A 144,179-nucleotide genomic window follows, 5' to 3' on the forward strand; every position below is an offset into this window, starting at 1 on the left:
AGAGACTAAACAATGAGACAGAAGTGTATGAACTTTTTAAAGTGTTCTGTTGTGAATTGTGAATTGAATTGTAAATATTTATAAAAGAATAAATTAGGTATAAAAAGGTAAGTGTCTTTGGGTTTTGATTTTAAAATAAGAACGTACACTCACACATTCATACACAAGTACTATAGGGTAAAATGTTTTTTTTTTTTAGTTATTGGCAATTGAAAGTCTATCTCTTTTCGAGAGACGTGGGTGGCCCTGAAAAGGGCCTTTGGTTTTTGGTGCTGGGGTGAGTTTAAGCAATCAACTTTAACTGTCTTAAGCCTTTGCCATGGCCAAGGCCTACTTCTGGACTGCGTACTGTTGATGATGATGATTTGGTTGAAATCACTAAGGGTGTCACGGTAGGCTTAGTCACAGGGTTGGAGTGTTTAGCTCGGGAAGGTCGTATTCTCTTCGGTCGTAATAAAGAAGTCTGATACATTTGTTTCAGACTTCTTAACTCCGCTAAAATATCTAACAGTACCGTGACCGTTTGATTTTCACACCCTTGTTTCTTTGCTGCTGCTTCTTGTTCTTCTTGTTGTTTTTTTCTTACCTCTTCTTCTTGCTGTTGTTGCTGTAGGAGAAAAGCTTGTTCCGCTTCCTTTTGTTGTTGTATAAATTTCTCCAATTCTTCTTTCTGTCTCTGTCTAAAATTCTCCACGTGCGGTAATGAAGGTTCCGGAACAAATTCTTGCGAGGTAAGAAAATCCACAAAATCCCAATTCACCTCTTCTGAAAGTAAGTCCGGGTTCCCTTGGGTGGTCTCCATTGCTGGTGCACCCCAATTGATTGTTTTCTGAGTTTCCGTCATGTTGAATAACTGTCGCATAGATTGACAGCGCACAGGCGCTAGCGAATCTATACAGACCACGTGACGTCACAGACTTTTCTCTTCGGATTGGATGCGGGCTGACTGAATTTTGTAACGCGTGTTTGGATTGGTCAATGAACTCAATCCGTTTCAATCCTTCCTCTACCTATAAATAAGCGGAGTTCACTGCATTGATTCACCTGTTCTCGGCGCCTCAAGATGTGGACCACAGTCAAATCATCAACCCTTGTTTCTTCAATGATGTTCAGGACGGACATACTAATGTATGTCCGATCCAAGTGGACAGTTGTCCACAGGTCAGACACCAGTCTGTGGATACGAAGAGTGTATGTGGAAAGACAAGGATGCCTCAAGAGGACTCTGATTTATGGTCTTGCAGTAAGATGCAGCTTGAGGACAAGATGCCGCAGATGCCGTTTATGTTAAGGGCATATTAACATAAATCCAAAGGCCCTTTTCAGGGCCACTCCAATCTCTCGAAAAGAGATAGACTTTCAATTGCCTACCCCATTTTTTTATTTTTTTTTACAAAAACAAAAAAATAGAGACCCATCAGGTCGGGACCTTATTAAAATAGGGTCCCGACCCTGTTCCATTTTCCCTTGACGCTAGAGAGTCCCACGATTTATTCCCCATGCTAAATTCCCTTGATGCTATATTGTCCCAGGGTTTTTCTCCATGTTAAATTTACATAGATGCTATATGTTCCCAGGGGTGTTTTTAATGGTAAGTCCCATTGACGCTCTAGTATCCCCATTCACTACTCAGATGCTTTCTATCAGATTTAGTCAAATTCCGTCAAGTAATTTTTTGAGAAGAAGCAATTTAACATTTTTTCTTCTATTTTTAGTAATGACAGCAATATCTGATAGGAGATTGGCGTCATTTGTATCAATTCGAAAGGTCTTCACAGGGCCGGAGTGGGGTGGTGCGTCTGGACCTCCCCCAGCTAAAACAAAACATAAAATGTACATACACACAAAAGTACAGCCACTTGTCACTTGAAATTTGACCATCGTTTTACGTGTATTACTGCGCCTCTTTATTGGCTATAATGCCCACTCTGAGTAAACAGACACATAGACTTTTGCTTTGTCTCCCTTTCGATGAATATCAGGGCCCATTTGGAATTTTGGACATACCACCCCCACCCCCAACACTTGGCCTAATCCGACCCTGCTTCATGCCTGGATACTTTCAGCCAATCAGGCTGAAATTGGTTTAGTGGCTTTTCAGAAGTTTATAAATAGCAACTGTTGATAGCCAGACCGACTTATGATGGATGATGCAAAACAGTTACAGTCACCTTGTCATAAAAAATACATAGTTAAGATAGCATATTTCCCAACCCCAACCCCTCTTTTACAAATACTATTAACACCTTAGTACAAGGAGACTGTTGAACATTGTTGATCATATATCATACTCTTGCTGATCCTGTAACCTGGTCTTCTTTGTTCTATCAGAATGAAAGAGAGAAAAAAAGAATATGAATGAATATAGTAAAAGAGGAAAAGGTCAGAATGTGTGATACACAGACTTAAAGCAAGAAATTGCCAGCATAAATAAAAATAAAAGAAATGAGAATAAATTAATAAAGTGACAGGAGAAAAAGGATCAGAATAGTAAAAGTACAAGTCATGCATGAAAACTATATCTAACATCAGTGGAGAACCAATGATGTCCGGGAAGACATGCAATACAAGTCATTATCATAGTCAAAACAACAATATAGATCTTTTAAAACCTGATATTTAATACCATAATATTACAATTCTGCAAGATAAGATCTATGCAAGACCTCTAAATTTGATTTTACGTATAAAACACTATAAATGAACTAAAAATGTAAAGTCCTTGTAAGCAGGATATTTATCTATGTAAAGATTGGCTAAAGAAATCATTCATTGTAAAGGTGAAATAGCTATGAAATAATTCATATCAAATAAAGCATTTGATGAACTACTATTTTTTAAATTACTCTTCACGGAATCAGTGACATCGGGCCCCCAATTAATATTTTTCTTTGGCACCCAAGTGGACTTTCTTTCTGACTCTTCTCAAAAGCTTCAATACCATCGTTAAAGAACATGACATTTTAGTCTGAATAAGATGGTAACTTGGTTTTAGGACTTTAAGGAATGAATCATTCTAAGGCACTCTGATTACACTCAGAAAATGGACTGGGTGAAGGCCTGTATCATCCTAAGGCACTCTGATTACACTCAGAAAATGGACTGGGTGAAGGCCTGAATCATCCTAAGGCACTCTGATACACTCAGAAAATGGACTGGGTGAAGGCCTGAATCATCCTAAGGCACTCTGATTACTCAGAAAATGGACTGGGTGAAGGCCTGAATCATCCTAAGGCACTCTGATACACTCAGAAAATGGACTGGGTGAAGGCCTGAATCATCGTAAGGCACTCTGATACTCAGAAAGGCTATATGAATAATGGGCTCATTTCTGTTTGCTTACATATCCAGGAAAGCCTTTACATAACTTAGCAATCAGTATAAGCCTGATAGTCTTTCTTACATGGTTACAGAGGAACAAGTAAAATTCTTAACAGTTACTACAAGTAAGCATTTTTCTGTGGGGTTGTTACTGTGGGAACTTTACTAGTATAATACCATTATGAGCATTCAATTTCCTATTCATTTTTAAGGAAAATTGCTTATATTTAAATTTTTTGAGAATGCAAGTTACTTTTCTTTAATGTACATGTCTTAAAGTGGAGCTACAAGGTAAATACTCTATACAAAGCTATACTTATGTATATACAAACAGATCCATTATGTGACTGTGAAATGTGAATGGTTTACTAAACAAAAGTTAGGTGAATGGTACACATCCTTAACACAATGCAATAGTTAATAAACTCATTTAAATACTGGGAAATGTCTAGATAACCAGACTGAGAAAGTATGCTGGATTGGTTCCCCAATTGTTTTGTTTTTTTTCTTCATAGGAATAGCCTATATAAAAAAAATAAAAACAAATCACAATACACATTGGAAAATACATCATGCAAATAATAACACTCACTTTTTCAAAACTTAATCTATCATAACAAGTTTTTCCTTACAAGAAAACAGACTGATATTTTCCACTTTATTCATTGCCTAAATTGGTTGAAATTTTCCATTTCATCATTTACTGCTATTTTTTGTCCAATATAAATAACAGCAACTAATCTATCTTCAGTATGCAAGACATTCTGAATTATTTCATTTGCTAAATAAATAGTGATTGCCTGGAGAATACCAGTTTTACTGCACATACTATTTTATCTACTTAAACGGTGTGCATTGGACGCAAACTATGTCAATTATGTCATATACTGATTGAGAAAGGCAAATAGAAGGGAAAGATTGATGCATTTATAGTACAATTAAATACACCTATTATGACAGCATTGTAAATATCATGGAGACCATCTAAAACCATCAAGTCAAATAAAATTAATCATGAAAAAATAAAAAATTAAAAAAATGTATCCATTACTTTCTCCAAATATGAAGATATAAATATACTGTATCTTTTATTTTGCAAAAGAACCATCTTGTTTTTTATGAAAGCCATTGTCTTCCTTATTGTAACTGGCACTTTTTGTAATAATCCAGTAACTACAGCACACAGTGGTGGTACAATGGGGTTGGAAGGAGACAACTGTTCCCTGCGCTCTAGGTGAAAGGGGTGGGGGGTGCCCTTCTAGAAGCTCTTTTTGTCACTGAATTTTTTAAAGTATTACACTTTGATCTTAATGTAACATGGGCATCTTCGCTAGCCTTGGTTTCGATAACCCTACCTACACCTTGGCATATCAAGCAGATATTTCTGGGCTTTGGGTCTGTGAATTTCATTGGATGTGGCGGCAAGCCACTGAATCCAATCAAAATTAAGTTGTTCAAATTTGAACACTGTTCCTACATGATCGAGACAAGTGGAGCACACAACTTGAATGGACTGAAAAATAAGCAATTTTCCACTGCCAGTCCATGTTTATACAAATACCTTTCACTCAAATACCCCTGTAATGGCTTCCCTCTTGTACACAGTCATACTTTCAATGTTAAACTTACAAAGTATCCTTTTTAGGTCAACTGCCACCACTGTTCTCAGCTGATGTATAATGCACCATGCAATTGGTTAGCTGGCATTACATACTAAGAGAGGCAACACATGAAATCCAATAGATGTCGCTAGGACAAAGCACCAATATAGCTGTTTGATCCACCAAGGTGTAGATAGGGTTATCGGCACCTTGGCTAGCGAAGATGGTAACATCAGCAGTTCTTCAGAAAACTTATATGGGGGGAGGGTGGTAAGTGATACTAAAAATGGTTTCTTTAATAAAGTAGGGAACCACTAAAAAGCACTGGCCAATGACACCTTGAACCCTTGTGCCACCACTGACAGCACATGGGAGATAAATCTGCATTAACAAATACAACAGGTTGAGTTCATCATACATTTAAGTAGAGGACATTTGATTATAAAAAATAAAAAAAATACCTGAGAATTAAAATATCCTTTCTGCAGAGCAATGACCAAGATGGAAAGGTGATGTGTGTCAAGTCTTACATCTACACTTATTATTAATTTCTGAGTTGTTTGCTACTTTGAATAAATACAACCTTCTGGCTGTAAAGCTGGATTGCAAGATTTTGTGCTGACAACAATATTTACACAAACAAACTGCAGAGTTATCTCAGTCAGTCTATGTTACCATTTATACTTGCTTACAAATCCAACTGCAAACTGGACAGACCAAGAAATGCCCAACATAGTATGCTGGCAGATCTGGGTCTACATGAATTTGTTACGAGTAATCTGCATGGTAATCAACACTGACCCTGATCTGCTGGAGCATTATGTGATGGAAAATGAGGGCCTATGTCATTTGCAGCTGAATTCAACTTTTAATAAGTTATGTTAATGATATATTTGAAGAAAAAAAATCTTTTCAAATTTTATTTTATTTTGAAGAAAGTTGACTCATAAGTACCCATTAATAGTTTAAAAAATCATGTATACAATACCACCCATGGCAGTTTAACTTAAGTGAACTACCAATATTTGCTTTTCACATTTAGAGGTAGATTACATGTGTAAGACATTATATCCCATTGCTTGTTAGCATATTGGAATATTTTCCAACATTTATCTATACTGGCCTCTAATCCTATATTAATCGTGCTGACCTCTAATCCTATATTAATCTTGCTTAAATAAAATCTGATATCAAATTTTGCTGTAAAACAAAATTATTGATTTCCAAAATTGATTGAGAAAAAAAAAAGTGAAATGATTTGTGGCAATCTAACGAAAGAAAATTTTCAGAACATATGACACATGAAAGGGTTTCTCAGATTTACTGACAAAACTTTCCTGTTGTATCCCCCCCCCCCCCCAATGGCATTTTTATACCGCTTTATTTCCTGGTAGAGCATTGGACTTGTAATCCAAAGGTAATGGGTTATCTATTTGCCCAGGCCAGTCCAGGTTGGCTCTCTTTATATGTTCTTGGGAAAGGAACTTAACATCAGTTCTCATTAACTCAGAACGATAAAGCCAAATGCAGTTTTGAAAGTGCAGTTAAAAAAAAAAAAAAAAAAAAAAAAAAAAAACAAGAACAAAAACAACCAACATCTTTATCATACAAGAAAAACAGTCAGAGAGAACAATGCCAGCAAAAACTTTACAGTTAATATTATGAATTAGAAAAAACATTCAAAAATTTAAGAACTGGTGTCAACAATCATAGAAAAGATAGCTGAAAGCAGGTAAAGAGTCAAACCTGAAACTACTATAAGTAAGAAATGGATTGGCATAATGACTTGATTTGAAGTCAGTCACATTTGCAAAAATACAAGCAAAATGAACAAATAAATGAGAACAGACTTTTCAAAAAGACAGCTATGAAAGGATACAGTATTTATCATGTAAATGTGCACAAGTTCTAAACAACACAGACCAAGACCGGCTGTTGCATAAGAACCTTCTTATCAGGGTGCATTCATTCTACTCACTGTAATTATCCAGTGTTAAGCCCATGTCTTGTAATAAGCCCACCCACATTTTTACACAATTTTGACAAATATTTACCAAGGATATCTTTGATAATATACCTACCCCTAGCTTCTGACATATTTGGAGGCTGCCTCCTAGTCTTATAATGGGAGAAATGTACTGTTTGATTTCCAGCAAATACTAGAGTTCCTGACTTGATAAAAAATCATCCAATGGCTGATATCTATCTCAGTTGTTCACATTTATATGCACATTTTACAAAGATATATACAGTATCTTTATCAAATTTCACATAGTTAAATACCATATACACTCATGTACAAATCAGATCTGCAAATAGGGACCCAGATCTGCTGTTGCATTATGTACTGGGAGATCTGGGTCTATGCAGTTTGTTAGGGCTAATTAGTAAAACAAGCAAGACAGACCTGGATCTGCTTGTGCATTATGCAATATCAGATCAGGGTCTATGCTGTTTGCAATTGGATATGACTTGCACAATTGTTGATACAGTAATTCCTTCACATCTCATACAAACAGGCTATTTGGCACATGCTCACTCACACAAAAACTACAAATCATTAAAACTGGGAAGTATTTTTTACTATAAATACATATTTTTAAACTTTACTTTTACTTTCTTGATTACATTATCACTTTTCACAAGACAGTCTTTATTCCATATTTAAAACAATGTTTCAAACTTGTTATTCATTTCAACTGCTCTAAGAAGCAACAAATATTCAAGAAAAGAAAAAATGATAAAACAAAAAACAAACATTTATGCTGGCTTAATTCTTAATAATACAAGATTACTACATAGCTATCAATGCACATGAACAAAATACATTTCTCAGGAATAATACAAGTATGTATTTAAAAAATGACCCACCCACCCCACCTCAATGCTTAAAACATGTTTCAAGGGTGAATTGAGTATCAGTCCACATACCTGCAATTATTGGCAAATTTGGTTGATTCTTTAAACCAGTTTATTTTAAAGATTTCTATCTCTTTATTTCTACAGCTTGTCTATAATGCAAAAAGGACTTTTAACTCTGGTACATAAATATATATCTTGGCAAAAATATATCATCAAAATTGTACAGTGCAATTGTAGTTTGAAATTAGAGGAGAAAAAGAAATGTTTCAAAATGAAATCTAGCTCTTGATGTTTAATGCTTGAAGCAAATGCTTTCATGGTACCAGAGGTGAAAAAGTATACATTTCATGACCTTGAAATGACATTCACAACTTCTCTCAGATCCAGCTCATGTATGAAATGTAGGCATTTACAAGTACTGGAACATTTCTCATTAACAACATTCTATATGCATTACACTAAATCAGCATAACCAAAAGAAACTCTTTTAAATGAGTTAGATGAGTACAAAGTCATGATCTCCTTGAAGACTGCAGGTCTTAGTTTCATCATGTTTTGTAATCATCTTCCACTCTCCTCTGCAGTGAGGTACGGTCTCTGCGCTCCATGCGGTCTCTTTCAAATAGACACCATGACCCTTGCATCGAAGACTGTCTCTCATCATGACCCCTGGCTGGCATTCAACGCAGACCTCAGCACCCTCTTCAAGAACATTTGCCCACGTGCTGTTGGTTGTCTGACAGGCTTTCTTAGCCATGGTTATCTTGAATGTGGCTGAATATCTGAAAATGAACAAACCAAATAAAAAAGAAACATCATTTAAGACAGTAAACCTACAAGTAAAGTTACTGTTCCTCCCCACACCACCCCAATCATAGGCAAACATGAAGCACTGAGGTAAGAGCAACAGGTTAAAAGTATTAGAAATTGGAGAATAACACCCTCTGGGGCACCACATGACCAAGTGGTCTAAAGCACTTGCCTTTACTGATAACTGCTATCTTACCTTTGTCTGTATAGGCATGAGTCTCAGACTTGGTCAATGTGGATATGTGAGAAAGCTGCCAGTAGCTTGGATCAGTGGTTCTTACCAGGGTTTTCCCAGGTTCTTCTCCAACAATGATACTTGCTGCCATGTACAGCCAGCCTATCTTGCACTAAAAAAAAATGGCATTAAACCCAAAACAATAAGAACATAAATGTAACACCCTGTAGGGTACATGTACAAACCCACCCCATCTCACCTCTCATTCTAAAAGACTAAATCTTAAACAGTACTAGAAAAATTACAGAATATTGTGCATGCATGGATAGATATCACAAAGTTCCTGTTATACTTTAAAAAAAAAGAAAATGTAAATGTGTGTGTGATTTGGATTTTTTAACATAGCTTTTAACAATTTTTCAGTCATATCGCTACAATGTCTGCAGTGTGGCAGTTTATAGTGATGTCTAGCAGTGGGGCATCATGCTGCAGATATGGGGCATGATGTCCCACCCAGTCACATTATCCTGACACCAGGCCGACCAGTCATAACACTAACTTCTTAATGCTGAGCGCCAAGCGAGGCAGCTGTTATTACCATTTTTTAAAGTCTTTGGTATGACTCGGCCAGGGACTGAACCCACTACCTCCCACATCCGAGACAGATACTCTAACCACTAGGCCACCGGAGTGGTAAAATTTAAAAGTAAATACAAGGGTAATTATTTCTACTCTTTTTTTAACGAGATCTCTTTTGTTGTTCAGACATACCATATATACTCGAGTATAATTCAACTCCAAATACAGACTGCACAGACCCAGATCTGCCACAACATAATCCACCAGAAGACCTGGGTCTTTGCAGTTTGTAAGAATTCAGTCAGACAAAAGACTCAGATCTACTGGCATATTATGGTATGTCAGATCAGGGTCAATGTTATTTGTAGTTAGACTAGACTTACAAGTGAGTAAATATGGTATTAGAAACATTGTTTTGGCACCTCAATGGTGCATTATCCCATCACCCTAAATTGCAATGTACCACTGGACACAATTGAAAGTGGAGAGACATTACTGTAATGATTAAACACAAATGATACATTTTGTTATGGATCTTTAATGCGTGCTTAAAATTCACTTGCAGAACATTGTACTCAAATGAGCTGGGAACTTTCAGAACCAACTGGTGTTATCTACAGTTATCACTAGGCATTATGACCATAAGAATGATTTTGAAGTCCCAGTGGAGAACATCTTTGATGGGAAAGACCATTATCTTCCTTGTAGATGAAACTAAAGCGGTGTACTTAAAAAGATTTACAATCTTTCTTTTTCTTTTGTAAGGACTAGAGGCACAGCCAGGTATATTCTAATAATAAGTACAGCATTACTTAGTTTATAAGTTTAAAAATGAACTCAACAGATACAGTGCCATATATACTCACTTATTAAGTCGAGTCAAATTGCTAACAACAAAGGTCCTCATCTGCCTAAGCTTAAAGGATCTGAAGACCAGGGTGTACGTTGTTTGTTCTATTGACTACCCTGCACACAGATCCAGATCTGGAGGCACATTATGTGATGACAGATCTGGGTCTGCGCAGTCTGCAGCTGGGCTAGTCTTATAAGTGAGTATATATGGTATGTTCTTTTTGTCAGCTAAATGATACATTATTTAGAAATTCCCTTTACTTTTGCACTGGCATCTAATTTGTAAATCTGATTTATAGAATTATGGGATATCTGCAGGATCAGCAAAATTGTCAAGCCTGCAGCCTCTCGGAAAAATTTACAGTAGGACCTCAAAAACTGGTTTAACACCATTTCTCAGTGCAAGACAGTCTATACTTGGCAGACAGTGTAACTGGTCAAGGAAGAACCATAAATCCAAACAAAATAATTATCTTTTGACCCCTAATATTTTGTGCGTATGTGTGTGTGTGTGTGTGATTTGGATTTTTAACGTAGCTTTAACAATGTTTCAGTCATATCGCTATGATGTCTGCTGTGGCAGTTTATACTGATGTCTAGCACTGGGGCATCATGCCGGAGACATGTCGCATGATGTCCAACCCAGTCACATTATCCTGACACCAGGCCAACCAGTCTTAACACTAACATTTTAATGCTGAGCGCCAAGCGAGGCAGCTGTTCGTACCATTTTTTTTAAGTCTTTGGTATGGCTTGGCCGGGGATCGAACCCATGACATCCCGCATCCGAGGTGGACACTCTAACCACTAGGCCACTGGAGTGGTCTAATATTTTGTACCTCAGGGAATGATCATTACTATTTTACCAATGACTAAATGTACTGGTACACCTGAAAAAGCAATTAATAAAAACTGCAGAACAAGAGTACATACACCCCCAGTCTGACAGTGTTAAATAGTCTCTATAAAGGTTGACTCTAGAAATTACCTACTGAGGTATGCAGCCTTGAACAACAGTTAATGTGCAGAAACCATTATTTTCTTATTTGACTTACCATGAACTTGACCTTCTATACTTTTGACTTCAAAATCTATTGGTTTCCTTCCTACCACAAGTGCATGCCATCAACAATGATTGGTCAAATCACACACACACACACACAAAAACAACATAGATCCTGATCCACTGCAGCATAATGCACCTGCAGATCAGGGTCAATGTTGTTTGTTCTATTGATTACTCAATGTTGTTTGTTCTACTGATTTCCTTCCTACCATAAGTACACGCCATCGATAATGATTGGTCAAATCACACACACACGCACACACAGATCCTATCTGCTGTAGCATAATGCACCTATAGATCAGGGTCAATGATACTCCTCACAAAGTGCACAGACCCAGATCTGCTGGCGCATTATGCACCAACAGATCTCAATGTGTGCAGTTTGCAGTTGGACTAAACTTATAAGCATGCATATACAATATATATATGGTACAACGCTGTATCATTCCTACTTGTTTTTATAATGGTACGAGAGGATCAAAAGTCTTCTCTTAACAAGCATTCTCTGTCACCATTTTGCTTAAGAGGAACTTCATTGATTCACCATAATAGCATCATTTTTTTAGTTGGGTGGGTGGGTGGGAATGTTTTGCTTAAAATTTCCATCATTTCTGTTTTCAAGCGAAAAGTGCATTATTATTTTTATTTCTATCTGTTTTTAAAACCAATCCTTACATCCCCATGCTCCTTTGCAAAAATAAAGCAACAGTGAGGATAAGTCAAATTATAAATCAATTTTTTTTCCTGATCATGTTGACGTTTTGGCACAAAAAGTGGGAGCACAGTCAAGTCTTGGTGTTTGCACAGTATATGGGTTACAAAGACACATTCCTCCCAACACAGTCGGCTGACTGAGTGATAACAAACACTGTCATGCCCTTTTCATCTCCCAAGACAGATACAGGAGTGTTTTTTAAAAGAATTTTCAATCTGAAGTTAAAGGGTGACTGACACATAATGGAAGATGTGTTGCAGTCTGAGTCACTAATTGCATAAATAAAAAAAAGTGTGTGTGTGTGTGTGTGTGTGTGTGTACCAATAAACAATGATGTACAAATTAAAACAATACAGAGTTCAGTGTGGAAACATTTGCCTGAGCAGGAAAATCTTTGAAACCTTGGTCTGAAACTATTTCTTTATATACACAAACATATAACTGAATGAAATTATTTTTATGGATGTTTGAGGACATTGTTTTGATTTTAATTTAATTACTTTACCTTTATATTTATACTATAATACTCTCTGATGCAGCCAATGAGAGAGAGAGAGAGAGAGGTGTAATGTGATGGTGAGCTACTGACGGCAGTTTAATGAGGAACTGGTGTACCATGTACTTTTACAAGGCAGTACACTTTACAGCTTGCATGCAGAGCATAATAATGAGGGATAATGTATATTGTACTTCATTGTACGGCAGTCTCACTATAATGCAGTATACTCTATGGCTCCCATGGAGATAATGAGGGAGTAAAAGAATGAACAATATTTATTGTTTTCACTTTGCAATGTATTGGAGACCTGAAGATAAACGCTTGTGAAAAATTAAAGGCTTAAGAATACTTTGTAAAAATACTGACATCTCTGAGAAAAGGGTCAGTGGCTATTTGCTAATAGTGATTATCATACCAATTGGACATGGGCTTAAGAATGTGGCTATAACCTTACACAGACAATTAAACTTGGTGCGCATGTATGCCTTTTAAGGTTTAACAAATGTTGTTCACAGAAGCCAGGGGATACCACAGCACTGAGCACTATCTACCTCATCTATATATACTGCAGCACTCTCTTTCAATGATTACATGCAGTTGCTCATGTGTGTATATCAGTACAAGAAAAAAAGAGCAAAAGCAAAACGGTGAAATGAAAGAAAGCAAAAACATGAAAAGCAATTTTTTAAAGGGTATAAAAACAACAGGGTGATTAAGATTTTTATTTTTATGGGAAGCTAGTTTAGGCCTGACATTATTTTGTGGGAACTGGTTCCTTGTAAAATGACCAGAGGAAAAGAGGAATATTTGTAATAACTAGCCATTGTCTGAATCTGGATCAATAAAAGTGCATGTGTCTTGTCAGTTCTGGACAGTTATATGATACAAGGAGGTAAGGGCATGCCCACTGGATGATGAATTCACTCCATTACTTTATGATATACCATATGTACTCACTTGTCAGTCCAACTGCAAACTGTACTGATCCAGATCAGTTGTCACATAATCTGCCAGCATAACTCTCACTGTGCAGTTTGGTAGGAGCAATCAGTAGAACACACAACAAAGACCCTGATCTGCATGGTGCATTATGCAATGGCACACCAGGAGCTATGTTGTTTGCAGTTTGACTGAACTTATAAGCAAATACAGATGGTAATGACACATCCCATAGTTTCTTTGAAGCTGATCAAGAGTGTTCTTTTCTGCCTATAATACCACTTGGCAATTGCCAGAGTTTGAAATCTGTCATACACAGTCTTTACTCCCATAGTTACAAACATAGTGCTTGTTCTTTCTTCTACATGTCTAAAATAAAATGTCATTCTTAGCAACAATTTTTATAATTAAAAAAGCTGAGATCTGAAACATTACTTTTCTGGCACAAAGTTGGCAGTAAAACCAGGGATGTGTAACACATCATTATTTTTTCCACAGATAAAATGTTCCAAGAGAATATCTCCAGAGAACTAAATGCTGGTCAGATCAAATTACTGGGCATAGATCAGTCCCCTTTGTCTCCAAATCAAAGGTGTAAATGAGAACATAAATGCCCTGTTATGATAATTGTCTACAGACATGTCTCAGATACAGTACAGCATATGATTTATGTTCTTTAGAAAGGATTCTCTAATTGGTTAACCCGTTTCAGTCACACATATAAGGAGGGCTAGTAATGACAGAACTTCATGTAGATTGTTTTAAAAGCAGGTTGTTGAATTATTATCTAGTTCTGTACCCCAATAGTCACTTTCTAATTATATCTTAAACCCACTAAACTGTGAATAAGCAAGCCTTATTTATGTACTTTTTTATTTCTACAAGTCGTTTTAATTTCTGCCCTGTTCTACAGCAGTCTTAGGTTTTGTTTTAGTCAAGTTTTACTGTTAATCTTAAAAGGATGATATTTTACATGTTAACACTCTGAAAGAATGCCCAGTATTAACTATTTACACTCATAACTTATATTTTTTTTTTCTTTCTTCTTCTCATTTTTGGTCCCTAAATAAGCATTTGTTAGGTAACAGTGCATGGAGCAAGTCAGGCAGCCTAGGCAATTTAAACTTTTAACTCCTGGCATGTAAATGTTGTCACCTGATAAGACTAAGGGAATAAAAAGCAACAAAAAAAGTGTACAATTTCATTCACATCTTTAATCTTGACAAGTTGAGAATTTTATAATTTTGGCTATGAGCTATCTGTCACTGCCACCTGCATGGCTATCTTACAACCACAACTTTCTGAAGGAACAAATTAATATTTGAAGGATATTGTTTATTTTGATAGTTTCTGGCGCAAAAGCCAGTAAGTTCTGAAAGACAGTTATGACCACTGGCCAGCTGGCACAAAGGGGAGTCAGAATTGCAAAGACAAGATAGCTGGGTTTTGTCAGGGTTAGACCTATTGTACACAAGGCACAAAACCTAATGATCTGTACAAGTCTATTTCCATTTTACCCTTTACCATATTTCTATAATACAATCAGCTGTGGCACAATGTGCTCACAAAAAGGAGTCTATGTTGGTAAACTGAAAGCATGTCACCAAAAAATAACACTGACCCTGATTTGTCAGCATATTAATGTGATGGAAGATCTGTGTCTATGCCAGTTGCAACTGGGGTGGTACTGTGATGTTACAATGCATTTTCAATGCAAAAGCATCGATGTTGGAAATCCATCAAATTTGTCAGCAACTGCAATCAGCATTATTAACAATAATCGTAAGTATAAGTAAGCAAGTAAGCCATCAGGAAATCATGGATGCATTTATAACTGATTTGGACACAAAAACTTGTTAGGTTAGATTAAAATATTATTTATTAATTAATAAGTAGAATATTGTTTCTTAATTAGTCATACTTAAAAAGGGAATCTATCATCACATCAGAAAAGCACACATACATGTGCAGTAGGTGTTGGCAATGTAAATACTACAAAATACTCTGTACCTCCAAGTTAGTACGTCATAAAAACAACAGCAGAGAAAAATGTTCAAGTTTTATAGCAGTAATTATTTAGTGATATTTCTTCCCTTACTCTAACATATGCCAATATCAGGGAATGTTTATTTTATGCCATTTACTCTGAATGGAAATGGAGTAGGAGTAATGTCCTCCTACAGTGAAAAACATTGCTATGATAATAAATGCGTTCATATATTATCATAAAAGAAGGTTTATTTTAAATATTGCTGACTGCCATTTATTTCTCCCTTGCTGATATTCTTCCAAGAAAATTAGCTTCTGGTACTATTCTTTGTACAAATTCTGTACAAAATGAAAAATATACAATTTGCACAATATGCAAGACAACACCAGACTGTAATTTTAGATATCCTTTGTTAAACATCTAAAGAGTAAATGATCACACAAATTAATAGGTACTTAAACAAAGTTTTAAAAATTCAATATGAACACTTAGGTTTACTTCTTAAATCTAGAAAGGAAATGAAAAAAATTGAACAGTTAAAATATTAAAATTAATTGTTTCAACTCAAACTGTTCATTCATGGATTTTTAAATTTGTATTTTGGAATATACTGTGCTGCTCTTGACACAAAGTTAAGAAGAACTTAAGAGATTTTTTTGTTGCTTTTTGTATCAAGCACCATAGTTGATAACTGATACAGATAAACTGTAGATTTTGATAAGTTAATTAACATGCTTTTATTTCTAATTTAATTATAGTAGAAACATTACTTATGCAAAAATGCCAACATGAACCCTGATGTGTTTGGAGTGTAGATACACATACTCACACTTATCTAATGTATTGCTTTCGTTTTGGTGTTTATAGAGCGCATCAACACAAGTTGGTTATATAACAGGTACCATATGTACTTGCTTACAAATCAAACCCAACTGCAAACTACTCCAACTCAGCTCTGCCATCACATAATGTGCTGGTAGATCTGGGTCTATGCAGTTTGTTATGGGTAATCAGTAGAACAACATAGACCTGATCCACTGGTGCATCATGTGACAGTATATCATAGTCTATTTTGTTTGCAATTTGAATGAACTTATAAGTGAGTGTATACAGTAGTGAGAGCAATGTGCCTTGCCAATAGGACACACCATGGCAGTCAACCGGGAATGATCTGATGGTAGGATTCTAACCCACACTATTTCAATTGGAAGTCTAGCATGCCAACCACACTACCACTGCACCTTGTCCTGCCTAGTGCAAGTATACAGTGGATGCTTTTGTGGTGATTTAGCATATTAATCTTGCACCTGTTCTAAACCCAAGAATGTTTTAAAGTGTTCTTATTCTATACCCAAGAACAGGTCTAATCCAAAACCAAACAATAAGAATATAAACATTGTGTATATTGACAATCCAGGACCTATATGTCAACAGCAATATTATCATCCACATTTACAAATACTGACTTCTTTGTGTCAACAAGAAATCAGGGCATGGGTAGGATAGGATGAACAAACCAGAGATTTAGTATGTCAATTTCAAGTAATTGGGACACTAAATGTCACACAACTGCATTTGATTGTGTTAAAGTTTTTTAAAGTTATTTTTAGCTATTTCAAAACTCAAATGGTTCGATATCTAATGTTATGACCTTGAACTACTACATTCAAATGGGCTGATTAATGTTTTAGTTTCAGGATGTACCAAATTGTGTTCGTTTTCTAACACCAATAATGGATTCTATTGGGTTAGATGTAATGGCTGTAGTCATTGTAGTCAAGGCACTGTACATGTGGCCAAAAGTATCTGGGTTTCATTCCCACCATGGGAATTAGCCTTGATTAGCTACAGTGGTGTGTCTATGGTTAGGGCGCTTCATTTGCCTTAGCAGGAAATAACTTTAAAAGTGTTGCTGTGTTATAAAACATACCCTGCTCCCCTTTTCAAAAGATTTAATTTGGTTTGATGTTCATTTTATGACACCTGATTGACATATCCCATTATGGAAAAAAGTGATCATTAGGTTTAGTCACCACACAAATGGTTTAGTTCAAGAGTTTGTCAACAAACTATATCCCAGGTTTTTTTCTCTCCCTTTTTCTTACAAATATCCAATTGCAGATAAACTAAATGCTGCAACGTTATGTCCCTGCCTAGTATCTCTAATGTAAATTAAAGTAACCAAGTCTCCATAATTGGATTTATATTGATTGTATAGGAAACTTTCATGCACCTATCAGATAAGTAACAGGTGGCATTTATTAACTGTTCTTTTACAGTATGTTGTTGCACCACAAAAACCACCAGGTATCAGACAGGAGAGTTTAAATTGTCCCACTGATCTAGTTTTACCTGTGGCAGACCGATACCTGTAGCCCTGTGTTTGTGACATAGCTGTTAAATCATGTCAATCAAAGGGAAGTAAAACACAATCCACCAGTTACAGTTTATGTTCATTGTACCACTCTAGACAAACAGAGGAAAATTAACAAACCTGATTTTGTATTTTAGCCACAAATTTGTGCATGCATTTGTGGAAAGTTGATTAAGAATTATACATAAATCAGTGTACAATTATGCCACTATTCCTTGGAAAGAAAAATAGTAAATCGTTTTTGTTTAGTGTAAACTGTATATCTGGTCTTATTAAAGTTGTTACAGAAAAAAGGCCTTAATTAAAGTGCACAAATTATTCCGATGCAATGGTAACAAATTTAAACTAGCAACAAGCAAGAAGAAAAAAATATATGTCAAAACTAAGTTTGTTTGACATTTACTAATCCTCTGTTGACCACTTCTTACAGGTGGCCATGTAATAGTTAATTAAATGTTTCAGACATTTGAAAGGTAAACAATTCAGGAATGGAAATAATACAAAAATATTAAATACAACGTTGAAGTTGGCACTTGTGACAGCGGGGTTTATGTTCCAATGATTATGGATTGGAATGGAGTGACAGACACAATAATGGCCATTTCTTATGTAATAATCTACTTCTAAATACTAAAATGAATTAAGGAGCAACAAAGAGCATGAAGGAAGATAATTAGTACAGAAGTCAAAGCTCTTGTTGACTTGTCACAACATAAAAGAGATTTAGATAGCCTTGTCAAGTATTACCTCAATAAACACCACCTGGATTACCTCAATGAACACCTGTGGCCTTATCATAGAGTATTGTATATACTCTGTTAGATAACACTAAATGGAAATACTGTCAATTAAAATCATCCATTTATATTGCCCAGACAAATTTGTCTGGGTTTTGTTTATTTATTGCTATTATAATTGTAATTAAATGGCTAGTCCTAGCTCAGCTGTTGTAATTGATACTGCTGCTAGGAGGTAAATCCTAGGTAGGTCATTTTGCACTTGCAATAACATACCTATTTGATGACATAATACTGATGCTATACATTTAAGAAATTATTATTTGGATAATAAACACACACACAAATGTTATTAACAAAATCTCCTCCATCACATGTATGTAAACACATGAAGCAATGCAAATTTTAGGCTGGGCAACTGACCCTCTATTTTAAGCTTTTGAGCAAGAAAGTTGCCCTCTCAACAAAAAAATAATCAAAAACTTCACTATGGTTTATTTAACTCTGACTAAAATGTAAACACCTCAATTAAAAGAATGTGTTCGCTGCAAATGAAGCATACAACATTCACTTTCACTGGCAGAGAGAAATGTATAACTGATTTTGATTAGCTTGTGAACCATTCGAGAGCATATAGTTGACAATCATGTAAAATGTAAAAAAAAGATTCAATTTTCAGCATTTGTATTCAAAGTAGTGAATGGGGAGGACTGGCAGATTTTTATGAAAACGTTGTCAGTTCATCAGTTGATATAAGCAGACTGGTGATAAGAATCATGGGAAAAGACAGGTTCCTAAATCTACATTTTCTTATGACACTAATTCACAGACAATCCCAAGAACTAAGGTGAAATGATTCACTGATGTTATCAATACATAGATAATTTTATCATTGTTATACACACGTAGATAATAACACTAAATCAATTCAACAACTATGTACCATGTAAAAGTTAATTTTACTCTGCAATTGCTATAAATTATTATTTTGCCTCCTTATTTGTTGCGAGTCTTGCTGTTTGGCATTTAATGCCATAGTTCAGCACATGACAGGTTATATATGGCGGCCAGTTATTCTGGTTTATCTGGTGGAATATGAGCCTGGGAAAACCTCAGGAAGAATTACCAACCCAAGTGAAGTTATTGGCAAGCTTTTTCACATACTCACGTTGGCCAAGCCTGAGACTTGAATCCACATGGCCAGGGGTGAGATGGGAGTGATTGGTAAAGGTGAGTGCCTTACACCACTCAGCCATCTTAAAGTATTGATATGTATCATCACATCATAGCTTGTGTATTGCTATACTTATCAGTGAATAGTACAGGTGTATTGTTTCAGTCACTGCCATGTACAAATTTAGAATATACCAAAAATGTTTGAACTGGATCAAAAGTATTTGCTTTTGTTGGTATTGATGGCAGTTTTAACACAGTATTGTTTGTATTATGCCAAGGAAATAGGAACTAAGTGCCTTTCCCAAGAACACACTCAGGCAGCTGACCCGGGCTGACCTGGGCAGGTATCCAACCAGTAACCCTTGCATTACAAAACAAACTACCAACTAAGTTACCTTAGCTCCTGGATCAAGAGAAGGAAAATCAGAATTAAAACAATGCATCAATTCCGAGTAATACTTATTTTTTTTAAATCTTGCATCTGACATAAAAATGTCATGAAAAACAATTACGATGCTGTCAATACTGAGAACAAAGTAGAGGCATTAGAAAAATCCTACATCAATTTTTGTTGTCTGTTCCATATAAAGATTATTGCAAACAACTAAAAAAAACACTGATAGAAATTTATGCAAAAAAAACCCCAAAACAAACAACAACTCAGGCAGTCTAAACTCAAGAAAGTCTGCAAAGTTCCAAAATTACTGATGAAAAATTATATTACAAAAAAGTGAAAATCGTTATGAGTATTAATTCCTTAATTTTAATGTAAATGTAAAAAACTGTTTCAAGTGATTGAAAATCAGTTGAACTCTGAGGTTAATCTACAAGTGTCCCAAAACATCATTTTAAATGCAATGGAAATAAAGTTGTCAAGATAAGTGCAGTGTGGTTTTGATTTTTAACGTAGCTTTAACAATTTTTCAGTCATATCGCTACAATGTCTGCAGTGTAGCAGTTTATAGTGATGTCTAGCACTGAGGCATCATGCCGCAGACACATAGCATGATGTCCCACCCAGTCACATATCCTGACACTAGGCTGACCAGTCCTAACACTAACTTCTTAATGCTGAGTGCCAAGTGAGGCAGCTGTTAGTAACATTTTTGTAAGTCTCTGGTATGACTCGGCCAGGGATTGAACCTATGACCTCCCGCATCCAAGGCGGATGCTCTAACCACTAGGCCACTGGAGCGGTCACTCAGTGCCCAAGTCTCTCAATCTACCTGTAAAAAATCCAAGACATTTATAAATAGTTGTCTCTTACCAAAAAAGTATGATAAAGAAACAAAACGGGAATACAAATCTTTTAACTCTGAATATACTATAAACTTTGCTCGACTGTTTTGGTGAGCAAAGTGGTTAGATCATCCACCATGGATGCAGGAGGTCATGGGTTCAAACCCTGCCAAGTCATATCAAAGGCTTATAAAAATGGTGCCTCGCCTGGCATTCAACATTAAGAGGTTAGTATTAGGACTGGTCGGCCTGGTGTAAGGATAACATGACTAGGTGGGACATGATGCTACATGTCTGCAGCATGATGCCCCAGTGCTAGACAACCCTATAAATTGCCACACTGCAGATGTCATAGCGATATGACTGAAAAATTGTTAAAGCTACGTTAAAAATCCATATCACACAAACACACACACACACACACAAACTTTGCTCAATAAGTAGCTGAAAAAGTGACCCTAATATCTTTTTTGTCTTGTTGGAACAGATCAAAGTGTTTCACAGGAAAGGAGACGAGATATTTTTTTTTATATTCTAAAGGACATGGTCATGTATATATCATTCTAAACCAAATATAACAAAAGAACAGACAGTGACAAATTATAAATAATTTCTTATAAATACTGACATTCATCATGTCCAACAGACATCAGCTTTTATCAGTTTAGAGACCTATATCTGCCATCAAATATAATGTTCTGAAAGGTCAGTGTCAACACTGTTTAAAGGCAGGTAAACAAAATAAACCAGTGAAAAATAAATGGTATGCAAAATAAATGATAAAAGAATTAAAAGGTCAAGCTGGGCAAATTTGTTGGCAACAGAGGTATTCTACACTTGGCTCTTTTTGACCCAACATGGGGGGGGGGAGTGGGTAATGATTAATGGGTTACAGGAAACAAACATACCTGTACCCCATGTGCTAAAGCCATCAAAATATCAGTTGGGGAAGTGAGGATCTGAGCTCCCAATATCAACTAACTGATGTCAGAAATACCTGATTTTAGATCAAAGGTAACATAACAAAAATATTCTTGCTCTCATTTCTTGATACACAATTATAAGAACTGTTGTTTTTTTTATATTCTTGCTTGCTCCTATTTCATTGTGATTTTGGCAAGTGAAACGAAGAATGTGATTATAGTTCATCAACTGTGATTAATGTTGAAAACTGCAGTTTTGCTTGTACTCAGAAAAATTGTCATTGTTTGTCTACTTTATCAAAATCAGAAGTTTTATATAAAAAAATTGCTTTGAACAAAATCTAGATTTTTTTCTTTACATTCTTTATAAATTTGGAGTAAAATTTGACATGCCTGGTAAAAAAAAATTTTTTAACTTGTTCCAGGTTGCCGGACTGGAAATGTTTTCATCCTCTGGAGTATATCAGTATATGATTGAGACTAACACTGGCAAGGGAAATTATTCACCATTATTCTTAACATAAAATTGTATACATTGACTAATTAGACCCAAATCTGTTAAGAAAACAATTTTAATTAATATAAAATGCAGTACTTTGACTCAAAATGTAAAACTACATCAGAGCACATTCAAATGACAAAGATAATTTTAGGCCTCAATGGTCACAACTTTTACCTCCATGACGGACAACCTGAGTATGTTGAGCTAATGTTTATCATGGCATACTAAGAAGAAAAAAAGCAGAAAATGTACTGATACAGATGCACAAAAAAAACACATTTTCAGCTCATTCTATCCAAGTAAGATAATTTCAAATATTTACTTAGCTTATAAGAATCTAGCTTGCCAAAATTCAAATGTTTAGTTTATCAATAAATTACTAACACTGACCTACAAAGAATAAACAAAAAGCTATGCCAATGGTTTCAGGTGCACCACTCATTAAAGTATCCACAAATTTTAAAAAATTCTCATCAGTTAGAATCACAAATTACATAAAAATTGGTAGTATGGGTACTTGTTATAATAAACCACTTGTCCCATCTGATACCCACTCCATCCAATGAACAGGCAAAGGGTGGGCTTTTTAAATACTTTTCACAGCTGATTATAGTGTCTCTGCACACCCTATATGTGTGTGTGTGTGTGTGTGATTAGGATTTTTAATGTAGCTTTAACAATTTTTCAGTCATATCGCTGCGATGTCTGCAGTGTGCTGTTTATAGTGATGTCTAGCACTGGGGCATCATACCACAGACAAATGGCACGATGTCCCAGGGCTCAAAATTAGCGGTAGTCCACTAGCCCGAGGCTAGCTAATTTCCTGTCGGACTAGTAACTTTTGTAATGTTAATAGTCCAATGGGCTAGTAAGTTTCGGTTATCAATAGTCAGTGTTTGTTTACGCCATTCTCTAATAAAGACTCGACTTAGCAGATGTTCTGTAGAATCAAAGCAGTGGCCATTGTAAACACAGTCAAAAAATTTTAGCATGAGAAGATGAAGTCAATTTCTGCCTCAAGAAGGTGCGTTTCTATAACAAGAATCCACCCAATTTTGTGCTAATTAATCTTATAACGAATTAAATGAAAAAATGACATGGTATCACACTTTATTCACTCGACCACAGTAACAAACTACAAAGCGGTATACCACACAAAAGAGCATTGAGGTTCGATTAATTAGGAACAGTTACCAAACTTATGACTTATGATACCGTAATTTAGCTGTTAAATACAACGCGCTGAGTGTCAGATGGCTTCGTTTGATGGGAACACACCTTTTCCAAGCTGAAACTAACACTGTCTTCTGATGCTAATATTTTATAGCAGTGTTTACAATAACCACTGCTTTGATCATGCAGAACATCTGCTGAAATAAAGTCTTTATTAGGGACAGGCCATTTAATTGGTGGGGGGCAAATATGCGTGTTTTGAAACATGTTTCTTGCTCTGACTTTTTTAATATAAAGGACACTGTGCCACTCCTTTTCTTGCTTTAAATAATTTGCATCAGCTATACTATAAAATCTTGTATTTCAAAACAAGGCACAATTCCCTCCTTATAAGACAGGCAAAATGTGGTATTTGATAGAAGGTGCTCAGCCACCAGAAAATAAAACAAAAGTTGAATGAGAATGATGGGGAATAATTCTTATGATAGGGAAAAGCGTAATGGAAAATTTCAGAAGAAAAGGACAAAAGACAGGGAATGGCTGAATTATGACGAGCAAAGGAACGTTATGTGGTGTAACTGGTGTACGCAATTCGCAAAAACAAACACACTGAAAACACCCAGTTTTGTTGCGGGTTGTTTGAACTTTAAAATCGAATCGGTAAACGTACATGAAAGCTGTGTGACATTTTGTGAACAGGACTAGTAAAGATTTGGCAGGACTAGTAAATTTCTCAATATACTAGTCCTCCTGGGTACAAAGAAATTTGTGTTAAATTCAAGCCCTGTGTCCCACCCAGTCACATTATCCTGACACCAGGCCAACCAGTCCCATCACTAACCTCTTAATGCTGAGTGCCTAGCGAGGCAGCTGTTAGTACCATTTTTGCAAGTCTTTGGTATGACTTGGCCGGGGATCGAACCCACGACCTCCTGCTTCCGAGGCGGATGCTCTAACCACTGGACCACCAGAGTGGTTACACTCTATATGTTACGGTTATGTTGCCCTTGCCAATTATAGAATTCTTGCCAAGTGAGCTGGCAAAACAGATTATTAACTAATTATCTACAAATGTAATTGATCTCCTTTAGAATGTGTTTCATCTGCCAATATTTCAGCAATTTCCAGCATGCCTATCATTGGGTGAAAGTTAATTATATTTGTAAATTGTAATACCCCATGTATCAAAAATCTTGGAAGATACAGATTATCCACCCATCCACCTACAAAACAAGTTTGTAGTTTGTTAATAACAAGTCAAATGAGGAAAAAACTAATTTAAACATCATGATGGGAGATAATTCACAGTGTCAACTTGACAAGTGGAGGAGACTGGACTGGGTATTAACAGTAACTTTTGATGTGAGGGTATAACTTGCACCAGGTGTGATTAATGCCACCTTATTGCAGTGTATGATTGACAACATCTCAAGAGATATCATATATATGTATTATCTGGTTGGGGCATCACCCTATCAATTGGGAGTTTCCAATCCCAGTATGGGCGCTGGAATGTGCAGGCAGGCGATAGTTGTCTTATCTCGCATTCAGAGGTCCTAGGTTCGATACCAAGCAGAAACCCAGTATGGAACGAATTATTGATATGCTTGTTTAGCGGTAGGGTGGGAATAGTTCTAGTACTATTAGTGGTAATCAATGTCCCTACATTCATCAACCATAGGGATTTTAATATACATCCTCGTAATAATATATATATATATATAAGTATATAGTCTTTAGAGTAATTCTCCTTAGGCCAGTGCTTGGAGTAATGCTACATTACTCCCTTATATAGATATAACCTATCAACTGGGAGTTTCCAATCCCAGTATGTTTAAATCCCAGGAAGAAGTAACCAAATTATGTTTGCACATTATCACTGCTGGGTTCTTTCCACCATTCACTTTATTTATTACATCTGTAAAATCTGAGCATTACTGGCCTACCAGTTGAGAAGAAATCGGCCTTTAGTATCCCATCATTCGTGTTATTGCCATGCAACTGCTATGAAGTTTGTTCAACTCGACCTAATCGTCGTGTATGTGAGAAAGAGAGCACGTATGTATACTAGTATTGCAAGTGCAGGTACGCAAGCTTGCTGCATTTTCCTATTTTTTTTTAAATAAAAGAAAATTATTCCAGCAGTTAAACAGTGCCAAGTGTTGTGGGGCTTGGGTTCACTGCATACAGTACAATCATACAAGATGTATAATAGTAACTACAAGCAGATAACTTAGGTACTAATTTAGCATTCCAAGTTACATTTAAGTTATAGTATATACAACAAAGCTTAGTCAAGTTATGCTATGGAAACCAACGAAAGGAGAATGGACAGTCAGTGACCGTAACTTCTGTAAATGGTCCTGTGGAATGATGGAAATCCAACTGATCTGCAGAAATGAAAGTCAGGGAGACAAGCAATCAGGGGCCATAACTCTTGCAAAGAAGACAAAGGCTGTATGTAATTTCCAACTAGTTAATGATTGCTTAGAATCCATTCAACACTTCAGATGAGAAAATTTAGGCTATTAAGGTTTTATTCAGAACAAAAAAAATAAAAATCTAACTAGAGTATCAAACATACCATTATTTGTATTTTGAAGAATGACTTTTCACAGGCTGCTACAGTTTTATTTTGTTTATACCAACAATAACCATTGTGACAATGTTTGGAAATTAAAGGTTTCTTTTGAAATTGCCCCTAGCAACAGCATCCCTGATTCAGCTTTAACTCAGGATCATAATTATATTGGGGTGAAGGCAGAGTAATGTAACACATTATTGGCTCTTTCATTCTCATGAAATGGGAGCCTAGACTCTGATATAGAAGTTTCTCTTTATAGCCAAATATTCTGATATGTGACCGCTTGTTGCAAAAAATGTTTAGCTCTTCAAGTAAAGTGCTTAAGGCAAAGTAGTTAATTTGAAATTAATTAGCTCATATTAAAAAAATTTACAAGAAATTTTCCACATTATAAATCATTTTTGTAAATTCTAGTACATATTAAATCTTACAAAGGAGTTTAAGTGGAGAGTGGATATTTGGCCATAATTTGATTATAGAATATGTTTTGTTCATTTTGGTTTGTATGCTGAGCAAGACAATTGTGTGCAGTTAATACAATCATACCATAAGTTAACTCTGCATTAGCCAAAGATCTTCAGGGAATGATTTCTTATAGGTCTACTAGAATCATTTATAAGCTATGGTCAGTCATAGTGTAAGCAGAGTCAGCATGAGAAATAGAGGGCTTCATATTGAATTAATTAAATAAGTAAAAGAAACGCCCTCTGATTTCTCTAATTCCACAAGCAGAGTGCAGTTACATCAAAATATGGCAACATCAAGAATCTTCCCAGGGACCCAATGGAAGAAGCCCAAAAATGATATCCCTCCTGCAGATAATTGCCACTGTGAAGTACCATGTTTGCTGAATTTCCATCCAACCAATTAGATATAAGAGTATTAGACAGATAGATGGACAGATGGGTCTGTGTTGTTTTTTCTATTGATTACTGATTATTCCTAACACACTACATAGACCCTGATCTGCTGATCTGGGTATGTGCAGTTTACAGCGTGACTTGTCTTATAAGTGAACATACACAGTACTATTATGTGCATGGTTTAGAAACCTATCATCTGGTGATTAAGGAATCAAAGGTCTATCTTTATTGACTCTTTCATCATCTACTTTATTTAAACATTAATGATACAGGAAGATTTCATTTATAAGTAATGAATAATGTGCTGTGAGTCCAATAACCTAGTAGCCATCCCTGACAAGTGCTGGATTGAATTTTCAAACAAAAGTTTTGATTCCTGAAGAGGGTCACAAAAAGGTCACCAAGAGGTGAGGAGACATTACCATAGAAAATAATTTAAATAAATCAATCTGACTTACAGCCAAGAATGTAAATTCCAGTATACAAATAACAAGGCAACAAGATGGTACAGTATATAAAAGGGTCGTTACCTCTTCTTTATTGAAATGCAAATCATGACGAGAAGTAGGTGTCAAAGCCTAAAAAACTAAACTGACAAAGAAAGTTTTGTGTGTGTGTGTGTGTGTGTGTGTGATTTGGATTTTTAACGTAGCTTTAACCATTTTTCAGTAATATCGCTATGATATCTGCAGTGTGGCAGTTTATAGTGATATCTAGCACTGGGGCATCATGTCGCAGACATGTAGCATATGTCCCAGCCAGTCACATTATCCTGACACCAGGCCGGTCAGTCCAAGTGAGGAAGCTGTTAGTACCATTTTTTTAAGTCTTTGGTATGACTCGGCCGGTAATCAAACCCATGACCTCCCACATCCGAGGCAGACGCTCTAACCACTAGGCCACAGGAGTGGTAAGAAAGTTTTGGAAAAATATAAAAATCAATTATCAATAAAGGCATACATGTATTGACAAAACAACTTTCAATATAAAGAGTCGGTGGTGTAATGTAACAAGAAATTCTGGGCCCAAGAAAAACCTAATTTGCCCCATCCCCAATATGTTGGCTTTGGTGGTTGCTGTGCCACTGTACAGAGGTACCATGATCTTGGTGGATATGGTATTAACACAGACGATCTGTGTATGGAAGTACATGGAGCGAGATGTACTTCATGGAAAATGTCATCTGAAAAATTAAAATGACAGGGGTAAGAAACGACACTTAATAGGCAAACCAAGTGTTTGTGATGTTGAGGTTAATCTGCTTTATAATGGATACAGTATACACTCGCTTGCAAGACAGATCAAACTGCAGACCCAAATCTGCAATCTCATAATGTGCCACCATATTTAGGTCTATGCAGCTGGTCAGACTAACCAGTAGAACAAATAACACTGACCCTGACCTGCCACTGCATAATGCAGCAGCAGATCTCGATCCATATAGTTTGAAGGTGCACCTAACTTATACACTAGTATGAATGAAAATTGTTGATCTAAATTCATCTATTCCCCATGGATGATGTTCTTGAAGTCAAATCCTATATTTTAACCATGATGGTTGGTTGCTAAAGGTTTAACACCATTCTTCCGCACACGATAGGCAGTCAATATATCTGGTGGAGGAGGAACCCGGATAAACTCAGGAAGAACCAACAACTTACAGGAAGCCACTGGCAAGCTTTCTCACATAATGATGTTGGTTGAGCTGAGAGATGAACCCATGCCGAGAGAGGTAAGATATCAGTGATCTGTCAAGGTGAGTACTTTAGACCACTCGGCCACCTGGGGACCCCAACCCCATTTCAGAGCTGGACAACAAGCAGAAATCACTGATCACATGGATCAACAACAGCTTTGCATATTAATATATATTCATTGTTTGTTTTTGTGTTTAACAGCACATAAACAAATTAAAGTAATATTGTACCAAATATATTGTGCCAAGTCATTTTTGTACCAATTGACCTTAATATCACCTAGCCATTTCATTTCATAACTTTGCCACAAGATGCAAGCACATTCAAAGTCAATAGGATTTAACTTCTCATCAACAAGTACCTCTTTTGAAACATCTTGTGACATGTACACCTGCCTCAAAATGATATGAAAATATCCCCTTCTTGTAAATATAGACCAAGTCTCAATAATTCAATTTGAACCATGCCCATTAAAACTGTCAGGTAAACCCAACATCCAATAAAGGGATTTTATTTTAATTGGTATGGATAAATATTTTCCCATAAATGTCACCATATACAAATTTAGTGTTCATAAGGACATCATAAAACTTAACTGCAAGACCAGAATGCGCACATGTAATTACATCATGCATGACAAACTACTTGTCATAAATTTGATATTTTTATACAATCTGTCTTTATTTATCCACCTATATACAAGAGCCTAGAAGTGATATTAATTTAAGGTTTATCTTGAAAATTTGATGCATTTTTCACACTAAAATCTTGTATCCCACTTTTTCCAACTTACATACATGTATTTATAACGGGGTGGATATTTCTTTTGTGTGTTTCATGACTCAAAACGGTACTGAATTGAGTCAATGAACACAATAATTTTATAAAGTAATTTTTTTTCTCCTGCAAATGTGTTTTGACTGTCCATCACTTGCATGTTCATTTTAGAACCAATATGGCAGATTTCAGGATGAAGATACCAATAAGCATTTATATCAGCAATGGCTACAATGCCAAGTGTCCCAACTATTGTTTCTGCTTTGTATGGATTTGAACAAAGGAACTTGTATTCAAAAACCAAAGTCATGAGAACACTGACATTCAGGAGCCATGACTTCTCTAAATGATGAATGGAATGCTTGAAATCCAAGAAATCATCAATACAAGTAAACTTCCCATTGGAAGATACCAAGATAAATCCACATGGGCCATAACTCTGTCCAAAATGGAGCAAATGATACAAAACCCATAAAAGACACCTCTATTTCTATGAAACCATGTTCACATCAAACAGCATCAGAATAGGTTGAATGGTTCTGGAGCTATGCCGACTATAGGCAACATCCCATGTAAAGATATTAAGTTGACTGAGTGTGTGTGTGTGATTTGGATTTTTAACGTAGCCTTAACAATTTGAGTTATATCGCTAAGATGTCTGCAATGCGACAGTTTATAATGATGGCTAGCACTGGGGCATCATGCTGCAGACATGTAGCATCATGTTCCACCCAGTCATGTTATCCTGACACCAATCCACCCAGTCATGTTATCTTGACACCAATCCACCCAGTCCTAGCACTTACCTAATAATGCTAAGCACCAAGCAAGGCAGCTGCTAGTACCATTTTTTAAAAAGTCTTTCATATGACTCTGCCAGTGTTTGAACCCATGACCTCCCACATTCGAAGCAGACACTCTAACCACTTAGGTCATGGGACTGGTCATTAAGAAAGGGCTATAACTGAGTTCAAAATGGTGCAAATGAGATAAAACCCATAAATGGAAAATCTATGTCTAAGATGAAATGTTCCAAAAGAATTCCATCAGAATATGTTGAATACTTCTCAAGGTATGCTGATTTCAAGAAACATTCCATTTCACCACGTGATGACAAGAATTTGATTGACAAGGTCTATAACTCTGTCCAAAGATGGAGTGGCTGAGGCTAATCCCATACGATGTATACTGAAGTCTAAGAGACAAGGTTCATACCAAATTTCATCAGAACATGTTGAATGGTTCTTGAGCTCTGCAGGTAGCAAGCAGAAAACATCCCATTAACTCATTAACCCTTGGAGGTTTTTGTTGTTTTTGCCTAAAATTCGAGTAGGAAACATTATGAAAGCCATTTCCGAATACATCCTAATGCATTGATTTCCAACAGATTTTACATTAGCCTAATGCCTAGTTGTGCTAGAAACATCATGTTCCATTGGTTATTTTGCTCGTGCATGAGCAAAAGGGTAAAAGTTGGACTTTTTTTTGTTGCTTAATGGACCCATCATTTTCGTATCAACACCACTCTTTATTCTAAATGCCCACCTTATCCTACTTCCTGCAACTTCAGACCAGTCTGCCTTAGATCTGAGGCCAAAAAGTCTAAAATCTGGACACAAAATCGGATTCCAACCATGGGCAAAATTTGGGTGAGAAAAAACAAATGGGTCCAAAAAATTAGGTTTTTCCCTAGTGCAACTAAGATGTCCAGATTGTTTGGTATTATTATAGAGCTACATCTGTCTACCTTTCTATAATGCCATCCACTTTAGTGTATCTTACATGACCTTGACGCTACAGAGCTTGGCAGTAGGCTACTACCTCCTGCCACGTAAACACAGTACCAAGGGTTAATGAGTTAACCCAAAGGATAAAAAGAAAACGAAAGTGCTGGCAGAGTTTTTCATGGACAAAGGATATTTTTAACATTACATTCCATCAGTGGGAACCACTTGACTTGTACTATCTACTTTACAGTGCTGTGCAAACTGAAAACTCTTATGGTTATAAAATTAATCAAGCCACATAAAAATATATTAATGATCATAACATAAACCTTGAACATCAAACAGACTGCAAATCGGCTTTCTGAATGTATTCTATAGTCTGATTTAATTTACATTAAGATAAAAATAAAATGAGATTTCAGAAGAATAAAAAATTACTGCATCTTTACTTCTGAAAAACTAAACTGCACCATCCTCAATCATTTTATTTTTTCAAATGTATACATGATTTTTATTTCATTTTTTAGACTGCATTAAATTTTTGTTAATAGATAAATTTCAAACATGTCTTCTAGTATTTGATGAGTGACAGTCTGGCAATGTTTTGTGAACCCAATGCAATCATGCAAACTTAACCAAATAATCAAATAAAGATGATACCTGATGTCATTTTAAACATCTCGAAGTTTTCTTACATTTAATTTCCATTCATAGAAATATCTGAACAAATAAAACATTTTTACTCAGTCCATCTTGAAATGAATAAAATGACCAGACCATTAAACAGCCATGAAACTAGTATAGTTTTGGCTGGCCCCCTGGATTTACGCATGGGGCACCCTGTGAGCATGGCATTTGGAAATAAACTTTTAAACAAGTTTTATATGATATTGATCTTAAAACTTTCTTCCATCACTTTAAAATTACTTTCTCTCTAAAGACATATTTTTAAAAATTAGTAACATTCAGGATCCCTGTGAGCATGGGGCCCAATTGGGCCAAATTGGTCCAATGGGCCTAGGGCTGGCCCTGGAACCAAGACTCGAACTCATGTGGACTGAGGTGAGATATGTGAGTAATCTGTAAAGAAGAGTGCCATCGACCATAAGGCCACCTCTCGGAGAAGCATGTCACTCTGGCCATGCATCTTTGACTGATGGTACTATACTCTCTTCAAAGTAAGATTCAACTGCAAAACAACACGGATTCAGATTTATCATCACGTAAATTGCTTTGCAGTTTGGAATATAAAGTAAAACAAAAAACAAAGATGCTGACTTGCCAGCACATTACAGGACAAGGTCTATAATGATTGCAGTTGGACTGGACTTACATACTGTATAATAATCTTTTACAAACCCAGCAACATGGCATGAACATCATCTAGCACAGGGGTGGGCAAACTACGGCCCACGGGCCGCATGCGGCCCGCCATGGGCTTTCACACGGCCCGCCAAGGGTTTTCATGTGGCCTAGGAACAAGTCATCATTCGCACTGACTCTGTTTATGTTACTCTGTTTATCAAATAAATGTGCTTCTTTTGAAGTTTAAGTTTTCAAATATTAACAACATATTAACAACTGAAAATTAATTAGATGTTATTTAGAAAAACCCTTTGTTTTTGCTATTTCAAATATTAATTATTTTGCTTAATGAACTATGCAGCCCGCGACAAGCTGTAAATCTGTGTATGCTGCACTTACACTGGAAAGCTTGCCCACCTCTGATCTAGCATGATTACTACTTGTCAATCATGTCCAGCAAACCAATTTACCTACCACTTGGACAGACACTTGAGGCTACACTTGTGAACTTGATTTGACCCATGTCATTCAACACAGGATGTTCACCGGGAGTGAAAATATGACTGGTGAAAATCTGCATCAGATCCTTTACTGGGCAAAAAAATATATCACTGTATGCATCAAACCATAACCATACCAGTACATATAAAAAAATGACCAATTCACAAAGGTGCTTGGCATCATGTGATTCATAGGCACACTGGATGCTTGTTAAATGTTCAAGTATACTGACCATCACCATAGACATTTAAATGTCACTATATACATGTATCATATACAATTTCAACAGGGGGAGGGGGGCCTGGAAGCTGAGTGGTCTATGGCACTTGCCTTTACCAATCACTCCCATCTCACCTCAAAACAAAGATAAAGGCAAAAGCAAGCAAAATCCTTAAAACACAAAATAATCTTTTGAAAATAAGAATATTAAAAAAATGACATTCTTTGCTGAAAAATCATTAAAACACATCCCAGGGAACAAAAACTGTCTCTTCTACATCCTGAGCCTGCAGGGAGGACTGAGTAAAATGTAAAACTGATGCTGGACAAGTAATAGTTCCAAATCACCTGCCCTGTAGGACAATCAGCCAACTGAACATTTTTCAAGACATGCACCAAAATCAATGGCAGAAAAAGCTTAGTGCAGATATATAAAGCAAAACACAAGTTTCTGCAAGGAAACCAACTGCTATCTTCAAGTCATACACACCTTGACTTTTCTCCTTTTGATCCACAAATCAATAGATTCATACTTTCCACTTTGCAAAGTTTGGTTTGGGTGTATGCAGCAGAACCCAGGCTGGAGAAAGTGACCTTGACCGTTGCCCTTTTGACACCTAAAGCTAAAATGTTCTTGTCCTAAAAAGTTAACTATCTGCAAAGTTTGGTGAATGTTAATGTATGTGAAGTTACTGGGTAAAAAACAAATTATTAAAGGATCCAAAGACAAACAGATGGACTGATGGTTGGATAATTTATCTCTATTATGATTTTCAAATACTGAAATATGGCAATTGGAATTTTGAAGCCTTATAAAACAAAAAGTATGGAGGATACCTGACAATGAATCAAAGTCACCCATATATTGCAAGGAAAACTCGGTCAAAATGATGTTACTGTACTGATACTTGGTCCAGTTCTGACTCTGCAATGTGGAAAACCCCTGATACATCATATGACTCTGTCTGATGATCAAGATAACTAATGGACACAGCAGCTGCTGTGGCTAGCATACCAAAAAGGCTCTAGGTTCAAATCCTATCATTAGATCAGCCTAGATTGGCTACCAAGAAGTGCCCCCCACTCCACTCCACCCCGGGCAAGGCACTTTACATATATTGCCTCTGCACTCTATAACCTACTTGTGTTGGTGTGTTGTACAAAATCAAATCAAACCAAAAAACTGTCTTGAAACAAGAATCCATCTGCTGTGAATCTGGAAAGGGTTATTTACATCTCACAATAGAGGAAGACAATAAATGTGCTGAATAAGCTTTGTGCATAAGATGACAGCCAGACAACATAAACCAGACAATACAAATTGTCATGATATCCTGCACTATTTGCAAGTTGTAAACACAAATACAGAATGTTTAAACATATGATTCATTCATGAATGACAATCTGATCCTGACTTGCTTTATTTTCATTTCTATTCACTGTTCTCCTTCTCTGTTTAATTAATTTATTAAAGTTATTTTTGAATATTAATTACAAGAACACCTGCCACAAGCAGTCACAGATTGATACTTTATTTCAAATTTCATATCTGTATTTTCCTGAACATTAATGTATACCACATATACTCAGTTATAAGTCCAACTGCAAACAACATCTACTCTGATCTGCCATCACATGAAATGTCAGCAAATTTGGGTCTATGTTGTCTGTTCCACAATCACTTCTAACAAGATATCCAGATCTGCCAGTGCATTATGTGATATATATATATATATATATATATATATATATATATATATATATATATATATATATATATATATATATATATATATATATATATATATATATTGCTGTGAGAAAGTCTGTTGAAAACAGTTTATTAATTAGTACCAATGTTTACTGGTGTTGCACATTTGAGAACACATCTGTGAACTCACTATCTTTGCTATTATATCAGTCTTTGTCAGAAAAAGAGAGCAGACATCAAGTGACACATGCAGACCTGAATGACACTACCCTGTGCACTATTATCTTACCCGACATATTTATAAATTGCATTGAGTATCATTTGCTACACACCTCAAAAGGAATATCCCCCAATCATTCTTTCAAATGAGATAACAAACAAATTTATTCATTAAAATAAGGTAGCAAACAATGGTGAAGACTACCTAATTGTCATATTTATGAATGAACTTGACAACCACAATACACATAGCGTGGGAACTATGCAATCATTGAAAACGGTTATGAATGAAACCTATCACTGTTTTGGCAATTAGCTGATAAAAAAACTAACACCTGAACAGTTTATCCTGTGGTCCAATTTTAAATGACAAGACTGATTAATTGCATGTACTTTGTAACTCTTGTCAATACCACCGCAGATATACCTACCTGACCTACAATTACATTTTTATTTTTAAAAATTATTGTGAAGTCATCTGTAAGCTTAGTTTGACCACCTTTCATGCTCTTTGAGAGAAAAACTGGAAGATGAACATTAACAAAAATATTTTCTGTCAAAATTGGCAATAAAGCTCAAGGTATAGTCAACTTATTTCCATGGTGAATTATCTATCTGAAACTTGAAAAGTGTTCATTCAAAAACTTTCAAATATATATATATATATATATATATATATATATATATATATATATATATATATATATATAATCTGCAGCTAAAAATATGAGGAAACCTTATTTCTTCTTTCAGTCAGTGTGACTTTATCCCTTTTGACCCTAAAATCCTAACCAGAAGTGCAAGTTATTCACAAATCTTTGTGAAGACATGCGTTGAGAAATGAAATTATCATGCAGAAAATAAAACGTTCATGGACAAACTGGGTTATAGCATAAACATACTGTGCCAAAATGGCAGGCATAAAATAATGTGAGTAACACTTAAAACAGAGAGGCTCCATTTTTCAACCCAACACAACCTGTTATGTTCCCACAGAAAATCATGCCAAGATTCAGGAGATATTAGCCAGACAAACTTTTGACATATTCACCCCACCCCCAACCCTTTTTCAATTGTGGGGGTCAGAATTATATTTTATTGAACAGACATCATTATAATCAACCAATCAGCTGTTTTGTAGTCACCTTAAATTTTGAATGCCTCATTTGCTGATCAACGTTTCCATTCTATTTCAAACTGGACCATGGATATGTTAGCAAACAGAAATATCCAGATAGTTTTATGATCCAGAAAACAATTACCAGTAAATTAAATTTTCCGCACTAAATATGTTGTCTTTATTGCTGAATTGCACAAATAATGGACCAAGAAATACATTTATCTTCTTTGTAACTGGATCTTATAATGGGGACTTTTGGAGATTTAAAAGTGAGGCCAGTGCTTACTATTGCAAAGAAAGCATGTTTACGCGTATGTTCACATTTATCTGAAATGGTGGCAACTAAAAAATGAACAGTAATGACTGCAACTAGGGATTAAGGTGGAAAACTTTACAAATACCCAGGCCTTTTTCAATGTAATAATGCATTCCTAATCACAGCATTTAGAACCCTACCCTATAGATGATAACAATGAGGTAAAGTTGTGAATGGATATTACTATATATACTTAATTCCAAGTTGGGGGCCCTGAGTGGCTGAGTGGTCTAAAGCGCTCTCCATTACGGATCACTGCCATCTCACCTCTGTCTGCGTGGTTTCGAATCTCAGATTTGGCTAATGTGGGTATGTGAGAAAGCTTGCCAGTAGCTTCTCATGGGTCGGTGGTTCTTTCTGGGGTTTTCCCGGGTTCTTCCTCCACCATTAATACTGGCTGCCGTGTATAGCCTATCATGTGATGAAAAATGGCATTAAACCCTACAACAACAACAACAACAACTTCCAAGTTGAGTCAAACTCCAAAGAACAAAGATCCTGATCTGCCGTAGCATAATGCACCTGCAGATCAGGGTCTTTGTTGTTTGTTCTACTGATTACTCCTACCAAACTGCACAGATCCAGATCTGTCAGCACATTATGTAACGGCAGATCTGGGTCTGTGGAGTTTGCAGGTGGACTTGAGTTAAAAGAGAGCATATATGGTAATTCCGACCTGCAGATCAGGGTCTTTGTTGTTTGTTCTACTGATTACTCCTACCAAACTGCACAGATCCAGATCCGTCAGCACATTATGTAACGGCAGATCTGGGTCTGTGGAGTTTGCAGGTGGACTTGAGTTAAAAGCGAGCATGTATGGTAATTCCTTTTTATACAAAAATCTCTTGAATTTGTTTTTATGCATGGGATATTTGTCCATTGTCAGACTTAGGCCCATCAAGGGGTCATAGGAGAGTGTATAAACCAGTGTTGGTCCAAAATATTTTTGATTTTTTTTGTAGAGGTGGCAAGTATACTAAGGTATTTATAACTATTAGAATGGCCTTAATGGAACTAAAGTATGTGACCAGTCTGATAATTATTAGAATGGCCTTAATGGAACAAAAGCATGTGACCAGTCTGATAATTATTAGAATGGCCTTAATGGAAAGTATGTAACCAGTCTGATAATTATTAGAATGGCCTTAATGAAACCCAAGTATTTGAAGCATGTGACCAGTCTGATAAAAATTAGAATGACCTTAATGAAACCCAAGTATCAGAAGCATGTGACCAGTCTGATAACTATTAGAATGGCCTTATTGAAACAACAGCATGTGACCAGCCTGACAAAAATTAGAATGGCCTTAATGGAAATAAAGTATGTGACCAGTCTGATAACTATTAGAATGGCCTTATTGCAACCAAAGTATGTGACCAGTCTGATAAAAATTTGAATGGCCCTAATGGAACTCAAGAATGTGACCAGTCTGATAACTATTAGATGGAACTAAAGTATGTGACCAGTCTGATAATTAATAAAATGGCCTTAAAGGAGACCAGAAACCAATGAAAATACAGAATAATAATAAAAGCACTATAGAAGAAAACCTGATTCTGAAGTATCATCTGTGACCGTAATGCCAATATTTAAATACTGGCATATCTTCTAGGAGCTGAATTTCCGTGACCTTGTATGCAAAATTTCCACTCCTATTCAGTCACTTTCGGGATGTGACATCTTAGTAGCGACTCCAGCATCCCAACTGGGAGTTGCCAGAGTAAAAGACAATGCCGTTTTGCATTGCTTACAGGTGTAATAGCACATTAAGAAAAGCCTGTGGACAACATTTTTTTCTTTTTCAAAGATAAAGGCATAAAGTATGGATACATTATTACAAGCGAGTCGATTTCAAAGCAACACCATACAGCACTCTGTGATCATTACATTTCTAAAGGGCTGTTACAAGAACGATCCTGAAATAAATGACAGCTCTAGGATATGCAAATGCTAGGCCTAGACTAAAAGTTGTTGCTATTCCAGACATACTGTTGGATATTTTAAATTCTGGGAAAAGTGTTAAACGTGTCAGTTATGAAAATAGGCAGAAAGCCGAGTAAGCGACCACAAAATGCAAAGTTAATTCACAGATCTTTTATCTACACCAGCAGTGCTAAAAATGTGATAGCCCGACACCTGGGGCCCCTCTAATTTTAGTTTGGGCCCATCCTGTATTCAAAGTTAGGTGTCCGTCGGGTTTGTTGGGAAAAAAAATAGTTTGCCTGCGGAAACCTTGATCGTGCTGATGAAATGAGTAAATGTATTTTCAAGATGTTGACATACATACCTTAACATGGCACAATTGAAATCAAATCACCTCTGTCCTAGTTGAAATTGAGATCTTATTTTAATCAAATGGAAGCTTTGCTAAAAATAAGATTCTAAACCCCTGACATGGTCATGTTTCGAGAAAACACAATTTTTAGTAATCTTAAACAAAAATTAAAAATTTTAAAAAAAATTCAGTCTATTCCTGTTACACATAGTATGTATAAATGGTAAACTGTAATGATTGGAACTGATATAAAACTATCCCTTGGGACGTTTAAATGGCAGCGACTAAAAGAAAAGAGGTCAGTTATAAAATCAAAGTTTCAATTTAACTGGCTGACAACAGAAATTGGGGGGAGGCTACTATTGACCCCACCCCTTGCCCCAATGTGCAAGCACCCATGGGATGCACCATTTCTCCCTGTGAAATGCCTCATTATCCCCCAGGACAAGACCCCTGTATCTTATTCTGGTCAGCTGTGGCTAAACTGCATCTAAAGGTTAGACTTGAGTACACAAGCATAAGGCCATTGTGACTAATTAACAGTTAATCCTTATCAATTTATTTATCTTGTGAAAAGGACTGCCCTTTGGACATACTTCAAAGAAACCATGTTCTACAATATGTATATGTAAACATCAGCATTGATTGGCAAATAAACAATGCCCTATTTTATTATAACTTAATATGCCTTGGACTTAAACAGTTAAAATCTGTTTTCCCCACATTTAAATCCCACCTTATTTCCTTAGGTTTAAGTCTCAAGGCGTGTAACACTGTTTACTGAATAAAATATTTATTCTGAATTAGTTCTTTGGGGGCACATATACTGCGTGGCATATTTTCTTTTATTCCTTCTTTTAATTTAATCATGGTAATTAAACTTTACATATATGGTAGAGGAATGTCAGGCGTTAACTGGCCGAGTTTCTTTGGTGGAAAAGGAGATTGTTTTTGTTTGCAGAAAAAAGTAGGCAACATTCACAGCAATCATTCATGGGATTTAAGCTAATTGGGGACAATTTTATTTTTTTTAAATGTTTTTATTACTACAATTCTGTTGTAGTGTTTTAAAAAATCTGAAATTTACGTGTTGTAGTGTTTTAAAAAATCTGAAATTTAAGTGAATGTTTAATCTTAATATTCTATTTACTGAAGTAAAAAACTCGTGTGATATTTATTATTTCGTCACTACAATATTCACAAGTGATAAAACAGAAAACGGCATCTGTGGATTGTATACGTTTTATCTATTTATGTATGTTTTTTTTCTTCTTCTGAGAAATGAAAATTGGCAGACATAATGTAATAATAGGGAGTTCTCTGCAAAAACTTGGGGAGATAGTACGAGATCGGGAGGTAGGTGTGGAAATACCCCCAAAATCGGGAGGTTTTTCTCCCGGCTTGAGAGTTGACAGGTATGAACTGTCCGGGCTTGTGGAATTTCAGTCAGGGCTAGTGAGTTTATTTAAGTCACCAGCCCTGAGCCTGGGCCTAAAAAATTTCTTTCAGCACTGACCAGTACAGTACATAAACTATTTATACCAGACATGTATATACTATCAGATTTGTCAATATGCTATCTGTAGCCTGCATATAAAATACACTGTGATTGAATCATAAGAAGGAAGCTTTTTAATGTTTAAATTAAGTACTTATGATTTCTGCTTTGCAGATTCATTTGTGGGTTTTTTTGTGTGTGAAAAACTAATGCTTAATATTTGACCGATGAAAACCATTCTCAATGCCTTTTACACCTCCAAGGTAATGGATATTGTTTCACACACAAGCCTGTCCCCGTTCTAGTCTCTTCACCCAGAATTCAGCATTATCTCTCTGCATTTCAGTGTGGGATGTATATTTACAAGATATCATACCTTTGGTGGTGGTGGTGGTGGTGGTGGTGGTGTGTGTGTGTGTATGTTGGGGGTAGGTAATGAATATGTCATTTACATATAATACGATTGAACCTCATCCTTCTTAAATGAATTTATTGCACTGTGGTAAATTTTTAATTTTTACATTGGGCACCATCACTTAATTCTTATCACATTTTTGCACAGCACACAATGTATAAGTATTTATTAAAAAATTACATTGCGTTTTTTTAAATTACAAAATATGAAATATGAGCACCTTCTTACAGTTGTACTTTTCTGCTGTCAGGTCTTAAACACATTGTTAACACACAATTCAACAGATATAGCTATGAACATAACTCAGAAGCATATTCAACTTTTGAATTAGCAACCCAAATCTGGTCTCCTCTTGTCTGTCTCGCTCGCCATGTATATGTTTGTATTTGACGACTGGCTAGTATTGCGTCACGGGACCACGTGATCTGTCGTCTCATCAAAGCTCAGAAAAACTCGGCAATTTACGGAATCGTGGCATCTACCTGCCTACGATATTTAATTTAAAAACATCACAGTCCAATTAAAATTTGTAGAGAATTACATACATAAAAGGAAAATTTTTGTTTCTGGTCTCCTTTAATGAAACCAAAGTATTTAAATTATGTGACCAGTCTAAAAAAAATTAGAATGGCCTTAATGAAACCCAAGTACCTGAAGCATGTGACCAGTCTGAAAATTATTAGAATGGCCTCATTGGAACTAAAGTATGTGACCAGTCTGAAAATTATTAGAATGGCCTTAATGGAACTAAAGTATGTGACCAGTCTGACAACTATTAGAATGGCCTTAACACATTAACCCCTGGAGGTTTTTGTCATTTTCGCCTGAAATTTGAGTAGGAAACACATTTTGAAAGCTATTTCTAAATACAACCGAGGACATCAACTTCCAGGTGATTTTCCAATAACCTAATGCCTAGTTTTTCATTGGCTATTTGGCTCGCGCATGAGCAGAAGGGTAAAAGTTGGAGTTCCTTCCTTATTTTTTTATTTAACGGACCCATTATTTTCGTATCAAGACCACTCTTTATTCCAAATGCCCATCTTATCCTACTTTTTACAAGGGTTCATCTGTCTGTGTGCAGTCCATACTGGTCTGCCTTAAATCTGAGACCAAAAAGTATAAAATCGGGACACAAAATCGGATTCTGACTATGGGTGAAACTTTGGGTGGAAAAACAATCAGGTAAAAAAAATGAGGTTTTTCCCTCTGTATTTTGTAGTGCAACTAGAACTTCCAGATTATTTGGTATCATTGTAGAGCTACATCTGTCTACCTTTCTATAATACCACCCACTTTAGCGTATCATGCATGACCTTGATGCTACAGAGCTCGGCAGTAGACTACTACCTCCTGCCACATTAACTTGTCTCCAGGGGTTAATGTGTTAACAGACATGAGTTTAATTGATAGATCAGTTGGTATACTCATGATATGGACTCCCTTTGATTCTAACTTCTGGATTGCATGAGTTTCAAAAATAACACTTGTCAATATCAAGGTCCTATCCAATGTTTTGTTGCCAATATTTTAGGTCAGTTATATGAGACTAACTGGCACATAACAATGTAAACCTCCAACTGCGTACTCACCCACTCAGCAATGAAAAAGTCTGATTCAGTTGTGAAGCCAAGTGGGCACCACCTCACTCCACCCCCCACAGTAGGGGAAGGATATGACAATGTCACAGCAGATTTAAATATGGCATTATCTCAGGCAAAACAGTGACAGACAAAATGTTTAAGAACCCTGGTGAGCACTGCTGACACTCCCTCCACAATGGGGAAGGACTTGATAGTGTCACCATTCAGTTAAATATGGCCATGTCTCAGGAAACAGTTATCAGTCAAAATGCTTACAAATCAAATGAAGCTCACGATGTACAGACGTCTTACTGTAGCTGGGAAATAAAGGTCTAAAATGACCAATTTGAAATAAACTATTTATTTTGTCCTTAAAAAATGGATTGCATCTTGACAGCATGGATCTAAATATGCCGATAAACAAGGTGTAAAAAGGTGTTTACTCACAAACACCAATCTACAACAAGGTGTTTACTCACAAACACCAATCTGCTCCATAGCACATTTTAAGGAAATGACAATATACAGATTAGCACAGGGGAAAATACTGATCCAGTCTGAAAATTAAGTTGGTTACCTAATTTTGGTATGCTTGAGTTACTCTCCTGGAGATGTGATCATATACAACTTTCAAGAGTGGGTGAAATTGTATGGTTAGCAAAAACAAATTTCATGACTTTGTCAAACCTTGCCCGGGGCCATTTCACAAAAACTCAAGGACCACAATATCTTGCATTGTCAAGTAAATTAAAATCGTAATTGTGTCGTGTTCAAACCAATACTTTTTAATAATTCCTAGGAATGTATTTCGACAATCATTTATCATGGAAACACCACATAGAACACTTAATTAAAAACTGCAGTAATGATCTAAATCAACTAAGAAATCTAAAAGGAACATCCTGGGGAACTAATCAGGAAACTCTACTAACAATATATAAGTCACTAATTAGATCCAAAATGGACTATGGATGTCAAGTATACAACCCAGCCAAGCAAACACTTTTACAAAAACTAGACTCCATACAACGTAAAGCATTAATCATGTGCACCAGAGCACTCCTGTCTACTTCACTAGATGAGCTTTAAATCCTAACAGGGGAAATGCCATTATACTTGAGAAGGCAAGAAATTACTCTGAGATACTCAATTAGACTAAATAACCACCCAAATATACACCGCACCAAAATTACCATAAATAAATGTAACATCACATTTAAACATAAACTAGTACCAAATATTCCTGGCAGTAAACTAGTCCTTGAACTCAGGGACAAACTACCTATCCTTGAGCAACAGGAGGAATATGCAAAACCGCCCGACCCAACTCCTTGATCACAAACTAACCCAAGGATAAACACCAAGGTTACCGAATATGGTAATAAACTCGATCAGGAACTATAACTTTAAACAATTATAACAAACGACATTGAAATGTTGTACGAAGGATTCACTAAAGTCTATACGGATGGATCCAAAACAACTGATCCACCTAGAACAGCAGCTGCAATAGTTATCCCAGAAATTCCATGACTTGTCTGAAATATTGCAAACTTTTAAGGAATCCCATGACTTTTCAAGCTCCTTGAAATTATTTTTTTAAATTCCAAAACTTTTCTAGGACTCCACGTACCACTGGAACCCTGTGTAATGAAGAGATAGCTAAAAATATGCAAGTCACTTAAGTATGAAATTGAGATTACTGAGAAATAATTTTGGTTCGGATGGGTTAACTGAAAAGAGAAGTAAACCAAGCATGAAAATGAGGTCACAATGGCCTAATTTCTGTATTTTAGGATTACATAAGTGTGGGTGAAATATTGTCTGAAATAAATTTTCTAAGACATTGAGGATGTAACAAAGAGATAGCTAATAATAAAAAAGTTATTAAATCACAAATATATGGTCACAGTGACCTAGTGTTTGTATTTTTAAGGGTAATCTCATTAAGATGCCATCTTTATACTACTTTTTATGAGTGCAGGTGAAAGCGGGTCCAAGATTTTCAGGGCATAACAAACACACTGCTACAAATTCTCTCAAGCATTAAAATCTTGTGTGTGTGTGTGTGTGTGATTTGGATTTTTAATGTAGCTTTAACAATTTTTCACTCATACCGCTATGATGTCTGCAGTGTGGCAGTTTATAGTGATGTCTAGCACTGGGGCATCATGCCGTAGACATGTAGCATGATGTCCCACCCAGTCACATTATCCTGACACCAGGCTGACCAGTACTAACACTAACCTCTTAATGCTGACTGCCAAGCGAGGCAGCTGTATCATTTTTGTAAGTGTTTGGTATGACTCAGCCGGGGATCGAACCCTCGACCTCCCACATCCTAGGCGGATGCTCTAACCACTAGGCCACCGGAGTGGTCCATTAAAATCTTGTCATACTGCTCTGATTCTTGGTATGGCCAGGTCTTGGTATGGCCAAGTCTTGGTATGGACAGGCTAATTTTGGTATGGTTGAGTTCTTTGTCATGATTGAAGGCAAGATAGGGTCCAAAATAATGTGGTGAAATCAACAGTTGTACAAATACAAACATCACTCAAGCATGCAAATAAGGTCAAACTTGCCAAATTTTGACATGTTTGTGGTATTTTTGTCCAGAAGCAAACCATTTTCATGAGTGCAGGTGAAATATTCATTGGTTTCATTTGATTTGTTGCTTTATGGCGTAGCAACAGAAGTAGTGCTGACACAACTGGAGCAATACATTACCTTGCCCAAGAACACACCATGGTAGCTGATAAGGCCTGATTGGATAGTGGGATTCAAACACACACCTACTCGGTCATGTGTTCAGCATGCTAACCACTGCATCACAGCAGCTCCTATCTTCATTAGACTTCTGACAAAGGAGGGTGCATTAAGCCTATTGTACATCCCCTTAGCCCAAAGGGAAACCAAGATAGTGAAAGTGTAATGAATGATGAGCTGAAAATACAAACATCACTCAGGCATGCAAATTAGGTCTCTGTGACCTAGTTTTGGTATGGTTGAATTTCTTCATCCAGATGTATCTACATAACATTTTTATGATCATAAGTGTAACAGGGTCCAAGATATTAAGATAATGAACAGCTGGAAAAAAACACCACTCAAACATACAAATTAGTTCAGTGACCTAGTTTTCATATAGCATTCACTCTTCCAAAAATGCATACACATACCAATTTTCTTAAGTGTACGTGAAATTGGGTTTGAGATATTGAGGGAATAACAAAATATGTAGGTGACAAAGGAACAAACAAACAAATGTAGGAACACATAAATGAGCAAGCAAAATGCTACATCCCCTCCCAGCATTGTTGCCAAGGGTATAAAGAATGATCATATTTTAATGCTAACAATTTTATTGATGACTCTCAATTGAAAATGTTTGCAAACTGCTATGGATGTACTGGAAGAGCAGCCATTTGGTATACTATTGTTTCCAACTTTATGCAAGAAATTCCCTTGACCTCATTTAAAGCATTCCATCTCTAAAGTGCTCTATATGTTTTCTAGTAATTCTCATCACCTGCAAAGGCAAATTGTCCTTAAAATTTTCTGAACTACCAGTCATAATTGGATGTACCTACTTTGTGGCTTTGTATGGTACCGAAAACCTTGCTGATTCTTGCTCAGTCCATACAAAAACAGTAGCTGAAGACTTTTTATTGGGAAAGCGACGCTGGTCTTTGAGCCAAAATGGAAAAAGCAACCATGCATGTTATTTTAATGTAAACTTGAAATGATGAAAAGGTACAAGTAAAGCGAAAAGCCAAAGTATTGGGAAAGCCAGAATGATCTGGTATTTGGGGCCTACAACTGCTAACTCCTTTGTGTACTGAACAACAGAATAGTGGGAATGATTGAAAATTCAATGAGTGTGTATGAATGATTGTTTTGTCTATTTTTGTAAACTTTTTCTGCATGCAAGAAAATCACGTTTTCAGAAGGTGAATCCTGAAACCAAAATGAATCACATTCCTAACCAGAAATGTGACTCTTAGCCATTATGACCAACAAGGTAAAATTTATATACTTACGCTGGTCTTTTAAGAATTTCATTTCCTTGTCTGGCAAACAGATTCTTGCGGATATCAAACAGGGGACTGTATTCTGAGCTTGTTCTGTACACAGAATATTTTACAGGAATAATACGACCAATTTCTGAAACAGATATTTAAAAATATGCAATTCAGTATTAAAATTATCAAATAAATTTCCTTTTCTTAATAAAAAAATAGTCACAGGCCAATAGACAAAGCAATTTCCCATATATAGTGAGACTGCCTTATAGTTATGCAAGGTGTGTATGTATGTATGTATGTATGTATGTATGTATGTGTGTGTGTGTGTGTGTATATATATATATATATATATATATATATATATATATATATATATATATATATATATAACAATTTTATTACCATATAATGAAATTGGACCCATAACCATATCTTTTATAATGGGAACTACATCAAGGGCCTTACAGTGAGAGAGTGTAATATTTGCTCAAATTGGCTGCATAAACTTAAATGAAATCCAGTATGGAATATTTACTTGAAATTAAAATATATGGACAGCATTTAAATCAGGTGACTAAATGATGTTTCATTAATGTCATTTATCTAATAAAATATATCTAATAAAATATATTATACCCTGATGTAAATACTGCCCATGTGCCCTTAATTCTTATGTAACTATGACCTGCACATAGCCACTGACATTTGCAATATACTTCTTCTTAATTTGTGATTTACATCAATTAAAATAAGCTGAAATGCAAATTTAAATGCCTTTAACCTTGACATAAACGATACCAATAAATAATTAAGTTACAGGACAAAACAGACTTTTAGTGTACCAGAAAGTGATATGTGCTTTTCAAATTTTATTTTCCACTCTTAGATCACGACCTTGTAGGATAAAAAGAACTTTTATTTCAGGATCAAATTCTTTTTTGATGAAACATGAAGAACGATTATGTCAAGTTTCTGAGCTTATGAAATTATTTATTCAAGAAAATCAAGAATATCACAATGACTATCAGTTGAAGACAAATATAATAAAACACCAAAAGAATAAAAACAGCCTGCTTAGCAGTATTCAACAAAATACCAGTATAGTGTAACTTAACTCTGGTATATCTATCTCTACAGCCATCAGGTTTTACCAAATTAAATTTGGCAGGTGCTCATTTTGTAAACACAAGCATCATTATAGACATTTGAGTACAACCTGGCAAACAAATTGATGATACAACTGGAAAGAATACAAATATCTCTGGATCCATAAATGTCATGATATCTGGCATTTAATCTGTCATTGATTGCAGTGGAAAGGAATGGAACTTGTCAGAAATTTACAAAGCATCATGGGTAAAATAAAATGTGCAAGACAAAATGAAGACACTCTTGTTTGTATTGATAAAGACAAGCCGGTGTAATTGGTGAATGAAACCTAATGACCAAAGAAATAGATTGAGATTTTAATTATTAAAAAGATGTTATCACAAAAATACTATAATTTGATTTCCCACAATAAAAAAAATAATGTAAAACTGAGCTGAAATCAATTGAAAACAAATATAATAAGAGACTGAGTGAGATGTATATTAAAGTTCACCACACATACATTCATATATCACTGAATAAAAAAACAACAACAGTGAATTCTTAAAATTAAACTCAACAGCATAGTTAAATACACACAGTTTGATAACATTCTTTTATTTAATCATATTTTGAATTTCATTCCTAAGGTGCAATAAAACGGAACAGTGAAGATTCATCATCATTATATATATATATATATATATCCAATGAGAGAAAAGCAATGCTTTTGAAGCCATATCAACTTCTCAGTTGAAGATAAGGCCACCACTTCAATTAAAAAATAAAAATCCATACTTTCGATACAGAAATTATTGTCCACAAAAGACTGTTTCATTGTTTTCATGCAAAACACGATTATGTCCTTCATTTTCATCAATGTTTGGGACTATATACAAATCACCATGCAAAATGCCACCAAATGTCTCACCAAGAAGTTGTGTAGTAAGCATATAAAACCAAAGACACACATACCTACCAAATTTCATGTCGATTATAAGTGGAGTTTTATGAGAAAAAATTACAGTAAACAGTCTTTTATGCAGGCACTATTGAGTTTGTTTTTATAGACCAAAGGGTTTCGGTGACTTTGACCTTCACTCAAGGAATGCAGACTTAAAGTAAAATTGTTGTGCAGAATTCTTTATCGTATTAGAGTAGCCATGACCTTTAACCTTTAGATCCAAATCTAAAAATTTCTTTTTTTAACCTTATTGATAAGCCATCAATGAATACAGTCTGAAACAAAAGTTACTGTGCAAAAAGCCATTGCCAATATAAAATGAATGACATTGAGCCCAATGTCAAATGGGGAGAATGATCATGTCACTGAACTAAGTGTCTATGCTTGATAATGATTCATTCAATGTATGAACAAAATTTATCAAGTTTATAAAATATAAGGGAATTACAAAATGTAATTCAAACTTTCCACATATTTTCTATGATTATGACCTTGAACCCAAATCACATATGCACAAGCATGCGTCTCAGAATGAACTGTCTTAAATAATTTCATAACCACTCACCATAAAAGTATGAAGAAAATCCATCAGCAGGTTTAGGAAATATAGGCAAATAAACAAACATTAACCAAAACATTAAGGTAAATCTTGCTGTTGTGAGAAACATCATTTTTGATCTATTCTGACCAGCCCCAAGAAGTGCACTCATTGCACAATCACTTGTACTAAAAATGATGCATTTTATTCAGTTTAGTCACAAATTGTGATGAAAACAGATAAAAGGCTATTCTTTTCCCTTTATAATTTCCCAAATAAAAAAGGTACAGAAAATGGCCTACCAATTTTAATGTGTCATGACAGGAAATGTAAACAGCTTTCCAAGTAGGCCCTACTGCTTACTCTTATTATTTTCAAGGCATATTGCAAACAATCGTCACAAATCCTTCTATGGTCATAAACAAAGTAATAGAAAAGAGTGAAAACAAACAAGTTTTGTAAAATTCAACAAATAATTTATTTCCCTAGAATACAAAGAGAAAACACAACAAAAAAAAAAAACACTTAGAGTAATGAAAATGAAATCCCAAATAGTCCAAAAAGTTTTATCACCAGTCCTAATGAATAAAGTTCTAGTTAAATTCCAGTGGTGTTCGAAATGATTTCTGCACTGAAGGTGTTGATGTGCCTGTAGTGGCCTGTGATGTGGTACTGTGACAAGTCTTTTGAAGAATTACAATATAATCTGGGGGCCCCGAGTGGCCGAGTGGTCTAAAGAGCTCTCCGTTACGGATCACTGCCATCTCACCTCTGTCTGCGTGTGTTCGAGTCCAAGGCTCGGCTAACGTTGGTACGTGGGAAAGCCTGCCGGTAGCTTTTCGTGGGTCGGTGGTTCTTTCCTGGGTTTTCCAGGGTTCTTCCTCCACCAGTTATACTGGCCGCCATGTATAGCCTATCTTGTGCTGAAAAATGGCGTTAAATCCTACAACAACAACAACAACAACAACAACAATATAATCTAAGATGTCCTTGTCTGAATTCACTACAATTCCCAGTTAATGTCTCTGTCCAAGAATATTATTTATGAGTACTAGTGAAAAATAATTTGATTAAATAAAACCAATATGAATAATGAACACAACAATAAAAATTATATCTGCTTCAGATGCTATTGCTGGAATAACCATCAGAGAAACTGGAAGGAAGAGTTAACTTTGTATTGAAAATGTCAGATTTGAAATTGACCAGACTCAGTTATTTGGAAATCTTGAGGTCAGGCTGACCGCAGTTTTGGCACCTAGTTATAAAAGGCAGTAGATATATTTAATCCTGATTGGTTATGCTAAATAACAGGCATGGTTCCCATACAAAATTTCTTGGGTTTTATATGCCCCCATTGCCAAAAATTTAGTCAGTCTACTTTTTTCTGCAAGAGGTAAAACATAATGGAAAAAATTCTCTCATAAAACATTTGTCAAAGGGACCAGATGTCTGGAAAGTCAACAGGCACAATTCAGGTGGTAGAAGTGAATAAAGCTTGAAAGCACAAGGTATTTGCATCAATCTCATGTAACTCATTGATACCAATATAATGATTTGCTTGAATTTTATTTGCTTATATTTGCATGAATTTATTTGTTTAAATTTGTAGATCAATATTCTTGATATGCGTATAACTGAGTTCATCTATCTGAATTCATACAATGATCTTCTTTATATCAATTTGAAAAATTGTTTGAATTTGACATCTTGTTTGTTATAGGAATCTAAGAATTTCATGCATGACTTTAGTTGATATGAGTTACAAGAATCCGTTTGAATTCACCAATCTCAGATGATTTCATGTATGCTAAAGACTTGAATGTGTGTATTCAATGAAAATAATGTACTTAAGCCTTGTAATGAATTATATTCATTCATTTGTGCAACTGAGACGAGAACGGAACTGTTGTGTCTCGTGTGATGTTAATGCAAGTCAGCTATTAAATAACCATTAGGAAGTAAATTAATCTTATGAACTAGGATTGTTTATGGTCTGCCATGTTTGGCTTAACCAGATAGCCTATGGTATCTGTCTGAATTCCGATAGGACGATATCTGACATAACAAGAGGGAAGTAATGATCTATTCCCAGTGGGATATCTGACAGAAGATTTTGGTTTCTTCTCTGTTTTTTTTAAAATGGGAATAGCTCCAATGATGTATCCACATACCTACCAGTCCAAGCATCTACATATCTATGTACTTACGTATACACCTACCGACATGAAGTTTGAGGGCCAAAAAGAAGTGAGACAGTAGGGAGGTTGGAGAAGGAAAAATGATAAAGGACTGAGAAGAACAGCCACACTGAGGTTGGAGTGGACTTGAAATAAGCAGGTTATGAAGCTGTACAAGGCAATGACTTCGATTGTTCCCTTGATTCTATGATGAACCATTCCTATCATTTAAGACAGATGTCTATGTTTTTTGGATTTGTTTGGATTTAGAGTCGATGTATAATTCATTATTTACAGTTTAAAAAAATTGCCAAAAGATACAAATCTTTGCAGCTGCCTATATGCTAAATTGCTGACAAGAGAAACAAAACAACATGTTTAATGTTCAAATATGCATGCTCTTTACTCATTATTTATCGAACTGAAAGAAGATGGAGGCACTCCTTGTAATTATTCAGCTGCCATTAAACCTAGCATAGATTAATGAAACCTTTTCAAAGTCCCTGATAAACAGATTCACTGAACAAATATACATGTAATACCTCATTGTACCAACATGGAGATTCAACCATTATGACTCAACAAACAGGCCCACAAAAGTGGCTAAAAATCTCAAAAATCTCTTTGGGGCTAGTCAGGAATTTCTTTTTTATATTGAATATAAACAAAAGGCTAAAGTAAGCTAAAAAATATACCTCTCTAAAGGACCTTCTAGATCGACTAGATGTAATAACAAATAACCGCTGCATATGATCAATGTGAAATCTATTCACTGAAAATAAATGAAACTGCAACTAAAAACTTAAAGCAAGAGACCAAAGTCAGCCTAATATCACTCACCTCACATATTTAGGTTCAAAGGCAAATGTAGTACTGTAATGATGTTGGTACATTGAGCTGAAAGACACCCATGTCAGGATAATTTTCAACTCAGTAGAAATTGGTGGTGAAACTGTACTGTTACTCAGATTTCAGCTGGACTAGATGATAAAATGGCATCATTTTTTTTAGGAATATGTGAGTGTGTGTGTGTCTGTGTATGTGATTTGGATTTTTAATGCAGCTTTAACAATTTTTCAGTCATATCGCTACGATGTCTGCAGTGTGGCAGTTTATAGTGATGTCTAGCACTGGGGCATCATGCCGCAGACACGTACAATGATGTCCCACCCAGTCACATTATCCTGACACCAGGCCAACCAGTACTAACATTAACTTCTTAATGCTGAGCGCCAAGTGAGGCAGCTGTCAGTACCATTTTTGTAAGTCTTTGGTATGACTTGGCTGGGGATCGAACCCACAACCTCCCGCACCTGAGATGGACACTCTAACCACTAGGCCACTGGAGCAGTTTTAGGAATGTGAATAGGAACCATGTTAGGGCTCTGCCTAACTCCTTTGGTCTCACAGGTAAGGCAGTTCTGATATGATGGGAGGTAAATATTAGTTTTCCACCCAGCTGCTATGGAAGCCAACTGTATCCAAAATTGGTTCAACCTTTCTTGAAAAGTCAAAATTAGTTTTCCATCTGGTAGCTAAGGAAGGCACACAACTACCAGGAAACACTCTGAACACAACTTTTAAAGAGCATGTCAGAAGAAGAATTCCTACTAATCTGGAAAAGTCGAAAACAAGTTTTCCATCTGGTTGCTAAGGAAGCCACACTGTTGCTAGGGGGACAACTGGGTCAAAATCTGAGACAGAATGTCCTAACAGACATTCCTACCATCTGACCAAAAATGGCTTGGGCATTCAAGATAAAAAAGTTGAAAACAGGTTTTCTATCCAGTTTCAATGTAAGCCACTGCAAGGGAAGTCACCTTGGACATGACTTTGATGGAGCATATATGAAGAAATAATCCTATCATTTTGGAGAAGAAACTGAAAATGTTTACCAATATGTTGCTATGTGAGCCACATACTTTCTAGTGGAGATAGAACATGGTTTTGGTACAGTATGTCCTGAGAAATTTTAAAACTAAACTATGATCTAAATTATTTACGGACAGCAGGATACAGTAATGAACTGAATGTTCACTTGGTCATGGTGACCTAAATTCCAGACATAATTACAAGAATAGCTGCATTTATATTTACTCAGATTTTAAAAAAACTGGATGATTGTTTTTTTGTTCAAACATAGTCAAGCTGACAATTTTTCTAGATATACAAAGGTGTTTATAACTAAATATGTTTCTTTTGGTATCCTAAATAAATAAATCGTGGATACTTCTGGTTTCCTTCAAACAGAACAAGTGAAACTGATCAGCAAAATGGGTAAGTGATAATTTCAGGTCATTCACATGAACAAAGAGATCAGGAACCAATTTTCTTGTCCAAGAGGGTGATTATATGTACTTGAGTTGATGGTTGCAGGAACAAGTTAACCTAAAAACAGGTGACTGACACCATAAATCAGGCAATAATAATCAGTTCTGTTATTTGTGTACTACATATACTGGCTTACAAGTCATGTTGCAAACAACAGACCCTGATTTGCCTTCGCATAATGTGCTGGAAGATCAGGGACCATATTGTTTGTTCTACTGATTAATCTTTACAAACATACAAACAGGATAGACCCGACTCTACCAGTGTATTATGTGATGGCAGATCTGGGTCTGTACGGTCTGCAACTGGACTCGACTTAAAAGCAAGTACATATGGTACTACGCAGGGCACTCCAGAACATCTGTTTATTTCTGATTTATGTGTCTACAGAATGTTTCACTGATACAAATGAAGGCAATTAGGTCTTGGGTAAATTAACTTGCTACTGGTACTGTGTATGTATGTATGTATGTATGTATGTATGTATGTATGTATGTATGTTTGTATGTATGTATGTATGTATGTATGTGTGTGTGTACACATATTTCTTTCCAAACTACGATATTATTAATTACATAACAAATAGTGTTTCTGCATAAATGTAGTCTCTTTTGTCAATCTCAAAATGAATTGGATCTTCTTTGCCATAAGGGTGACTTTAAATATGTTACACTAACAATGTCAAACACTTTACATTGCAACTTGGCTGACCGCCACTGACTGAATATTTTCATTGCTAGATACATTGCTTCAAAACTGATATTCAGTCATTTTACAGTTTTGACACTTCTGCAACTTTGGACTTAGCTAGCACCAAGAGTGATATGGGTAGGCATCAGCTAATGAAACCCTGTGGGATAATTTGCATTTTTTTCCCGACAAAGATGTGCCCCATGGAGGGTGCAATGGGTTAAGATTTGGGGTACATGGGAAAAAAAATTGTGGGAAACCTGCAGCCCCATACTCAGTGTACAACACTGTGTAATGTGATAAAAATTTAGATGGATATCTTAGCATATGCCCCGTTTAGAGGCCACATCATTGCATATGGTGAAACACTGTGGTTAGTTTTCATTTAGGTCATTTTAGGCACAGAGGCAGCATATCCATATTCCTCAAACACATTTCTAGTTTAAAGCCATTTCCAAGAATTTATAACATTTATAAAAAAAAAGTTATACCCACATACCATTCTGTCCTAAGGAAATAACATTTATATCCACAGCAGTGTACCTAGTCAATGCTGTCTAAATAAAGTCTGACAGCCAGCAATGTAACTAGCCAATGCTTTCTAAATAAATCATGCTCATCAATCTGATTAAAATTATATCTCCACTGTCCTATATGAAATCTGACAGTGACCATTTCGGGGTCATGTTCTGGTGACCTATATTATTACCATAATTGCTAATTTATGTAATCAGAAAAAGTCTTGTATATTTGCAATTGGGAGACTGAACAGTGTGGCTGAAGAGCATCAATGTGTTCTGAACAATTTGATTCAATTTCATATTTTTGAAAGCTGCAATTCCAAGATCACCAAAACATGACTCGTATGTGATCACTAGCAGATCTTCACGTAGGACAGTTGAGATCTGATTTTAATCAGTGTTATGCCCATTCCTAATAACCTTCAGGTACTGTGACATCTTTGATAAAATATCTTTACTCTTGGACAGCAAACCCTCAGTATAATGCCATCAATGAAAGCCATGAAGTACTGTGTATACCATCATTTAATTAAACTGGCTATTAAAGAATTACATCATATAACTGATTTACTAGCAAGTAAAAATATGAGATCCATGAACAGGAACTGTGTTACAATGTTTTTCTTAGAACAGGAACTGTGTTATAATGTATTCCTTGGAATTGAAACCATGTTATAATGTATTCCTTGGAACGGGATCTGCATTATAATGTATGTCTTTGAACAGGAACTTTGTTATAATGTATTTCTTGGAACAGAAACTGTTATAATGTATATCTTAGAACAGGAACTGTGCTATAACAACATCACCTATAAGAGAGAATCCTGTATAATGATATTCTCTTATTTGGTCTGGAAACATTTATTTGATTTACTCATATGATCAAATGTCACTATTTAAACACCACATTTGAATGTTATTCTTGAAATTAAAGCTCAAGCAAGGAGTTTTCAAGTGTCCATTATGTAGTTATGTTGGTTATTCACCAAGTTGCTATTCTGATAATGTTATCTGAGAAGAATGATTTCAGTTTAGGTGGAAGTGGTTTCTATGGACACTCACTCACCAAAAATGAGTAAAAAGAGTTGCCAAAGAGTCCACTTCAGGCACAAAGCAAACATGGCTGAATTGTGGAGTTAGAGTCCTCAAACATGGTTTTAAGTAATGTCAAGTGGCTGGTCTGTTTTTTTTCTCCTCCAAAATGTCTAATGAGAGAAAAGATATAAAAGGACCATAATGTATTTTGCAGTGATTTTCATACAGAGGGCAAATTCCACATTGGCATTTTCATAATGGGCAGATTTTCAACTTTTTAAAAGGGGAGAGACAATGCACTGTATATCTAATAAACACTATAAATCTAATAACAGACTACTTATAGTAAGGCTGAACTCATATAACAATACCATATTCACTACATCCTATTCATGTATTGCTGCACGACTGTAAAGGTTCACAAACTTTGCAGTTGCTCTCACAGCAAATTTTGTCATGGTCAGGGTGACACGTAACTACTCAGATTAATGTATGGGTTCAAAATAATTGGTAGCTTGCAATGGTTAACCTCTCTTTTGGTGGTGTTTGGGGCCATAAGTGAAATTTAATTAGAGTCCATCTGGATAACATTGAGACAGTAGAGAATGATGTTAAGGTCATGTAGCAGAAATTGACAAAGCTGAGACAAACTAGAGACAAATTTAGGGAAATCTTGGGCCATTTGAAATAGGTGTCATAAAATGATATTTTCCAGAAGAGTTATTAATAAAGGCAGATTAGAGAGAATTATTCTGACTTTGAGTGTTAAATCTGAAGCAGTTAGAGGAAGTTATCTTGATTGGCTAAGCTAAACAAGGAGGTGTGTTTCCCAGATTAAAGTCAAGGTTTAAAGCAATCTTTCTGGTGAAATTGATCCATCTAAGTTTCTGTAGTAATCAAGAATTTAGTTCTGAGCTAAATTGTCAAAGTTTTTCTGCCAGAAGGGAAGTCTAAGGGATGTGGAGAAAATTAAGAACTGATTTTTCTCATTAAAAAAACTGTCCAAGAGATGGGGGTCTGAAAGAATTTTGGAGAACCAGAACCAGAGAGAGATTCAGCAGCATAGCAAGAGTGTGTCTTGAAAGGGCACAAAAGGAAAAAATAGGTCCATACCTGTCCTACACAATGGCAAGGAGTGCAAACTACAACCAAGTTATGTTTGTTGACCCGATGAGGTTGGAGAGAGAGAGAGAGAGAGAGAGAGAGAGAGAGAATCATTCAAATGTCATGTTCAATTTCATTTAGTTATATAATTGATTAAATTGTTATATTTTACATATGGGGGCTCATCTTGTTCTCTTCTATTTCTTTGCTCACATCACTGTTATTACATCCATTAATTTTATATTTTATTTTAATGTTTCCTCGATCTGGGCAATAACACCATGGTCAACCATCTCCTGGATAAAGACAACCAAAGCACCATAACAGGTGGGGGAATCATATCATACCCACAATTACTATCACTCTTACATGAATTTAACATGTAATTTAAGCAAAGAAATCTATTCATCTGTAACTAATTGTTCCAATGTTGTTGTTTTTTTCAAAAGACTATATCTGTTACAATGTGCCAGAGCAGCAATTACATAACAGCAATTCAGCATAAAAAAACATGTTGTTTCAGTTCTGAAACCAATGAACAATTTGAATATTAAAATGTTATGTGTTCAGTGCATTGTCAAATTCTTATTTCACTTGCCATCTGTTGCAGTTTCCTGATGTCTATGTTGATACTAACAAGCTATCACTGCATCTTCTCTTTTTCATGGTTGCTTTTAAAAAAAGGAAAATAACTGCTCTGATTTTCAGAGATTTTTTTATAGTATGTGGTCAGTCATTTTAAAGATGTCATAAAGCATAAAGCACTGGTAGATCTGGGTCTGTGCAGTTTGTTAGGTGTAAACAGTACAACAAACAAAAACAACACAGACTCTGATCTGCAGGCAGGTTATTCCAAGTCACATCAGAATCTTGGATAATTTGCAGTTTGACGTAACTTATAAGTGAGTATATATAGTTATTTCTGGCACTAATAGGTTTTCAGATCTCAGTAAACACTGGATCCATCACACAATACCATGTGATGCATGTTAGGAAAAACTAACTATTAAGATAGTTAATCTGGAGTGTGCGGTTCCATGTCTGCAGACTCAAGCAGGGCATTCCAGTATCTTTGAACTGATCTGTATTGGATCTGCTTATGAAGTTTGTAACTCTCAGTAAGCATGACTAAACACCTACATCTGTCTTGGTTCAGGGTTTTCTTCAATCAGCATACAAGCACTGTATATACAGAAATATAAATCTTGTTTGCCTCTACTTTCATCGATATTCCCTTCCACACCAGTAATGCTGTTGAGGAGCCACTGTGACTTACTAGTCAACATGCTGGGCTTGTGACCAAACAGGCAAAGGTTCAAATCCTACTGTTGGATCAGCCCAGGTTGGATACCATAATGCATCCTTGGGCAAGTCACTTGACTCCAAATTGCCTCTACCATTAAATATCATGCATTTGTTGCTGTGGCATTAAACATCAAAAACCAAATCAACTAAGAATGATAAAAATCATACATTTGTCAATATGGGATCATGCACGAAGTCTGACAATTAAGTACACAGAGTTCAATTTAATTTCAAGTTTGCTATGCTTAAACATCTGAATTGTGTGTGTGACTTTTTCTGTCATATCACCACAATGTCTGCAGTGTGACAGTTCATAGTGAGTCTAGCACTGGGACTTCATGCTGCAGACATGTAGCATCACGTCCCACCCAGTCACATTATCCTGACACCAGGCCAACCAGTCCCAACACTAACCTTTTAATGCTGAGCACCAAGCAAGGCAGCTGCTATTACCATTTTTATAAGTCTTTGGTATGACTCGGGCCTTGGTTCAAACATGCAACTTTCTGTATCCAAGGTGGATGCTCTAACCACTTAGGCCACCAGAGCTGTCTAGTCAGTTTGGAAACAGATGTGATTTGGATTTTTAACGTAACAATTTTTCAGTCATATCGCTATGATGTCTGCAGTGTGACAGTTTATAGTGATGTCTAGCACTAGGGCATCATGCTGCAGACATGTAGCATGATGTCCCACCCAGTCACATTATCCTGACACCAGGCCAACCAGTCCTAACACTAACCTCTTAATGCTGAGCGCCAAGCGAGGCAGCTGTTAGTACCATTTTTGTAAATCTTTGGTACAACTCGGCTGGGGATCAAACCCACGACCTCCCGTATCAGAGGTGGACGCTCTAACCACTAGGCCACCAGAGCGGCCAAACAGAATGAGAATGGGTGGAAAATACTTGGGTGAAACCCAAGTGAATGTAACTAAATTTGCCCATTCTGCACTATACATGTCAAATGAAGATGACTCTTTTCATCTAATTATAATTATTTATAAAATTTCACAATACATGTATACATTTGATGAAGTGGAAATCTGGGAAAGTCATAATTTTGTAATAATTCAGAAAATACAAGTTACATTATTCAATCAGTATTTTTTACAAGTTTTGAGGAGAAAATAAAAAGATGATAATTTTGAATATGTTAAATGTTACAGCTGTTACAGTTTCTAGATAAGGCATAACAAAGCACTTTGGTCTCTATTCCATGTCTTGGCAAGTAGGTACAGATATCTCCCATACTATAAAAGCAGCATGAGATGCATGCCATATTAGCTAAAGAGCCTACAGGCCAGTGGTAACTGTAGGCAGTCTGTAATAGGAAGGACCTTGAGTGGAGAAGTGAGGACTCAAATTGTATGGCCACACTAAGTCAAGTCTCCATGTGGTCTAGATACCTATATATAGGATGTACAGATGGTAGTGGACCCATGTGGAATTAACTCTTAGTTACTGGTAGGAAGCATGTAAGTGGAGTAGACCAATAGAATATTTTTATTATAGTCTCAGCTGTAATCTGTTAGTCTCTGAATGTTAACATGAAAGATCCAAGTCATAGTAGATCAGGCAGTCAGTGAGATGGGTAAACAGTCAGTCAATTATGCAGCTCATTTATGAGTTCAGTTTGTAATAGTTTTAGTAATGTTGTATCATGTCCAGTTCATAATGATGATAGTTACTGATGGAATCAGTTTGAGATAAATTACATCAGTAAGCACAATTGCAATTTTACACATTTAAAAGAATTATAACATTTCTTGGTAATATCTGGGTAATTTTTGTGTTGAACAACTGCATAGAGGAAGGATGGACAAAAAAGTTGTTCTTCTAGCAACATGAGTGGTTACAGCTAATAGAATGAAACAACCTGCCTGCGATAAAAACAAGTAAATGTAGCAAGTCACTTTTCTAGTGACCTAGTTGAAAAGCATTTATGTACAGCATGTAGGCAAGAAGTTGACAATTTCTGTTGATGTCCATGTGCGTATGATTCCTAGCTGAAGGGCTAGATGGAATAGGTGTGCTGTATAGATAATACCATTATCTTGGATATTCTTAAAAGAGTTTTAGACTTTATCACTGGTAATTATCATGTTCAGATTTAATATTGACCAACTTTTACAATGAAATCACCAGGATGTGTGAATGTTAATGGCTTTACTGTTTCCCAAGGAAAAAATGGTCCCTAGTAGTCTAAACGGAACTGTAAACAAAATGATGTTTGACACTTTCATCAGTCGATATGAAATTCATATCCAGGCATCTTACATTCCTCAGCTTGTGTAGGGATGGCTATACATGTATTCGATAAATACTGTCACTGTTGCAGTTGGAATCGGCTTATTGATGTGACTATGTATAACGAAATGGCTCATTAAATCATTTTTCAGTACATGTTTTGGGTTTAATGTCATTTTTCACTGCATGCAATTCTATACATGGTGATCAGTATAACTCATGGAGAAAGAACCAGGGAAAACCACAGCAATACCCACTGACCCATGAAAGCTTCTGGCAGGCTTTCTCACTCGAACCACGCATATAGGTGAGACTATCAAGAACATATCCCATTCTGTTCTCTTTTTTTGTGAGGGGAAGTCTTTTTGTTTACACTGTTTAGTTTATGGTCCTGAAATGACATTTTTAAACTTTGATTTAAAATAAATCTCCCGGTGTTTTGAAATTTTGGGCTCTGGATTTGCTTCAGGACTGGCCTTAGGGCAAGGTGATAAGGGTGGTTGCCTTGAGCCCCTTGCCTTCAGGACCTTCTGCTGCTCCAGTTAACAAAATTTGTCTTCTCAGTAAGAACCAAGAGTCCATGCTTTATGATTGCTAAGGCCAAGAAATAATACATGTGTGCTTTTGGCTTCATGCTGAAAAAGAAGTCTCCTCCAGTGTTGTTCTTGTTTTGTTTGTCAGTTTAATTTAAACATTTCAGTTAAATTCGAAATGAGAAATCCTGGCTTGCAAAAGAGATCACTCATTTGATTTTGATTGTAATGATGAATACAGCACTTCTTTACTATAATGGGACCCAGGTGGCCAAGTGGTTTATAGTGCCCACTTTTACTGATCATTGCCATCTCACCTCTGTCCACTTGGGTTCAAGTGTCTGGGCTTGGCCAATGTGGGTATGTGAGAAAGCTTGCCAGTAGCTTCCTGTGGGTCAGTGGTTCTTGCCAGAGTTTTCACAGGTTCTTCCTCCACCAGTTAAACTGGCCAACATGTATCGCCTATCGTGTACTGAAGAATGGTGTTAAACCTACAGTAGCAGCAGTATCACTATTAGGCCCTTCATTATAACATACTGCATCATCGTTAATCCCATTTCATTAAGTGGTATTAGAATTGTGTGTATCATGTACTTTATGAGGCAGTCTATATATATGGCATCATAATGCCACTCATACAGTTCTTTACAATGCTGTATCTATTATTATTGGTGATTAGTATTGTAAAAATAATGATAATAAAATGATGTTTGCCTGGAGATGGGATACTGATATTTCTCTGGAATATCAGTTCTCCAAATATTTGGTTTTTATCTATTAGGAGTTTTATTTTTTCAAGGGAGATGGGAGGAGTCCTTGTGAAGGAACAATAAGGTTTTTGGTGTTGAGATAATATGCAGTCTGCTGCATTTCATTTCCTCACTTCAAGTTTTGCCAGAAAGATCTCTGAAATTGTAAAGCTTTCCCTCCCAGCATAAATTTTGGAGCACATACACAAAGCCACCCCCTCCCTTCCCCTCTCAAGCAGATGTTTGAACATTGGTACAATCCATTTTATCATGATCTGATAGGCAAAAAAATACTTAAGCTGTTTCAGGACTGCTCCGGTGACATAGTGGTTACAGTGTCAACCATGGACGCGGGAGGTTGTGGGTTCAAACCCCAGGTGAGTTATATGAAAGACTTATAAAAATGGTACTAACACCACATGTCTGCCGCATGATGCCCCAGTGCTAGACATCACTATAAACTACCACAATGCTGACATTGTAGCAATATGACTGAAAAATTGTTAAAGCTACGTTAAAAATCCTAATCACACAAACTATTCTGAGGCAGAAAATCCAATGCAGATGCTAACTCCCACTGCCAATTCTCAACAATATGCAACAGATGACAACAAATACCAATTTAGCAAGCATCTACATGAGAATTGCAGGATAATTTTGTCAGGGCGTGGTGTTTGGTTGGTTCACTGTTCAAGTATCACACAAGAATCTCAGCCTACCTTGCAATTCTTCTCCCTGATATTCAACACTAAGTTGTTTACATCCATGATTTCCTACACAAACTCTTTTCTGTTTTCTTTTGGAGCAATGTGAGCCTCCAAATTTTGGTTCGGTCAAGACCCCTCGCTTTCTGTGTTGAAGCCCAAGACCACATGGATTATTACACTCTGACCAGGGGCCCCAATCATCTAGCACGCAATCAATGCCTGAAATGGAAAAAAAAACCTGGATAAGCTTCCTCGAAAGCCCTGTTACATTTAAGGGAAAAACATCTGTAACATTCATAATCAAGGAAAAAAGAATACAATTAAGGCTTCTTAAAAACTTGCATCTAAGAAAACACAGAAAATAACAAAATATGTGACAGTAATTTCAATGTTGGGCAAGTACTTCATTTTTGATTTGCAATCTGATGAATGGATTTCAAGAAAAATCTGTACTGAATATTCAAGGAACTGTTATTTTCTGAAAAAATGTCACAATGACATGATGTACACAATATACCATTTATGGGATTGCATGTTAATCCAAGTTTATATTACCATATATACTCATTTGTATGTAGTAAAAATGCAAACAGCACAGACCCAGATCTACCATCACATAACATGCTGGCATATCTGGGTCTATGCAAATTGCTAGGTGTAATCTGTAGAACAAGCAGCATGGACTGAACTGCCAGCAATGGCAGATCAGGGTCTATGTCTGCAGTTGGACTTCCATTATAAGTTATTATATCGGATACTTGTGATTGCTTTTCAATGCAGTTCCTAAACAAGGAGGGAACTGGTCAGATGTTCAGCAGCACAGTGCCTCAACGACCACACTAGGTCATGAGACTGATGATAATGATGATGAAACAAGGTATTCTTTTTGAAAACTTTCCTCGTTAGTAATTTACTTGATCATGATAATGCAGTGAAAAATAAGACTAACAAAAGTATTAAAAACACTGACAGCCAATTAAGCCACACAAGAATGGAAATGAAACAGTTACAAGTTTACAAGCAATTAACAATTACTGTACTATCAATTAACTGGCATTTCAAGAAAATAATTTGTCATCTTGGAAATAAAAGTAATTCAGAAAACATAAGTAATTACATTATAATAAATGCTAGTATACACTGAGAGTAAACTAATGTTAAATGACAGCAAGATCTGACTTTAAAATTCCCTGGCACAGCTCATATCCAGATACTCAAAAAACTTAATTGTCGCTGGAAAATATGAAAGCACAGTGCAGACCACAAGGTTACAGAGGCAAAATAGTGAAACAAGATTATCATTTTTACAGCACTTAGTCCATTATATACAATAGTTGTCCTTGGTCCCTCTAAAATGTTCCATGTTCCCTAAATTTGTTGGGTGGGAGACAGTATTTCCTTTCCTTGGTACAATGGTGACATTTAGTTTTATGAGGTCATCAGCTTAAATCTTGAAGAGAATCACTTTTACATTCAATAATGTTCTTTACACATTCTTAATGTTACTGGTTGAGTAAATCTGCAAAATGATATTGGAAGTCCTTAACAGTGCCCTCATTTCTAAAATTCTTAGCCTTAGAAAACCTTGTAGATGAACATATAATGTTGTGGTGCTATACCTACATACTTAGTCTAAGGTACCACACAAGGTATTTACTGTTTCTCTGGGCACTTTAAGTACAAAATGAAGATGTTCTGCATAGATTGTGGACCCCAAAACAAATGGTAATTTACTTCTAATGGGAAAATCTGAGTAGTGGAAACTGGGTCAACAGTCCATTTTTATTATCTTTGTCTTGAACTTCAAACCTGATAGAAACAGTTGAAAATTAACCTATACCTCACAGAAGTGTCATAAATTTAACATAAATATGACAGTGGATTCCCCTATAGTTTCATAGGTCATGACACATAAAGTCAACTGTGACAGTGTAACAAGGTAGGTCCTCATAATGAGTTGTTACTTAGTTACACACAGAACCTGTCAGGTTATGTCTCTTTGGATTCATCTACCACCTATGATCAAACAGCTGTAAAATGCCATCCTTTAGAATTTATGAGATGGAAAATAAACTTGTCATTTTAGACAGCAATACCAGTCTCATAAACAGTCCCTTTTGTTGGCTGTCATATTCCCAAAAATGGATATATATTTATGTTCTGATGTACCCAATACAGAAATTCTTCACTTTTTTAACAACTAATTTTGATTCCAATTTTCACCCACATACAAAAATACAACTCAAGGCAATAACTTAAAAACACATCTAAGCGACCTAAAGTCCCCATATCATGATGATACATATGGTTGGCTTCTTGTCCAAGTGCATTATAAAGACAATTTATGGTTTGGTAATTTATGATGGATGGTGATCTCTTATGCCTGATTCATTTATAATGTGCAAGATATACAATAAAAGTTAAGAGCAATGGCAAACAACATAAACCCTGATCTGCTATTGCATAATGAGCTGGCAAATCTAGGTCTGTGCAGTTTGCATTTTGGCTTGGCTTAAAAGAGAGTACACATAGTATCAATATGACCATTGGTACTTAATTACCATTCCATTTCACCACAGCCCACATGCTATTAATATATCAAGTGCAGTTTTGATCTATACAGTACAAGAGAATTCATTTTTAAGCAACATGTTTTGAAGAATGTCCAACAACATGTAATGGGAGATATTAAGGTAGCAATAATCTAGCATATTTTTCTTCTATTTCCAACAAATCATCCCCCCACTCCAATAATATTACAGAAACTGCTTGTAAAGTGACATCTGATCCTCTACCATGACTATCAGTCATCTGGAATCTGTTTAAAAGAAAAACAACTCTGTTAAGTTGTAATACAGATCAATAACATGTCACCTGTTTGGTTGCTGGGAAAGTGTTTGGAACAAATCCACTTGCACCAGTTCAGTAGCAAGAAAAGAAACATTTATGGGGCTGGCCATTAATATTGGGGGTGGGAGCTAAGTTTCTCTTTTGAAGCATGATCATTTTCTTTCTTTCACCTCAAGAAGTTCTTTTATTCTACAAATCAGAACATAAATATTTTCCTTTCTTCAAATAAATTCTAGCCCCCCCCCCATTAAAAATGGCTGGTCCCTAACAGTCCAATTCAAAAGCATGATCAGACTTATTTCAAACTGCAGATAAAATTTTCTTTTAATAATCCTCATTACAGTTTCCCATAATTTTAACGTTACATGCTGAAATACTATATGAAATCCACAATAGCTTTCCAAAGATCAGGGTGATTGTCTCCTTTGGACTGAACCACGTTTAGCCTTAGAAATCTTGAGGATATTGTGAAGGGGCAAATTTTATGGCGATCTAACAAGAACACATTTGCTGAGACCAGAGAACCATTAATTAGATTTATGGAGACAAGCGCGTATCATATCGCCATACTACCGTGTACAGTAATGTCCTTTAGAGGGAGAATTTTGTTCCTAATTAAGCATTTGTTTATACAGCAGCCAGGCGGCCTATTAGGGACAAGGAAAACTTCATTTTTCATGGCAAAGCTGTCACAGTTGAGAAATCGCAGAAACTCTGTTACTCAAACTACCAGGTCAAGCTGACCCTGACTTTGGCGCCTCTGGAAAAAGGCGGCAGAAATATTTGATTCTGATTGGTTACGTTAAATAAGGGGCGTGTTTCCCATACAAAATTTTCTAGGTTTAAAAATTGCCACATCAGAAATTCTAATCAGTCTAAGCTTTTCTATGTGGGAAAACAGAGTAGGCTCCAGGGGATTTGCAAGAAATTCCTCGTAAAAAGAACTGTTGTCCAAAGGGGACTATTGTCAAAAGGAACCGACGAAATAATTTGCCGATTAGAGGGAGGAACGTTGAAAGCAAAGGTAGTGTGACAATTCCATGTAATTTGTTGATGCCATATATAATGCTTTGCTGAGGTTATTTACTTGTAGTTGCATGAATCTTTTTTCTACATTTGTGTAATAATTTGCTTTATGAAGTATAACTGTGTTGAGTTTATGCATATGAAGTCGTACATTAATCTTCTTTAGACAAGTTTGACGAATTGTTTGAATTTGTCATCTTGTTTACATAAGAATTATGTTCTAAGAATTTAATACATTACATTAGTTAACATGATTATAAGAATCCATGTGACTTCGCCGAATTTAGAAGATTCCACGTATGATTAAGAATAAGTGTGTATTGACTGAAATAATTTAGTAATTGATTGATGTGATGTATCCTATTTATTCGCTGTGTAAATTGAGGCTGGCTCAGAACCCCAGGCCTCACGTATGGTGCATTAATGTGTAAGGTCAAGGCATAACGAATTAGCCATTTGACTAACTAGGGTCATTGTAGGACATGTGGAGTCGATTGATAGCCTTAGCATCTGTCTAACACTGATAGTAAAATCTGTTAACGTGGGAGAATAATGAAGAATTAACTGTTTCATAAATAACGGGAAATTTAGGTTGTCTCTATTTATATTTATTTAAAAGTGGGAAAATAGCTCCTGAGACGTATTATCCTGAGACGTATTATCTTGAGACGCATTATTCTGGAACGTATGATGTGATGTTATTCTGAGACGTATACTGAGAAGTATAGAAAGAAGTGTAGTGAGACGCATAATCCTGTGACGCAATCCTGCGACGTATTAATTTCTGAAACATATTCTGAGAGTATCCTGAGACGGATGGTGGAAAGTATCATCCTGAGATCCAAGCATCTGAACAGCTACAGTGGCAGCAGAACAACTGAGGACAAACAGGTTATGCAATCGTACAAGGCGTTGACTTCGATTGTTCACTCGATCCTATGATGAACCAAATCTATCAGTAAACAGAACAGCTATTTTATTTAAATCTATTTGCGTTTTCTTTGTATTTAGGTGAAAGTTTAAATTTCTAAAAGCAGAATATATTCCTGATGTAATGAATTTTCACAGTATTTTTTATGTGATTGATTAAATTGTTTGTTTTCATGTACGGGGACTCGTGTTGGTTTGTTCTATATACCTGCTCAGATCTCTATCTATTTCACCTATAAGTTTCACCAATTATATTTATATTTACTCGAACCGGGCAATAACATTGAGGGCAGTCAACCCCTAGATAACGAAAACCAAATTTGGCGGGACACCCACCAGTGACAATTCCCCTCCCATTACAGATATATTCAGCAATATAATGTGACAGAGATAAGCATCTAAATGGTATAATGAAGACAAAATATATATTTCACACTAAAAGTTTTATTTTAAACAGACAAAATAATGGTGCCTGACTTGTACTAAAAGCTGTCATAACTCTGATTATCAATTGTCTGACTCTCGTACAATGTCTGGGTCCAACCATTATCTCTGCAATCTAGCTAATTTTTAATTTTGTTTTATCTAAAGATGATCCTTTCTCAGATAACATAAATTGACAGATGATTTCTCCCCCCCCCACACACACACACACAAATCAGGGAAACAGCATTTTTTAAAACTCTTTGGGTGGTGGGATTTTTTTAATCTCAAATGAATGCCACCCCCAGTATTTTTGGTCCCTTACCATGCGTTATAAAAGTGTGTGGATAATATTGTTACTGTACCTGCTTAACAATAACATCATTAGATGTCACTATATTTTCGTGAGAAATATGTTCAATAGCATATAATTCATGTTGTTGTCACAATTAGGATTGATTGTACTGCACAGTTAAAAAAAATTATTCCTCTTAAAACAAGAGTCCCTTGAAGGGACTGATGCTCTATTGGCCAAAATTAATTTCTAAGAATCCATTATTTTTTTATGACTGACAAGTACTGATACTATGTCATATTCTTAAAAAAAAAACCATCCCAAATTTCTTAAGAAAACATTTCTTATGTTTGATTTAACATGTTCACAAGATACCTGTATGTGGAAATAATTCTTTATCATGGCCATTGACCTTAAAGAAGATATAATTGATAGAAGACCACTGATCTGATATCAATATCAAGATATAACCATGTGTTAATCGACGAGTAATATTTCTTGGAAGAAAAAATAAAGTTACTGAAGTGGTATGGTTCAAGGTTGTATTCAGATATGTCCAGAAACAATGTTAAGTCCTTTTATATTTGTTTATATTATCGTGTTTATCAGCCAGTACAATGCAAAATCCAAATTTACAACTGCTGACATTAAACCAACATCAGATTGATATCCATATGTTCAATGGAACACACTTTAGATCAGCATCATTTTTATGTAGGTCCAACTAGGTACCATAACAAGTCTTTGTGAAACCAGTCCCCCCGCCCCCGTGATGAGATTTGCCCTTTAGAAGTAGCAATAGCAATACTTCCAACCTGGTGGCCATATTGGGTGTCAGATTAGTACTATTTTCATTAGGGACCAACTAGACATCTCAAAATATCTTTTGCTGAAAAAGAGGAGTAGTAGCGATAACAAGATGAATGCCACTGGTACCATAATGGTTGTCAGATTGCCTATTGGATGTCTGTACAGCACTGTTTTCATTTAGAGTCAGCTAGACCATGGGATGAATATGAGGTTAAATTTCATGACAAACCTCAAAGATGTTTTGGAAAAAGGAGAAATAACAAACTTTTTAAAACAGGCAGACAATGGACAAGAAGCAATCACATAAGCTTTCTGGCTTTTGACCAGAAGAGCTAACTATATGGAGGAATGGGGAGAGGGAAAGGGACTGTAATTTAATCAATCCTATCAAGTGTCTGGGTGAATGGCTTGTTTGCAATGTGGCTGAGGTATATCAGTCACAAACAAAAGCAGTCTTGAAATCATGCCTGCATGTAGAGAATCCTCATAAGCACTTACAATTTCACAATCCACTCCATGACAACAGCTGGGTTTATAAATATGATACCTGCAGAAAGCATTTTCCCCACATCATATTTTCCTTCTGAAACAACTCTTGTGTATTTAATATGTATTATTTGTTGGCTTTTCTTAATGATTATATGTTATATACATTTGTATTTTGTATCTGACCTTGTCCGACACCAAGTGTACTAAATACCTGACCAGTAACATTTTATAAACAACATAAATACATAGCTAATATTTCTCTGAGTGTGGATTAAATATTCAGATCATTATCAATGAAGGTAAACATGTTTATTGGGTCTGGGTCAATCATCAGATTTCCACTTGGAAAATCCTAAACTTATTGTCAACTCTGAATACTTCAGAGAGGAGGCTGACCTACATCTGGGCTCTATTACAATGTCTTAATTTCTTTGTATAAATTCTTTGAGAAATTATTCATTCTTGCCCTAACATATTTAAGTCTTATTTTTGTGTTCAACATTTCATTTGGGTGGAATAAATTATTCAAAGTATTATTCACTGGAATTACAAAGTGCTCAATAACATTCTTGGACTGAAACTTTTTGAATTATAGTGAATTCATGCAATGACAGTTTTGGATTATATTATTGTGATACAGCAAATGAATGTTAGCACATCATCATGAAACTGGCAATTGGCAGTAGTATGTTCAAGACTACAGGCACATCAATACATTCAAAACTGGATTTTATTTGGAATACCACTTTAATTCAATTGGAACTTTATACATTTGGACTTGTGATAAACTTTAAGGATTATTTGGGATATAATTTACAATGCCATAAGTTCCTTTTAAATTTTCACTTTATATTCTAGGGAAATAAATTATTTGATGAATTCTACAAAACTTGTTGGTTTTCTGTCGTTGTCTTACTCGGTTTAAGACCATACAGTTGTAAAAGCTCTTACATGTTTCTTACAATAATCTTGTTTTTTTTTTCAGAAAGATTCAAGAATGAATCAATGTGCTTGTCCATATCATTTGTCAACAGAAATAAAAGTTTTATTGACACAACAATGTTTCTGATGATACTTGCTGAAATATATTCATGAAAAAGAGCACAATATAAAGGGAATTTTTTTACATTGATGGCATGTAAAAGAGATGTGGAAAAAAGTGGATTGATGACTCCTAGATAGCAACGATGTATCATTGGTAGACATCTTTATTTCATTAAGCATGATATTTGGTTACAGTGACCTTACTTGGGAAAGACAGTTAGTGACAAGTCTCTCACCTACTACCATATCAGAGTATGGGGAATCAAAAGAAAACAAAAATTAATCATAGACTAGATGTTGCTCAGAACTTACCTATCAGTAATTTACCATATATATTCATTAATAAGCCAATTACAAATGCAAACTGCAAAGACCCAGATCTGCCATAACATAATGAGCTGGCAGATCTGGGTCTCTGTAAATTATTAAGAGTAATTAGTAAAACAAAAGCAGACCCTCATCTGCCATCACAAATGTGATGGCATACCAGGGTCTATAATGCTTGCACTTAAACTTGCCTTGCAAGTGAACATACATGGTATCTATTATAATTGGATATCATTTGATTAACATTTGGCAAGTTCTGGGCCAGGCTGTCTTTAACTCACATTGAACCATTAAGACTTTACGGACCATATAATTGTCCCTACAAAGGACTATATAATATACAAAGATACCTTAATTCATACCAAAATGTCAATCTTCCCCAATTTACTGTAATTTATAAATTATATATGACATTTTACATCAACCATAATATTAGACTGCAAAAGCATCTAATCTACCCAAGGATCTAAATGTTTGTTCTACGATAATGACTTTTCCTTTGTCTGTTGTTACAACAGAATACACATGAAAAAATAAATATGTCAGTGCCCATTTTATGCAATATTTGATATGAAAGTTTGAAAGAATTTTTTTCTTCAAGGATATGTTAAATTCAACCTAATTTGGCTTGGACTAGGCAAATTTAGTTTTGGTTTGGTGCTTTATAGCACATCGACACAGATTGGCTATTTAACACGACAGCAGCTGGTATGAAGTGCCTTGCCAAAGGAAACACCCATTAGCTGTTCTGTGCTCGTATGTACAGGTTGGATATAAACTCTGTCCTGGGTTGATCTGTGACGCAAAGGTTGAATCTGAATTCTGGTACAGTAATTTAACCACTAACTGAACCACAGCAGTTTCTGCTACCATTACTTATTTAATATAACATGCTGGAGGGTGCTGCAACCCAGGGCACATGGGATTAGGAAAATAATAGGTAATATTAATAATAAACGCATTCTAAAAGACAGATAATCAAAGTCTCTATCTCCTTCAATGAATGTCAAGTTGTAACAGTTTTGATACTCAATCTAATTTAACATCATTCCATTTATTTTAGATTACATCAAATTTCTGGCATCATAACTTCAAATGTGACTGTTAAGTTTTTGTACTCATATACTGTATTGTATCTTGCCTAATAAATAATTACTTTGCACTATGTTGCTCTCAGTAACTCATAATAATGTAGACTTAATGACTTTAATTTTAAACAAATAACTAATTACAACTTGACAATTATACTGCTATTATTAGACAACCCTACATGATAATAATCTGTATATATTTGGAGTTAAAATTTGAACCAACACTCTTCAATTCAGCATGCTATCAGCTTATCTGACGATTCCTTTGTAAATTTCACTGAATAAATCAACCCTTAATTAGCGAATTCAGATCCCACCTTTATATCTTGAAATGTGACATTTTAATATTGTTTGATCAAAGATATGGTTTTTGAACATGTTGTTGTTGTTGTTGGTGTGGGGTTTAATGCCATTTTGCAGCACATGATAGGCTATACATGGCGGCCAGTATTAATGGTGGAGGAAGAACCAGAGAAAACCCCAGAAAGAACCACCGACCCACGAGAAGCTACTGGCAAGCTTTCTCACATACCCACATTGGCTGAATCTTAGACTCGAACCGCCACAGACAGAGGTGAGATGGCAGTGATCCGTAACGAAGAGCGCTTTAGACCACTCGGCTACTCGGGGCCCCTTGAACATGTAATGGATCAAACAAACTGGTTATCAAGTCACATTATGTCTTATCACAGCATGAACTCCCAATGTACAGTACAAGTGATATAATTAAATTCTTTGATGTATAACTATTATTAATGTATCAGAAACATTTTTCCTCATTCAGTCATTGACCTTGACCTTTGACTCCAAAGTCAATAGGCTTCTTTCTTATCCCAAATGCATGCTATAAATTACAAAGTTTTGACAAGTGGAGATGGCAAAAAATGGGAACAGACAGACATGTGCAACATGACTTGAACATGATGAACATGGTAAAAAAACATCATTAATGAAATATGATCATAGTAATATCTGACATGACTGTATTTGGGAATGAAAGAATCTTTGCCATCTGTCAGACATTGTTAACTGTGAATAGCATAGATCACGAATCTCAGAGCTCAAGATTCCACTATCAGTAAATCTGAAATCAGCTTTCAAAAGCAACATCAATGGTTGAAACAAAATTTTGACCTCAAACTCAAGGTCAAGAAAGTTATTATATCAAGGACATATCTACTGTTGTACAATCCAATTTTATTCATACTCTTTATTGGAAATAATTAACTGGTACTTCTGTATCTGATTTTACTCACTTGGATATATTACTCACTGAATTAGAATTGAGATGTTTTAAACATAATATGGGGTGTATTTTGAACATAGCATAACAAATTTATGATACTGGCTGGAGTCTTCTTGATCATCAAGATTTTTATCATGTATTTAAGTGCATCAAACAGTTTAGCAAGCAACATCTACTAATGGTGAATTTAATTACATTACTCAACATGAACAGCATTTTCAGTGATCAAGTACTACAATTTCAAACATCCATGGACATCCAGAACTTGATGATCACCTCATTCATAAGAACTTACAGCAGGAGAAATCTGCTGGCAAGTTTAGACTAAATGCTTTAAGTGTTTTTGAAGTTTTTAAGCATTAACAATGTCTTAATGCATTGTAATGCTTTTTGGCATATATTAATATGTAAATAATATGATGCAGTTATCTCTCTCTATTTATGAATGAACTACTTGGTAATGGAAATCCAAATACCATATATACTCACTTCTAGGTCAAGTCCAACTGTAAACAACAAACTCATACGCCACTACACAATGCACTGGCACATCAGAGCCCATGCTGTTTGTTCTACTCATTATTCCTAACAAAATAATAACTGCAGATCTGAGTCTGTGCAGTTTGCACCTAGTATATTTGGTATGTGCTGTTCACATATGGAAGCAAGTTAAACAGGTAAATATGGGTAAATGCAATGTGAAGAGAGTTATTAATTACCAGATGGTCTAGACAGTAGTTTTCACTGCTGTCTAGTTAAGGACACAATCAATCAAGGTGTATTCAGGCCTAACACTGCCATATGTAAGTCTCCACTTCTGTGAGTGAGTTCAAAACATTTTCTGTTGTAATATCTAAACTTATGTAAGATAATATCTTTATTAACAATATGACAATAGAGTCAAAACTGCATTAAATGTGTTCATTAAAATATGAGTATTTAATCTGTATAGATTTACCCTATCAAAACTTAATTGTTTGTCTGTTTTTACTAATGAGGCAATTTAAAACTGAAAGGCATTGTCTGCTTCCTCGATTTTTACATACCTATTGTTGTCTTTGTCATTAGTTTTTTTATTAACAAGGGGGCCCTAGGTGGCAGAGTGGTCTAAAGTGCTCGCCTTTACAATCACTGCCAACTCACCTCTGCCAACGTGGGTTCGAATCTCAGGGTCGGCTAATATGGGTATGTGAGAAAGCTTGTCCGTAACTGCCTGTGGGTCAGTGATTCTTACTGGGGATTTCCTCGGCTCTTCCTCCGTGATGAGTTATACTTGCAGCTATGTATATCATGTGATGAAAAATGGAGTTTAACCCACAATGACAACAAAAAATTCTTGTAAACAAAGCTGAAACAGTATTTATTGCTACAGTAATGTGGGCAAGGTAAAGAGATAGTTTCTTTGATGCCTGACAGATCACACAGTAGTACAAATATAATCCCTCAGGTGTGGCACTGTAAACCTTGATCTCGGCCTGGATTAAGAGCCATTATGACCCATGGTGCTCAGGGCAGTTGACACCTGTTGTATAAGATTTGCCACTGCTTGTTTTGTCAGATAAGGGGTTTGAAATTATTACTAGTGCATACTGCTAAACACAATATACAACTGCATGCTAATACATTCTAATGCAACCCTACTAAAAAAAACATATAACTGCATAGTTGTACATACTGCCACATACATGTACTAGTACATACTACTAAATAAAATATAGAACTACATATTAATGCATAATGCTACATACATCTACTAGTACATACTACTTAATACAACTACATACTAGTGCATACTGCTACATACATGTACTAGTACATACTACTTAATACAACTACATAATAATACATACTAGTGCATAATGCTACATACATGTACAAGTACGTATTACTTAATACAACTACATACTACTACATACTAGTGCAAGTGCATACTAGTATTATCATTGGAACAGTTCAGCTGTTCATATTACTGCCTATCAGACTTCAAATTTCACATATAATTTGAAACCCTGTATTTATCCTCATTTAGCCTACAAAACTGGTTTTAATTTACATTCAAACTGACAGAAAAAAATAGTCTGAGAACCTTATTATACCCCATACAGCAAGCGTATGGTATCCAATCTATCAGTCACTTGAGAGGAAACGTAAGAAAAGGCATTATTTTTGTATAACTATCATATCAGGGTCTTTGAAAGTGTTTAATTTCTTCATATGTATAAACTACAATTACTTACATTATGCTAATTTGACGTATTTGGTGCAGATGTCAAATTGCCAACTGTATATGCAAATTCCCAAGTCTAAATGTGTACCCTATGTGCTTCAAAATTGGAGCTTTTAGCATGTTAAGTGCAACCCTGATCTGCAGATAGCAAAGAACAATAAGTAACAAAGGCTGAATTCAAGCACTTTTGGGACCAAGAATTTAAAGTGTTGCCATAACCTCCCTTAATATGTCCTGTCACTTACACTACCCCATACTAAAAGAACTTGATGACTGTTGAGTATGACAAATAAATCAACTTTTAAATTCAACAATTTACACAGATTTGTAAAATTACAGCTTAGGTTTAAGATCTTATCCCCAAGGTGGCTTGCAAATGATGAAACAGATGACAAAGTTTTGCTTAAGATCTGAACTATTAAAAAAGTTTTTATCAACTATGAAATAAATACATGTACCATTTCTGGCAGTGGTTTAGGCAGATTGGGGTTGGTCTTGTCTAAATTCATTCCAATTTTCTTGTACAAGATTTCTGTGGCTTAATTCTACCTTGATTTTACCCAAATGTCTGGACGCTTAACAAAACACAATCTGAAGAATATATACATTCAGGCCAGGAGGCTGCATCCTTGAATTAAGCCCATGCTCAAATCATGTTGCTGAGGCCCAGCTACAGAGTTCTTCTAGAGCTGGGCTTGTCTAAATTCACAAAAATTACCATGCACAAGATTTCTGTGGTTCAGCTCAAACTCAATTTTACCAAAATGTTGGGATGTTTAACTGAAGACAACCTGAGGAAGAACATAAACATTTTATCAAGCCAGATGGTTGGATCATAGAATAAATTCCTGCTGCTACAATGCAGACAAATACTAGAGTTCTAATTAAGTCTGAGACAGCTCCCCTGGCTGACATCTGCTAAATAGCCTACTAATCACATATGCTATGAAAACAGTATCTTCATCCATCTGATACCACATTAACAACATTTGTCCAACATACTGAAAGGCCTTTGTTTGTTTTTTTTAATGTGCCATTTAAGTTGACTAAATTCTGTAAAGCATTTGTTAAATTGTTTTTTTTAATCATGGCAGATGGCATCATTTGTATAAATCTACTGAGCATTCAATCTAGAATGCTGTCAAATATGGTCTAATTTTCTTTTGTCAAAAAGCTTGTAAAAGATGAATATCTTTTATGGTAAAAGTCCCACACATCATACATGTATTTACATGTAGTACCAACTATTTCACTAATGGATATTGTGTTTTAGGATTTGATTACATGTACCTTTATATGGCAATTATTCATTTTATTTGGATCCTCCTTCATCCATATTTCTTAAGGTCATTATTTACATGTGGTATGTGGACATTTTTGTACTAGGTCAACATAAAGGTGTGGTCCTGTACAAACAGGATTGATCATCACATACTGTGATGTCGCATGCTGGAAATAAAATTTGTACTACCCTATATTGCAATGATTAGACCCGACACGCTCTTTTCTTCACCCCATTTAGTACCTGGCCAATACTGTAAAGGCCACGGTGATCAAAATTTTCATTTGGAAGTTTCTTGATGACAGTTATGTACATTTGATATTCAGGATTGAGTAGACTTTGTTTAAACGACATCATTATTAAATTTTAGAACAATAATTAGTATTTAAGATGAGTAAATGCACCTATATGACCAAATCTACATACGCTACAGCAATGGTGGTAGTATTTGATGGAGAATCAGCATCAATTGAACATTTTGTCAAATTCAGGTGAGATTTAAAAAAAATGAAATTATGTTTCTGAGAAACCATTAAAAGTTTTTCTCTTTTTAATAATGGTAAGTCAGTTAATAATGGATTCGCATCATTTGTATAAATTTAAAATCACTTCATTCTAAGATGGTTTCCATCATATTTAGTCAAATTCTGTTCTACAGTATGGTATTTGACTAAATTTTGGAGTTATTCTCTTTTTTAGTAGCAACAGACAAATGAAATAGTGGATTGATATCATTTGCATAGAGCTGAAAATGCTTCATGCCAGGGTCATTCTTGTCAAAATTTGTAAGTTCTGGTGAGTGGTTTTTGAGATGCTGTTTAAAGGTTTTTCTATCTTTAGCAATGATGGCCATATCAGAGGGCAGATCAATATCACTGTAAAATTATAAAAGCCATTTAAGCTAGGATAAGTTTGGCTGAATTTGGTCTAATGCCTTTGAGAAGAATGACACATAATGAACGGGGCCCCAAGTGGCCGAGTGGTCAAAAATGTTCTCCGTTACAGATCACTGCATCTCACCTCTGTCTGTGTGGGTTCGAGTCTAGGATTCAGCCAATGTGTGTATGTGAGAAAGCTTGCCAGTAGCTTCTCATGGGTCGGTGGTTCTTCCCGGGGTTTTCCTGGGTTCTGCCTCTACCATTAATACTGGCTGCCATGCATAGCCTATCGTGTGATGAAAAATGGCATTAAACCCCACAACAACACATGATGGAATTACCATGCATTTACATGTCCTCATGGTGAGATCAGATGGACATGGCAAAATAAAAATCAGCAGAAGTAGTAACAACATACAAAAAACAGAATTCAAACCTGCATTCATTTTCTGGCTTTTGAACCATCCCCAGCCCACCTGCAGATACTTTACAATCACAAAACTGTCCAAATACAAAAATGGAACTCTTACCAACAATTCAAAATTTAAATCCATGCAAGAAGTCTCTCTCTAAATAAAAACCTGCAATTTGCTCAGATTAATTATGAAAATTCCAACAGTTTCAGGATTCTAACCCCATTCTGTGCAAAATTAACAAAATAATTAATGATTTTTATATTCGAGCAAAATTCGGGTTTAGTGTGTTCAGTTAATTTGGATTCAAGTAAAAGCCAGTATTTGCTGAAGGGTTAAAGGGAAAGCTTAATCAGTTGATCTTTCAGTACATGCTGTTCAGTGTACTGGAATGCTACACTTACTAGGTATCAAGTGCTAAAGGACACACATCAATGGCCTGAAAAGGTTGAAGCCAACCTCTATGCACACTAACAGTTAGAAACCACTGACCTTTATCCACAACAATTCTGGTAATTATTCTAAAAAAGGGGCATTAAACAAACCATTATTTTGATACATGATTAATTTGACAACTGCAGCAAATATACTACAATTTAGCCAGCTTATAAATGATCAAATATAAATTCCTGAGATACTTGTTATTTGGTACATTTTTATTCCCACTCACCCTGTTGTATGACTCAACTGCACTCACCCTGACACAAAAACAAGGTGATGAAACCATGACCAATTTATTATAAAGAAATGAGAAATTCTGAAGATATTTGTTTAAATGTGAAACCCATGACTGCAGAATACATGCATGTTCATACCAATGAGGGAAAGGAATATTCCAATGAAGCTGACTTGATAGTGTCTGGATTTTACCCTAACATTATTTGCCAGTCACACTTGTCAAACCTATTTGCCAGTCACACTAGTCAGAACTATTTAAGGGCCCCAGGTGATGAGTGGTCTAAAGTACAGTCTTCACCAATCAAACAAAATGACAACAAAAGTAATTTTTTACTCCACAAAATTCTGTTAGAGGTAACACTGCCCTCCACCAATTGATAGTGAGAAAAAGATGTTAACTCTGTGACATGCATTTCTTAAAGATGTTCCAGCCATTAATGTCTTACAAAGTGCTGTTAAAGCCAATGTAAAGAGGCCCTGACTAATTATGGGTCTTTTTAAGAACTGTAAAAATGGGGGACCATTTCTTAGAACAGGAGGGGCATAATTATGACATTAAGTTATGGTCTGAAAATATGTAACAGTTTTGCACATCTGGCTGATTTTTAAATCATCAATAAGCATGAATCCCACAACAGCCCCAATATTGTCAATTATTTCCAAAGAATGGTTCTAACATGTAATATATATATAGGATGCTAACCCAATCAACAAACTATGAATCCAAGAATCAGTGTTTTTGGAATCATGACAACCAGTCTGCAACGAACAACACATTCAAAGTCAGATGCATGTAGGTGATTCTAGCACATCTTCCTACAAGTCTTTATACATAGCCATAATATAGGCAGTAACAATTAAGCTTTATTTTTAATTCCTGTAACATTTTCAGTCAAATTATAACTGTATATATTAGCTGTCCTTACAAATTATGCATCTTTTTTTTGCTCTTTGTCACTGCCACCATATTTCACCCATTTTTACAATTCACTTGACTGGTTTACATTATTTATATTGAGAAACTATTTTCTTTTATGATAAATGTTGCTAAATTACTTTGCTTTCTCCACATAAAAAACTCCTATTTAAAATGTTAGTAAAAAAATTATACTTTTCCATAATTTCATTAGTACAGTTCAGAATGTGGAAGTTTTATTAAAACTTCACAATAATTCTGCAAGACTGAGATCGAAGGACCTGCTGACGATCAATATATCAAAATAAAGAACAAATAATAAATGTATTAAGTTTGTTTTCTGTTGATAAATTGTCAGATGGAAGAATTATTTTATCTGCATCATCTGAAAGCAGTAACTTTACTGTCATTTGATCTGACTTTAGTTTTTCTTCATTACATCCGTTTATGAACCCTAAAACCACCTCTTACTACAGTTAAACAAGGAATCCAGTACTGTCTACAGTCCAGTATGATGATAAATTGCTGACGATTCTAAAATAAAATGATAGAACGTTCTCGAAATTAATATCACCACTGACAAATCAACTACAGAAGCTCCATTGCTGGATGGATTAGGTTCCCGTGTTAGCAACATAAATGTTAATTATCTATCGGAAAGCTGATGCTTTGTCATACTTAACTGCAGTTTTCATATTAACACAAATATTTACTCATTTATCAGACAATGAAGTAGGTTTTTCATACATAGTTCAGGATATATAAAAACTTGATTCATGAATTGCTGAGTGATTCATATATCACAGATTGAAAATGCTTAATAAGCACAAGGTTATTTCTCTTCTGTCAGTCAATTGAAGTGTTATCTCAAGTGTATTCTGTATAAGATTGCATACAAGTCTGGTCAAACTGCAGTCTAAATAAACCCTGATCTCTTGGTTCATTATACAGTGGCAGATCAGGATCTATGTTCCTGGTTCAACTGATTTGCCTTACCAAACTACACAGACTTAGATCTGCCAGCACATTATGTAATGACAGATCTGGGTCAGTGCAATTTGCAGTTGTATCTGACTGATAAAATAGAAGATAGTATGCATGTTAGTAAACTCATGTGTGATAATCAACCTGAATGGGAACATGATTAAAGCAATGATAAAAATAAAATATATTAAACTAGTCTGGGTAGGATGACAGGACAAAGCAATGGGAGTATGGTGCATACCAAGATGCAAATATAGATGTGCTGAGCACTGCTTAAATTGAGATCAGATCTACATCTTACAGGTGTCCCTGGGAAATGTATTTAGATTTAATATCCTCAGCCTAATTTATCATGTAATATGTTCCAAATGCCATTAAAAGCAAATCAACCATCATCTTATTAATGGTGCTATAGTTGGACAATTTTAAAACATCAATGCTAATTAGAATATCGGTGCTGGATTTCCTTGTTCTCATCTTGAAATAACCTTTGCTTTCAAAATCCATTCGAAGCACCTCTACAACTAAATCTTCATTATTCTATGCAACAATTCTTTGTGGCTCAGTGGTTAGCTAGCTGGATTAATGACTGAAAGGGTGTAGGTTTAAATCCTATGATTAGATCAACCCAGATTAGGCACCAGGGTGTGTCCTTGGACTAGGTACTTTACTCCAATCGTCTCAGTACTGGTTAACCTACATGTGCATATATGCTGTAGAACACCAAACCAATCCAATACTTCCACCTTAAATGTTTACCCATTTATTTCCTATTTAATATTAAAATTTATTTCCCTTGCTTTATGATTTTATCTTGTGTTATTATGCTCTGCCTTCACTGGAACTACATTGTCCTTGTACCAGTGACAATAAAGGGTCCGCAATTAATACTCTAGAACAGTCCAATGATTTTCACCATGAACATCAGAACAATATTTACTCCAACAGCATTTATTCAGACATATTTCTGTCAGTGTAATATGTCATGCTATCAAACTAATTAGCTTTTACCTAATGCACTTACTACTGAGGAAATGAACTGATAAGTAACCAGATGTTCATCAATGAACAAAGAGGATGTCTGGAAACTTTCTGACACATCACAATACATGGCTGTGTTAAACTGGCACTTGTCTGCTTTTTCTGTTAGGAGATGAAGACAGTAATAGCTGATCTCAAAGCATGCTTCACTCTGTTATTCAGTTTATTGCAGAATAGCTTCATATACAGAATTGGCACTTGGCAGCCAAACACCTTTATAGACATGTAAACTCTACTCCCCATGTAGATAATCAAGTCATTTACCATATATACTTCTTTATAAGTAAAACTGCAAACAACAAAGATCCTGATGTGTGATCACATAATGTGCCTGCAGATCAGGGTTAAGTTGTTTGTTATACTGATTACTACTAACAAACTGTATAGACTCAGATCTGCTGGCAATTATGTGAAAGCAGATCTGGGTCTGTGCAGTTTACATTTGGACTCATAACAAGTACATACAGTAATGTTTCTAAATCGGATTACATGATTGCAATAACTGTTCCAAACAAAAGACTGAATAACAATATTCTGTACTAATCAACAGATTAGCAGTTCTCCCTTAGCAAGTCTGCATTTGGTTTTATTCAGCTCTCAAGATCATCTTCTCCAACTGACTATAGCAATACAAAAGTGCAGAATCAGCAGAAACTTGGGTGTGTATAATAAAACTGTGGTAAATTTAAACTGAGAAGCTTTTCTAAAGAAACAGGCAAACAATGGCCATAAACTATTTTGTGTTGATGTACAATATTAAAGGGTAATGTTATAATCTGTTCCACATATACCTAAAGGCATGACAGGCTGACTCTACATTAAAATTTCTCTGCAAATTGCCAAATGTGACAGAAATTATAGATATTATTCTTTGGTAGATTTTTCAGAAAGTATTAATACCAAGCTGACAAATTTTTCTTTTTGCTATTCTTCAAAAGTCAGTATTGTGTACAAAGAATGGTCTTTATGCATGTTTTTATGTACTCAAACAATTTTTGATAGACATAATATAGATTTTATATTCCATCTACAAAAGAAATCAAATTGTATCTCACATTCTTTTGCAGGCTCATTTCTTGCTGTGACAATTTATGGATTTTATTGTCTCTAAAGGTTATGAGACTCAGAAATGATGTTGCTCTCCTAAACAATTTTGCATTGATACTTGATATCAAGTAAATGCAATGAACCATTAAAACTGCCTTTATAGCTTGCCAATTTACTCTGCAATCCATCCAGCCTATATCATATAAGCCACATATGAAGACCTGCATACATAACCAGTTCTATTCATAGAGCTTAAAATTTACCTTTATAAAGTTGCAGCAAAACAGTAATGTTTTCTGTGAACAAATTGTCAACAAGTGCATCTGTCATGGGGGTTTCAAAAGCAACCATCAATTGTATTTAATACATTTATATGTACTCACTATACCTAAACTGTCTTAATATAAATAACCACTTTTCATCTCATAAACAGATTATGTGTAAAAAGAACCTTCATGAATAATTTACAAATAACATACTTGCAAAATCATGATATTTATTGGATTATCAAAATTAGAGTGCACTAGATTGTTCCTTCATATTTTTCACCTAAATAAAAAAATACAATATTTATGCACAAAAGCATTTTGGATTTTGGGTACAACCACTTGCAAACAACATATAAAAATGTAAATTTATTATATCTCTGAGATAAAATGCATTATGAATTTACTTACATATGAATGAGAAACATTGTGACACTCAAGCCCAAGAGCTTTGCGCTTGATGTAAGGTCAAGCGTTTGAAGCATGCAAGCAGTAAGGACATAAGAATTATTAATGCTATTGTTTTCAACAATGTACAATGTAGTACTGTTATAAGACCATCCATCCAAGAGCTGACTCATTTTTCCAAAGAATAATTGTCCATAAAACTTGTAAACAGAAATCAATTACAAATAGTAATTTATTTTGAGTTTCATCAATCTAATTTACAAACTTACAAAATCTGATATTTATGCACTTGATATTCAGACATCAATTTTCCTGCAAATGTAAAGAAATTTAAACAATCAAATATTCCTGACTGAAACTTGCAAAAATGAGCTACAAGAAATTCTTCAAAAAAAAACTGTCAAAAGAAATGCCTTTAAAAAATTATGTCATGCTCTTCTTTCACAAGTTAATAATAACATTTCAGGCCACAAAAAGCCGAATGATAACACTTCTTAAAGGAAATAATTTGATAAAATCTTATTTGACAGGTGCAATGTTCATAAATGAAAAAGTGGTCATATTTCACACAATCTATTTGCTATATAGTACAATTTGAACATTTTCAGATAACTGTCATCAGATACATCAGTTGAGAACTTCTCGTTATAGCGAGCACAGATTTAATTCCTGATAAACTGTCAACAATGTATTACCAGACCTGCCAACCCTGACAAGTCCGTCTCAGTAAGGCAGTTGATTTTTTTGCGTAAGATTGACCAGTTTTTAGTAAGGTGTAACAAAACATCAATAACCGCCATAATGAAGCTGGAAATGTAATTAAAAGTATGACGCAGCAACGATAAACATTATGTTCAACTGAAAATGTTGTAAAGTACGCGCAGACTTTATTTACCACTAGTACAGTTGAACAAACTTTAGTTAAAAACCCTATGCAACCCAACTGCTTGTTGCTCTCAACTTGACGTAATTCTTGGAATTTTCTTTTTCTATTTCACATGACAACGACAATCATATCTCCTGACACGAGACATTCTCAAACTGCCACGTGATGTTCAATAAATGTAATTGTGTCCTTTCCAGCTTTTATCCACAAGAATCTGAATACTCCTTTTCATTCTTCTGTGTTGATTATAAACACTTTTCTAGAAGCTTATTTTCCCTTTCGTCTTCAAGGACACATGGTACATGTACTAATAATATGGAAAAATGGGAACCAGCCTGGAAATGGGTGAATATAAAATAGAGTATATATGGGTTTGGCTGACCAGGATTGATTAATAATGTAAGTTATGTTTTAGAAAAAGAATCTTTTGAGAGCTTATCCTAGTTATATAAAAAAATAGAGACATTGTTTTATTGATGGAATTTCAGTCCTTTAACAGTCTTGAGTTTGGAACACCCATTACTAAAATTAGCACCTTACTCTTTGGTGCAGAACTGAAAGCGCATGTTTCAAGCACATGTGGGTCCAGAAAATGCCACAGCTCCTTTCCTCAACACAGAAGCTGACATCCAGGTTTCATCTATACTGATAAATATTGGTTTGATCACGAGCACTCAAAAATGTAAGGTTATTGAATTTTTAATATCATGGTGTTTGCATAGGTTTACTATGGGAACTGAATTAGTACTGTGAGTCTTTAACATGCATCACTTTCTGGATGCCATTTAATGTTTTTTATAAACATAATCAACAGTTTGATCATGCAGATGCTTTGCATGAACAAATATGTACAGTTTAAAGTGTCTGGGGTGCTGCTGTAAGCTTAGTCTGGTTCCCAGACTAAGTTCACTAATTCTAATATGAAACCCGGATGAACCAATTATCCGAATTTTTTGGCAACGATCATTTTTCAGTAGTTTTTGCTTGTATCCCATAAGTTCACATTTTAAGGGTAATATTTTTAAGACTTACGGCAAAATCATAAGAGTTGGCAGGTCTGTATTACTTTTAAATATTTCTACAACAATTGGCACCAACGACATTTTACCGGACAACAGATTTTACATCAACTTATCATTATAAAAATGAATACATAGGTTAAGTTAATTTGTAGTTCAAGTCTATTCCAGTGCAAGAAAGTAAATTCAGTTTTGGTTTGGTGTTTTATTGCACAGCAATAAAACGCATATTTAGTACCAAGCCATCAGAGAGGTTAAATGACTTATTCAAGTATCCAACCCAGGTTGATCTGATGGCAAAGAACACCCCACACCCTTCTGGTACTGGATGTATCTTGACAAGGTCTGAAAGTGGACTTGGCAGGGTAATTACTGGATGCATCTTGTAAAGTCTGAGAGTCAGTTTTGGTGGAGTAAATTAAAGGTTTTGTTGTAATGTATGTATTTTAGAGATGATAAAAAAGTGTAATACCTACATATTGCTACAGAAATATACTAATGAAATACTAACGACTAAAGTTTGTTCAAAATATTTTCAGCAGTTCAATTTTTACATTCTAAACAAGGATACAAGTGATCGATTTACATTTTCCCTTGCTATGAACATGACCTTGGTATTTGTGTGGCTATGTTATGCAAGACACCATCTAGTCATGACATGCTTCCAGTTTTATTTCAAATATCAAGTGGCTTAACACATTAACCCATGGAGGTTTTTTGCCATTTTTGCCTGAAATTCGAGAAGGAAACACATTTTGAAAGATATTTCTGAATACATCCTAATAAATCAACTTCCAGGTGATCTTCCAATTACATAATGCCTAGTTGTGTTAGAAACATCATTTTTCATTGGCTATCTGGCGTGCGCATGAGCAGAATAGCAAAAATTGGAGTTCTTTCTTTTTTGCTTTATTTTCGTATCGAGACCACTCTTTATTCCGATTGCCCATCTTGTCCTACTTTTTGCAAAGGTTCATCTGTCTGTTTGCAGTTCATACCGGTCTGCCTTAGATCTGAGACCAAAAAGTCAAAATTCCAGACACAAAATCAGATTCCGACCACTGGCGAATTTCAGGTAGAAAAAAAATCGGGTCCAAAAAATGATGTTTTTCCCTCTATTTTGTAGTGCAACTAGAAATTCCAGATTATTTGGTATCATTGTAGATCTACATCTGTCTACCATTCTATAATACCACCCACTTTAGTGTATCATACATTACCTTGATGCTACCGAGCTCGGCTGTAGGCTACTACCTCCTGCCATGTAAACTAGTCACCAGGGGTTAATGTGTTAAAAGTTATCCCAGGATAAGGGTGCAAGTCATAGATTACTATTTTGGTTGTACTAAAACAAAGGTAGGGCATGCACATTAACACAAAAAGTTTAATGCCACATTAGCACAAGCATGGCTATACAGTAACATAAGTTCAGGTATCAAATCAATAGCAGACAAACCAAGACAAAAAGGGTAAAAGTATTAAAATATTGAGTTATGGGCAAAACAGGCCTACTGAACATCCTGGCTGAAAACCTAATATTTTAGAAATCATGCAACCTAGAATAGTCCATTGTTAGAGAAGGAGGCTTGATTTGGCTGCATAAGAACTATGGGTAAGACTCTAGTATTGCACATGTGTACAAAAGCATACAAATCTTAGATCTTCTAATCTTACATTTGATAAATACTGTGGATACAACAAGACATGAGGATAAACCACTGACGGGTTTTAGGCAACTGAACGAACTGTACTATGGTGATGGTCATTTACAAAGATGTTGCTATAGTAACTAATGAGCTTACTTTTGAAGAGATGTACATGTATCCCCTTCCTCTGCACAACATACTAGTAAATCCCCCTTGATCAGTAGGTTTAATCTATGGACTGACTGTAAATCCCATTTACAATCAAATGTACACCCTTATGCAAAATTTCACATGACTGGTCAAACTTCAAAAGCAATGTACTGTCTGACCTAAAATAAACCAACTCACTCCTTAATACCTCCATTCAGTGTCAACATCTAACAAAAACAGCACAAGCTGTTGGCAATTAAAGACAAATCACATATTTTGAAACAGAGGAAGTCTTATATCAAATAAAGTTAATTCATTCATAAAATATATTTCTGAACTAGAAAAACAGGTTCAACACAACTTTGATGTTTAGACTAAAATTTAATAAAATGGGTGTATTTTATACATCCAATGGGGCATCATGCTATCACCATAAAACAAAAACTTACATTATATACTCAAGTCAAGTTCAACTGCAGACTGTCTGGATCATATCTGACATTGCATAAGAGAAGTCATCAGTAAACAACACAGACCCTGATCTGACATTGCATAAGAGAAGTCATCAGTAGAGTTAACAACACAGACCCTGATCTGACACTGCATAAGAGATCATCAGTAAACAATACAGACATTGATCTGACACTGCATAAGAGAAGTCATCAGTAAACAACAAAAACACTGATCTGACATTGCATAAGAGAAGCCATCAGTAGAGTAAACAACAAAGACCCTGATCTACCAGAGCATTATAGGATTGTAGATCAGGATCTATGCTCTTTGTAGCTGGATTCACAGGAGTGAATATACAGTAGTCTTGATTACATAGATGTTAATCATGCTGTTTTCAAAATGGGGGAAATGGGTTAGTGACCATGGCTAATTCTAGGTACATTCTATTAGACACTGAACAAATACTGTATATAATCACTTACAAGTGGAATCAACCAACAAACAACAAAGACCACTCCAGTGGCCAAGGTGGTTGGGGCACCTGCCTCGAATGTGAGGTCACAGGTTCTAACCCCAACTGTATCATACCAAAGACTTACAAAAATGGTACGAGCAGCTCCCTGGTTTGGCACTCAGGATTAAGAGGTTAGTGTTAGGACTGGTTGGCCTGGTGTCAGGATAACGTGACTGGGTGGGACATGATGATACATGTCTGCGGCATGATATCCCAGTGCTAGACATCCCTATAAACACTCACAATGCAGACACTGAAGCTATACGACTGGAAAATTGTTAAAGCTATGATAAAAATCTTAATTGAACACACACATACACACAAAGAACTAAGATCATGATCCGCTGTAACATAAAGAACCTGCAGGTCAGGGTCTATACTGCTTGTTCTACTGACTACTCCTAACAGCCCAGACCCAGATCTACTGTAGCATAAAGCATGTGCAGGTCAGGGTCTATACTGCTTGTTCTACTGATTATTCCTAACCACCCAGACCCAGATCTACTGTAGCATAAAGCACATGCAGGTCAGGGTCTATACTGCTTGTTCTACTGATTACTCCTAACAGCCCAGACCCAGATCAACTGTAGCATAAAGCACCTGCAGGTCAGGGTCTATACTTATTGTTCTACTGATTACTCCTAACAGCCCAGACCCAGATCTACTGTAGCATAAAGCACCTGCAGGTCAAGGTCTATACTGCTTGTTCTACTGATTACTCCTAACTGCCCAGATCTGCTGTAGCATAAAGCACATGCAGGTCAGGGTCTATACTGCTTGCTCTACTGATTACTCCTAACTGCCCAGACCCAGATCTGCTGTAGCATAAAGCACCTGCAGGTCAGGGTCTATACTGATTGTTCTACTGATTACTCATAACTGCCCAGACCCATATCTACTGTAGCATAAAGCACCTGCAGGTCAGGGTCTATACTGCTTGTTCTACTGATTACTCCTAACTGCCCAGACCCAGATCTGCTGATCATTATGCAATGGCAGATCTGGTTTCTGTGCAGTTTGCAGTTGGACTAGACTTGTGAGTATAAACAGTACCTTACACTATCATTTCTGAGTTTTACCAAGTATATGGAACTTGTTCCAACAGTATACATTGTATTGACAGTATTTTCCATTGATGATACAGTGAAAAATTATGCTAAATGCTTAAAATAGCTCATATAAAATTAGGGTTGCCATACATCCTCTTTTTGCTGGACATGACCTACTTTTCAGTTCTTTAATATGTGTATATTATATACTGATACAGATACACTCTCCAGAGTGTCCTCTTTTTTGAAAGTTGAAAAACTTTTTAACCCTAGTAAAATAAACAAATTATCTGCCTAACCATATATATATATATATACAACATACAAAAGAACCCAACAAAAGTGAAGGGGGGGGGGATGATGACCATGATTGAACAAGGGCAAAGTCAATAAATACATTGTCTATCTTGTATATTAAACCTAATAATACGCGTAAACAGTAATGGTCAAATGTGAGTAAAATCTTCAGTAAATATATTTTTCAACAAATTCTGAAGACCAAAGTTCGCTTTTATAGTGCTATTTATTCTCAGTTTGAAATCACAGACCATCGTGCTTTTCAATTAAGGCTGTGTTTGTGTTAGATGAAGCAAGAACAAAAAATGGACTCCACAAAAGCAGCAGCATTAATGTTTTGTGCTCTGCATTCATGTGAAGTTTCAAACAACGGGAACAAGCTAGATAACACGACTAAAACTCATTGTTGGGCTGATAAACTTTCATGAAAACCAGCCCAATATCAGCACAGAAAATATGTATCTACTAAGTCAGAACTACAGGTGGGGGAGATGGGGTTTGTTGCAAGTACTAATATTTGGTGGCCTGGATCTAGGATACCATCCTGCTATGCCTGGTGTACAGCTTTGAATCTTCTTGGCACTGAATCAAAGTGGGGCAGTGTTCAGTAATCAATATCAAATGGGGCTGGGATGATTTAGGTCAGCACCCTTCCTGTGTCAGAATAATACCTCACTACAGGTGGGCTTGTACAACTCCTGGTAGAATGCATTACAGTATAAGCACATGTATGTATATTTTATCACCAACAAAATGCCCTCTGCTCTTTCATGAAAAATAAACACTCTAGTTCTATTAATCAGATTGACAGTGCATTGACAGTTGGTTAATTGCCCTTCTGAAACTTGCTGGAGAAAAAAATTAAAGTGTACTTTCAGCAGGTGTAAAGTTAAATATTTAAGTCCAGCTCATGGAAGCGTTTCCAAATCAACCTATCAGAACCTAAGAAGCAACATGGCTATTTAACTATCAGAAAAGGTACAAACCTAATACACGAACATGTACCATGGCAGATTTACAACCTGACTAGTTGTACACTATGTATCAAAAGTTTTTTCCGTATTATTTCGCAAGGTCTAAATGGCAGGAGCTAACTGTGCGTGAAATATTGTGTACTTCTAACGATGAGACGAGACCTCAACATCAAGGTCGGCAGACGCATGCATTCTCGTATTATAGGTGTCTGGCAGCAATTTATACCGATACTTTTTGACATGCAATACCACTATTACTTTTGACGCCTGTCTCAGTGTCAGTTTGTTTCAAGACAGTGGCCATAAATGTAGTGCCCAGTTGTCAGTAAATCAGACCTGATTTACAACTGCTACCATATGCTTTAACGTATGCAGTAAAAACCAAAGGAGAAGGCGCTTGGGTAAATTGAACGTAATTATCGTCTTAGACCTCGCCCGGCTTACACGGGCAAACGTCTTGACGCAAAGAAAATAGGTGATCGGGACTGAAAAAGATCACCTCATTTTCAGCGAATATAAACTGGCCAAATCATCTGACAATCGAAAAGCGTGAAAAATAACAACCATCTTTCATCTTTTCTAATGATGCTAAAATGAATATCCTAAGTGTATCTCGCTTTCTTTCACTGTGATATCAATATACATGGAAAATAGGGAATAAATTACCACCACAAGTTCTCTACTGCTACTCGGTACTTCGTCTTTGCCAACGCTTTATTGGCACTGTCAACGCCAGGCCATGTCAAATGTTGTACACTCTTGTCGTATCATAAAAAATATAACCGACCAGTTATCTTAAGAAAAGAAAATAAATACAAAGACAAGTACATACATATTAGAGATGGACTGTAGCGCGCAAGTTCATGCCACTGCTCTCGGCGCCTTACTACAGGGTAACAACTCGATGCCCTCCCTATCGAAGATAACGACCAGGTTAAGACACACGTTCCATATTGGCCCAGTTTTTGGAGCGAAAGATCCAACCAGCCGACTCAGCTATTCTATTTCGGCACCGTACGCTATCATAGTGAAAAGGTATTAAAGCGTCCATATCACTACGCACGTGTACTACTCTTGAGCAGACGAAAGCAATATAATATTTCAAACAGATTAATTTTTGTCTTCAGATAAAAGAGGACTATAGTTGAATGTATACAAGTTGAGCTCAACGACTGAATTAAAACTGTTACCTGGTCATATATTCAGGAGCCCTCCCCCCAAAAAAAAAACCCCAGCCACAATTTGATATCTCTTATGCGTCAGGTTCGTTCAGCAATTTTACCATCAATCTAATTAAAACTGATAACTAAGTTTATTGCACTGGACCTTTTTGTAATGATGGAGATCTTCATTTTGATCTGCTGGTGTTCCCACTAAATTTTCAGTTAAGGGCCTCCTTTGTTGTGGAAGAAATGGGATGGAACAAAAATTATAAAATGGGGGGGGGGGTGTATGTACAAGGTAGTACGGGTTGTGATGGTAGTTGTAATGTAACCATATCTGTGGCGGAACCAGGACGAGGACACAAGCTTGCCACATCCCCCAAATGAGCATGAAACCATGACATTTTCTTTAGTTTGATGGTTACAATCATGTACTGTACACGTTGAAAATGCCTGTGTTTCTTGGGCTTCGTCCCGCCCCAGGCGCCCTACTAAGGTTCCGTCCGACTCCTAGCCTATTTCCTTAGTCCACACCCCACCCCCAATATATGTCTGAGTCCACCAAAAACGTACTGTGTAGAACTGGGGGAATTGTAGATGATAATATACTACCAAGAGGAAAGTTCATGGTATACATCAATGTTTCATAGTTTGTGCTTGTCATTATTTATTTATTTATGCTCCACTGGAATTACGCCAGAATTGTAATGAATTTTTACTTTACTCTGTAATAACTTATTACTGAATTTTTCGACCCAACTAGATTTGAATTTCGTTGAATATTTCAAAATATTCGATTGTCTTGCATTTCTGAACATGATGCATTGTCCCGGAACGAACTTTGGAACACAAAGGATAAAGTATGCCAAATGTCATATTTGTCATGTAGAACAACAGATTGCCAAGGCATGAGAGAGATTGAACGACTGATCAATAAACAATTATCGCTCAGATACAAATGTCTAACGGCATTGTAACATCTCTCTTGTCACTTATAATTAACCTCAGTGTAGTAAACGTTGATGACAAATGTTCCTTCTTTTCTTGCTCGACACCTTTTGTTTGCAGTATTTATATTTGTTAAAGAACACAAGTGCAGCACCTAGTCCTACACGTAAGACCTAGACGCTGATATTTATGTTGTTATAGCACTAAAACTAAAACAACATGTGCTATGTATTACATTGTAGGACTAGTGTAGCACCGTGTTTTTGTATGGTATCAAAGAAAATAACGAGAAAATTGTCACAATGACTAAATAAAGAATAAATAGACCTCGGTACGGTCTATTTGTTCTTTCGACATTGTGACAATTTTCCACAACAGCTGATCAACTATTTAACTGACCAGCATAGTTTTTTGCTTTATGGTTATTAAAAAAAAAAAAACATGAAACAGTCAAAGCTTAGATAAACAAAATATGTTGTCCCTTAAAAAAGTCAAATTGACAGTTGTCTCCTCGTTCCCTTTTCTTAATACCATAATCTGTTTATCTCGCAACTTACCTTGGCAGTATTCATCGACATCTATACAACAGTCTCCCATTGTTTTACAGTTTTCATCACAAAAACATCTGTCTGCTTCCTCAGCCCGATCGACTCGAGGGCCGAAAACAAAGCAAGTGTTGTTCCTCCCTTCGCAACACAGCCTGGCTTCTCGACATGTACGGAAATTGGCGTCAATCTTAACAGCGGTCAGGCTCAGTACCAGAATTCCCAAAACTCCACTCAACACGGTTCCCTTCATTTTGAAAGAAAGTTGAAATGGAATTAATTGTACAAATCCGTTGCAATAAACTCGTCCAAACGTTTAGGAACTGCAACTTTCCAAACTTTTCAGAATTTGATGAAAATTTAAATCAGGCTGCAAACTTGATCAGTATATCCAAATCTGTTTTCGTTTTTCCAAAACAGTATCAAGAAGATGAAAAATTAATGAATGCAAACAAAGACGTGTCTGCCTCTTTTATAGCTTAAAATTCACAAAGGTATTACTCATCCAGTGTTGCCTTTTTCATCCAGCCTGACCAATTTTCTCGTCACTGTTTGATCAATGCCTGCCTAGCACGTAGTGGCTGGTCTGCCGACTGGGATAAATTACTCCCGTACATCAAGACGTTCAGCTAAAGAGGGCATGAATGACTCACTCAACCAACCAATCTCAACGCGTCGTTACTCAAGGGTCGTCTCAAAGTTTCTTTATAATAAATAAGCTACTTAAATAAGACAAGCTTGTGGCAGCAGAGAGGGTGAACAGACCATAGACTTCCGACAAAAGAATAAAAACAAACAAAATAAAATCATCTCGTAGAAAGGTCTAGATTTTTACAAATGAACTTTTCCTTGAGATGTTTTATTTCTGTAATGACCGATTATACTAATGAAACCCCAGTTCGAAATAGTAGCTGAAAAAATAAAGTACTCTACGTGTTTATTTATTTTTTTTTTGCTTATTTTTTTGACGACCAACGTTGGTAGGTACCCTCTCTGCTGCTATTAATTTACCACCATACCAAGTTTGATGAATATTTCTCAACGCGTTCTCGCTGTCGTTTCTCCTCATCTGTTTCATCTTTATTTGTTTCATCTTTATTTGTTCTATGTTTCAAGTAATATTCAAGTTCTGATGGTGGTTTTTCTATTTTTGGATTTATGTTCTTTCTTTTTCTGTAATATATCATCAAACTTCTGTATCGATCTCCACCGCAATTTTTGCAAATCTGATATAATCCTCTAACGCCGTTGTTACAACCAACACAACTTCGTGGACCAGCATGAGGATTTTTCTTTATAAGATAATTATGTTTTTTACAATATTCTCCACGGCATTTTTTATCACATTTGTTAGTGGTTCCTTGACGCAGCCACGCACAGTTGTTCATTATCTTTTTAATTAAATTTACCCAAATATTTTATCAAGACCCACACGATATCTTGTTCTAGGATCGTGTAAATTTATTGTTATAAATCCATGTGGAGTAGCTTGCGCTCGTGAGAAGAAATTTTTGAATTTAATTATATCCATGTCACCACCACACCAAGTTTGATGAATATTTCTAAGTGTGTGTGTGTCTACGCCATTAAACACAACTAAAATGTTGCAGTTGTCTCTAATCACCTTCGGAATTTGTGTATATCGTTGAGTAACATAGATCACGTCTGTATTTTTATGTCTACCTCGGGAAAATATTCTGGCTGGATTTGATTGTTTATCTAGCATCACATCGTCGTATACAACTAAATTATTAATAAATCCGTCTATGGAATCTACGGATGGTGCTTCATCAATATCGGTTATAAACTCTATAACATCATTACCCTCATCCAGTAATCGCGCGTTTTCATTGAAATCTTTAAGTACATCATAACATCGTTGATCATCAGCGGATGGTGCTACTAAATACAATTTATCCCATTTCAACCATCTCATTATCAGATTAAGTAATAACTGCGTCTTACCCGATCCAGATGGCCCTATGATAATCATTCTGATGGAATTTGGTAACGCAGGGTGGTGTTTAACTGGCTCTCGTTTTCTTGTTGCTGAGAAATCAATTATATCCATATATATATATTATGTCATGAATTTATATTGCTTACGTTGTAGAGTTAAAACTCCAACTACTGATTTAGCTACGGTTACAACAAAAAATAAAAAAATAGCGTATGGTGGAAAATGTTCTGTATGCGTTAGAAAGAAATTTTCGTTTTTACCTAATAAGCGCGGTGGTGATATTGCTAATTTGATGTCAAAGTTTCCAGGTGCTCCATGGGCTAAATACAGCGGAGAAAAACATCTACCAGGATATAATTATTGCGGTCCTGGTACCAGACTTGATATCAGGCTCGATAATCAAGATCAACCAAAACCAGGCGAGGAACCAATAAACGCTATTGATCGAGCTTGTCACGCTCATGATGTAGCTTATAAAAGTAAAAATCTACAAGATAGACACATTGCAGATGTGAAATTAATTCGTGCATTAAATTCCATAAAAAATAAAAATATTACAGAATCATTAGCTAATTGGTTAGTAAGATCCTCGATGAAAGGTAAATTAGCGCTTGGGGCTGGTAATTAATAATGGAATCGATTTATTATTCACCAAGAGGATACTGGAGAGGCAAAGCAGCAATTGGTAAACTTGCTGATGCAGCAGCGGTTAAACATTCCACTGCTAAAACGTGGTTATCCAAACAAGCAATATGACAAATTTATCTACCACCACCGAAACGAATTCAGTACGCGTATTTCGATGTTAGTGTTCCTAATGAAGTTCATCAAGCTGATATTCTGTTTTTACCGCATGATACTGTGCGTGGAAAAACATACAAATACGCGTTAACCGTAGTTGATGTTGCAAGTAGATATAAAGAAGCAGAGCCGCTATCAGCGAAAACATCATCTGAAGTAGCCGACGCGTTTGAACGAATTTATCAGCGAGGACCATTACGATGGCCACAGCTACTACAGGTTGATCCTCGTAAGGAATTTCTTGGTCCAGTATCATCGTTGATGAAACAACATAATACCAAAATACGACGAGGTCATACTGCAATTCACCGTGATCAAGCAATTGTTGAGCGATTTAATCGAACACTCGCTGAGCGGTTATTTGGATATCAATACGCGAGGGAATTTATTCAGGATAAAAGATCTCGCGAGTGGGTTGCAAGATTACCAAGCGTGATAGCTGTATTAAATAATGAGATCACACGAACAACCAACATGAAACCCATTAATGCAATTACAAAAAAAATATACCAACACAACGAAAAGATGTTGAAAAACAAAAAATATTGGGTGATGTTACAGTTAGATATTTATATGAGCCTGGTGAACTTGAAGGTGGTAAAGCGAGAGCGACTGATCCTATTTGGAGTGTTAACACACACAAAATATCCACCGTGACAAGATCCTCAGGTAGACCTGCAATCTACAGATTAGATTCGGCTGCTCCTCAACGTGGATTTGTACGTGAACAACTACAAATAATTCCCGAGGATACACAACTACCACCGCGATCACTTAACTAGCACTAGCGCCTCTACGTCGATTACACTCAAGACAGGTCAACATGGTATTTTCTCGTGTATGACCGCGACTATTATCTTTTCTATCTACGGTAAATTGTCTTGAATCATTACTCGAATACCTCCACAGCATTATACAATTACAACTGGCGCAATGATTCTTCTGCTGTTGTTTTAACTCAATAATAAATTCAACATCAAGATCAAAGTCGCGTTTATTTTTTTTGTCAGATTGTTTGTATCCGATTAATTTTTTTCTTATTATATCATCATCGATGATGTTAAATTTATCAACGATTTCAGGAATTATAATTCTACGTAATTGAGATATTTTTCTGACCCTCGATACCGCTAAATAAACTAAATTTGACCACTCGATACGATCGTCTACAATCCAGACTCGTGTATCAGAAATAGTTAATCCCTGAGACGAGTGGATCGTCATAGCGTATCCCAACACCCATGGAGATTTGTCAGCGTGTAATGCATCTTCGACCACACTGATATCAACGGCAACAATATCATTTAATACGAGATTCTGTTTTTCAGTCTGTCCTGGAATATCAACATTAATATTCTGTTTTCGTGTATCTGATGGTCTATAACAAAACGGTACGGGTAATTCTGAGTATTTTTCTTTATGTAGTTGAAATAACTGTTGTTGTAAATCGTCTCTGATTATTTTTCTACTTGCTACGATCAAATCGTTGGGTCTCCATAAATTTAAAAAATCACTCATTGAGGTCTCTGAGATCACTCCACGTATTATTTCACACTGAATTTTGTTTGATTGTAATCTGATTAATTTTTTAAACTCCTTTAAATTTGCATCGAGAGCTCTATGATCATCGTCTATTTCTTCATAATAATCAACGAAATTTTTTAACCAATCATGTGGAGATGGTCCAACAAAAGGCGGCGGTTGACCATGATCGCCACACATTATTATAGCGGTATTTTTCGTCAACAACCAATCAAGAAACATTTTTAATGTATCCAATGACACCGTACATATCTCGTCCCAAATAATTATTTTAGGTATATATTTTTCTCCCATTCGTTCAGGAGTCCATGTATCCCCGCGCCACCGAAAGAAACTATGATACGTACACGATTGTACTTGCCGCTGTTTCATCTCGCGTGCAAGTCTATGTGTGGGTGTCAGCACGATCATATCTGAATTTCTAAAAACATTAATTGCTCGAGTCGTTTTGCCGCATCCACCAGGTCCATTGAGATATACTGTCTTATATCTAGTTATTGGATCACTCAATGATGGCGCTTTCGACATTTCTGATATTTTAATACCCTTACGATAAAAATCTCTCATTGGAACATCTGCTGATTCTGTATAATTGTGTAATAGTTCCTTTTTAATTCTCCACGAACCCCATCGTTCATTATTACTTGTAAATTTCATAACAGATTCTAAATATTTACTTGAAATATAAAACGAATCTGTTGCGACTCTGACTGCGGTCTCAGGAAATCTATTAATCATCGATAATAAATTTATAGAAACATAAGCCAACATGGAAGATCTTAGATGAGTACACTGTGGGGAGACGTCATTTATGTAACTAACGATCGTACCCAATTTTGTTCCGTCGGATAAATAAACACTTTCTCGATTTACAAATATATTTCTCGCTGTTGTATCAGCGATTATAAAATCGTACTCGGCATCATCTAGAATTAATCGTGCGTGATGTCTTTTATGATCATATGCACCACCTTGAGTAAATTTACCTATAATTTTTCTACCGAGATCTTTTGCGGTTTTGAGTTTATTCTCGAGAATTTTAGGAATATCATCAGGATATTTTTCCTTAAACTCGCTAATAACTTCAGAATCCGACACGGGTAACCAAACTTTCGTCTGTGCATGATATGATATAATCGCCTCACTAACCACCAACGATGTCAGTATCGCACAATCTAGCATATATCGTAATAAAACTATAGGTGCCCAACGTTTTTCACAAAAATGTCTACCAAACCAAACATAACAAATCTTGTGAAGATTTTCGTTAAACTCGAATGATTCAATACAGGCGAATCCAGTCAGATCAAAATCAGGTAATGGTCCATTAATTGCCACTCGCGTCATCTCGTTTGTTGGGTGACCAAATCTTTTAAAGTATACAGAACAATCTCCGTATCCTAGAAAACTTCCCGGATAACATGCAACCATATCAACCGAAATAACATCGTTGTAATTATATTTGGTATTCCACAATCCGCCGTGTCCGTATTCGACGCAACTTGCGCGTACGTCCTCGAGTAAATCAAATCGTGTTGGTTTCCATGAATTTTTTTCTCTCGCGAAATGAGCCGCCACATATGGAACGGTAAAACAATTAGTTAGTAATTTGTCAGTATTTTCCGCGTGCTTGCACTCTAAAATCATCTCCGCGAGATTGTTCATCTCGTCATGGAGGGATTCTGTTCGATATATTTCACCGTTTGGTCTGACAAACTGATCAAATTCACCTTCCTCATTACTTTTAAATAACCATACCGATACAGGATCGTTTTTACTTATTTCGTTAATAAAATCAAACATGCCTCCCCCAGAATTATCTGGGGGGTAAAATCTAACAGTTCGATTACGTGGAAATATTGTTACTGCGCTAGTCCATGCATGCGCGTTATGATCAATAATATTTATTGGAGCTCCTTTCGATTTATATCTAGATTCGTACAGTACCTCTCCCGTTATTGTCGCTACGGTTATTGGAAATTTTAACAGTTTTCCTAGTTCAGCAACATCTTTTATTGTAGCACCGGTATCCTTAACTGAATCAGCCCACGAGTTTATTTTTTCACGCCTTAAATCAGTTAATCCATTTCCACGCATCGCGTTTGTAAAGTGTTCTATTACTCGTTCGGCTACACAATTTAACCTTGAAAATTTCATTGGTGCCAGTTTATCAACGTTGGGTTTTTTATTTATCTCATAGATTCCATAAATAACCGCTGTTACAGGATACGCTCGCTCATAATACGGTTTGTCAATACCCGTCAGTAGACCCGGTCTGGAATTTTTACTTAATATGACAGTTTTATTATTACCAAGGACAGGATCATATTTGTCACGGATAATCCAACTACCTGTTTCTGTTAATATAATAAATTTTACTCTGAAGAAATATTTTTGATTGCCCTCGTATTCAGCGATGTAGTTAATGATAGTTGCCGCTCGCTTGTCATTCATTGTGGCGTCTGTGACAGAGTCGACACTGACTTTGTCAGTATTGCGTATAATCTTGAACGTTGACCATGTATGAGATGCACCATCCGTGTAAAATTCTCTCTTGGCGTCGTGAATTTTCGAGATCAAACTTTTATTTTTCGGATCAACCAAATCTCGCACTGGCAAGTGAGATAATCTGTCGAGGTTGAATTTATATTTAACAGGCCTAGTTTGGGATAATCTCTCAAACTCGTTCATATAATTAAAACAAATATTTAAAATAAAAAATATTATATATACAATGTCTCAATGCAGATGGTTGATGATCGGCTCAGTAAATCGATGCGACAAATCCTGCAGAAAGGAATTTTGTTGGATGCACTCACAAAACATACGACGAGGAAGTCTAGGACCAATACCATGTCTGCGGTGTGGTATTGGAGTGCGAGGAAAAACAGGATTATGTGGAAAGTGCGGTGGAAAACGGTTCAGAGAACTTAAAAGATATTATGACAAATAAAATAATAACGGTGAAAACGCTATAAAATCCGTGGAGGATTATATATCAAGATTTCAGACAAACAATGATTTAAACAAATAATATTATTATAATGGAGCAAAATAAATTTGTCCCACATCCTGTCATAACAAACTATGAATCAAATATTAATGGTGTCATCAGACACTGTAGGTTAAAAAAAACAATTGGTGTTGTTAATAATCATGGTTATCTAAGGTTCACATACGAGGGAGGAAAGAAACATTATTTCTGTCATAGATTCACGTATGAATGTTTCTTTGGAGTGATCAATGACGGTCTTGTTATTGATCATATTGATGGGAATCCTCAAAACAATAATTCATCCAACCTTCGAGTTGTCACACAAAGCGTGAACTCTGCATGTGGTAATACTGGAAGATGTAAGACAATCGGAAAGAGGGCGGTAAATTCTACAAACACAGAAACTGGTGAAGTAATTATATTTCGTTCGATGCATTCAGCTGCGAAATACTTTGATATTAATCCGTCTTCAGTACAAAAAGTGGCAAAATATATATATATAAAACCGCTTTTTCGAAAAAATATAAACAGAAAATCACCTTTCAGTATTGTTAACTATCAAAACCATTGGGACCCAGTACTGTCTGATCGTATACTACTGAATTTTTGATTATATAAAAGGGAGATTACTTTTTAATATATAGTTTTCTTCGTAAATTTTTTATTTTGTATGATCGTAATTAGTCAGTTTAACTAATTACGACGTAATTAATTACTCGTAGAAGTATTATTTATGGTTTTTAAATATTTCCCATCATACAACATTACGAGAAATCAGGATAATGTTATTGATCCGCAAGGAAGCTGTAATATAGGTACAGAATAGAAACCGTTGTTATGGTATAAATCGATCTGCAGGTGTGTTCATGCCGCTTATTGATTCGCAGGTTGTATTTGCAGTCTGCTTAGGAAAAACGCTGTTTTATATTCAGAAACTGTTGTTATAATACAGAAACCGTTATTTTAATGCAGAAGTAGTTATTATTCAGAAACCGCTGTTTTAGTGTAAATATTGGTTCCTTAGCTATATATTAACTTCCGAAACATATGTTCGTAACAAGGTTAGATAGCTCAATCAGTATGGTATTGGACTGTGACGCTCCTGGTCCAGGATCGAATCCCCATGGCTGACAATTTGTCGGTGGTGCGCATAATTGCGATTTTTATAATAATGGGGGAACCGCAAAACCCCCTGCTCAGCAAAATTCAACCACAATATTGACTGGTGGTTGATACATATTTTCGTATCACCCACTGGATTAATTATTGTGGGTTGGATATTTGCTGAGCGTGTATGTTTGTACTGTCCTTGCATATATTCATTGTATATATCCATTTCATTGTATATATACATTTCCTTAGTTAGTTATATGTTTGTGCCGTCCAATGCATAATCTGAGCTCGCTAATACACTCGATAGGGGCTCGTCATTCATAATCTGAGCTCGCTAATACACTCGATAGGGGCTCTTCATTCATTGTTGTCCTTGAAACATCCCGACGAACTCGCTAAAGACTCGATAGGGGTTCTATAGGGATAATTTTTTTATTTTAAAGATTTATATATTACATAATGAACCATGAAAATATCAATGATGTAATTGTTGCTATTAAAAAATTGAAAAAAGATGGAATTAATATATCCGATGAATTAAATCCTGAAATAATAGTTTCTGATTTTGAGATTTTACAAGAACGTAAAAACCAGGGAACACACACATTATCATCTGAATACAAGCTCATGAAACGGATTCAGGCGGCAATGTTTCAGTCGCTAGCTACCGTAGAAGATGATCAGGTGAAGGAGTTCGTTCCTCTCTCTGCCGCCGTGGAAAGAATTAAATCGCTATTATCCCACGAGTACGAGGCAAAGAAAACGATTAGTACTCGTATAAGACAATTAAGAAAAATTATGTCAGATCGTGAAACGATCCAAAGTAACTCCGTTACTGGTGAAACGATCCAAAGTAATAATGAAAATGAAAGTTTTGGTAACTGGGGTCCCTGTCAACGCTGACCACGCGTGGGCTAGAATTAAATTTTCAGAAAAAAAAATAAAAACATATTTCTGAATAATTTTTTTTTCTGAAATATTTTTTGCAAGGCTGATTAATTTGTACCAAACACACAATCTGATTAATTTGTACCAGTAATAAAAAAATATTTTTTTTTTTTTAAGTTGATCGAATTTGAGTCTGATCTCTGTTACAAATGTTCATCTAACTGTTAAGAAATCCTCGTGTCCGTGTTTAGTGTATAAAAACCCTCACGTGTGGTACATTACATAATATTTAAGATTTCACATGCAGATTTATCACAAGTTCTTCTCCACGTATGTCAATTAAGCGATTAAGGTGGTCTGTGAGCTTAAAATTTATTCGTTTTAACATATTATTGTGACACCGTAGATACACAGGATTAGTTGGTTCTTGCACGATTAAACTTCCGGGGGGAACTTGTGGTGTGAACGTGTATAGGATGTATCCTTGTTGAGCCTGATTTGATCTTCCGAGATCTATTTGATAGCTGCCATCGATTACGTCACAAACTAGATTAACCGCGACCGTCGACGTTATATTAACGATTCCCGGAGATACGTGTCTTCCGCCGCCATGTGGATCATTATCATATCTAAGAACAGTTGGAGGTGGTGCTAGTTTTTTCCACGCATCGAGTATTTTAGGAAAATATTCATCAATGATTTCGCTGGTGGATTTTCTTAACTCAACTACACTATACCCGGGAAATTTAAAATTTGGTACATCGGCTTCTGTTAATTTATATCTTTCTAACCATTCATCTGCACCAAATAGTTTAAATGATTCTAAACTAACCATCGCTTGAACTATTCGGTTATTAAAATATTCCATATCTGATATAAGCTGATTTAATATTTCCACACGCGTGATGATTTTTTCACGTGATGACGCTGATATGTCAAAAATATGTTCGTTAAAATATTGATTTAGTTGATCTAGTTGTTTTTTACATTCTTGATTGATTTCCTGAAAATATCTGACAATCTCACTTCGCAAAACACCTGAAGTACTTATTTCCTCGGGATTTTTTCTAAAAGTCCATGCCTCATCATGACGGTAAATTAAAAATTTGCTAAACATTGATTTATTTTTTATAATATGTAGTTTTTCCCGGTATGATGGATTAATTTCATGATATGATTGCCTATCGTGACATAATCAGACTTTTTCGGTTCTGGTGGTATCGGTGTTATCGGTGGTGACATTTCAGGCCAGCCTAGCACGGATCTTATCGTGGACTGATAAATATCAACGACGTAATCAGGCGAGTTTATTTCAATCGTCGAGGACAGGGTCGGTTCATGAACATTAATTGATATTTTTGCTTCTTTTCCGGTTATTGATTTTATTCTACGCGCAAATTCATCATTGATTTGTTCGATCTCGTAACTGCCAGTTGGTATTCCAACAACAACCCAGTCAGGAGTACCATCTGGTTTATTTTTACTAGCAAATACCAGCGAATTATTTGCTGGTGTACCATTAAATGATTTTGATCTGATATTTGGCTAGCTGTAATATACCCGTAATTGCGCTAGTGCTATTTCTTTTACTGGAATTAACACGAAATTCAGGATTAGACGAACTTACCGAGATCATCGTTATCTTTGGCGGAGTTGTGTTGGTCACGATCTGCTGGAGTAATTCTGTCATTATTAATACTTGTATCTTTAATACCGATACCCTCGTCGTATATTTTAGTCATCATTGAAAACTCGAAATCAGATATAATTCCATTACTAAGACTCGCTGATAACAACGAGGATAATTTCGAGTATGCTACCGTCGCTGTATGTAATTTTATTTTGTAATCGGATAATTTTTCGTTCGTGCAAGTACATATTTTTTTTGCGATGATATTAAGCACACCTGCAATAGTTGTTGCTGCTGAAATACAAACAGTTACAGCTGCTGGTGCCATCATTGTCAACGCTGATAATATGACACCGGTTCCAGCAACAACAGCGGATACTGAATAAACAATCACATCAACGATAACTAATCGTCGTCGATATTTTTTTACTTTTACTGTATATTGATCGACTTGATCTTTTAGCGCCGCCTGCCATTCACGCGCTTGATTGTACCTGTATTGTGCACCGTCCATATATATTTTTATGCAGTAACCAATTGAGGTGTTTCAGCTACAAATTCCAAACACCACCAGTAAGATGTTGCGGTTAATTTCTCATCAGCTGCTTCCAGAATAAATATTTCTTCGGTTCCGCTATTTAATATAACAGATACAACCCCGGAAAACCTGTCGGTGGAATGACGCCATGGAAACGTTGTAAATATTTCAAATTTTGCAGCACTAAACACGGACAACCTGTACACACCAGTTACTGTTGCGGTATATTTGATAGTTTTATTTTGCTGTGACCATGTTGCAAATCCCGATGATACCGTGTATACGATGTTTGTGATATGCCCGGGAGTTATTCCAGCTGAAATTTTAATCAAATTGGTTTTATTGACAATCTCAGGAATTCCCGCTATGATGTCTAGCTGTGTTCGTTTGATCGTGTCTAGGTTACTTTTGATATCAACGAGTTTTATATCAATGGTGTGCGGAGTGCCAAAGAATTTATTTATGGATTCGTCGGTTTTTTGAAAATTTCTTCGAAGTCTTGTAAAAGCGGCCACGTGAACATCATATTCGGCCCGCAGCGTGGATAGTTTTCCATCTACGTTGTCGACGTATATTTTTGTTGCTGCGTCTTCGTCAGATGTTGGATCTCTTAAAAATACTATTTTATTTCCGTTCATGCTGAGTTCACCCGTCATTGTGTCGCCGGTGCTTTTCATACAATTAGCAACGCTTTTTGCAATTTCATTTCTAATTGTTACAAACGATATACTTGAATCTCTGATTCTACCACCGTCAGTAAACACGGAAATATTATCCGTAACTGCACCAAGTACTCGTCGAACTATATCATTCCATTTGATATTGCTGGTTTTTAGTTTACCATATCGATCTTGAAAAATAACAACCTCATCTGGGTCAACTCCAGCCAGGTTCATGATATCAGCGAGGTCATCTTTAGTCACATACTTCGACAGATCAACGTCGGATTTTATTTTCTTACTAGTAGAAGATCTTCCGTAAATATCAACCATTATAATAAGACCTGTTGTTTAAAACGCTTTACGCGCAACGAATCGGTTACTTGTATAATCATACACAACTTTATGCGGTGGTTTGGATGATTTTGATATAGCGTCGAGTACATCAATTACATCACGGCCACATATTGGCGGATCTGTCATTGTTTGTGTGGGTAGTGTTGAATACCAAACTTTTTTATGAAGTGGTGCAACATACTTGATAAATTCAACGGGTGGAGCTAACCCGTACGAATCAAAATAAACGATTCCACGTGGATCAACCGCGTATGATACCCAATGAGTACCGCGTCCGGAACGTTCGTCGAGATTAATAATACCTGTTTCGAGTTGGTTTGGTTGTTTCAGTAATTGATCTCGCATAAAAACACCTCTAAAGGCTTTTATTTTTAATTTTTTAGCAGCATCAAGTAAATCAAAATTTGATGCTGGAACGTCTAACGTGGAAGCCTTAGACCTCTCCCCCAGCGAGATCCCGGTAATCTTAGACCGCGTCCCTTTTTTTGTATCCATTTCCTGTTGCTTTCTTTAGAGCCATTCCAGCAGCTGTTCCAACAGCACCTAATGCGGCTGCTTTTGCTACGGCTGGAGCAGCAGCAGCTATTAACGCTGGAATAGCCGCAAGAAGTGGAAATATACCACCTATTTTTACCATGTCTTTGATGGCGCTCGGAGAAAGATGAAATTGAACTCCAGTTTTTGATTCCAGGGCTTTATTGAAATGTTTAATCTGATTATTTGTCAACGATAATTTGTTTGGACCACCACTAATCTGATCTCGTTTTAGTGATATTTAAGTTCCGCATTTTTTGGCGGTTTTTGATTGAAGCTTTTTGACCTGACCGGGAGTCAGAGTAACATTAACATGACTATACGACATTTTTATATAAATAATATTTTTCTGAATAATTAAAGATTTTCCACTGGTGCATCAACGACTCTCATTCGACCACTACCACCTTCAAGTAACATGGCTTTATCGCTAAGTATGACCGCGATTGCTCTGTAATCAACACCACCTGTATTTAATGTTGCTTTGAGATGTATATCAACGACAGATTGTTTTGATAGATCAAGATGTTCTAATGAAAAATAATAAATCGGATATAAAGTTCTGAAATCATATTGTGATATTTGCAACCCAGTATCAACATTTTGATCACGTCCCATAAATGACATCAAACGTCCTATATGGTTTTGTGCATAATTTAGTTGTATATTCTCTATTGGTTCCTGTTGTCCGTTTATCCGTAAGGAAATATTTGTGAGACCTAGTTGGTCAAATATCATATGAGAGTGAGTTTGTGAGTTTAAACGATTAGTTTCCTGAAAAGCAATAAAAATATGTCGTGGTGCAGAAACACCCTGTTGTGATGCTATATGCCATGTAAACTGACCGTTAACGTTAGTTTGCATGCTATCCGTGCTTGTTGTTAACCATGACAACAAGGATTTACCACCTGCATCCATGAAAGAAATCAATTTTTGTTCTTCTGCGATCGTTGGAGTCATTACCGGCATCCACAGTGAAAGTTTCGATAATATTACTTTACCAGCATCACCAACGGGTCTCCACAGAGCATCGTTATCATCATTCTTTCTTACAAGAACAACCGTGTGTCTAGCTCCAAAAATAACCTTTTTAACATTCCTGCAAAATCCAAAAATATGCGATAGTGGAATTGTACATGAAAAACTTCTATTGCCTCCTGGCAACATATTTCTACGCGCTGCAAATCCCAAATTGAAATTGTCATTAGAACCATGAACCACTGGCGCCACATCAGCATCAGCGTTATTGGCAAAATTTCTTGGTTGTCTTATATTATACGGATTGTTTTCAGGGTGATTGGAGTTATCTTTCACAAACATCATTGTGGGACCTGCTGATCTTGTATAATCATCAGAATATCTTGCCAGACCAATTATTGTTGTAGCAACGTCTACATCTTTCTCAATCGATTCGATATTTTTTCCATCGATCATATATGTGGCGCTACTAAATAATGCCATGATCCCGTTGTTGACAAAACCAATTTTTACTGCATCTGCGTAATTAGTATCATCCGTTTTTACAATTGTACCTTCTACCTCAAGAAAAGCATCAGCGGGTAGAAAATATCTACTTGTGTCATGAACTTGTAGTTCAATTCTTCCACGTCGATCTGGTTCTCGTGCGTCATAAGAATAAAACTGATAATCACGTACCGATTCATCCTTAAGGACGGGTGCTTCCATGTCAAATGCTGTGTCGGATACGCGCTTGAACATTTTATTATGATTATTTTCGTCTAACACGTTGATTACCGCGTTCGGAAAATTCCACCTCGGGAAGTTCCACTTCCTGATATTAAACTTGAGATATTATTTCCAGATTCACCGAGTCCTTGTTCTGCTAACACTGCTAGTTTTTGATTTGCAGCTTGATTTGTTATTTTACTGACATCTGCAAGCATCACCTCAGTACTTGGTAATTTTACTGGTGGTTGTCGTTTTCGTCGCAATAATCGTGCTAGTCTTTTTTTGATCGCCGAGAACGCCTTACCAGCAACATTGACAATTGCACCAGGAGCTTTATCACGAACAATATCAATGGCCTTCATCGATAATTGTTTTGCAACGGGTGCTACTTTGGGAGCTATCCTTGTAAATAATCCCTGAATAACATCACCAAGTCCATCTCCGTAAGTAGCTCTATAGATTGGTAATCGTGAGTTTACCGCTCTGACCTGTACAGGTTTTCGATGATTATTATGTATTATCATCTTATTTTTATTTACCATTTATCTAACAACTAGTCATCAACAAGTTCATCGATAAGTTCTCGGTAAACTCCGATATCCATGATACCACCTTGAAATAATCGCCGACAAATATCAGCTGCTTCATTAATTATTTCTGGTGAATTATTTCCGGCACGTTTTCCTCCTATGAGAACTTCTAACCGTGACACGTCATTGATGATATTATCAGGGCATAAACCAGATCCTGTTTTAGGTTTATCTTGAGGTGTTTTAAATACTGGTGGTTGCATTACCGGAGTAAGTACTTCAGTGGTGACCCGGGGTGAGCCAGGTAAGTCACTTCTTCGAAATTCAGGTGGTGTATCTGCCGGTGTAAATGTTATTTCCGACGCAGGAATTTTACGTAAGGGTAAAGGAATTTTCTTCCAGGAGGGTGATCTTTTTTTTGTTGATTTTTTAAGTAGCTCTTCAGCCCTTTTAAGATCCGACTTCAACCCTTGCTGCGGCGAAGAAGATTGCTGTTGTTCTATTTGTTGCAGAGGTGGAGGAAGCTGATACTGGGAGAATTCTTCTTGTTCTAGTTGTTTCAGTCTCTCTCTATAAAGTCTTTTTACTTCTCTATCAAGACTTTCGTATTCTAGACCTCTATCTTGTTTTTTGTTGTAATATACGCGATATATCCATTTAATGAAATTATTATCATTTATTTTTTCATGACGGGGTTTTAAAATACTAGATTTATCAAATATATTATTTAATATCATCTCAGGTACTTTTTCTCTTTCAGTATTTCTAATTTCTTCAACAACTCCTTCTTTTAATTTCGCAATCAATTCTACGTTTTTTTCTACTAGTTCGGGTTCAGGTGTATGTTCTTTTTGCACGTCGGCGAGATCAGTACGAAGTTTTCCAATTTCTTCAAGTATTTCCTCACCAACAGGTGGAGGTTGAGCTGCAGCTATGTCAGTTGGAAGGTCTCGTAAAATCTTCTTTGCCTGTTTAGTTCTTCTTGCTATTTTTTCAGTCTGCGCTGCAGTTTGTTTTGATACCGGAAGAAGATCTTCTTTGATGACTGCAGTGACGGGCTTAAACAGTTTTTTAGTTTCTTCTTCGTACTCAACTTGAGCTTCTTGCTGCGCTTGCAGATTTTTTCTGAATGAGTCTCTGACAGGAAGAAATTTTTTAATTGCTTCTAATCGTTCTCGAGCTATTCTTGCAGTATGAGATTCCGAATGTACCATTATTTTTTAAATATATCAATCTTTTAATTAATATCAGCAGAAGGGGTGTAAATTTAATTAAAAAGATAATGAACAACTGTGCGTAGCTGCGTCAAGGAACCACTAACAAATGTGATAAAAAATGCCGTGGAGAATATTGTAAAAAACATAATTATCTTATAAAGAAAAATCCTCATGCTGGTCCACGAAGTTGTGTTGGTTGTAACAACGGCGTTAGAGGATTATATCAGATTTGCAAAAATTGCGGTGGAGATCGATACAGAAGTTTGATGATATATTACAGAAAAAGAAAGAACATAAATCCAAAAATAGAAAAACCACCATCAGAACTTGAATATTACTTGAAACATAGAACAAATAAAGATGAAACAAATAAAGATGAAACAGATGAGGAGAAACGACAGCGAGAACGCGTTGAGAAATATTCATCAAACTTGGTATGGTGGTAAATTAATAGCAGCAGAGAGGGTACCTACCAACGTTGGTCGTCAAAAAAATAAGCAAAACAAAAATAAATAAACACGTAGAGTACTTTATTTTTTCAGCTACTATTTCGAACTGGGGTTTCATTAGTATAATCGGTCATTACAGAAATAAAACATCTCAAGGAAAAGTTCATTTGTAAAAATCTAGACCTTTCTACGAGATGATTTTATTTTGTTTGTTTTTATTCTTTTGTCGGAATTCTATGGTCTGTTCAACCTCTCTGCTGCTCTTGTCAAGTTTTTTTCAGAGTGTATATACACTGCCATGGAGAGTGTATATGCCAATAATGTTAGACAGTAGTGTACATATGTTACATACGGTCACACATCATTAACTTTAAAAAATCGCTTTCTTTGTATACACATAAAAAGGCAAATCTGCAAAGATAATAAGGACTGTTTGCTATTCATTTTTGTGTACAGCGAAACTTGCGCATCTAGTTGATTTATTATAATTTTATTATTATTTATTATTATCAGACTTTTACTTTTAACAGAGAAAAGAATGAATCTTCCAAGAGCGTGCAAGTCTCATTACATGAAGGTGTAAACCTTTACACGTGTAGCGCGTTTTTGAGCGGTTTTATACGAAGCCCGATGTCATTAGGTCGGATATGTTATAAACAAAGTATCTGCGTTCATTGTGCCACAGAGCTCACGTTAGTAAAATATATATATAGTAATGCTAAACCTTCGGGTCCATTGCTCACATTTACAGAGAGACGAAAACCTCTCTGTCTCTCTCTCTCTCACACACACACGGATTCAGTAGTTTGGTTGGCTTTCGCTTGATTGATGTTCTGGGAAAGGTCGTATGGACCTATCCGTTTATTTTTTATTTTTTGTTTCTTTTTGTTTTAATGACAATTGTATACTTTCGTTGGCTAACAATAAATGGTTAAGACGATCATTCTACGAGTTAGTGTAATGAATACACGCGATTTACACCATTAACCTCGTAAATAACTGACTGCTGAAGTCGTAGTTATCGACAGTAATAATAGCTCAATAATCAATATTAATTAATATTACTGACTTAACGCAAAGCACACATGCAAACATTGCGTACAGTTACGACTTGATTGACTTAAGCTAAGTAACAAAAAAGAGTGAAAACGAGCAAGTGTTGAAAAAGTCAACAAATAATATATTTCCCTGGGATACAAAGTTGAAAATTTAAAAAGATCTCACGGTATTGTGAACGAAATTCCAAACAGTCCTAAAAGTTGTATCAAAAGTCCACACGTAGAAAGTTCCAACTGAATTCCAGTGCTATTTCAAATAAGTTCCACTATTAATGTGTTGATGTGCTTGTAGTCTCGAACATGGTCATGTGCCAGTGGTATTGAGTGTGACGATGTAATAATAGTCTTTTGATGTATCATAATATAGGTTCTTGTCTGAATTCACTACAATTCCAACTTAATGTTTCTGTCCAAGAATATTATTAATGGTCACTTTTTATTGTCATCGAATAATGATTTGAATAAATAATTCCACCCAAATTAAAAACTTAATACAACAATAAGTAAGCAACTTGGTTTGTGAAGATCTAGAACGCATCCTACGAGATGGAAGAATTTGATCATTGCATTAAAGTGTTTATGTGGTATTAAAAAAAATCAAATATTTTTAGATCATGTTAAAACAAAATTACACATACAACAGGAACAGCAAAATGTAGAATGCATAAAAAACACGATAAAAATAATGATGACAGGAGAAAAGAGAAATGAACCAAAATAATCAAAGAAATTAGATACAGAGAGTAGACCTATAGTCTCCTATTTGATCGATTTAAGCGAATGACCAGATGCGAAGAGGCGAATATAAGTGCCGATTTGTTGAATTGTAATAACCAACAAGATATCATAGAATCCTCTCGAAACAAACATTCACAGATTACTTTCAATGAATGCAACATTGAAATGAACAGTATCAGCCTTAAAAGCAATATGTCTACTACAGAAAGCAATAGATTGGATGTTTGATGAAAACAATGTAACCCGAAGATCTCTCAAACTTTTACAATGTTAGTCTGCAGTGATTCAACGAAAACAGATATAGTTTTTACGAAAAGCAAAGCTCGATTCAAAACTGCCCATAGTAATTATGTATTTGAAACAGCTGTAATAGCATCATGCATAGAAATGGTAAAAATTGAGATAGATATGAAATGATTAATGCATTTTAAAAGACAGAAGCAACGTTGCAAACGTGCAGCAAGCAGCGTACCTGTTTTAGACGGTCATCGTGACACTTGAAAAGCTTATCAGTAGTAAAGTGGGATACTATAGCCTCAATGGGAATTAGCATTACAGGCCCCCCTTGGGAACATATAGCCTCAATGGAAATTTAACATGGAGAAAAATCGTGGGAACATATAGCCTCAAGGGAATTTAACATGGAGAAAAATCGTGGGACCATATAGCCTCAAGGGAAATTTAACATGGAGAAAAATCGTGGGACGATATAGCCTCAAGAGGAATTGAACATGGGAATAGGGACTGTATAGCGTCAAAGGAATTTAAACAGGGTGGGACTGTATAGCGTCAAGGGAAATTGAACATGAGATTTTTAAAAAAAAAAAAGGGGGGTAGGCAATTGAAAGTCATTCTCTTTTCGAGAATGTGGGTGGCCCTGAAAAGGGCCTTTGGGTTTCTTCTGCTTCTTCTTCTATTTCCTCCATTTCCTCATCCAGCCCCTAATCTTTCTCCAAATTCCTTTGTTCTTCCTCTTTTCTTTTTCTGGTAACCAGTCTGGGTGACCCATAGCCCTGAACTTCTCTTGTATCTTGATCCAATTTTGATTGACTTTGTCAAAGGCCTCTTTCTTCTTTATTGTTTCCTTATCCTGTCTTTCTTGACTCCATTTTTCTTTTATCTTTTTCACCTCTTAAGTCATCACTTGTTTCATTATTTTTCTCCTTTTTTCAACCTGTCCAACCCCCTCTTCACATATGACAACTCCGTCCAATACACTATAGGTTCTAGGAAGCACCGGACTTGGATGACATAATCCAGTGCTTCCTTCAAACTCCCCACTCTGACATAAGGTGGGTCAATAAATCCTCTTGATTTGTTGATTTCATCTTCTATCATTCCTTCTATTATATGTCTGGTGGTCTTTAGACGTTCGACTTGACTGGTTACCAAGTGTTCTTTATCTTCATACTTCCATTCCTTTTGTATCCTTTCTATAGCATATTCTGCATCTATCATCCAGAAATAGATATGCCTCAATTGATTAAATAAATCAGTCACTTGCGTCATCTTGTCTAGATTATTCTGTAGAATGGTGCGAACGACGAACACTGTAGGTTCTTATAGTTAAAGCGCGAACGTGATGGAAAACATCCCCCAAGACATAAAATTGATATTACCTAGATCATGACCAAACAACGCGCGGACGTGAAGGAAAACATCCCCTACTTTCTCATTTCATATAATAAAACCCTAACTATACTCTTCACATACGCTAAGAAACAATAAACAAACCCATAATCTACTATTCACACAAACTTACGTGAGCTTTTACAAACACAAACACAAACACATACACTCACACTATGAAAAAAAGAGTCAGTGTTTATTTTCACACTACTCTACCTACACACACTGGCAAATTGATGGTTATTTCTTTTCTAGAGTATTGGGTAGCCCTGAAAAGGGCTGTTTTTTTTTTGAACTTCATGGACACCTGGTTAATGATGGCACCTTCCAGGCCTGGCGCCACATACACATCTTGTTCTCCAGTTGCTTTTTACTTTTTTTGGGGAGAGAGCAGAGGCGGGATAAATAGCTTCAGAATCCCAATTTTCTGTCTCTGGGATTCTGAAATTTCTTCTCTCCTTTTCCTCCTCTTCTTTGTTTCTTCTCTCCTCTTCCTCTTCTTTGTATCTTTTCTCCGCCTCTTTTTTGTATCTTCTCTCCTCCTCTTCTTTGTTTCTTCTCTCCTCCTCCTCTCTCATCCTTCCCTCTTCCACAATGGCTTCCGCGGCCAGTTCGTTCAACAGGCGCCTGGCATATTCCAGATGCACATGAAGTTCCAACAGTTTCGCTAGTCTGGTGTTCATTCTGGTGTGTTGATCAATCAACAAGGGTAGCTGGACTGACGAGTGACTTTTAATTTATACTAAAAGCGCGGACGTGAAGGAAAACATCCCCCTAAAACATAAAATTGATCTTACCTAGATCATGACCAACACAACGCGCGGACCTAAAAGAAACACTCACTCACTTTTTTATACTACCCATTCCTATTCTAAAAGATTTTTCATTAATCACTTCAATATACTATTCACATACGCAAAGCAATCCAATCTAACCCAATCTTAATCTACTATCCACACCAACGTACGTGAGCACTTACAAACACACAATCCTATACACAAATACATACCCTCACACTATAAAAAAGAGTGAGTGTTTATATTCACACTACTCTACCTACACACATTGGCAAATCGATTGTTATTTCTTTTCTAGAGTATTGGGGTAGCCCTGAAAAGGGCTGTTTTTTGGGGGTTTTTTTTGTTTGCTATGGCAATCTTTTAGTTTCTAAGAATGCGTCGTCCTCTGAGGATAGACTTTCTGACGATAGGTCTGCTTCTTCTGAAAGAGAAGAAGAACTCTTTGGTGTCGATACGACAATTGACAAAGCCTCTGTCAGGTTCAGGTTCCTGCTGCTGCTGCTGCTGTTGTTGTTGTTGCTGTTGCTGCTGTCTCTGAAGTCTGTACTTTTCTGTCCATTCTTCTTTCTCCCTGTTCACTTCTTCTCTGAAGAGCTCTTCTATCAGGTCTTCAGTGACTTTTAACATTCTCACATTCTCTGTCTCTTCAGCTTTCGGTATCAGACTGTGTCTGACCCTATGCAAATTTACGTAGGCTTCGTTTAGCTTAGCTAGTTTGGAGCACATCTTCGTAGGAGGATGAGTCGACAATGGATGGTTAGACTGGAAAACTGCCCCGGTTCTTAAAGTCAAAGCGCGGACGTGAAGGAAAACATCCCCACACGGTTTTCGAGCCGGAACGTTCAATGAGTGTCATGAGCGGGATAGTAAGAAGTTAAAGAGCATGAATCAACATTCTTATAGCCAAACAAACGACAAAGGCATTTTTTTCAAAACACAACATTTTTTATTCAAAAACACTTAACACTAACCAACAACTCTAACATTTTTAACAATAATCCAACAATATAACATCAAACACTTTTTTCAAATCACAAACATTTTTTTCAATTTACAGTCTACTTTAAACAGGGCTGACAACGTTGTGAATGAAATTGTGATTTCCACTGTTGGAAGTCATTAGGCCATTGATGGACACTACGTTTCCTAGCTTGAGACAAAAGATAAGCATAATGGTCACAAAACCATTGATCTACTTTCACATCGTTTCTAGAAGAAGAACGAGGTTCAAAATGAGTCACTAAATGTTCTAAGGAATAGCCCAGGCTGCGATGATGCAGAAAATACACAGAGTACTGTCCGCACACCAAGGAATCTGTGCCTTGTAATTTCACATTATTGAATTGGGTGGTTTGAGCATTTCTTCTCATAAAGTCAATGATATCGGCTTCCAAAGGGGGCAATCCATACGAATCGAAATATTCCACACATCCTTCTTGAGGAAAGTAAACGGCTACCCAGTGGGTTCCTGGGAGATGACTGTCGTCCGTGTTGATCACATAAGCTAGATGGTCTTGAGGTTTGCGATGAGGGAGTTCATCTTTAGCAGAGACGACAGGATTCCAAGAAGCCGTATACGAACTGTGGTTCAAAAGGTAATAAAGTTCCCAGGTATCCATTTGTGTGTTTTTTTTTTCTTCACAGGTAATAATAAGTCGTCAATTCGATCCTGACTTTTTGCTTGAAAATATCTGACAAATAACCGTTTCTTCGTTTCGTCTCCTCACTCTGATTCAGGAGAGCTTCGATACGATGGATCTCTTGAGTGGTTAATGGTGGACAGGAATGTTCATGCAAGTCTTTATACCACTGGTACCACACGTCTTCGTCCGAGATGAGACTCCAAGCTTCGTCCAGATACTCGTCCAATTTTTCTTCTTGACTCAACATCAGGCATTTATCGTGTTGAATTTGACTGGGATGATCGTTTTGACATCCATAGCAATTTTTCTTGATCAATTCCGTCATTTTTTCGACCAAGTGTTTGGCAAAACAGGAGACTAAATGGGCTTCTTGTTCTGGCCATCTTGACTTGATCATGATATCTTCTTCTTCCACAGTCTCCTCACATTTCATGTCCAAAGTTTCTCCACTAGGTAGAAGGGATAACAGTCTTCCATGGCTTCTAATAGTCTAGAATGACTTCTCTTAAACTGTTGATTTCTATCGTATTATCAAATTCTGCATACAGGATGACGTTGACTGTGTTCTCTGGGAGTAGTGGACTCGCAAACTGAATTTCCACACGAATTTGGCCGGATTTTATAGGGTGGAAATGTCCCTCGTCGCTGCCTTGGTCAATAGTGAAATCGAAAGCCCACAAAGCATAGCCTCCTACATAATCGTCGTACGTAATGCCGTGACTGGTGTTGGTTCCTAACTGTCCGGTGGCTTCGTACAGGGACAAGTACGATCTCAAATAATTGTTCTGGGTAAAGTTAGGCTCAAAGGGTCGGGTACACAAGGTCTTTCCATCGCGACTGACTTCAATCTTGGACACATTGTAATGACGAAAGTTGAAAGGATTTTCATGGTAGGCTCCGTTGAAGGCTGAATTCTTGACGATACCAACAATCAAACGTTTGGGTAACTGTCCTTGGAACAGATGATCTTCGATCATGGATCGCTGTCCAGAAGGAATGGTGAAGGTTTTCACTTCCACGCGACGTATCGGATACTTGGCGGTGGTTCTGCTCAACGTCTGACTGACGTCGTTTCCCACTTTAGGTAACATTTCCACACGACGCACGTTGAGTCTGGCTTCTTGGATGATGGTTTTGTAAGTGGAATTTTCTGCAGCCATCAAATGGAAAGCGGCACTGCTGCGATTCAGTCTCAAGCGGATATCCACCCCGTTCAGCAAATACTTTTCTTGTAACCACATGTCTAGATGCAAGCGATCCATCAGTTCTAAACTACGACTTAGATGAATTTTCTTTCGTCGTTCTACAAATCCCGATAAATTTTGAGCATCCCCAGCAACTGTAATGCCGTTGAACTTAGTCGCTTGGTCAGGTTTCCATACCACGCAGGCATCCAGATGAGTGTTCTTGGCTTCTTTTCCGTACGTCAAGAGATTTTCCAGGTAGGCACGGTAAGGGTAAGTATCCATGCTGCTGCTGACTAGTTTGTTATTTAAGTACAAGTCCACTTCGCTAAACAAGGAATACATGAAATTATTGACGGGAGCTACTACATCATCATTGTCTATGTTAGTGCTGGGTGGTTCGATCACTTTCACTTTCAAATACAGGTAACTGCTATTCAGATCGATGTAATCTTCGGATTGTCCTTTGATTTCAAACTCGATGGGAGCAGAATCTGTCAAAGAGGAGACGGGATGAAATTCCACCCACTGGGATTCTTGCATGGTCATCATAGTGGGGGGCATGGCAAACAGATCCAGTTCCGACTTGGAACAAGCGCATGACTCTCGGTGCATCATTTTTGTCTCTTTCTCAATAATCGAAAACGTCTAAGTCTCGAACGGTTCTTCTTTTCTTTGTCTTTCTAGCTTTAGACGTGTGAAGTCTGGTGAAAGGGTGTTTTCTTCGTCGTCTCTTTCTGCCTTGTCCTTGTTGAATGCCTGACTCGGTAGCGTGCAGGGCATTTATAGGTGTGTCTCGTCGGCCTAAAATGTCTTTGCCCGTTTGTAGCAAGACATTTTTGCCTGCCCTCATGAAAGCTTCTTCAGGGTTTTGTTTGTCGATGATGACATTTTGGAGAAATTCTTTGCCTTGTGTCAGTGCCGCATCTTTCAAGGCATGCAATCCGCGTGTCACCATCGGTTTCAACACCGGGGCCACCGAACGAAAGGCCGATTTTAACATATCTCCTAAACCGTGTCCTCGCTGTCGAGCAACCCCTCGGTACACTGGATACATGACTTACGAGTCGTGAGAGAACCGTTTTCGAAAATGGAGTTTCACCGTGACTTTTCCTTTGGTGAATGGAATATTTTGTCCCAGATCTCCTTTTATAGCAATGTTGACCGTGTCCAAATACGACTTACTGACAGGCAAATAGTGAGGATGCACAAATTCGCGGTGAACGTGGTAAGTGTTTCCACCTTCCTCGTCAACGTTCGTGGCAGAATCCACTTTGAAAGGAATGACACGCAGTAACGGCACAGAGGTGTGTCCCACCACGTTATACTCCACCACATCAGAGTTCACAAACGTCAAAATCAGTCCTTGGTTCAGTTCTACCGGGGCACGAAATAACTTGGTAAAAGACTCGTTGTCGTAAATGACTGGTAATTCGTTTTTCTTGAGCATGACCATTCTCATGTCCATGTCTCCGCCCAACATGTCAAACAATTCAGGACAAAATAAAATGGACAGGATTTTACTCCGCTCAAATTTCATCAAGAAGCGACGAGCTGCTTTGTGGTACTCCATGGTGACACTTTTTTGGGCATTTTCCAAAGCTTTCAGAAACACGACATTAAACCTGGAGCTTATGGTGCTGACCAAATGTTGACCACTAAAATAATAGCCGGGGGGAATCAACAACTTGTAGGTCCACGTTTGAGTTTTGTCATTATAGGTTTTATTGTCATATTTGACTTCCTTATCCAAGTACTTTTGCATTTGCTCGTCATGAACTTCCACCTTAAAAGAATTTTGATTGGGAAGGACATTGAGGACTTGGGTCGGGTGAATGATTTCCACTAAAGCCACTTCCCAATGGGCTTCGTGATCTAACGGGATGGCCTGAGGTAATTTGGCCGTGTAACAGCACAACGTGTTCTTGGGAAACACCTCCATGGAACTGTCGCTGGGTAAGGTTAAGTAAAATTGGTTTTGGTGACTCATAATTCCAGAGTTCTGTGGCTGTCCGAGGGGTTACTAGACGTCAGAGGCGTGTCTCCGCCCAAAATAGGGTCGTTGTGGTTGTTGTTGGAGTGGTGACTGGCACTGGCACTGGACACAAGGTTCCCGTGGTTCCCGTTCGAGGTGAATTTAGGGAGGGATTGGGAAGCAGGTAACCGATGCAACTGCTCAATAAAATGGTCCACAATTGTTTGTCTCCTTGTTGCAAACTCAAATTGTCAATGGCTGCACCGATGACACAATACACCACGAAGATTTGGCAGAAAAAGACGATTTGCGTTTTAGGCACACGTTCTCCACACCACACCCACAAGGGTTGTTTTTGTAAATCTTGCACAGAAGAACTAGGTGAAGGAGTGGTCGACGTAGCTGCGTCTGTGTGAAAGGGCATGATGGTCACTTCTTTTTATAGTCGATGACTTGCGAAGCATCGATCCAAGAATCAAAACTGGGTGGATATCCTTTCCAATGTACTTTGACTTCTTTGACACGTCGTTTGCCCACTTTACGGGTTCTGCGTTCGAGAATGCTTTCGATGTCGTACACGTCGTCTTCTTTTTTGGTGACACGTTGTAACTCGGGCAAATAAAACGTTCCTTTGAGCACTTCTCCGTTCATGTCTTCCAATTTATAGACGGCAGGATGACGACCATGCACTCGTCCAGTGACACGAAACAATTCGGTGGTCCAGTTAGGTAAGTAACCTTTGTCGAAAGTGCGTTTGGTTTTGCCAATGCGCACCCAATCTCCTACGGCCAACATTCCACTTTTCTTGGGGACAGCCCTCGTCGGGAACGTACCAAACAGGTGCTCAAACACCAACACTTCGTTCTCGGGAGTCACTTCTTGCGGGGCACGTCCGATGCTTCGATGGTAAAATTGGTTGTACGCTTGCACCAGGTACGGTAAGATGTCGATGTACTTCAGAGTGTGGTGATGCGTAAAATATTTCCACATGCGTTCTTTCAATGTGCGTTGAAAACGTTCCACGATGCTGGCTTTGGTTTCAGGATTCTCGGTGGTAAAAAAATGAATGTCACGTTTCTTTAATTCTTTTTGGAAAGCTTGGTTCAGAAATTCGGTACCTTTGTCCGTTTGCCATCGAAGAGGGTGACGACCGCTTTGTTTCAACAATCGTTGCAGGGCTCGCACTAACTCGCTGCTCGATTTGGAAGTCAAGGGTACGACCCAGGCAAATTTGGAAAAGACGTCGATGACACAAAACAAATATTTGTAGCCACGATTGTAGCTGGCCAAATGAGAGACATCGGCTAAATCGGCTTGCCATTGATGATCGATGCCTTCCACTCGGGTGCGACTTCTGGCAAACTTGCGTCGAATGGGTTTGTGTAAAGTGTAGGTAGATTGTTCTTGTAACCATCGTTGCACTTGAGGTAAACGGAGACTTTTCAGTCGAGTTTTGGCAGCACAATACAATTTTTGAACTCCTGCGTAACCTGCAGGATGGGAGGGATCGTAGTAAATGCTGGCTAACACCTTCTCCATTTTTCTTTGGTGTGTTAATAAGTCACCCACTCTTCGGTGATGCTACTTTGGGTGGGTCGAAAGGGTGGTTTGGAAACGGATTTACGTGTCCGATGGGCTACGGGAGTAGAAGTCGAAGGTAGTGGTGGTGGAGGTGGCAATGGAATGGCTTTGGTCTTCTTTTCTTTTTTCACTTCTGGTTTCCCTTCTTTCTTTTTCACTTCTGTCGAAGGAGGAGTGGACATCATCTTTTTAACCCAAGCTTTCATTTCTTCTCGTTGGGATGTGGGGGATGGGGTCAACAAGGATGCTGCAATCTTACTCGAAATGGGAACTGCTGACGGTGTTTGAAACACTTCTCGCATCTCTTCTTCCTCAGGCCTTCGTGGGATAGCATCTCTGGTGACCCCTGTGGATGGTAGTAGTGGTGGTGGTGGTGGTGGTAGTGATGATGGTGCTGGACTTTTCATCAAGGTCTTAAAATCTTTCAGAGTGGGTAGAGCTGTTTCGTCTAAAGCTTTCTGGTGAAAGAGTTGCAGTCGTTGCAAGAGTTGACCGTACTTTTGCGATTTTTCTGTTTCGGACAAATCTTGGCTATCCATCAAGGACTGCAATTCGTGTTGTAACTGGGACATCTCGCTCAAATGGGGATTGGGAGGTAAATGCGGGGTGCGTTGTTCTTGCCACCGATGGTATTCCATCCATCGTTTGTAAGGCACTAAAGCTAGTTTTCGTCCTTCCATGGGGTTGTCAGGGGTCGATTCTGAGATCTTGGGACTTCCGAGGGCCTTTTTATCTTGCTCCCACCAGTCCTCCCAACATGGTTCCCAAGACTCCTTTCAGTAAGGGGCCTAACAAGAGAGGTAAAATGCCTCCACGTTGGACCAACATCTTCTTCTTTTGACGAATGGGAATTTTCTTTTGAACCATTTGGCGATGAACGTGACGATGTTTGCCTAAGCATTGTTTCTGGTGTTTGGACAAAGGGATCGTGCCTTTCAAGACGTTCAAACAACATTCGCACACGGTATCGATGACCTCTTTGGAGGCCGATTGAATGAGTTTTTTTCGTAGAGGTGGAGAAGCTTTGGACAGGACAGATAACATGTCCCCATGTTTGATTAAACGAGGAGGCAGTCCTTTTCTTTTCTTTCCTTGGGGTTGTTTAGAAGAGGGATGTTTTCTGGAGGGTGACATCTTCAGGAGCACCAAAACACTGATACCCCGACTTGGTCACAGGTCTTTTTTATACTGGAACGCGTCGCCACTGATTGTCTTTACGTCGTATCAATTTGAGGACAGGCATGACACGTCGTGGAGGGGTACGCAACGGACTAAATCGAGCCAGTTCTTGCTTGGACAAATCCAGTAAACTTTGTAACATGCCCGATCTTTCTTGGACTTTGATTTTGGGAGAAGGTACTTTGTGAGCAGCAACCACTGCCACTAAGGTCGTGGTTTGCGAGTGTAAGGTTGCGTCCTGGCCGAAGAAGAAGTGCCTCTCTTGCGAGTAGTTTTCTTCTGTGGGCTTTTCTTTTTCTGGGGACTTTTTCTCTGTTTCTTTTTCTGGGGGCTTCTTTTCTTTTTCCGGGGTGGTGTCTGGTAAGAGGAGGGTCCCGCCACTGGAGAAGTTCTCCTTCTTGGGGACCTGGTCCTTTTCTTCTTCTTGGGGCTTCTTTGGACTTTTTTCTTGAGGAGAAGTTTGGGGGCATTAGGATCCATCTTAAGAGAGAGCGAATGATGACCCCTCCTAGAGTACCGCTCCCTCCAGGTTTCAAAATGATTTGCTTTTAGTTTGAGTGTCGATGCGGGGACCGGCCAGTTGGACCAAAGCGACTTTGTTTCGATCAAAAAACCGTTTGGTTTGATGAGGAATCTGAATGTTTCCTTGGAGTAATTGACGTGCCGTCACCGTGAACCATCGTAAGACTTCTTTGAGACTAGCTTCTAAGACACGAGCTCGTATTTGTGGATTTTTTTCTCGACTGATGCCATACAAGGCACGAATCAATTTGACAGGAAGATGCGACTGAAGGGACGTCATGTTCAAACTGTGTGTGAGACAGACGAAAAAGGTTCTGAGGTTTTTATAGATTTTTTTTGTGGAGTGAAATTAAGTCGAGGACGGAGACGTGTACAGGACAGGCCCTCCGTCTTGGCACCAGTGGTGAAACAAGTGGGTACGAAATCGCAAATCCTCGGGGGTCGTAGGTTTCAAATCGACGAGCAAATAGGCGTGTGGAGTTTGAGTGGCATCGTCTACGCCTGAGTCAGCCAAGGCGTTCCTAACTGTTTGGCTAAGACTTGCACTTGCGATTTATCTCGAGGGCTTTTAAACAAGACCACGTAATGCGCATTGAGACTGACGGTGCGATGAGCTTTACTTTGTTGAAACAAGTTTTGGGTGATGTAAACGACACTGGCATTACGGTGATGCCCTTTACGCGTGAACCACAGTTTAATTTCTTCTTCGTCTTCTCCTAACATGTCGTCGAAAATGACCAAATGGGTTTGACGGGAGTCAGAGACGATGCCGTCGTCTTCTTTAGGAATGCCTTCCACAAACACGATGGAATCGCCTTGACTTTCTCGCAAGAGGCTGTACGCCGATTGCCACTCTTTGTAACACCACACGATCCGTTGAGGTGGCCGATCGATCAAATGATGTTTATGTTCGATCAAACGTTTGACGAATTCGGTTTTGCCTGAACCGCTAGGTCCAGCAATGAGCATGTTATAGGGATGGCGAAGATACAAAGCCTCCCAACTGGCACGATCTAAGTGTTCGTCGATGACTTTGACAGTAGAGGAAGAGGGAGCAGAGACAGCAGAGGTAGCCATAGTGTCAGGAATGTCACTTGTGACAGGAAAACAAACAAGACAAGAGTTTATATACTTTTTTCAGAACACGTTTATTGAATGTTTTAAACATGAATACGAAAGACAAAAAGACATAAAAGCCAAAGGCTTAAGTACAAGGATAAAAGGCACATGATAACCATTAACGTGGAATAAAAACAAGTTTCTGTACAACATGTTTTGGGTAATGTTCTAACCAGTTCTATAGTAGGGGGTAAGGTCACACAAGTGACCTCCCCAAAGGGTCTTTCAGGCCTGTCCACGACAGTCCTGTCCTGGGTGACGGGTTCTTCTGGCACCGTGACTAACACAGGTTGAAAAGTAACTTTTTTCCTTGAACAACTCTCGTGCATACTGGGCCACTTCTTGGGTCCAAGCCTCAAAATCCCATTCTTTCCAGGCACGGACATCTGTCCAATGGGGATGTAAGTCACAAGCTACACACACATCGTCATACACGTCTTGGGTAGCTAAAAGTTGACGAATCTTTTTTTCCCGTAGAGGTCGAGAAGTATCCAGATGAAAACGCAAGGCTTTGAGCAAAAGGAGTTTTTCGTGATCATTTAAGGCCGTGGGGGATGTGGTAAGTATTGATCGTAAAGAGTCCACAAAGAATCGGCTGGTAAACGAAATCCCAGAAAACAAGTCACTAAGACACACACCACTTGTCGACCCAAATTGAATGGATACAGTTCTTGTAATAATCGATGGTAATGATCCACGGTTTGAATATGGTCATTGAGTTCCTTCCACGGAATCTGTTCAATGACATGTGACATAAGTCGTGGCATGGCAGCCTGTTTTTATATTCTCTTTTTTTCGGATGCAATACACGTACTTTCTAGCCAGAGATCTTCGTTCTCCAGTAGGGAATCTAAATCTTGCATACTGTAACCGAAACGTCAGAGTTTGTCTAGATGTTTCGTCTTCCGCTAAGCAGATTCCACGTAACAAATGTTGGTAATCCTTTAACTTGTCTTCCTCAATGCGTTGCACTAGGTGAATCTCGAAGTAACCATAATTATGAACATGTCGATCATTGGCGACCTCAAAGTTTTGAACAATGTCTGACCATTGAAACAATGTCTCACGAATCAGTTCTCTTATACCATTCAGGTACCAGTGGTTAAAGATCTGGTGACGTAACGGATGCAATTGTTCTTTACGTTTGACTTGTATTTTCACCAGCTCTCGGTAAATCCTTTCTCTCAACTCCTCAGGCAAGCCCAAAATGTTCTCTTGTAAAGTATCCATAAGTATATACACTGCTTTTGGAATCCTTGGGTGGTGGCCAATAGCCTCGTTTACCTTTGTGCCTGATGTAATATCCACTCATAATCAGTCTTCTTATACTTTGGAACAGAGCATAATTTAAAAACGGTTCAATTGTATTTTGATCAGTTAACGGTAAATACGTTCTCTCAACTCCACAGGCAAGGCACGAATGTTCTCTAGCAAAGTATCCATGAATAGGTCATACTAAATCCTCTTTTGTCTGACACAAGAAATGTATCGTTTGCACAGACATGGTTTTACTTCAGTGTCGAATTTAAATCGTTTAGTTTCTAATTTACACATTACAATTCGTTCAGAAGTTTCCTCTTTCACTAAGTTGACATTGTGAACAAGATGTTGGTAATTCGTTAACTCTTCCTCTGGAATTCGATGCAGTACGTTTACAATGTAGTAGATAGAATCATCCAGAGCAAACCAATCCTTTTTAAAACTAGGGGATCGTTGATCAATGTCTGTCCAATGGAACACTTTCAACTGAATCAGTCCTTGTATAGCATTCGGGTACCAGTGGTTCAAACATCGGTGACGTAACGGATGCAATTGTTCTTTACGTTTCACTTGTATTTTGACCAGCTCTCGGTAAATGCGTTCTCTCAACTCCACAGGCAAAGCACGAATGTTCTCGTGTAAAGTATTCATGAACAGATTATTATGGTAAGTTACTTCAATGTCTCGGTCCCACTAAGGGTAAGTAATGACAATTCGGTGACCATCGAGCATGTTCTACGTAGGCCGAATCTTGCGGTTCCCAGTGGTGAAGTGACACACCGCAACTGAAGCACTTGACTTTATCTCCTTCGCCCAAGTAGAAAAATCCGGCTCTGGCTAATTCTTCGGGGGTCGGTCCTCCCAGATACTTAGGCCATTTTCCTTTGAACGATTGAAGACGATTTTCAAAGTCGCAGTATTCCGACAAACGCACAGGAAACGAATATTCGTCTTTCACATGTTCGTTTCGATGAGGGTTGGGTGACATGAACAGGAGTTTGCTCAGGGCTGGATGACATCCGTAGGGGGGTAGACGTGAAGGTGAACATTCCCCTTTAAAACGAAACCCAGTAAAATGTCCAAGAGGACGAGCGGCATCACTTTCGCATCCCTCAGGTTTGACACGCACAGCATCACTTTCCATAATAGGAGTAGTGACACTAAAGTTCCCATGATGCTTTACGGCATCGCTAAGGTCACAACGTACAGCATCGTACCCATCGCAAGGCTCACAATCGCATTCCACTTCAGAAGTCCCACACTTGAATTGTGCCTTTATAAACAACTTGTTTTATGTTTCTCTGAAAGTATTCATCTTGTTCGCTCGGTCTTGGTAGTCACAATGAACTATCGATCTTGCCTAGGGTTCCTTTTATATACAGACCAATACCGACGTGTCCATACGGTAAGGTGAAATGATTGGGAAGTCGAACTCGCTTCTGGTACACGATTTGATAGACTTTTTCCAAGGGCCGACTGACAATGTGGTGAGTGGGTAAACGTACAATCTTGTTCGGTTGATAGATGGTCACTTTAAAGTTTGCATCCTCTCCCGATTGCAAGGCTTCTTTCAATACCCCAAAGTTGACCACACGACTGGTACGATAATTCAGAGTCAGTCCTTTCACTTTGCACTCTGTGTGCACTTCTTCTTGTTTGTCCCGGTAATGGTAGCCGTAATTTTTAGGACCGCCACTCGCGAAACTTAGAATCTTGTCGTCGGGATGCTCGTCTGTCCAGGCTCCTAAACGGTCTCCTTCGATGTCAGGGTGCTGTCGACTTGGGTGATGGATGTAAATGCAACTGTCCGTGTCAAAGTACAGGACGCGTTCCCCTAACAGTTCTAAAGCTTCGTACAATTTTAAGCGAACATGAGCTGTCACGTAAGCCGCAATGATGACATTTCCAAAAGGGTCGTCTTGTACAAAGTCCAGATCTTCTTCGTAATTGACCAAGATCAAATCCTCGCGAACGACGTCCACGTGTTTCATGTATTTGGTTTTGTCGTGAATCATCTGGAAGTAGCGGGAAGGTTCTGTCAAATATTCCGTCTTGGGTAAACACGGTCGTTGTGCCATTTTACCCCACAAGCAATTTAACATCACTTTGGCAAACGATCGCCTGCCTTCGTTTTTCTCGATGTGGTCTAAAGTGATGCCTTCTTGTTTACAGTATTTCTCTTTGAATTGTATTTGGTCTTCGGGAGTGTGACACCAGGACGGATAGCCGCTGGCTTCTTGCTTCAGTTTCAAAAAGGCATCCACGTAGTCGGCGAAAATGCCTTTCTGACTAGGGTCACCCTTGTGGTATTGTTGTGTCTTGGGAAAGTGGCAAATTTCGTACACTTCTAACAGTTGGTATCCCATGTCCAGAGCTTTGAACAATTCTACGCTGACCCAGGTTCCCGTCAAGGCCCGTTCTTCCTGGGTGTGCTGACAAGGTTGGTCTTGGTTGCACGTTTCGGCACAAGTACGGCACAATGGAAACATCAGTTTGCCTTGGCAATGATGAGGTAACACGGGATGGTATAGGTTCGTGGGAGGCAAAACTTTACACTTGATCAAGCCTTCGTATTGTCGAATGTTTTTCAGGTCGATGTGTTCCGTCAACAATTGCGGGTGCCCTGTAGGAAAGCGACAATATTTGCACGCGTAGGGATACAGCGAACACACGTCCAAGTATTTGATTTCTTCTCCTTTCTGTTCGTCGGCTTGGTACAGCAAACAGGTGGCATTGGTCCTACCTCCGTACAAACTATCCCTCGGGTTCAGCCGGTCCATGAACTGGTAACTTTCCACGAGGCGTTTAAACCCGGGATCGGTTTTCATACGGTGATCGTACTCGTGTTCCCACATTTCCACCACTTGGTATCCTTCCTGTTCTAACTTTAAGCGTCGCTGACAAGTGTCCTGGTACAAGTCTTCCATGGTTCGTTGTAAAAACTGATTTTTAGTGCTACGATCAGGGTAACAGACGTTACATCCGTGAAATAAGCAACCGTTAAACTCGTACACGATCTTGGGGTTTTCTAAGTCCCAGCCATCGACCGAATACGTTTCGATGGTCTTTTCACCCCCTCCGTTGCGGGCATGCTGAATCCACTTGTCTTCCTTGTCGCACAAGTAATGTAACCAACGTAGGGCTTTGACCGAGTATTGACGTTTGACATAGTTGGTCGTTTGAGGACTGATGACAGCTACGGTGTTTTCAGGCATGAATCGTTGCCGGTACACTAAGGAACACGCTTTGGCAATGGTGCAAGCTTCTTTCAAACGATCGACCCCTCCGTGTTCCATGAACAGTTCTCGAAATTTTCCACAGCAACGCCGTAAAATGTCCACATCGGAACGACAATACTTTAACATTTCTTCTTGAAAGTCGAAAGGGTCCGAGGCGTGAGCCTGGTACCAAGCGTAGAAAGCTTCTCGTTGTTCGGAACGCATGTTGTCGGGGTCGTAATAGTGAGCCTCAGGTAAATGGGGTAGAACGGCGTGTTGATTGGCTTCCGTATTGAAAAAGTGTGGAAAGTACCCTTTAGCCATTTCTGTCATTCCAAACGTTTTGGGCATTCGGCTCAAAGGCATGGCCAAATAGCTCATCGAATCTTTAAACTGTACTTGTCCCACTTGCATGAAAATGATTTTGGCTCCGTTCAAAGTCACTTTAGGACGCTCGGTGCCATGTTCCGTATAGTATCTCAAAAGAAACTCCATCGTATCCGGAAAAATTGTGAGCCATCACTGTGGCATGACGATGACAATCTCCGTAACGTTCGATGTCCTCTTGGCTCCAGGTCTTGTCAATGGGGTCTAAGACCCATTGGGCAAAATCGGCTAACGTGTTCGGTCCTCGAAAATTTTTTTCACGCCCTCCGGGAATCTTGCTGCAGTGAGGGCAATGACTGAAAATAGGTTCTTGAATGCACTTCTCGCACGCTCGATGAGCCACGCAGAAATTAGGAATGTGAATGCCGGTCTCTTGCATGCATTCGAAATCGAAAAAGATGAAATTGCCTTTCTTCTTGCGACCGTCCTCTTTCTCTGGTTGGGGTTGGTATTTTTGCACGTAGCATTGGTGTTCCAAGTCCACGATGTGGTGACAAATGTGACATTTTTTCTTTCCTGAACATACGTGTGCCTTGGCATTATTGGTAAGTATGCCTTGTCCACAGGTAGGGCACAATTTCAGCAGTTGACAAGCACATTTCTGCTGTGAACCTTGCATCTTCAAATGTTGTTGGTAACAGGTAGGGCTGACAAACGTGCGCAGACAAGTTGAACAAGGCACTGGTCCTTCGCTCAGACAGGGTGGAGAGGCCAAACATCCTGAACATTTCGATCCACAATGCTTGTGTTGCTCTCGATTATTAAAACCATGGTCACATTTCTCACAGTAATAACCGTATCCCAGGAATCCTGTGATACTGGTAATGGTATCGAAATGGTCATCGTGATAATAGACATGAATGTATTTTCCGTCCTTAAAGTCTTGGCCTCGAAACAACAGAGGTCCGCGCACTTCTTGAGGGTGCACTTTCAAGGTGTATCGTGGAGCTAGGGCATCTTGCAATTTTTGCATCTCAGGAATGCCACAGGGTGTGTCTTTGGATAGGTTAGCTTGTTGCATCAGGAGTTCTGCTTCGTTTCGTTGTTTGGCTCGGTCCGATTGTCGAATAGTTTTCCAGGCTCTTTTCCATTCTGTCGTGTCGTTCTTGTTGGCATAGGTTCGTCTCACCACAATGGCTCGGGCTAAACACATCTGGTCTTGAGGGTTGTGAATTTGGACGAGGCTACGCTTAATGCTGCGAAGCTCTTTCACCAATAACATCTTTTTGCGTCCGGTCCCTCGAGGAGGAGAGACGTGAGTCATGTCTAGTGTGGCTTTTCCATCGGTGATGTCAAACTGGTCATTGGATTGTTGCACGTGTTGAATCTTGTCCATGACTTTGGAAGCGGTCAATTCTGCAGTGGTGCTAAACTCGATCCAAACAGGGGATTTCAAACCGTCGTGTTGTATGGAAAGTCTCAAGCGATCGTGTTCTTTGGGTTGACATTGTCGCTTGAGTGCGGTGAGCAAAGAATCCCACACCCCAGTGATGAACCCTTCTGCTTTCTCTAACGGTACTTCAGCCTTGAAATCTTTAAACTTCACCGTGTATTTGTAAGCCGTGGTTCTAAATTTTCTAGAGGAGCGCTTTTCCGTCTCTCGAATGGAATAGTATTTTTCAGGGTTGACTAAGGGTGGTGAACTTGGTTTAGAGGGTTCGGATTCTGGTTCACTCATGTCCTCTTCAAAATCACTGGCATGAATTTGTGCCAAGACTTCAGCTCTGGTACGAGGCGATAGATCACGTTTCTGCCTCTTACTTTCTTCTTCTTTCTTCTCGAATGAATAGGATCGTTTCATCTTGAGTGAAAAACGTCAAATGACTCAAGTTTAAACACCATTGACTAATTTATAGTCATGGCAGACCAGCGTATATAAAAGGGTGTGTGTCTTGTCCTTTCACTATTCATTTCACTCTCAAACCGAGCACAACGATGGAAGAGACTAGCCAAATCGAACGTTTCATCAGAGCTTTGCGAGGGGTCATTACAAAATTCTCTTCAGACCAGCCGACGGACTACTCTCCTTCCTTTCGAGATAAAAGTCAAGATACTTGCTATATCTGTCAGAAGAAAGGGCATTGGTCTTCAGAGTGTCCAGATCGTCAAAAAAGAAAAAAAGGGGCTAAAAAAGACAAAAGTAAAGATACATGTTATTATCGTCAAGAAAAAGGACATTGGTCTCCAGATTGCCCAAAAAAGAAACAAGAGGAGTCAGAAGAAAAGAGGGATTCTTCAGAGGAAGAGAGGGATTATTCAGAGGAAGAAGAGAAAGAAAGAAGACAGTTCTATTTACAAGAGGCAAAGAAAAAGATACAGGAGAAGAAAAGAAGAAGGGAAGAAAGTGAGGAGGAAGAAGAGGAAAAGACGGTGAAGAAATTTAAAAAACAGAGAGAGTAAACAAGGAGACAGAAGAAGTTAATGAACTTTTTAACGTGTTCTGTTGTGAATTGTGAATTGGATTGTAACAATGGATAAAAGAATAAATTAATTATATAAGGTAAGTGTCTTTGAGTTTTGATTTTAAAATAAGAACGTACACTCACGCACTCATAAACAGACACGTACTATAGGGGTAAAATGTTTTTTTTTTTAGTTATTGGCAAATGAAATTGTATCTCTTTTCGAAAAACGTGGGTGGCCCTGAAAAGGGCCTTTATTTGGTGTAGGGGTGAGTTTAAGCAATCAACTTTAACTATCTTAAGCCTTTGCCACGGCCAAGGCCTACTTCTGGACTGTGTAATGTTGATGATGATGATGATTGGGTTGAAATCACTAAGGGTGGTACGGTAGGCTTAGTCACAGGGTTGACGTGTTTAGCTCGGGAAGGTCGTATTCTCTTAGGTCGTAATAAAGAAGTCTGATACATTTGTTTCAGACTTCTTAACTCCGCTAAAATGTCCAACAGTACCGTGACCGTTTCATTTTCACCCTCTTGTTTCTTTGCTGCTACTTGTTGTTGTTGTTGTTGTTGTTGTTTTCTTACCTCTTCTTCTTGCTGATGTTGCTGTAGGAGAAAAGCTTGTTCCGCTTCCTTTTGTCGTTGTATAAATTTCTCCAATTCTTCTTTCTGTCTCTGTCTAAAATTCTCCACTTGCGGTAATGAAGAAGGTAACGAAGGTTCCGGAACAAATTCTTGCGAGGTAAGAAAATCCACAAAATCCCAATTCACCTCTTCTGAAAGTAAGTCCGGGTTCCCTTGGGCGGTCTCCACTGCTGGTGCACCCCAATGGATCGTTTTCTGAGTTTCCGTCATGTTGAATCACTGTCGCATAGATTGACTGCACACAAGCGCTAACGAATCTATATAGACCACGTGACGTCACAGATTGCTCTCTTCGGATTGGATGCGGGCTGACTGAATTTTGTAACGCGTGTTCGGAATGGTGAATGAACTCAATCCGTTTCAATCCTTCCTCTACCTATAAATAAGCGCAGTTCACTGCATTGATTCACCTGTTCTCGTCGCCTCACGATGTGGACCACAGTTGAATCATCCACCCTTGTGTCTTCAGTGATGTTCAGGACGGACATGCTCATGTATGTCCGGTCCAAGTGGACTGTTCTTGATAGGACAGATACTAGTCTATGGATGAGAAGAGTTTACATAGAAAGACAAGGATGTCTCAAGAGAGTACTTGTGTATGGACCTGCAGTTAGAAGGAGTTTAAGAAGAAGAAGAAGATGTGACAGATGCCATCTATGTTAATATTAATATTAACATAAACCCAAAGGCCCTTTTCAGAGCCACCCACATTTCTCGAAAAGAGAATGACTTTCAATTGCCTACCCCTTTTTTTTAAAAAAGTTTTTAAAAAAAAAAAATCCCATGTTCAATTTCCCTTGACGCTATACAGTCCCACCCTGTTTAAATTCCTTTGACGCTATACAGTCCCTATTCCCATGTTCAATTCCTCTTGAGGCTATATCGTCCCACGATTTTTCTCCATGTTAAATTTCCCTTGAGGCTATATGGTCCCACGATTTTTCTCCATGTTAAATTCCCTTGAGGCTATATGTTCCCACGATTTTTCTCCATGTTAAATTTCCATTGAGGCTATATGTTCCCAAGGGGGGGGGTCTGTAATGCTAATTCCCATTGAGGCTATAGTATCCCACTTTACTACTCTTATCAGATACAAAGTAGTTTATTAGACACAGTGTAATACTCTGGATATTTTATGTAAAATTTCAAATGGCCTACAAAGAACAGAATGTAAGACATTTTTACAATGATACTCAAGTCCAGTTGCGTACACACTTTTTAATCAATTATGTCAACACATTTAACGGGAGAAAAACGAAAATACAATGAATTGAAAGAATGATTAAACAAACAATCTACGCACATATTACACAGGCACGAGGAGAACATACTGAGATTAAAGGATCTAAGGTAGTCACGCGGATTACCAGTGGCTAGTGAAATAATCTGACATGCAGTTATATAAGAATACAGTAATGGAGAGAATTAGAGTTTGACAATATGTTTTCTTGAAATACGTTAGGACTGAAAAAATTAAAACGAAATACAGAGATGACGTACAGCAAGCTTTGGGCAAATCTTATTTTAAAAAAAACACCAACTTTCACTGAAAAAAAAATAGTTTGCTGAAGGAAAATAATTTGACAACAAGAAAGTTTAAGGCTTAAACAATGAATATATTTCATCTTACTCAGTGAGAGAAAAGAATATGTAGTGGAACAGTTTAATGCAACCTTACAGACCGAAATTATAAATTATTTGGCACAAAATGAAACTAGAAATTGAGTTAAGATTTAATTGAGGGATATAACAACATTCATCAAAGATCAATAGTTATTACTCCAGTTATGGCAAGCAAAAAGGAAAACCGCTCAAAAGTATGGTGCAACCTGGTCGGTTATTAAACAAGTGGTGCACTTGGAATACTTACATTTAAAATGTGTGAAACGGTCAGAATTTTGATATACAAAATCAATGCAGGAATAGGAAAACTGCCATACGTTACAGAGGAAATATTTAGAATCAAGCAAGTAATTTTAGGTCATACTGGAAGATTTGAAGGGAGAAGATATGTAGAGCATACGCTCTATTCAACAAATAAGATGATGTGAATTTTAAAAACAAATCTCGAAGACCAAAATAACGAACTGAAAACCTTATACAATACAATTAATGATGTACTAATTTACATCTCCTTTAGAGACGATGTACCACAAGCACGTCTCTTCATCTGACACGAAATCTCAATTGGAGACCACAGAAGAAGAGCACAGTGATAAAATAATAGGAACATGAAAACTCTGCTTTCGAACTTGAATGAATTTATGAAATGTAATTTTTTTAAATACAAAAATAAACGGTACAACATATAATAAAATAGTTGAAATATGCATGATACGTGACATAAGGCTTAATAAATTGTTCAGGATGGGAAGGTGTGGCATCCGCAAAAATAGGTAAATAATAAAATGATTCAGATCAAAAATGTTAAACTACATTATAATCAAAATAATATCATAGCAAGAAGATAAATAAAGAAATGAAAAGAAATAACATTAAAAAATATGACCCTGGTTAAAACTACGTTCGTAAAGATTAAAAACAAACCAAAATAAACATGAATTCAGGGTTTAAAACAACATACAAAAGGTCTGTATTAGAAGCTGAACAATATCGTAGGTAATGAAAATCATAGAACTATTGATACAGTCATGAATTCTTTTAAAGTATCTGAATCGTATAGAAATTACACACTTTTTTTCTTGGACAAAAATTTTGCAACCTACATTTTTACGAGTCCGTTGAAAACAAGAACACAAAGAATTACCACAAAATTAGAATTGGCTGATGTGGAGAGGGGTTAAAACATCACAATAAAGAAGTAAAATTATAATTTGATACATGTATATAGATATTTTGAAGCAATTATTTTCACAGTACATTTACTTGACAACAAATTTTTATCGAAATGAAAACATACAACTAAATGTTACAGTCAATATTCGAGATGTACACAGTTTTGCAATTTACAATTACAATTGAGAAACATGATGTAACACTTCACATATGTGTTTTGATTCGATTTTTACAATAAATTGGTTCACTCACTTTAATCATGTCAACACAGCAACGCATTGAACAATGCACTACACTGAAACCTAAATTGTCACACAAAACCTATTAAACATTTTTTAAAAATTCCAATCAATATTATTTGACAATGATGAACATAAATTTTACCGAGCACCACGTTGCTTAGCATTTTATCAACTGTAATTATACTGGGCAGTCTGGATGGGTATATCTGGCTGATGGATTCGTACTTGCACATCATAAACAAAAAGGTAAATGAATTAGTGAAATCGGCATAAAAATCTCATATTTCAAAGCGGGAAAATTGTTGTCTGGATGTGAAATACTAATGTATAACGAAATATTAAAAAAATAAAAATTGCGTTGATCTGCAGCAATTTAATTTAATTTGTAACAACCTTAAAAAGGGTAGAAGAACTCGATGTCCGGTCGTTAATGGCTACAAGAACACAAATATGTACATGTACATATAAGTTTTGGGCATCCGACTCGTGGTATTGTATAGGCTGCTGCCAAGCGTAACTATGCCTTAGGAACAGGTATTGTTAAATATTGTAAAACTTTGTCAGCTCATGAAATGAACTAACTGTACGTCAGACAAAGATGGATGGACTTACATCATTCTCTATGTAGCAACTAATTAAGAGATGCCTAAATTGATAAGTATAAGGTCTTTTCTAATCTGTATATAACTTGCTTAGACACAAAACATAAATCTATTATACAGATTTCTCGACAACGTTATGCACAATTAAAAAGCTAATAGCGTCATTAATTTTACAACAACAATGCTACACAGAGATCAAAACAATAAGATAAAATGTTCACATAACCTAACATATTAAAAAGTGAAATTAAGCTATGTTTATAATGTATATTTCTATTACTCATTTACATGGATAGTAAAATAAGCAATGCCGTTGAAAACAGCAACAGTTTACAAACATATAAAGGCTCTTGTCAACTTGGATTGGAGCATGACATGCGCAAACATTTATTTTGGTTTTATAATGACACTAAAGGTTACAGAAACAGCTACAGCTAATTTCTTTTAACATTAAACACAACCTCTAATCAAGCTTTTTATAAGCGCGAAACACAACCTCCAATCAATATTTTTTGTGTGTAAAACAAAACCTTCAGTCAAGCTTTTTATGTGTGCGAGACACAGTCGTTCTATGCTTGTGTGCCTTTTTGCACAGTTGTGTTAAATGCTCTGCTTACACTTCCAATCAAAAATACAAATAATAAACACACTAACACCAACATGAAAATTACCAGCATTCATAACCACACAGCTAATTACACTTCCAATAATTTCGGGTAACGCTTATGCTGCTCTTTTGGCCTAAAAATCGCATAAATTATTGCAATATTCATTTAACCGTCTTTTTTAAATATCATCGAGCAGCACCTCCATTTCTTCTTCCTCAAACCCCACGTAAACATTTAACAATTTTTGTTATAGACAGAGTAACAGGTGGTATAGTCATTTCTATTACTGCAGATATATCAATATTGTAACTTTCGTTTCTTTAAACGGTTGTTTCAGCTTTCTCCTGATGGTAAATTTTCTTCTTGAATTTATATTTTTCAAAGTTTTCTTTGAAACTATCCTGAGCTGACAGTGTTCGACGTCCTACCAATAACAGTATTACAAATGTTTTGTTAGCGTCTGTATATTTGTCGATATCCTTGCTTTTACTCATCGATCAGTTTATAATACGATACATTATCTGATTCCTTAGATTCCATTTTCAAATTGACAATGTATACAGCATTTACTTAAAGCACAAATTAGTTTCCTCTTGTGTCAGGTGGAAGCTATTAGCTTTGAATGCTTCCTTGGTATTCGTCAATTATAACATCGGCTTTTCGTACCTGTTCGTCAAACATCTAATTACTTTCAATAGTTCGCATCTCAATTTCTCTAATATTTCTATTTGTTGACTTTGAACAACAGTAGGTTCCAATTAATATTTAGTGTGTGTCGTTGTATTTTGCGCATGATCTGCCATTGAAATATGTCTGGTTACGGAGATTTTGCCAGCATCTCTAGGTGTGTGTGTGTGATTTGGCTCTTTAACGAAGCTCTAGAAGTCGGTTTGTAATATCATCAGTTTATATTTACTCATAAAGCATCCATCCAGTTTCTCTACTGAAATATATATATATATATATATATATATATATATATATATATATATATATATATATATATATATATATATATATATATATATATATATATATATATATATATATATATATATATATATATATATATATATATATATATATATATTTTTTTTTTTTTTTTCTGGTGACAAACAAACTATTCCAAATAATGGTGCCCTCCATATTTGTAGTTATTAGAAGAATCATATTGAAATGTGATTAACGTATCAACATGCCTACTTATTGCAGCTGCTCTAACAGGTGTAATGTAAAACAGTTCCATTATTTCATTGATTTTTACATATGTGTCAAACTCTGACTTTTCCTTGTGTTTTCTATTCTGACTGGTTATTTACCAAACCTGTATTTGTTTTCATTACACACCTATCAAATTTTATTTTCTCAGGAAAGCTTAGTATTTCGCTGGCATTAGAAGTAGGTAAACGATACTATCATTTTCCGATTCCGTATCACCATTTTCTCAAACGAGGCTGGAACTATATTTCCCTCCATGTTTCTCAGTTACAGCTGACCAACTATGCAAAGGTGGCAGGGTCCAGTTTCGTAAATTGGCCCCTGGCGAATTTCTTAACTTAAGGCTATGGTGTGACTTTTTCAGCTATTATTGTTTAGTATTTATAGATATGGATATATTTATGAACTAGGTGCTTTGGGCTTGTGTTGTTCTTGAAATTGATGTCAGGCATGTACACCTTCCATAGTTTCTCTGCAGTATGTTGATAGTGAAATACAAACAGTTGGTTAGGAAGAAGAGCTAGCCTCCCATAGCAGTAGACACGTGGGTTCAAGGCAAGCCGAGTATCTCAAAAACGGCTTGGATGACAACTATTCTGAATTGCATCAAACTATTTAGTAGACAATGTTTTTCAAAATTTTCATCCAGGGAAAGGGCTTGCGTTTGCACTGTGAGCACCACATGCTGTCAAAAATAGCATTTGGATGTGAAAAATGCAGGTATAAAATAGGGGTTGGGGTGCATAAACCTCTTCTGCTGTGAACTGCCATTGACTTCTCTGGTCAAGTGAATAATATTCTTATGCTTTGTTTTAATATAGGTATCTAAAAATATGGACCTTTTTGACCTCATTTGTGTATTTGATTTTTTATGATTTTTTTATACTAGGTCGCTGATTGCGGCATTAAATTTGTACATAAAAACTGGACCCTGCCCCCAAAAGGAAACGAGTAACATTCTCTGTAACAAATCTGTATTATCAAACCCAAGCAATTTGTCCAATCCCTTTGTAAATAAAAGTGAAAATAATGTTGTTCCCAATTCAAGTTTCCATGGAGCTTCTAACACTGGCTTCGTAGAGAAACTTTCAGTCATTCAGCTGTTGAGATCTTCCCTGATGCAAACTTTGCCAAGTGAAAACTAACTGCCAATCATTTATATCAGTTGGATGCCCCCATGACTCTAATAAGTATTAACAATGATCGTAGTGAAAATAAGTGATGGTTGTTTCGCGCTCTTCATTTATGAAGTGCGATATTGATGCACATATCAGCTGATCAATATACAAGTCGGCTCATTTTTTAGGATGAAGTTCGTGTTAAAAAGTTTGAAATGTTAGGAAATATACTTATTTTTTTCCTTAAGTATAGTGACTCTATTAAATTATCCGAAAATTGAAATATCATTTTCATATTAATTCCATCTTGATTGCTAGATCACGACGAGTTGTTTGCATATGATAATCCGGATCATTACCAGACGTGGGTGAATTGTGTTTTGATTGTCTATGTACATAATCAGTTTGAGTGTTAAACACATATATCAAAGCATAAAAGAAAGATATGCCGTCTTTATTGCTCGTTTTTCTACAATAATACAACTTTTCTTTGTTCTTAGTCCATTCAGCCGAATAAATGTATGAGCTACTTTTAAGCAGTTGATGTCCAGTCCTTTTTTGCAATGTTAAATATTGAATCATGTCAAAATCAAGTTTCTACATTCCTTATTTCCTTTCCAAAATTGATATGCAAAATGAAAAACAAAGGTTTAATGACATTACCCCTTTCACATCAGTTAAATGTGGTAATATGCCCAAAATTATGTAATAAAAGTTCTCAGCTAGACTTATTCACATTCATAAGAGTTATTCAAGTCTAATTAAGCCTTCACAGAACCAAATTATCGAATTTTTCGAATTAATTGTCTTCTTTAAAATTGACACAATGTCCTTGAATAATTCATGAAAGTTTTATTGTTCCAGTCGTAAAACCTAAACTGATTCAAATTTCTTTCAAATTAATATACAAGTCCGTTTGTTATGATTATATATAACTTCATTCTTTTCTAGTCTTGATGACTTGTTGACTAAATCACTTTCGTTTTGGGTGTACTGTGTATCATACGGAAGTCAAAATCAACTTGTGACTTAACTTTTCAAATTTATTTTAGGAGCTTCGGGTGGCCGAATGCTCTAAAGCGCTCGCCGTTGGCCATCACTGACATCTCACCTCTGTCAGAGTTTGTTCGAATCTTGGGTTCGGCCATTGTGGGTATGCCTGGATTGTCCCTGGTCATTTCGGCTGACATCATGCGCTAAAAAATGTCATTAAACACAAAACAAAATGGTCAACAACCAGAGTTTTGAAAACAGGTTTTTTACATTTAGTTTACATGGTCAAAAGGTCGGGTTAACTTATAGTACGACACTGTGTCCGTCGTGCCTTGTCCTTTTTCCATTCCCTACATCTTTCACCGTTCGCCACATTTGACTTCATAAAACTATTCTTGAATTTTTATACACCAATACTAAGTAGCCAAGTGATGCTTTCAGGCCACGTATATCATTAAATTATAAATTACTATAATAAGTAAAATTTGGAAGAATAGCAGACTCAGAACAATACATAGTTGAAACGATCACTGGATACATCTTCGCTTAACTACTCTATTAATTGGTTAATTATCTTAATCAATTAGTCAGCGAGGAGTATTATACCATTGCCTGTGTGAACCATAATTTATTTAAACGAAGACAGATTTGATCACGTAAGCATCGTTAATTTGGTGATATTCTAAATGGGGATATATGGGATAACACCCAGTCGTCCATATTTGCATCAGCCGTGTCACTTGGAAGGTGGCGCTGTACCTGAAACCAAGGCTTGGATGAATCTACAAAAATTCGGCGTATATTATTCGATATATATTATTTATGTCTTTTGTATGTTTTTTTAATGTCGATTTATTTGACGAAATTGATGTAGGAAATATTGCTGTCGTTGTATATTTCGAGACAATGAACAAAAACACTGAAAACAAATTTGAAGTTTTTAAGCAGATACGGTCCTTTTTAATGTCTCTAGAACCGCTCTGCAGAAATAGTCCAAATTTACAAGAAGATAACAAGGCGTACGAATTTTTCAGTACATTTTTGTAAAAAGTAACGTAAATAAAACTAGAAACACCAATGACTTTTTATGTGTATGTGCGTGTGTGTATGTGGGTGTGTACAATTGGACGGACAGCATGGACCTGAAGGCTTCTACAGTTTGTAGACAACGATGCCGTTGCGCAAATACGACTGCCGTGTTTAAATAATTTAAGCATCTTTAAACGACCTATTATTAAAATCGTTCGATAGACTTTTACCATAATTGAGCATTCTGACAAAAAACGCCGCCAATTATTTGCCGCCTCGAACAGAAATATATTTTTTTAACGACGCCCACCCCGCCAACAAAATAAACAAGAAAAAAGAAAGAAAGGAAAGCGCATCAGAACTTTTAACTTGCTGAGTGTGGAGAGAAAGCATCCTGACAAAAGTATGAATGTGGTGCATATGATGTCATCGGCCCCACAAAAGGTCATATTAACAAGTCGATACATTTTAAAACGACTTCTCGAAAACAAAACGTTAGGCAAAATTTGTTCTTATTAGATAGCATAATGTAATGATCTCCTTCAAACGAAACTTTTGCTTTGATCCGTTTTGTTTTGTTTCTTTAATAAATGTCGCTTGTCTGTTGTCAAATACGACCTCGTTTTCCTATCAAATATGATCGCTGCTACCAAATATATAAGAAAATAAACATTACACGGCTTCTACACAAAATTAATCAACAAATTTGATAGAAAGCATTTTACGTGCCCTTGGCCAACTGTTCCCGCATTAGACAAGTTGTCTCATTCCGGCCAGATAAGCTATAAGTAAGTTTGAGATACTGTTTGATGGTCTAATCGATTAAATGACTTTTTGTTTTTTGTTTTTGTGTAATTGACTACGCTATTGATTTACTTGCCGACTTTTCTTCTCAGTGTTTGGTAACTATTACTGTAATATTGGATAAAGATGGTATGCTGTTGACGGTATGAGAGAACGTTTGCCAGTAGCTTCTCGTGGGTCGGTGGTTCTTTCAGGGATTTTTCCCCCGCGTTCTTCCTCCACCAGTTATACCGGTCGCCATATATAGCCTGTCTCATGCTGAAAAAGGAGTCAAGCCAACGACAACAACAAGAACAAAAACCAGTTGAAAATGTCACTTCTCAGACCAGTTGGAGCAGTTAATAAAGGTCTTCCATCTTCCAATTAGTTCACAGCAGACCATACCTTCAGAAAAAGGCTACATCTAAGATAAACGATTGAGACTTCACGTTACTCACACTTAAACGGATCAATATAGTAAATTGAATTTTTACCATTTTACGGAGGATGGATTTCATGTCCCCTGGGAGCTTTACAATGTTTTGGCACACATCACGCAGCTTCATATTTCCTACAACTTTAATGCATGGTCGCTGGTAATGGGACCATTTGCTGCTTGTCAGTATACGATATGACAATGTGAACGATTTACTACGATGAGCGTATTATTCTGAGACCAATACCCACACCGTTTGTGTTAGCATTAGCGTCAATAAATTCGTTAAAGACTGACAGTCGCTTCTGCTTTTATTAATGTAGGTATCTTGACTCTTGTAGCCGAATATTGTTGCTTTGTTGAGTACGTCCTGTTCATTTCATATATACACAAACTTAAGGATTTTTATTAAAGTGACACCAAGAATATAGTCCAAATTTTATATATGCCATATTGAAGAATGAAACAGCAACAACAGCAACAAGAACAAAATAAATAAATAAATATGGAAAAGGGGCCAATTTTCTTATGGTTCGAAAATTATAAACTTTCACAGATGCACTTAAGCTCGAGGAAAGAACCTTTCAAATTAGCGACATCAAGGTAATATTTTCTGAGTTATGTCAACTCGTAGTTATTTTATTTTCCTTGATATTGTTGTTCAACTTGCAGTTGGTCTCAATTGCTAGCCCATCTGAAAGCAATTTGTAATGAGGAAAATGGCTTCCAGAAAGAAAGGTTGATATGTTAGAAAGGTTTATTTACAAAAATGTGATCGATTCATAATACACTGTTAATTCTGTCACAACGGCAAATACAGTGGATCAGATAATATTGTTAATTGACTGAATACAAGAGGTAAACATACATGTGAATTGTACTTGATGACATATTTCGTATTAATTGCGAAAGGATTTGTATGTAGCCACTTTTTTTTTAAACTCAAAGATTCACTGTATATTTACACATCCTTTCAATAGTAAGAATTGAACATAAAATAATATTTCGTTATATATCGCATTCCTCTAACAGGGAAATAATCCAGCTTCAAGGAAACAAAATTGAAAAAGTAAGCAAGAATGTCCTACTGAGACCTTATGACGGTAGATGCTGATATTAGAAATAACAGAATTGTGCAGTTGTCCTTTTCCTGATTCTGTGTCACGAGCATGCGGAATACTTTGGGATTATTTTTGTGTTTTTTTTATGGCGGTGACTTTATTTTATTTTTTAATTTTGTTTTTAAAATAAGCGACTAATTGCTTCAATTACTATCGATTTATTGTCCTGTATTTATATCACCTATTGTATATGTTCATCCACATTTTCTGCCAGATGCCCTTACATGTATTTAGGTGGTAAATATCGTAAACAAATCCCTCTTTTGGGCATTGACTCAAAGAAAATTTTCCTATCACAACATTTCATAATTTCTGAAAATTTGCTGGCATCGTAAGGATAATTGATGGCATGTAATAGAAAATGATCTGAAAAATGTTAACTTTATTGTGCATATTGTTTTATTTTATTTCTTAGTGACCTGAAAGCGAATAGGCTGAAAAACCCTTGTACGATGTCTATTGATCGAATTTAAAAACGTTTAACAGGGGACATACAAGTTTTCAATATGGTGCCATTACAGGATTCGGTCTGGATCTAGTTGGTAAGCAAAGCCCCTCATGATCACGGTTCAAACTTTCATATTCTCGCACTATACAAAGAATTAAAAAGCATAATAATGTAAGATTTGTTTAGGGCCTAAGTCGCAATTTAAACTCACACGGGCAACAATTTTATTTGTACTGATAAAGCATGTATTAGATTTCAGTCGCTGTTACAGAGTTTCACCATGCTTCTGTTGGTATTTATTACACATTATCACAGAAAAATTCGACACCTCTTTCAATACAAACTTAAAAATACGAGACGTTTTCACCTGGTCAAGAAGTCATTTTACAATGTCCGGTAGTTCATATTACCAACCATTTACTTATAAGGGTTACTGACCTTTTCTTTAACGATTGCTACTTAACTGTCCTGTTGATGCATTAATTCAGTCCAACGTGGCCGTTTAATGTCATTTATATCTATTTTAGGAACTTTTAACATCTACAAAACTTTTAGCATCTCAACGATTGCAAACATCGTGAAAATTTATTTCATACAAAAGAAGATGGATTCAACAATGGAAAGAATCAAGTTGTATACGACTCAACCATTGTTGTACTGCACAATAAGACAGATGATAATATAAGTGAATTTATTTCCCATATAGAATGTAACTCAGAGATATCTGTAACGAGAAACCTTGATTACTGGACCTCCAATTTCTGTTCCTAGACTGTCAATTAAAAAAAATATCTGCTTTGTAACTTTCCGTATGATGAACTCCCAATTACTGTACGGACCGAGTCCTGTGTTTACATTTTCGAAGTCCTACAGAGGGCTCCGAGATTGTGTCTTATTTTTTTCATACGATTTAGTATGAACTCGCTTTTTCTGTTCGAAATCTTTGGCCTAATTCATGTCAACATTATTGTAATCGTATAATAGGTTGGGTCAGACTAGGATACAATGCTTCCAGGTCAGAACCCAACTATGTAGTTCATATCTAAATTTAGACGTTTTGTTTGTCGATGCCTTTCATTGTGAAATATTCTTAAAAATGAGCTGTTGTTGTTTTTCATTTTTTCATTGACTACTAGGTAAAGAATCATTCTATATTAGGAAATGCATTTCATTATGGTTATAAAAGTAGTGTGGCGGAAGTACCGATACAAAGTTAGTGTTTGATATGGCCACGGCCGATGTTTTGATTGACCTGGAAACAGAACCCTTGACCAAGGATGCATTTGATCAGCTGTTAAATGTAAATATATCGGACAAGTGTTTTCAAGTCATGGTGTGTCAATGGTTTATAATGATCATGAGGATTGGAACATTACTCCGAATTTAGCTTGGTAAAATATATGCATATGATAAGTAATAAATTAATGGTGGTTTGACCCCAGATGGCACGAAAATGACCATGATATGGTCCTATTCGAAACTTTATATTCAACAAGTATATTATGACCTTGTCGTTTACAGCTAGGGTATCTTCTTTATAAGCGTATACATTACACAAATGCACACAGGAAAACAATGCTTCTTCGGGACCCACGATTCTAATACAGCTCATATAGAAAACCTATGTAAACACCATGATATTAAAAATTCTATAATTTTACATTTCGGAATGCTTATGATTAGACCTATATTTATCAGTATATGGAATATCCTTGACGACAGTTATCTTTATAGAAATCAATATGAGCCACAAGCGTTTTCTGGATCTGCATGTATTTTAAACGTTTGTTTTCAATTTCGTACCAAAGAGTCAGGTGCTAATATCAGTAAGGGGTTTTTCAAACTCAAGTCTATAAAAGGACTGAA

General features: G+C 36.7%; 1 protein-coding gene across 1 annotated transcript; it reads right to left on the reverse strand.

Annotated features, from left to right (window-relative positions):
* Positions 1 to 2,601: 2,601 nt before the first annotated feature.
* On the reverse strand, positions 2,602 to 93,291 carry LOC149775867 (somatomedin-B and thrombospondin type-1 domain-containing protein-like). Its single transcript, XM_089944061.1, has 4 exons — positions 92,691 to 93,291; positions 62,376 to 62,582; positions 46,385 to 46,508; positions 2,602 to 8,566 (listed from the first exon to the last, which is right to left on the reverse strand). The coding sequence occupies exons 1-4, from the start codon at positions 92,929 to 92,931 to the stop codon at positions 8,281 to 8,283; spliced, it is 858 nt and encodes a 285-aa protein (XP_089800187.1). The 5' UTR covers positions 92,932 to 93,291; the 3' UTR covers positions 2,602 to 8,280.
* Between the last annotated feature and the right edge of the window lie 50,888 nt (positions 93,292 to 144,179).

Source organism: Sinohyriopsis cumingii, chromosome 19 (genome assembly GCF_028554795.1).
Source record: "Sinohyriopsis cumingii isolate HCF-2022 chromosome 19, ASM2855479v2, whole genome shotgun sequence".
Classification (NCBI taxonomy): Eukaryota; Metazoa; Mollusca; class Bivalvia; order Unionida; family Unionidae; genus Sinohyriopsis; species Sinohyriopsis cumingii.

Coding starts and splice junctions, on each gene's coding strand:
- LOC149775867 (XM_089944061.1), bottom strand. CDS start 92,931: ATGAAGGGAACCGTGTTGAGTGGAGTTTTGGGAATTCTGGTACTGAGC. Junction 62,583..92,690: donor TGTCGATGAATACTGCCAAG/GTAAGTTGCGAG, acceptor TTTCCATTTCAG/GCATTGATTGCGTGCTAGAT. Junction 8,567..46,384: donor GAAATTCTTAAAAGACCAGC/GTAAGTATATAA, acceptor GTTCATTTTCAG/ATATTCAGCCACATTCAAGA.